General features: G+C 37.1%; 3 protein-coding genes across 8 annotated transcripts; 1 reads left to right on the plus strand and 2 right to left on the minus strand.

The window, feature by feature from the left end:
• Nucleotides 1-17,227: 17,227 nt before the first annotated feature.
• Nucleotides 17,228-61,006, minus strand: LOC129257814 (ATP-binding cassette sub-family C member 9-like). Its single transcript, XM_064096387.1, has 34 exons — nt 60,591-61,006; nt 52,312-52,661; nt 51,091-51,251; nt 49,807-50,060; nt 45,433-45,669; nt 43,810-43,992; nt 41,620-41,778; nt 40,919-41,074; nt 38,933-39,067; nt 38,342-38,504; nt 37,244-37,284; nt 36,363-36,647; nt 35,640-35,855; nt 34,899-34,977; nt 34,141-34,246; nt 33,575-33,673; nt 32,993-33,158; nt 32,319-32,456; nt 31,647-31,878; nt 29,288-29,490; nt 28,778-28,941; nt 27,532-27,601; nt 26,384-26,541; nt 25,461-25,553; nt 24,565-24,667; nt 24,085-24,198; nt 23,449-23,560; nt 22,774-22,901; nt 22,105-22,183; nt 21,327-21,435; nt 19,962-20,065; nt 19,571-19,704; nt 18,982-19,044; nt 17,228-18,543 (listed from the first exon to the last, which is right to left on the minus strand). Exons 2-34 carry the CDS (start codon nt 52,506-52,508, stop codon nt 18,406-18,408), a joined length of 4,779 nt encoding a protein of 1,592 aa, XP_063952457.1. The 5' UTR covers nt 52,509-52,661; nt 60,591-61,006; the 3' UTR covers nt 17,228-18,405.
• A 1,102-nt stretch (nt 61,007-62,108) lies between these two features.
• On the minus strand, nt 62,109-89,132 carry LOC129255898 (uncharacterized). Its single transcript, XM_064096388.1, has 33 exons — nt 88,908-89,132; nt 86,782-86,823; nt 86,041-86,207; nt 85,027-85,143; nt 84,351-84,492; nt 82,860-83,001; nt 81,578-81,792; nt 80,715-81,006; nt 79,912-80,223; nt 79,081-79,313; nt 78,466-78,489; nt 77,171-78,133; nt 76,776-76,939; nt 76,355-76,468; nt 75,662-75,803; nt 74,896-75,159; nt 74,022-74,313; nt 73,207-73,564; nt 72,478-72,664; nt 71,772-72,078; nt 71,310-71,374; nt 70,963-71,123; nt 70,363-70,473; nt 69,894-70,035; nt 69,202-69,462; nt 68,577-68,865; nt 67,671-67,921; nt 66,950-67,240; nt 66,263-66,432; nt 65,676-65,857; nt 64,893-64,991; nt 64,049-64,426; nt 62,109-63,483 (listed from the first exon to the last, which is right to left on the minus strand). Exons 1-33 carry the CDS (start codon nt 89,091-89,093, stop codon nt 63,236-63,238), a joined length of 7,311 nt encoding a protein of 2,436 aa, XP_063952458.1. The 5' UTR covers nt 89,094-89,132; the 3' UTR covers nt 62,109-63,235.
• Nucleotides 89,133-91,106: 1,974 nt separating this feature from the next.
• On the plus strand, nt 91,107-105,626 carry LOC129255897 (paternally-expressed gene 3 protein-like). Of its 6 annotated transcripts, none has more exons than XM_064096389.1 (20): nt 91,128-91,413; nt 93,169-93,287; nt 93,881-94,261; nt 95,312-95,383; nt 95,908-96,006; nt 96,147-96,245; nt 96,403-96,501; nt 96,659-96,757; nt 97,120-97,200; nt 97,556-97,636; nt 97,992-98,072; nt 98,429-98,509; nt 98,864-98,944; nt 99,299-99,379; nt 99,734-99,814; nt 100,171-100,251; nt 101,995-102,036; nt 102,766-102,879; nt 103,354-103,694; nt 104,248-105,626. In XM_064096389.1, the coding sequence occupies exons 2-20, from the start codon at nt 93,179-93,181 to the stop codon at nt 104,503-104,505; spliced, it is 2,361 nt and encodes a 786-aa protein (XP_063952459.1). In that variant the 5' UTR covers nt 91,128-91,413; nt 93,169-93,178; the 3' UTR covers nt 104,506-105,626. The 6 variants fall into 6 exon arrangements, with proteins under 6 accessions (XP_063952463.1, XP_063952459.1, XP_063952460.1 ...); XM_064096390.1 differs by having other exon boundaries at nt 91,167-91,413; nt 102,766-102,858; nt 104,248-105,625; XM_064096391.1 differs by lacking the exon at nt 97,556-97,636 and having other exon boundaries at nt 91,329-91,413.
• The last annotated feature ends 7,855 nt before the right edge of the window (nt 105,627-113,481 follow it).

Here is a 113,481-nt window from a genome sequence, read left to right on the forward strand (position 1 = left end):
TTCTACCTTTCCCGTTTGTACCTTACAGTTCTAACCCCTATCTTTATACAGCTGGTCTATGTGTGGTTTGGTTCAACTCTGCGATGAACCCACTCATCTACACAGTCAAACATCCAGATTTTCGAAAGGTATTTCGGTGCATTTTATCTGGGTCTTTCAAGGAGATACCATTTCCTTCTCGCCAATTGCGAGCATTGTTACGAGACTAATGATATATCACGAAATTGTTTATTTTAAAGGTCAATTCCACCCAAGAAAAATGTTTATTCATTTCTTTATGTTACCATATTATATTGTTATGAAGAAGAAAAATAAATGAAAATTTGAATAAAAAATAAATGTATTGGTTTTAGGTTTGGGTGTATAAAGAGAAGACTTAATGTATATATATATGTACATACAAAAATATTAGTTGTTTTAAGGATAACTCCACCCCAAGAAAACAATCGATTGGAATAAACGGAGGAAAAGGGAAATCCAACAAGCATAACACTGAAAGTGTCATTATAATTGGATGACAAACAAGAAAGTTATGACATTTTCAAATTTTACTTAATTTCACAAAACAGTTATATGCACAAGCTGTTCGGTATGACGTTACTGATGACATCACCCACTCACTAATTCTTTTGTTTTTATTGATGACATCACCCACTCACTAATTCTTTTGTTTTTATTGATGACATCACCCACTCACAAATTCTTTTGTTTTTATTGTGTTGCAAGGCCCCTTGTAAATCAGTTTGCTAACTGAAAGGGCTACCCTGTGGAAATAAAACATAAATACAAAATCTAGATAGATAAATATGTCGAGGATTTTCCTATATAGTCTACAACCTTTGAAACCTTATTTACAGAGGACGAATACGGAGAAATGCCTCTTCTTAAAATGTTTATAGTAGTTTTACCATTTACACTTAAAAAAATCAAATCCAATAACCCATAAATGGTGTAGAATTGTTCATTACTGGCCCGTTTAACTTAAAAAAGTGGACCTTCTATTGCTTCGGGTCCAGCATTTGCCAATATAGTCGAGTCGGAAATGATGTTCCCGTGCACATATTTCTAACCAACTTTTTGTATTGCCTGAAGTGTCTTGTTAATGAATCTTGATGTTCCCTTTGCCAAATCGTGTCCCATACCCGGTTCAAAATTGACAATTTTGGCGGTCATCTTGGATTTTTCATGAAGATTTTTCTATAATTGAGATAGTAGAGATCGATTGCAATCATTTTCTGGACAGCCCGGTTAAGAATTTTGTGTGGAAAATACGAGGATTCATTAAAATGTTTTTGGTCAAAAATATGCATGTGCATTGGTATTTATCAGTTTTATGAATAACATTAACAACTAATGCACAATATCAGCATTCGATACGAAATAGATATATTATCAGCACGAGAATATTTGATTTGATTTGATTTGATTTATTTATTTCCACATTCCAATAACAAAAGTATACATGTGTAATCATTTTTGCTTAGCATAACATAACAATAAGCAAATTACATAATGAATAACATATGCATACATACATTCTGTCAATCTAACTGAAATATATTTATACCTGATAAATTTCTTTTTTTTCTTCAAATATTATAACAAATAGCAGAAAAAATATATATACATATATCGACATATATTTTGAAATGTGGGAGACCTCCATCATATGCGTCATGTCAGTATTAATGTCTCAATTTGCTTAGAAAAGGGGCAAATACCTCGAAATGAATTACTCGATATTGCGATAAAATAAAAACAAAAAGCAACCTCCGTTTCTTAGGATCTAATGATAACGCCTATATACATGCGATCACTGGTCTGCCTTTCAAGAAAGTACAATAGCTTAAAATTGCCTTTGTTGGTGTGACTCACACGCAGAAATGCATGTAATGTGCGAAGCGATAGAAAGGTATATGTGACTTACATGGGTATGATTTTATTTTATTATTTTCTTCTGCATTCATATCATTCGTATAATACATTTTTCCATAACATAAATTAAAAAACTGTTTTGGGGCATGAATCATAGAGAAAAAAAATGAAAACAGAATATAATTCTAAGCAACCATGATATACTACCAAATAATAACAAACACAATTTGCAGGATTGTCATCAGAAAAATGACAATCCCAGATTTAAAACTCATTAAAATCAATAAGTGAGGGCAATAGGCGTTTTCTACTATCAATAATGAAACATCTAGAAAAGGTTAGAGGAGGCATATTGCTCTAGCGCTCTGCATGTTGCATGCAATTACTTTCGGGCACCTTAAACATAGTCCTGCAAGAGCCAGTCGAAGTTACCCCACCCTTAATCGTAGCTTGACTATGAAAATATCGTGCTTTTTGGAGCCCCCAACGTGCCAAAATGGTGTTTCGGCTATGTAGAAAAACAACTGTTATTTTCTTGAAATCACTTGGAGACAAGAGAGTAGGCGTTTCTCTATCACATATAAGGAAGTTAGGGAACAACAAAGTCTACCCCCTGAGGGGGCTGTCGAAGTCACCCCACCCCTTTTTCGCATTTTGCCAATTTCTTGAAAAATTCGCCATTTGGAGCCCCATTGAGACAAAAGGTATTTTTGCTTTGCAGAAAAGCGACGTTTTTTGTTTTGTAACCACTTGGAACCAAAAAAGTAGGATTTTCTTTATCAGCTTCTATAAAGAACTGCTGGCACACCAAAGCCTACCCTCTTCAGGGGCTGCCGAGGTCTCCTCACCTCTTTGCCTATTTTCCCTCTTTATTGAAAAATTAACAGTTTGAGCCCCCGTTCAGGCAAAAATGCACTTCTGCTATTTGGTAAAGCCACATTTATGTTTTGAAGCCCCTGGGAATAAAAGGGAATTGCTATGGCGACGGAACGTGAGCGTATAAAACTTCATGATGACGTCGATTAGAGAGAAAACAAACTACTTGAAATCTTGATGAAATTAAAGATAGTATTCACCTTATAATGATCTCCAGATCTCAATCGATAGCTAATTACAGAAACTACAGTCTTGAAAAATAGTCAATGATAATACCAATGATGTCAGCAATCTTGATACAAGACTTAACAACTTCGAACAATACTCAACTTAAGGATTTCTTCGTGTTATTATATGCATTTTATCTCAAATCAAATATACAATAACAAATAAAATCTCATAAGCAAATTATGCAATAACTGAAACAAGTATTATCAGGGGGCTTCAGCCCCCCTTCCATCTGATTGTGATTTTTGCATGGTATCGCAATAATCTTGATCACGTCATTGGCACCGTCAATAAAAAAAAAACAGAGTGAAAATATACCAACAGCCCTGAATTCAATTCTGCTACGATAAGAGTAAAATGGGTCGTTGGCCAGTGGGTAGGGGGGGGGGGGGCGAGTGTTATCTATGCGGAGTAGGATGATGAACACAAACCGCGAGTCTCACCTGATTTTTGCAATCAATGAAATATGTGATATGATCTTTTGAACCCTAAATGACCTTTGACATTATTATCCTCAAGAACACACGTGTGGTATTACCCAAAGATCATTTGTACAGAGTATAGACACAATTGATGCAGTTATTCAGAAATGAGAGCAAGTTGAACAACAAAAAAGCCCAGAACAGATGATAATGATAATAATAATGATAATAGTAATAATAATAATAATAATAATTAGATACAGTTTGGGTATTGTTAACTGGAGACTAGCTGATATATGTGGCCTAGATATTATGACCAGAAAGCAATTAACGATGCATATATTACATCACACAATGGCCGCAATCGAAAGGTTGTACCTACCCCGTGATCTTGGAGGAAGAGGTCTACAACAAATTGAGATGGTCTGGAACATGGAAGCAACGAACCTCGCCAACTACCTATCCAATCCACCTGATATACTGACGAGTATATCCCTCGATTATGATAAAAGTCAAGCAATATACTTCATTAACAAGCAAGCATCTATCTTATTGGCACATCGACTGACACTACCCTACGGTGAAAAAGAGAAGGCAAGACTTAAATGCTCCTTTCACAAGAAACTTCAAGAACAACTTAAATCTAAGCGACTTCATGGCCACCATGAAAAACAGACACATCGGGAGTTCGTAGACCAGAAAGACACCCATCAATGGCTTAATAAGTCGGTGGGACGAAGAGGTGAAACTGAAGAGTTCATCTATGCTATTCAGGACCAGGTGGTGAGGACCCGTGCCTACGAAAAATCTATCCTCAGTACAGACACAGACGACACTTGCAGGATGTGTAGAAAAGAGACCGAAACATTCATGCATTTGGTATCAGCATGTTCGACTCTTGCTGGAACTGAGTACATCACAAGACATGACAATATTGCCAAACTTATCCATTGGCAACTACTGAAGGATCGCGGTAAAATGACTTGTGATCATGCTTGGGAACATCAGCCACAAACGATCACCACGATCAATAACAGCACCATATATTGGAACTGTGGCATACTTACGGATAGAACCATCGACTGCAACAAGCCGGACATCATCGTCAGAGACAACAACGTAGTAAATATCATTGAGGTCTGTGTTCCCCATGATATCAACATTGCTGTAAAGGAAAGAGACAAACGGCTCAAGTATCAAGACCTAAGGATTGAGATCGAGAGGGTGTGGAACGCGAAGGCAGAGGTCACACCAGTCATCATTGGTCACTCAGGAATGGTGAAGAAGGGAATGGAAGCCTGCATAACCAAGATCTCTCCTCACCTTCGGATGTACGACATTCAGAAGGCAGCTATCTTGGGTACAACCAGATTGATAAGACTCTCGGACATTAGTAGTGTAAAGTTCTTAGTTGCACTTGAAATTACTTGGTGCTTTTTGTTAGAGCAAAGTTATTCAAGAAAAAATACGGACTTGATCCTGTTAAGAGGAATAATGATAATAATAATAATAATAATAATAATAGTAGTAATAATAATAATTATAGTAGTAGTAGTATTAATAATAATAATAATAATAATAATAATAGTAATAAAAATAGAAGTCACATCGGTCATCATGTGTCACTCAGGAATGGTGAAGAACGAAATGGAAGCCTGCATAACCAAGATCTTTCCTCATCTTCGGATGTACGACTTTCAGAAGGCTGCTATCTTGGGTACAACCGGATTGATAAGAAAGACTCTCGGACATTAGAAGTGTAAAGTTCTTAGCTGCACTTGAAATTACTTGGTGCTTTTTGTTAGAGCAAATTTATTCAAGAAAAAATACGGACTTGATCCTGTTTAGAGGAATAATAATAAATAATGATAATACTAGCAAAATAGTGATAATGATAATGATAACAACAACAACAATAATGATAATAATAACAATAATAGTAATAATGATGATGATGATCATGATGATAATAATGATAATAATAAGGCCATTACTGATATTGATTGATTTGATGTGAATTTGAAGTTAAAGATATACGTCTCGTTTTTAAGAACTTACATAATTTTTGTGTTTTTTTCGTCAGAAATGGAAGATATTTTTATTTGTTCCATCAAAATAAATTGTAAATAGATTAATGAATGACACAATTTTTTTCGAGTCTATTTGAGTACACAGTGTGAAAATATTGTACAAAGGTGTATTGAGATGTATGGTATACTTAAGTATAAGTATGTTATACCTATACCTTGTGTATCTTTTATCCAATTCTTTGAGGGATCTACATTTAACAAGCCCTGCTTGCAAGAGGATCCACCCATTTACTCAAATTATATTTAGTAAAAAGTGACAATAAAAATAAAAAATAACCTTGCATATGTCTAATCTACATTGTTCTACATATAGTTTTACCCTCATTGGCCCGTATTCTGAAGTCGGGTTTAACTTAAACTCAGGTTTAAAGTTGTGGTTTAAGTATGGACAGCCAATTGTTACATAATCACTAACAGTAGAGATATCATACTTCAGCTCATTCGGCTCTCAAATCATTCATAATTGTGTAGGAAGTATAAATAGATAATTGTCTTCACCATTGATGAATCAGAAAAGAGCACAGTAAACATAAGGAACATACAACTTAATGAAAATTTTGATACTTTTAGCTTCCCATACTTAAACCACAACTTTAAACCTTAGTTTAGTTAAACCCGACTTCAGAATACGGGCCATTGTATATATCATAATTGTATGATTATCATTGTTTATTGCCTACCAAAAACGTTTATCCATTTCCTTTGTATGGTCATATTAATTACAGAGTATATTCCATTATAATGATTTGTATGGTTATTATTCCATATTTGTGTAATATGTTGAGTAGAAATGAAATAAAGGGAACTTGAAACTTGAGATGCGTGAAGATATGATTTTGTGCGTGTGTTGCGAGGCAAGTTGAGATTATCCAAGGGATATAGACTGACGTTATTGAATTATGTGATGTTTTGCTCGGTCGCTACGTTCACTCACATAACCATTGAAACCATATCATCGCCCAGCAGCGGCGAGCTGTTGTAGTCTCGCCTGCATTTTGCGATTCAATAGAGCAGCAGTGCTGACTATGAAAACGAATACAAAATAATTATTCACAAAAAACACCATTCACGTATTGATAAAATACTATGTTCATTGACCCTAAATGACATTTAACCTTGATCGTGTGACCGAAGATTTGTGCAAGCCAGTCAGTGATACTTGGTGACCCTTATATGTCCACATTTCATGAACCAGATCCATAAACTTTGAAAATCATGATGGAAATTAAATACCCCCAACATGGCAAAAGTTAATTGACCCTAAATGACCTTTGACCTTCGTCATGAGACCTGAAACTCAGGCAGGATGTTCAGTAATACTTGATTACACTTAATTCCAAGTTTCATGAACTAGATCCATACATATTCAGAGTTATGACATTTGAAAAACTTAACCTTGGTTAAGATTTCGTTTTGATTCCCCCAAAATAATCTGACCTTTGACCTTGCTCATGTGACCAGTACCTCACAAAGGATGTTCAGTGATACTTGATTTACATATGTCCACTTTCATGAACCAGATCCATAAACTTTCAAAATTATGATGGAAATTAAATAACCCCAACATGGCAAAAGTTCATTGACCCTAAATGACCTTTGACCTTCGTCATGAGACCTGAAACTCAGGCAGGATGTTTAGTAATACTTGATTACACTTGTGTCTAAGTTTCGTGAACTAGGCCCATATACTTTTTAAGTTATGATGAAAGTGAAAGATGTGAGACTAAAATAAAATGATAAAGACAAATAAAAAAAAATACACGTGGAAGGTTATTTTTGTCACATTGTTACACATAAATTGTCGTAAATTAAAAAAGTATGGGTCGCTTATCTTCAGCAATTTGCTATAAAAAATGGTGGGTGTGGGTGTAAACGAAAAGCTGAATTATGAATAATACGAAGGGATTTCTTTTGCAGTAATAACAGTCTATCTAAAGTGGTTTGATGGGTGCTGCCCCAGGAAAAGAAGAATATAGCATTAAAAGTGATGACGACGAAAAACGTTATTCAATTAATTGATAATGCCAATATTTCGCGATTTTATTTACAGGCACTGTGGCGTGTGAGACGTCGAAAAAAAGACCCAAGCATCTGTATCTAGTGTTCAGACAGTGCGATCGTATGGCAAGGCGTTAACATTTATTCACATTTTCTGATATCAAGAATTAGATTTCTTGATATCAACAATTCATTTCTTGATATCAACAATTCATTTCTTGATATCAAGAATTCATTTCTTGATATCAAGAATTCAATTCTTGATATCAAGAATTTCCATTTATGAACCGCATAAAATCATTTTTTATATCAAGAATCCAATTCTTGATATCAAAAATTCATTTCTTCATATCAATGGTATAGCATGTCATGCATTGATTATTTGTCATTAATTCTACTTTTTTTTCACACAACTTTCATAATAAATTAAGTACGACCAAGGAGGTTTCATATGAGATGGAGTAAAAGCAGATAAAATCCCTTTGAACAAGGTTAAAAACCGGCAGCAGAAAGTATGTCAGGCATGCACTTTGCTCAATATCTCTTGCAATTGTGTAGGCAGATGATTCCCGCATGACTCTGCAGCTATAGGTCATATATAAAGGGAAATATGCTATTGTGATGATTATTACTTTTTCGCCGCATCTGGACTGGTTATATGTGTAGTACATAATTCTGAGGCATGCGAAAATAAACTATGCAATTTGTCCTGAAATATGACTCAAATTTACTCGACTGGGCATGTGCGGGCACTCATCTGGCATATACAATATTGAATAGCAATATTCCGACCACATTTGAAATTTTCATTTGCCGCAAACGATCGGAAAAGTGTTAAAATCTCGTTTCAGTAAAAGGTCGAATTTCTACTTTTTCATTAATTAAAGGTAAATTGATATAATCTTGGCAAATATCTCAGTGTAATAGTGCTTTGTTATTGCTGTCTTGTCATGCGTTCAAATGTCAGTTTGTTTATAAATACAAAAGATGGAAAATTGATACAAATGGATATTCGTAAAATTTCACTCCTCGGATTTCTTCACTGAAACCGGCGGCTTCAAAGGCGGACATCAAAAAGGTCCTTACTGCTGTTCTTTCTTTTTTGCTTCTTTAGAAATGAACAGCTGCTTGAATAAATGTGTTGCCTGTTGGAACTCCAGTCATAGAATCTTCTTGGTACGACTTTAAATGCGTTGCTGTTTACTTCTTTCTCATGTTAACAAGGTAAATGACAATGCATTCGTCCCGTGCCCGAAGGCGCCAAATTCAGGTTGCTTGCTTTCGAATTCAATACACGACTCACTACATCGCGTACGACTGTACGCTTTCTATTACGTAATGCATGCATATACACGTATGCAACATTTCCATGGGAACTAATTCATTCGGCCTACATAACTTTGACCCATCAATTTCATTACTTAAAAACCATATTTCACCATGCCACTCGGCTTTAATGATAATGTAACAAATAAACTTTAAGATAACAAATAAAACTCACGTCATTGGGCTCGTATCACGGAAATTTAGAGAAAATTAATCAGCAACTATGGGCAAACGACACACTTCCATGACGAGACATAATAGTAATATGCCCTCAATCGGCAAACTCACATCTTTATCATCGATTTACAAGATGATACAAAAGAGGGTGATCATAACAAATTAAGCAATTAAAAAAACTTTACCCTGTACACGCCAGGTACTATCTATATGGTATTTCCAGGAAAGCTTGTTATCAACGGCAACACCGAGAAATTCAATTAATGTGACATCTTGTAAATCTATGGGAAGTGTACCAATGGAATTGCTTAATAGCATAATTATATTTAGTTTTAAGTATATTAAGAGGCAATTCGTTGGATCGTATCCATTGTGTGACTTTCATAAGTTCTCTATTAACCGTAGTTACTAAGGGAATTCTTATATATTCTAATTCCATAAAAACCCATATCCGATATGGATTTTTATGGAAATAGAATATATAAGAATCGTCTGCAAAGAGTATGAACGAAAGGACATCAGTTGATTTACAAATGTCATTAATATAGATGATAAATAACAAAGGGCCTTACAAACTACCTTGCATGACTCCACAATTAATATAGTTCATGTTGGATGCATGGCGATTCAAAGGTACAGATTGACGTCTATCGGACAAGTAGCTTTTAAACCACTACAAGGCCTTCCCGCGCACCCCATGATAAAGTTTATATAATAAGATATCATTGTGGAGCGTTGTGACCCAGTGGATTAGTCTTCGGACTTTGAAACAGAGGGTCGTGGGTTCGAATCCCAGCCATGGCGTAATTTCCTTCGGCAAGAAACTGATCCACAATGTGCTGCACTCAACCCAGGTGAGGTAAATGGGTACCGGTAAGAAGTAATTCCTTAAAAAGCTGTGTGCGCTATGAACGCCTAGCTTAGCCGGGTAATATAGGAGCGCCTTGAGCACCTAACAAGGTGGATATGTGCGCAATATAAATACCCTATATTATTATTATTGTTGATGGTGTCGAAGGCCTTGGAGAAGTATAGAAACATGCCGACTAGATGTGAGCAATTATCGAAAGCGTGGGCCACTCTATCGAAAAAAATAATGCATGTTCTGTGTTATGTTTTTCTCAAAATCCAAACTGAAAGTTAGATAAATATTGTGAGAATTTAAAAGATCAATTGTTTTGATATAAACCATTAAAAGAAAGATTTTAGACAATGATGGTAATAAAGACATTGGGCGATAGTTACTGATACATAACTTGTCACCTTTTTGTACAATGGAATAACCTTGGCAATTTTCATGTTATCAGGGACTTGACCAGAGGTTAAGATATGTGTCAAGGGATTGACAATTTCAGATAATTATACCTTTTAAAATAAAGTTATTATATTATATTGCAGACAAATGCAAAACAAATGATAAAAAAAATTATATGATGCACACTTAAACCCAGCAGGACATGATTTGGTGAAGTAAAGACTCATACACATTAACAGAAAGTATTCTGTATTTTCATGTCAGGGGACCTTTAAATTTTTGAAAACACAATGGCAAATCATGAATGAGCATTTTGAAAGCTTGCATGAAAACAGCAAAAACTATGGAGTCAATGTATGTTAAGAGAATGCATTATTGTGACATAACCGGGTAAAGGCATGCAACAAAATACGGTTAGAAACATGCATCAAAGCATCAAGCAATGAATAATGATTAAAAAAAAACCCGGCATAAAATAGAATCTAGCCATGTTCATTCTAACCAGGGTAAGGTATTTACATTTGTACTAGGTACTTTAATGCTTATTAGAAAGGGCAAAATTGTAGCTAGTGTGAATATGGATGAGGTAAAAGCTTGCAAATAAGATAGCATATTCATACTACGAACCAAAGCACTATGCTATGAATAAAAGAACATCGCTCAACCAAAACTAAGCATGTAATTAGTGCCCATACCAACCAGTGTCAGGTGTTCACTTATTCAAAAAAAAGAAGGTACCTAAACATTGCTAAATGCATGCTTAGAGAAGGTGGTCATTGCTGCCATTTTGAGTATGAAGTTAAAAATGTGTTGTTATTTGATCCAGAAACTTCCGCACACATATTGACACTGACAGATACACGATCTCCACACACTCTATGTAGTATGTATTGAGGACACCAGAAAATGTGCATGGGATTATTAAAAAAAAAATTACCCCGGAAATTATTTTGGGTTATTCAAGAACAAAAGGTTTAACGTTCTAAAATGATAATTCGATGACTGATCAATTTTTTGTGAACATCGTGAAGACCTTCAAACCACTTCAATGATAGTGAACACTATAATAATGCAACATGGGTTTGCGAGGTCAGAAAAAAATCCACTTTTTAAAACATTGCAGTTAATTGAAAACGTAGCTCCCATTTGCACAAATTCACATATCAATTAGAGCATTGTTACTTGCAAATTACTCCTCTTCACGCTGCTTGCCCTAAGGAAATTTTTGCCTTTTATTATAATTTCCACAGATAATTTCTGTTACTTAGCTTCAATGATGTCCAGAAGGGTCATTATGTGATAATTATAATAATAATAATAATAACATATAACTGGGTATATTTACCCAGGGAAGCCACTTCGGTTTTGAAAACTGTTCTCCCAGCGGGCCCTGCTATTATTATCTTTGTTTGTTGAAAAGAAAATTACCTCTTCGTAAAGGCCTGGTCACACCGCCCGAGCGTTGTTGGAGCGGTCGTGGAGCGGTAGGGAGAGAGGGTCGAATTTCGACAACGCTCGTCACCGCTCACAAAATTGGGGGAAAAAAAAATCGAAAACATGGGCGTTGCCTTAGCGGTGCACCGCTAAAGCCAGCGTAGCTTTAGCGTTGGTTTAGCGGTGACTCGAGCGTTGATCGAGCGGAGTTCTGCGCATGCGGGCGTCGCACAGTGGGCCAGAATGAGTTTAAAGTGCGCCAAAATTATTTTCCGTGTTATATTTTTACTTTAACATGTAGATTAAGGGTAATTTTGGGCGTAGAATCGACTGAACGTCACTTTGATACCAAATTTTGATTGGCTGCTTAAAACCTATCTGTGAAAAGAAAAATTACGCTAAACAATGTGAAGTATATAAACTTTGTGTTATGTGTTACTTTAAGATTGATCAGAGTGAATGTTGGTTTATGCTTCTCACATGCCTAAAAATTGTGTATGAGATCCTGAAAATAATTTTATGGCATCAAAATGATCATTAGATTAAAAAATACTTTAAAATCTGAAAAATATTAACCGTGCTTTATCATGCTGTGTAGACTTGGTTAAAACGCAGAGTATATAACACAACGAATGTTTTACTATGATGAGGGTTTTTGGCTGAAATTATTCTACAAGTATCTCTGGAAGAGGGCTGGGTAGCCCTTATGCGTTATCAACCTTCATTTTGTTTACATTATGCCCGGAATTTCATGGAATGGAAGGGGAATCGTCCCCGCCGTGCAAAATTGCAAAAATGAACGGCAATGTACACCCCACACGGTGCGCTGCGATGACTGCACGGTATAAAAATGACCGTTTTTGAACAGGTTTTTGGGGGTGATGTCTCAAGTAAAATCGGCTCTAACATAAAAACGGGCAAAAACGGGCAGCTAAATTTGATATCGACTTAAAGCTTAGACACCGGGCGAAATGATCTTAAAATTTAAACGGAAATCCACGGAAATCAAAACGTTTTCATGTAAATGCAAAAAACATGGATTATCAGCCCATTTCGATTCCAAATGAGCTCCTTATTAATTTCTCCCCGTATTTATAGCCAAATTCTGGTACCGCTCCGACACCTCCATACCAACGCTAAAACCAAGGTTCATCACCGCAATGGATCGCTACTTTCAAGCCCAGCACCATTCCAGCAATCCCGTGTCCGCTCGGAAAACGCTTACAACCGCTCCACCAAAGTTTGTGAACCGTTTAATCACCGGCCTGGCAACGCTGGCGAAGCAGCGGTTGTCCAGCGTTCAAGATTTCTGCGTTGGCCTAGCGGACCCAAGCGTTCACGAACTTTCGTCTAGCTGTGCCAAACTTTGACTGGGCGTTGTTAGAGCGGTAGTCAACTTTGCTGGAGCGGAAAATTGCCCGCTCCTCACCGCTCGCAATATTTTGAGCAGCTCAAAACTTTCGGAGCGGTAGGAGGGACCATCAGCGGAGGCCGAGCGTATTCGGCGTTGCCTTAACGGAGGCCAACTTAAAACCGTTAAAGGACAAGTCCATCCCAACAAAACGTTTATTTGAATAAAAAGAGAAAAATCCAACAAGCATAACACTGAAAATTTGATTAAAATCGGATGTAAAATAGGAAAGTTATGACATTTTAAAGTTTCACTTAATTTCACAAAACAGTTATATGCACATCCTGGTCGGTATGCAAATGAGGAGACTGATGACGTCATCCACTCACTATTTCTATTGTATATTATTAAATGAATAATGAAGTATTCTAATTTCTTCCTCGTTGTCAAGTGAAACAAGTATTAATTCCTCCCTGAGCATATGGAATTAGCACTGTTTAATATTATATGGAACAGTCAAGTTGGTCCTTATTGTCAAATCTGTAAAAAATGAAATATTGTATAATTCAAACAATACAAAACAAAAGAAATAGTGAGTGGGGGACATCATCATCTGTCTGATTTCCATGTCAGTGATTTGACTGTGCATATCACTATTTTGTGAAAAATAAGCGAAAGTTTATAATGTCATAACTTTCTTATTTTACATCCGATTTTGATGAAATTTTCAACGTTATGCTAGTTTGATTTTTCTCTTTTTATTCAAATCAACATTTTCCTGGGGTGGACTTGACCTTTAAACGGTGGTGAACGGTGGCGAGCGGTGATGATTTTTTTCTCTCCGCTCCACGACCGCTCCAACAACGCTCGGGCGGTGTGACCAGGCCTTAATCGTATTAACGTCCTTACAGGAGGTTCAACCACACAAGTCATGTGCACCACCCTATCCTCAGGGCCCTGGGAACGATATTTTTTAGTGGGGTTTTTGACATGGGGGGGGGGGGGCACAATTGAGTTTTCCATTGTTCCTGTATATACACACACATGCAAGGGCACCCACCCATGACAATCACTTCTTAGCTTTACTCTTATAAAAGAATACAGATGAATAAAATAGTGCGAGCGCGAGCAATTTTTTTATTTCATGTATTTTGTCCCGAAAATTTAACATTTTGAGCAATGTTTGTGATCCTGGACAAGATGATTACTGCGAGCGCGATCAGCACGAGCAGAATTTTTAATATACGTTCTGGCCTGTTCGAAAAGGAGTCTGTTATATGACTGTTTGCAGTTACCCATAAAGACGATACATATTTCAACAATCAAATAATGCGAGCGCGAAGTGCGCACTGAAATTTTTGATATTCCGAACTAAAAACTGGACAATTCTTAAAATGTTGCCGTTTTACGTGTTTTAACCACTTCTTTTCATATATTTTACAAGTAATCTTGATGGGACAAAAATCACGTTGAAATCGTTTTAGGAATAGTAGTCAAGGGTTTATGTTTAAACAGTATAAAATTGAAATATTATAACAGAAAACTCACAAAGTCTGATTGAAACCCCCCTCCCCTAAAAAAAAATGCGTACCTACACTGCAGTTTGGTACGGGATGAATTCGTGCCGCAAGTTTTGAGATAGATGTAGTATAGATATAAGCTTTAGGCTTATGTACATGATGTTAGGGTACCGGGACCGGTAATTTGATGGTGCTGATTCATTCGTGGCAACGTTAACGTTGCGCATGCGTCCTCCGACATTGTACATTATAGTCAATAGAATCAAACGTAGAAAACTGCTCTACAATCATTGCTAAGCTTTGTGTTACAGGGGGTTACAGGCCCTACAGATCGGCTTTTCGTGTGCAAAAATTCTTTCACGCGACACCCGCACCATACATGCATGTACATTACGACTGATAGTCAAAATCGTATAGATTATGACATATGGATAAGAAAGTGGTTTTTCAAACAAATCGAGTACATATTGAGGAAAGAGTTACTGAATTAAGGCTTAGATATAGATCATTAGAGTCCATCGAATCGATATTGCATTTAATGTGGATTATTGGTGGATCACTGGCAATTGATTCCATGGTTCAGATCACCTCTCCAGCCGAAACCATTTCGCATGCGTTGATATGTACACGGTATAGGCAATAGGCCTTAACATATTATATACGTCTGAATACAAGCCAAATTTGCGGGGTTTTTTTCTTTTGCTTACTCCTCCTACACAAACGATATGCCTCTAGCACACAATGTAATGGGCATTACGTTTTACTTTCCCCAGAAATGGGGGATTAGATTCAAATTCCCGGGGGACCACTTTCATTGATAAGTGGATACCAGGCGCGACCATGGGGTTTCGAAAATCACCCTAAACAAGGGAGGCAAGTCTTTTCCAGATTATGAAAATGCATCTCTTAACAAGTATTTAGCTTGTAAAAGTATTGGAAATATATCCCCCTTTTCAGTATTTTAAACATTCTTTTTGACACCCTTATAGCGTTACATAGGCCTATACGTAACGTACAACGTACTTGCCCACTCTTTCCCTTTTTACGCGTGGTCGCGCCTGGTATCCACGCTTCAATGGAAGTGGGCCTCCCGGGCGGCCTCTCGAGCTCTGGGCGGAATCAAATGTGGCTCTGAAAAGTCGTCCTAAATCGGATATATCGCTGTTACCATGTAGCAACCAGAATTTTGCACACGGAACGCAGATTGAATGTTTCCGTTTCAGATGCGAAACGAAAAAAAAATCTCATGTCACACAATTTGCATTGCAGGACAGAGTTTTACGACCATGATGACGGTCCCAAAAGTCTCTTCCAAAATCAACTACCGTTGTAAATAAGCGTTCGCGAACGAAAGATCGGGAATATTCCGAAGACGCAAGTCATGAATATTCCTATTTGCGTCCGGAAATGCGGTGGGAAAAATCATTTTGCGTCCCGGTCCACCAACTTTCGAAAATGACTTCCAATCTGCCTATTGTGATCAAGAATTCATTTCTTGATATCAATAATTCATTTCTTGATTTAAGAATTCATTTCTTGATATCAAGAAATCGAATTTTTGGTATCGAGACATCAAATTCTTGACATAAAAAAATGAATTCTTGATGTCAAGTAATACGATAAAATGTTAAAACGGCTTGCCATACGGCCGGCACTGCATGGAGTCTGGACAAACGATATATTTGCAAGTTTCGTCCCGTCCGAATCTTAAGACGATGTGCTGTTCCGGTCCACCAACTTTCGAAAATGACTTCCAATCTGTGTATTGTGATGCTGTTTCTTGGCACTCATACAGACTGCGGGGTACCAAGGGCAGGGGGTGGGTGGGTATTTCCGCCCCCGCCTCCAGTTTGATGCTGCACACTCCCAGATATTGGAAAGAAATACGGGAGTATCCTCCCTTGCCCCCAAATTTTCTTTTGCTCTCCAATTGCCCTTCCCCATTCCCTGTGCCGCCCCTGAACATAAAAAAAAAACAGGCGAGGCAAAACTTATCTACAGATAAAGGTAAATATATGCTGAAAAAATTGCTATTACATCCAAATAATATTTGATTATGTTTTCTTCCATGGATCCGTCGCATGCAGGCTTTTAACGTTTACATTCGACTTTAAACTCAAACCCTGTAAATGTATATTGTTCCAGCTAGATAAATCGACCTCAGGACAATATCGTTGTATCATCCTATGTCTGTTCATGTACATGCACTTTTGCATTAATTGTAGCGTTACTGCACATTTTGGAGACAAAATATTTTGTTACGAAATATTGTAGGCACACCATATAAAACCTCGCACACAAAACACCCACACCCGCCTGTGCCCAACACGGCCACACCAAACCGTAAAGCCGAATTGCTCACTATATACACACACACACACCATTTCCCACTATTATATTGACCAACATACTGGGTGGAAGAGAGGTTTATTAAACATCTACTGGAAAACTACACATACCTTGCTCTCATACGTCACCAACGGCTTGTTATAATCAATCATTTCATACTTGCTTCAGTGAAAATCCCCCCGTCATGAATTCGCCTTCTTTGAGGGATCGTGAAACCTCCATCAATGTTTTTTATACCTTATTTTACTGATTTTATTAAAACCAATTTACCGTCATGGTGAACCCTCAAACTGATTGACATCCACTTAAAACACATTAACATACTCTAAATATATCATCACTAGTATTTATTATGAAAAAAAAGTTGGATAGCATAACCTATTGACCTAATTTTTTTGTCCCCATCTCCATATTGTTCCATCAAATATGTCAAATAGCTTACTGAATAAATGATAATTGCTTTCTAAAAACATTTCAGATAAAATCTGTTGGTACATATGTGTTGTACGCAAATTATAAAATAATATTTCAAGTTAAAACGAACAAAAATGCGAAAGAAAATATACGAATAAAAATACTGCTATAATGACAAAAACTGCCAGATCATGTAGATATGCCCCATGATAATCATAAAAAAGAATTATATTTATAATTAGGAAAAAAGAGCATTCCCCGCTTTATTAATTTAAGGAACTTTACACATACTGATACTAGAAATATGTTTCATTCAGTAATAATCGATTATTCAGTCTCCGATATACACATATCAACAAAATGGATAAATCCCTGTAATTGCACTTTTCATTGAAACTGTACACAAATTCTATCAACAATTTCTTCCACAAAATTATTTTTGACAATTTTCATATTCAAGCAAAATCTACCTACACCATAGGTATGGATTCATAGAATGTAATACAAAGTTTTAACTTTCTAATTCACAGTAAATTCAGAAGTAACAATAATAACATTAATAATTGGGATTTGTGTAGCGCCATCTATCTAGAAACAATCTATTCCGAGGCGCATTGTTATTGTTATTACCCCAGTTTTAGCTCGAGCTGCCTTTCAGCTCTCGTGCATTCAAGGAATTAATCCTGCCGGGTACCCATTCACCGGCTCACTTGGGATGAGTGCAGCACAGTGTGGATGAATTTCTTGCTGAAGGAAAACACCCCATGGCTATGATACTCATTTAGAATATATATTAAAGCAAGCTCTCCTTCATTTAAAACAAAAAATTCACTTTCACTTATTTATGGAGTTATACTGTTGTTATCACAAGGTTGTTGGACAAGTGGCCGGTGCAAAGATAGTCTTATTACTAAATCCTATTATAGCTTTGATGAATAGAACATACCAGAATTGTAAGAACTTGAATTACAAACCATGGCAATTGATGGCAGGCATTAGTAATAATACATCAAATTTGAATAATCAGCAACACGTGATCAGTGCACAAATACAAAAGCAAACCAGTCGAAATGATTTGTAGGAAAAGTCATCATTTGCCAGCTTTGACCAGCGACGCGAATACGCTGTCTTCTTTTTCAAGGAGTGCGTTCGGTGAGTCGAACTCGACGACGCGACCGTCACTAAGAGTAAGAATGTTATCAGAGTCCAAGATCGTGCCTACCCGATGCTAAAAGATGAAAGAAATGATAAAGATGGAGCTTATTTATTACTGGTGTTAAATAGTAGACTATATTCGGGATTCATCGATAATAACAATTATAACAATTATGATAAAGGAGAACAATAGTTACCCGTTTTATAAAGAGTTAGAACTGAATACACTTGCAGTATGTAATATGCCTATCGCCAATATACATAGATTCCAAACGAAAGGGCAGAAAGGCATCTATCAAAAGTGGTAAATACATGGCTACTTTTTAACACTAGAAAATAAAACAAAACGTCGTCCAGAAGACGTTATAGGCACTCTGACCATGGACCTAATAGTAGGTCCATAGTCTGACATACGTCTGATCTTGACAGCGAATTGACCGTGGAAAACAAACTTGGTTATGAAATTTACTTGTATACGCATTAACTAAAATAAAATCAAACTATTTTTTACCGCGATTGTGATGACAGTCCTATCTTGGAATACATCAGCTACAACGTCTTGTAAGATGCGATCCTGATGTCAAAGAAAACGTAAAAATCATTTAAAAAGTAGAGATAAATACCTTCCTCATCAGTGACGTAACGGGCCAAAACTTTGAGGGAGTCAGATATGGCGTATCGGGCAAAATTTCAAATAAGTTGTGAGCAAATGAAGCGAGCAAGCCAGCAAATATTTCTAATTTTTTTATTACAAAAATCAAATTTTGTGATAGATTTTGACAAAATATTCAGAAGATAATATTACATTTCACCCTTCTCTCTTTCCTTTTCTTTATTTTTCTCTTTTTTTTTTTTTGGGGGGGGGAAGCGCCCCAAGCACCCAATCTTCTACGCCCCTGTTACTAATTCAAAGAACAGCTTCAACCATTACTCATACTTTATACGATTCCCCCCATTGATGTATATATTTTCTTGTGTATGCACCACTAATAGGAAGATAATCCATTTTATAAGAAATGTCCATGTTTTCCACCCAATAATTTATAAGATATAAATGGTAAAAACGGTCTTGTTCGAGGGTTACACCGGGAATAACTTACAGTTTCTTGATCAATTGAAGCAGTAGCTTCATCCATGACCAAAATGGTCGAGTTACGGAGGAAGGCCCGGGCTAAGCAGAAGAGCTGTCGCTGACCTACGCTAAAATTCTCTCCACCCTCCGTCACGATGTAATCTGGTCAAAAGTAATTAAAAAAACACTTTTAGCAATAGTTATCCAAAAAGTAAGTTTTCCAATGCTCCTTTTTTGTCTCATTCGTGGACACAGCAAGTGTGCCGTAGCAGTGGCCGTAGGTTTTAAAATGTTTTATTTCCAATATTGTTTTTTTTTTAAATCACATTCACTCTGAGCATCCAATATCAGAATATCCTGGGAAGGAAAGCACGCACTAACTGATGGACAAAACAATTATTTTTATAATTTTTTTTTACCCAATCCTCCTTCCAATGGTGAAACGACTTCTTTGAGTTGAGCTATCTCTAAAGCCTTCCAAAGTTCATCATCGGTCTTCACACCAGCTGGGTCTATGTTATGCCTGGAAAAGGGAGAGGATCAAACTCTTGTAATCGTGTTAACTAATTGCCTACCGGTACGGGATGGTACCTTTTAAAAGTTTAAATCACTGTAAAAAAAAAAAATATTGGGTAAAATTTTTTCCACCACAGGGGTAATTATGTGTCCAACCAATTTGGGGGAAGTATTTTACCCAATGCGGGAAGCATATTGTCCAGTAAGGTTAAAAAATAAGCAGCAATCACTTTAGAATGGGCAACATTTTCATCACACTGGATAAATGAAATGCCCAAAAGAAATGCTGAATGTTGTAGGTCTATGGTTGGACACATAATTACACTCATGGAGCATTTTTACTCAATTTGATAATGATATGCGATGTGGTGAGTGTTACCATTGGTTAAGCGAGAGCTAAAGAGGCCGAAATTTGCAAATCTCTTTAATAAGTGTACAGAAGGACTCACAAGAAAGCTGTAAATAAAGATTAAATAACAACAGCACACAGAAAAGATGAAATCAGCGTTAAATCTGAAATCCCACACTACTTATGATTTATTTGAACTGCCAATAATAAAAAGCGACATAGAAAAAGAACAAACAGTTTCATTCATTGTTTTTATAGGTGTGTAAATATGAAAGAACACACGTTTTGGAACGATTAATGTTCTATAGAGACGTACAAGTGCTGTAACCTGATAGTAACAAAAAAGAGGACTACATCTTGGATGATGGAGAGTATTTGACGAAGAGTGACGACAGGAATCGATGAAATATCTACCCCACCAATCAGAATGGGATTCGAACTTTGAACCTACGACCCTCTGAGGTCACCAACCACTATACCATATTTACGTGATAGTGCCAGAAGAGAGAGTGATAAGAGGAACCGAACTCCATTAATCAGAATATGTTCGAACTTTGAACCAACAACCCGCTGAGTTCACCGACCACTATACTAAATTGTACTTAGTGATAGTACCAGCAAAGATAACTGCATCGTGTGGGACGATGGACTGTCTTTGACGAAGAGTGACGAGAGGAGTCGATGAATTATCTACCCCATCAATCAGAATGGGGTTCGAACTTTGAACCTACGACCCCCTGAGGTCACCAACCACTATACCATTGCATGTACCTGATAGTACTAGTAATCTTGGAGTATGACGGACAGTCTTTGACGAAGAGTGATGAGAGGAACAGATGAACCCTATCAATCAGAATGGGGTTCGAACTTTGAACCTACGACCCCCTGAGTTCACCAACCACTACACCATTGTATTTACCTGATAGTACCAGTAAAGAGGACTGCATCTTGTGGGATGATGGACAGTCTTTGACGGAGAGTGATGAGAGGAACAGATGCAATATCGACCCCATCAACCATGATTCGTCCTGTCATATTAAACAAAACATCGAGGTAACTAGTCTCTAAATCCAAACGTGATTTGGAACATTAAAAAAAAATCAATTTAAAAAACCGTGGTAATACAAATTTTCCCTGAAGAAATGGGTTCTAACTTGCATTGGCGCTTTCATTATTCATCTGGTAGGGGCATTTCTCAAGAAAAAAAAAACAAGAGGGTAGGGCTATCACTACTCATGGCGATCATTTTCTAGTGCAAATCTTTTGACCAGCAAAACCAAACCAAATAAACCAAACCAAAAAATGAAAATAACGAAGGAATGCACTTTGGAACCGTGATTTGTTTGTTGGTCTTCGTCAGGCATTAGGGAAGAAACTTTGCTGAGTCTAGCATGATTAACCTTCCCTATTCCCCCAAAGCGTCAAATTCCAAATGCCAATTCGTCAAATCACCGTTTCGTCTAATAACCAGTTGGTCCAAGGGCCATTTGGTCCATGAATAAAAATAAAAAGGATATTAGACCAACTGGTCATGAAGCGAAATTAGACGAACTGGTTATTATACGAGTGATGATTCAATTAAAGTTCAAACAATATAATTATCAACAAATTATACATGATTATAATTTTATGAAACTAAGAGCGAATGTCATCTAATCAACATAACATTCAGTACGGTACTATTATTGCGATGTTACCTTTGAAAGTATCGATGATCCGGAAGAGAGATAAGGTCAACGATGACTTTCCGCTTCCGGTTCGTCCACAGATCCCCAACTACAATGATGAATATGGATCATAATCATAGTCAATTATCACAAACAAAATCCACATGGAATTCAAAATACATTTCATAAATTGTTCTTCGTGATGTCATATTCATATTTGATAGAAATGATGTATATTATCATTGCCAAGTAATTTATCATTTGGTGTTTATATTTTGTGCTTGTTGACTTTTATAGAGCATATAAAAACCATCCCCTATTTTTCTATCGTTGATTGAACACCATATACCACTATCATGTCTCATTCCATTTTAAATCACTACATATTCTGTTTCTCTCTATTCCTTTTTATTTTCTTTCTCATATCTAACAGTTTGAAGAAAAAAAAAATCAGATTTCATTCGCACAATGCAAAAACTGAATAGGTCAATTAACTTTGAGACGTGAATCCAAACATGTCTACCTTGTGCTTTTGTTTTCATTAATCTTTATTTTCATTTATTGGTTAATAAAATGAAAACGATTGAAATTTGCACAGGAAGTAGCGGGATTTGTTAATATTTGGAATAATTCTTCCCTAATTTTTTTTTTTTTAGAAAATGGATATTTGATTTGATTGGATTGGAGGGGGATTCGAACCTTCTGCCCCGGGGGTATGGTGACCGAGACGTCATGTAAAACAGGATCGAGCTCCCCGGCATAGCGTACACTGATATTATCAAGAACTATTTCACCCTTCTGGGGCCACTCCGGTGGGGGCTCCATTCCTGAAATTAAAATGGATTTGGAAAAAAGTCGCATTACGAGAGATTGGAAATTCTTGTGCTGCATGGCTCAGGGTACATCATTATTGATTGATTTATTTACAATATGTTCATTGTTCTATTCATTCATTCACTCACTAACCCACCCACTCAGTCACTTATTAATTAATTCAAATATTCATTCATTCACTCAACCACCCATCCACCCAATCACTCACTCACTTATACATTCATTCATTCGTTCATTCATTCATGCACTCTCTCACTCACTCACTCACTCACTCACTCACTCACTCACTCACTCACTCACTCATTCATTCATTCATTCATTCATTCATTCATTCATTCATTCATTCATTCGTTCAATGAAACATCATATGCCTCCCTTTTCTTTTTCTAGTAGTATTATTGTATTCAATCAATGTAAAAAAATACAACGCACGACATAATGCTTCCAGTATCTTATCACATATTGAAGAATCAAGTTACACAAATTTATTCGTACTATTAGGGATGACCGTAAAAAGATCGTACACTGACATCGTCTTACCGTCGTACTCTTCGTTGGGTACTTCAGTGTAGTATCGGATCCTTTCCATCGCGTTCATCTGAAGTTCCAAATCAGCACATCCTCTGACAACCATGTTCATGTAGATGGAAATCTAAGTGAGATAAGAGAAAGCAAATTTCGGGATAGATAACTTAAAGTTAATTTACTCCTATTTTGCTAAACGACAGACTTGCTATCATTGTAGCCGCGATAAACTTAATAATAATAATAGACCTTTATATAATAATATAACTTTTTTTAATAGACCTTTAATAATAATAGAACTTTTTTTACTTGCACGGTGCACATTCACTTTTAATGTATATAAGTGAAATTTCAAATTACTTCACCATGGCACCTCGCACTGATACACAGAATGTTTTCATCCCGGGATAGCTTTGAAGCTGCTGAAAGGGATTATTCTTCAAGGTTCAAGGTTCTTCAAGGTTCAAGACCTTATGCTTTAACATCATCACGTCGCCATCTCAGCGGCAAAAGCCTTTGCCTTGCAAGCGTTGGTAATCTGCAGTTTGTACATCTCTCCCCTGGCAACTCCGTTTAACGCGTATGCCTATATCCTCTGAGGGAGGGCGCTCTGAGAGTATGACATCACAAGAATAATCCCGAATGTCTCACCTCTAATGAGTATGTGATTGCAAGGCCAACCAAACTCGCTGCCACATCGAGATAGAGAGCCCCCAAGAGTGCACTGAGACTGGCAATAAGAACAACGACAGCTCCTAGATAGTCCTGCAAAGCAAAACAAAGTCAGACATTTACTCGGCATACAACAGAGTGTCTTGCCTATCTCTTCTATACTTAACTTGGTGATGGACAAACTTAGGAATCAAATTTCGATTATTATCCTTGATAGATGAGACCTTTTTATGAGATGATAAAATCATGATCATACCTAGAACACTTACCTAGGGGTACTTAGGGAAGATTCTGAAACCAGACACATTATACCAATTGGAACACACGTTTGTACAGAATATATATTTATCATTTATTGTAAGTAAAAAAAAACCACCCAAAACACAAAACATTACATTGTAACGAATGCTACAATTTTCGGGGGGGGGGGGGGGGGGTGGGGGCCGGAATTATACTCACTAGTCGAATTGCTAACCATCTGTTTGCTGTGTACAAATACACCAATGCTGTGTTGTTTTTGTCTATTTTCACCAGAATGTCTTTAAAGAACCTCTTTTCATCCCTGCATATAAAAGATGAAATGACAGAAGGAAGAGAGAATAAAATTCTTTATAATTAGTTTCAAATACCTGGAAAATCCTTCTCCTTCTTCTAGTAGCAGTGATGGTAGAAGTATTAGCAGCAGCAGCAGTAGTAGTAGTAGTAGTAGTAGTAGTAAAAGTAGTAGCAGTAGCAGTAGTAGCAGTAGTAGTAGTAGTAGTAGCAGTAGAAGTAGTAGTAGTAGTAGTAGTAGTAGTAGTAGTAGTAGTAGCAGAAGAAGTAGTAGTAGTATTAGCAGCAGCAGCAGCAGCAGTAGTAGTAGTAGTAGTAGTAGTAGTAGTAGTAGTAGTAGTAGTAGTAGTAGTAGTAGTAGTAGTAGTATTAGCACTGTACTAGTAGTAGTAGTAGCAGCAGCAGCAGCAGCAGCAGCAGCAGCAGCAGTAGTAGTAGTAGAAGTAGTAGTAGTAGTAGTAGTAGTAGTAGTAGTAGTAGTAGTGGTGGTGGTGGTGGTGGTAGTAGTAGTAGTAGTAGTAGTAGTAGTAGTAGTAGTAGTAGTAGTAGTAGTAGTAGTAGTAGTGACAATAGTAATAGTAGCAGTGACAGTAGTAGAAGTGAAAGTAGTTGTATTAGCAGTAGTAGTGGTAATAACAATGACAGTAGCAGTGGTAGCATTGTTGTTATTTATATACCATAATCATCAGTTTCATAACTAGTTATTATTGTCAAAATTATTACTACTAGTATCCTTTCTATCAATATTATCATTCAAATCAATAATCATTTTCATTTATTTGATATTACACCATCGTTGTTACCGATAAGCCCTGATAATTGGCAAACCGCCAAGGGTTTCCGAAAAATGCGCAAATACTGGAGATCTGGTGACGCTTTCCAACCGTTGCAACATTCTGAAAGGGAAAACAAAGATATCAAAATTAACAATCGCCGAAGACAGCATAAAACTTTCCACTAGTATAAATAGGAAAAAATGTAAAATAGGATCAAGAAATCGGTTGACTTTTGATGGATTTGAAGGGATGCTAATTTGACTTGCGAATTATGTTGACCGACTAATATCACAGTTCGTCAGTTATTCTCTTATTATCCCCTTCATATAATTTCATTGAAATAAGAGTTATAACGTCTAGAAATACAAATTTTTGGTGCAATTATTTGAAGAGGATAATAAGAGAATAACCGACGAACGTCACGGAGTTGGTCTACAAAATTCGCCAGTCAAAGTAGCATGGTTCCCTTCCAATCCGTCAACAGTCAATCGATTTAATCATTGATCCTATTTTACAATTTTTTCTAGATTCCCCAAAATTTGTTTGTTTTTTTTTGCTCTTATTTCATATCATACTGGTATTAGGTTAGAAATTCTTTGCAAGCGTATTTTAGAGACAGTAGGACTCTGTCAATGAGAAAAAAAAATCCCATCTCTCTACAATCATTCTTTTCACTAGTCTGCATGCAAAGACTAAAAATTGATACTTTCACCAATCATACTATGTCTAGAGTGAAGACTAGACGGCAAATTGGTAGAGCAAGCCACAGTAAGGGCTCATAGTAAATGTAGTCTCACTACCTCAGACTCTTCATTATCTACCATGCGAATGGCGAAAACCAAAGGTCTGTGTCTGCAGACTATTCCCCCTCCCACTTTTCGTTGCTGGTTCCCTCCGAATCTTTTGTCAAAATTGTTGTTGATTTATATTTATTAAACCGGAAGTCATACCTGGATGTTGCGACGAAATAGACCAGAATGCACATGAAGATAAAGCCGATGGGGACGAGGAATATGACGAAGTAGTAATTGACAATGGCATTAACGATAAAGGAAGCGATCACAGCGACAAGTGTGTTGAGAAGCATGTTGCAGGAGTGTATCAATCGCTGTAAACAATAAGATTTCATGATAACAATGGACATCGAGGTTTCCTACATGTACAATTAATAAAACACTACCCAAATGTACTGCTGCACCCTAACTATAGGGTATTGTAGTTCAGAACTCGCGTTCTTTAGCAAGGTTTTTATGTATATTTGCCTCTCTCTACCCATGTAGGAAGGAATTCTTTTATTGCTCGTGCACTCAATCAGTGTATAGCCGCGTACTGAAGATTGGGTAGGGTAATACTGTGCATTGGTTTGAAAATATTGTACTTTAACAAGTGGTATTTTTACTACTTCGAAAAGTCTGGATGGCGGGTCTTACTCTCGCCTTTAAAAAAGTGGGTTGTGGTAGATTATCAAATCTCAGCCGTGGCGTAGAAATACACCTGGTCTAAAACACTCCCGGACCTTATCATTAATCGTTTTTACAATTTCTTCATGCTTATGACAAATAAGTAAAATGTCGGCAAGTCAATTACAGAATTCTCATATGTTATAAGAGTAGCGTTTTAACTTTTCATTGATGACATGATGAGCCCCATCTTATGATGTTACTCTTAAGGGACCAAGTCTAGTAATAGCGAGTTTTCGCAATTATTGTAATGGGGACGGATTCTTAAACACAGTAAATATATTGAAATTGCCTTTCAAATCACAATGTAAAGCTGAGAAGGTCTTTGTCGAAAATTGGTGAACCGGGACTGCGGATCGTCTTAAAATTCTGAGCTGACAAAAAAAAAATGCAACTATGCCTTTTGTCGAGGGTCACGGACATCACTGCTGTTATGATTCACCGATTTTTGACAAAGACTGCTTTATCATGAACTGATTTTTGCCAATAGATTCTCTACGTTCAAGAAAGCGTCTGTGTAGTGTTGCGAAAACTCCCTATTACTCGGCCGGGGTTCGAACGTCCCACAACCCCCGTTCATCATGTGGCGGGTTCTTTTTCACCGAGTAACCCAATTACACCTTATTTTATATACTCACCTGATCAATCCATTGTGTGTCACTCGAGAGTCGATTGAGAATGCGTCCAACGGGAGTGGTATCAAAGAATCTTTTAAAAGTATGAAGAAAATAATTGTTCCATACGCGTTTTGCAAATTTAGATTTGTATTTCAAAGAAAGACTTAATTCAATACTTCACAAATCATAACATCAAATGCAAAATGCATGTAACACATAACATACCATGTATAGATTTTTTTTAGTATGTTCTATGTGCCTCGATTCACAGCAAGATCGACAATAAACTTAATTTGTTGCATATTCATAGTGCGTTCAAACTCGTGCTGATATGTTTATTCATGTAAAAAGTGATGAAAACGATAAATGACCTTTTAAGCATCTAGTTGAATATTTAAATACTGAGCATTTAACAAGTTACTGTATTTCAAAGTAGTGATGCTACTAGTAATAAACAAGCAACCAACCAAATAATACACTGTTAACAAACAGTGTATGAAGTCGAAAATACACCATCACTTTGTGATATCAAATCAATAGTAAAAATAGTAAAAGTGCTACATAATGAGGTGGAAAAAGTAGATATGAATAAGATAATGCATATTATATAATTCATATTTATTTCATTTCCAACAGGAAATAAGAGAAATACTATGACTTTGTATATAGTATATAATCATACAAACAATTTAGCTCGATATACATGTATGTACATGATATATTCTTATGCAGGGAACCTACATTTTAAGGGAAAATGCAAAGTTTTTTTCTTTCATTTTTTCCCCTTCCACAGGGTTCTTTATTTTCAAAAAGCATAGTTACATTGTATAAACATTTACAATTTTTCAGACAAACAGTAAATAAACATGGTATATACATAATTCATAATACATAGACATGTAGTCAAACTGACTTATTATACAATCAAGTTGTCACAGCCAAAGCAAATTTGGCAAGAAAAATGGGATCTGATACATATATCTAAGAAATAAACACTGGTAATAATTATGTTTAATGTGACAGATTGCCAGCTTGTAACGAAAAAGTTTCTGAAATGAAATAATTTCTTTCTGAACTTATTTGCTCTGACATTTGTTTCATAAATATATTTTTCCATTTCATAATAAAGTTTTAAAGCCGACATAATTGAAAATGCAAAGTTAATCCAAATTTATGCTGATTTCACTCATTCCCACCAAAGTACAAAACACTTTTTTTGTTGACATTGATCGGATATCAATAATTTCATATTCATGTGTTTACTAACCTCATTGGAATTCCTATGATATTTTGCAGGAGAGCAAAGTGTATCGCTCTTGCTGCCAACAATGCACCGACACAGCTGAATATATTTGACAGGACTGAGCCGAAGACAGTAGATACCGAGAAACCAGCATAACCTGTCAAATAGTAACTCGTGGATTTGGCGTCCTGTAAAAAAAAATAATAATAAAACGTCACTTTCATGAATGTTTGCTCTGAATTAACTTGTTTGAAATAAAGATAATCTTACAGCTAAAAGAACAATGCAAGGCCAACAACCTTGAGGAAAAACGTGGTCCACTATTTAGCTGATTAAGGACAGATTGAAAGATCTTTGCAGTCAAATAAAATATCAATATAGTCATACCTATATATATTTGTTCTTGGTTATACTTTTAAATTTGAGTCTTATTTTAGTTTTGAGGTGATTTTGAAAATACGTTATAAATAGTAGTGTCAGATGTGGCTGCATTTTTTTTGTTTAATTAGAAGATAAATAATAAATAATACGTACCCCAGTGATATTGAGACCCGCCTCGGACCAGTCAGAGAGCCAGAAGTTTGTCGAGACTTGAAGACCAGCTCGAAGGGCGACGCAACCGAGCATCAGACATGCGATCCAGTAACCCATAGCTCGGAAGTAGTACAGGTACATCTTGTAAGACACCGAGCCTTTCTCCTTCTCCTCCTCCTCGATTAAACGTCCCGTTTTCTCATCTAGGAGAATGATTGCGCAGGTAGTTGGTTAACCGAAAACACCAAGTTCCCAAAATGTCAGGATTCGTGGAGTAATCGTAATAATCGTGGAGTGATCGTAATGATCGTATCAGAATGTATAAGATCGTGTCAGATCAATGGAGGCAATTGTATTGATCGTAGGAATAGTTTGAATGATTGAAATGTTATTGCGATCAGTTTTGCCTAGTTCCCACTGTCACTATTTGCTCCACGTTCAAACGGCCTACCTAATCGTGGAGTAATCGTAGTGATCAGATCGTATCATATCATATCGTATCAGATTAGTCGTGGTAATCGTGTTGATCGTAGAAAATTTTTGAATGGTTCAAAAAAAATTCGCGATCAGTTACGAAAAGCCAATCGTGGCTTTCGCAAGGGATGGCACGACATTGGGGACGACGTGTTTCAGTTTCAGTTTTATTTTTTCTCATTTCCAACAAAACAGTAGACAAAATCCATCATAAATACAGTTATAACAATTGAAATGTAATAAAGAAACATATAACAGAATATATATATATTCATCTAAATTATACATTTGAAACTTAATATGGATCATGAAATATTTGTGGCTTAAAATAACATGCTGGAAATGGAGAGGTCCACTGTGAAGCTGTGCTTGTAAATCGTGGACCCCTCAAATCAAATTATTCATTGATATTAAATTACATAATTAAAATAATGATAGTGGCCAAAAGAGGGGAAGAAAAATGTGAAATAAACAATAACATAATGCACGAAATGAGTAATTTACGAAGAATAACGAGAAGATACGATGAGGAGAACATATCTGCATGTGGACTAAAATAAGAAAATGTTTCACAGGTGATGTATAACGAGTATGAAGTAAACGCGCAAAGGAAACGGATCAAAGGTTATGCCTGGTTGAGAAGTGGTGACGAGTTCTTCGGATACCAACAATAATAACAATGACAGTAATAATAGAGACAATAATAATGTTAATGATATTGATAATCACAATAATAATAGTAATCATGATACTAATAACAAAAATAATCATGATAATAGTGATAATATTGACAATAAAAGAAGGGACACTCTAAGGGACGTGTATTACCTAGTTCCCACTGTCACGATTTGCTCCACGATTCAAACGGCGTATTTAATCGTGGAGTAATCGTAGTGATTATATCAGATCCTATCAAATCAGTCGTGGCAATCGTATTGATCGTAGAAATATTTTGAATGGTTAAAAAATGTTCGCGATCAGTTATACGAGAGTCCAATCGTGGCTTTCGCAACGGATCGCACGACATTGGGAACGAGGTATAATGACTGATGCTAAAGTCACATTAGAATAACGACCCCAGACCCACCAAGGTTATTATGTTATTTCGAATGATATAGGTCTACTTTCGGTTGGTTTAGAGATTCGTTGATGTGACTGTACTCTGCAGCATTTTAGAATCCTCTTGATAGACAATTCATATCATCATTCATAACAAGGGCGGATCTAGGATTTTCTAAAGGGTGGGGGCATTTTTATACAGGATAAATTTGACAAGCTAACATAAGGGGGGGGGGGTCCTCACCTGCGTATGCATGACATATTTCGATACAAATATTTTGTGTGTGTGTCTCTCAAGGGGAAGGGGGAGGGGGGCACGTGCCGGATATGCTCCTACCTGGATCCGCCAGTGATTCAAAGCTTTCAGTCTGACGTCACAAAGGTACGCGATACCAGGGAGCGTTTCATGAAAGGACTTGTCGGACGTTTTATCCGACAAGTCCCATTTTATCCGACAGTTACCATAGGAACAGTGCCTCTCTGCCAATCAAAATCATGGAAAGATGTCAGATCTGACAACTTGTCGGATGAAAATATTGATGAAACGCTCCCCAGCTGACCTGCTTACCCTATCTACATGTATACCCCTCCCTATACACCTGTATCTATAACAATTTCTGCCACACCAGACTTTTGGCCGAAAAAAATATCATTCGGTAAAAAAATAAATCATCAATAAAACACAATGGGGAAGGTGGTGTTTTGTTTGATGCCATGTTGTGCTCAGTGCTGCCCTACGACCATCAAGTGTCATCATACGCCCTAGAATTATTGACATGTTTAATTTAACATCGTTTTAGTTAATGAGGTGTGTAGACATACGTACCTCCTCTTTCAACAGACCCATCCTTTCCAATCGACATCTGTCTTGAGATCTGTTTCTTGAGTGCTCGTCTTTCGTTTAGCACAGTCTCGGACTCGGCCCCCGACCCTTCGGCCTCCGATTCGGTCACTTCTTTGATGGCTCTCTCGGACTCTGTCATGATGGATGGGTCAGCCTCGGCGATTTCCTCTGGGGTACCCTGACAACTGATGCGGCCATCCTTCATGACGATGATCTAGAACAAACAGAACCGTAAAGAATATCCACATCAGATACATCGGAAGTGATAGGCGTTGTGTTGTGTGCCTATAATCTCGCTTTAGGACCACCGTTTGAGGTTACGAACTGATCCTGATTCAAGCCCTGGATGAGCAAAGTCTTTCTTTTTGGATAATGACCTTTGTTAGAGGTATATTCCAGACAAACACCTGTCAAAATTAATCATATTTGATTGATGTGCATATTTGTAACCCTCATATACATAATGGAAACATTTTCAGGTTAAAGAAGACAAACTTGGAAACCAAAGTTTGAAAGTGAGAAGGAGAAGTTTGAGCCGAATCATCGCGTTTCTCGATGTGCAACCTGGTCAATTGTAGGCGAAGAACGTATTTGAATGATTTAGGATAACTGGAAGTCAACCAAAATGATTTTGCTACCAGGTTCATTTCTTACTTTATCTGCTTCCGGTAGATACTGGAGCTGATGGGTAACCAGTATGACCGTCTTCTTCTGCTTCATCAGGAGGCCTTGGATTCCTTTCTCAAACAGATGGGAACCAACGTGCATATCAAGGGCAGAGAGAGGATCATCCTGGCGGAAAAGAAATGACATTCGTTGCTGTAATTGATGGTAGGGTGCTAATTCAAACTGATTGTCTAGAAAACACAGGTTAAATTGAAGTTGATGAAAGGGCCATTAGAATCAATCAAAACAAGAAACTTTCATTATTCCGTTGCTTTAAGTCAATTCGATCCTCCCCTTTTCCGGAAGTATTAATCATTATTCCAATTAACGCATTCTTGGTTAATATGGAATTGAGTAAGATTAAACAAATTATGTTTCATTCTGAGGTGCTTTCATTGCTTCAACTTGAAGGATTGTCAGCATTGATCGAACAATCCATCATCTTCACTGATTAACATGTTGCTTTGGAATTACACCAGCTGGTTTTATTATGTGACCACACCCAATGTGTTAAGATTACACTTACAAGTTAGATCATAACACAGAATAGTATTGGTGTGTTAACCAAAATTTGTTAAGATAACACTGATGGTGTTTCTGAGGCCCGCTCTGAACAATCGTGGCGTAGTTTCAACTCTTGACACTGTGGGTTGGGTACCTACCAATATGATGACATCTCTGTCCGAATAAAGACATCGGCTCACACTGACCCGTTGCTTCTGTCCTCCGCTTAGGTTGATCCCTTTCTCACCAATCTCTGTCATGTCTTTACCCGGTAACATGTCTATGTCAGGCTGCAGAGCGCATGCTTGGATTACTTTGCGGTATCTGAAAGCAGATTTAATCATCAGTAGATCTTGAAACATTATGGTACTTGAAGAACGGATAATGAAGTTTTATAGGATGGAAACCTACCATTGAAAATTACTTCAGCTTGTCCGTAATATTCATGACGTAAGTGGAATCACTTCAGGGTTCACTCTGAAGAAAGCAATACAACTGAAAACTACAACATGGGTAGAACATGCAAGGCTCTCACTCTCTCATCAATCTCACAAGTCAAACTCCATAAGCGTCTGCTACAAAGTGGAACAAAAATTTAAAGATTTTTTAAACTGTTCCTTCGATTTTCTTGCTGGGAATATTTTTTAGTATAAGTTGTTAAAAAAAGTTCGTATTCCAACAACCGATTGAAATGATGCACCAGAACGGCGGTCAAATATGACTCTGTTGCTTCTACTCACTTGCTAGAAGACATTTCTTCTCCAAATAAGACGTTGTCTTTAAGTGTAGCGTTGACCAGCCATGCCTTTTGAGGGGCATATGCAATGGAACTCGTCTTCCTAAAAAAAAAATCAGGAAAACATTTACTTCTCTTCGATGAATAACTGTACTTTAGACAATATCACAATGCTATTTGACAGTAGTATATTCTAGTCGAATAGTATAGAGGATTTGGTAATTGATATATGGTTAGAAACAATAAGGGTCCTGATGTGAGGCCAACCGTTTAGAAGATCATAAAGATGCAACCTGTAAGAAGTACTTGTATCACTTTGCTTAAGAAGTCGTAAGTCTAATGGTTGATATCATGGTATTGCGACTTGTTAAGTAGCCATTTATGTTCAACATTATCAATTCCTTGCAAAGTCTTGTGAAATGATCTCGGTAAATTCCCTATCTTCTCTTGTGGAATCTTCCATTTATATTACAAAACTACGTTTTAGACAATTGTCGAGATGGCCATTCCTTGACTGCAGATAATATTGCAAACAAAACGTATGATTAGCATGGATGTAAATTAACCTACCCGTTGTGCTTCAGGGTTCCAGAGAGCGTTGTCATTTCATTCAACATGGCACTGAGAAGGGATGACTTTCCGCATCCAACTGCTCCGATAACCATTGTCAATTTGCCTTTGTGAGGATAATAAAGATATATCAGGCATGGTGAAGATCACCCAATACACGCACGAAATGAACAAGAGCAACGTCAAGCTTTGAAATGTTACATGTAGCGAGGTACAAGTCAGAATAGTAAATGAATATCAAATAATGCGATGAGGTTTCTGCAAATGCATGGGCTAATATTTTCTTTTTTGTAACGTCATATCACGAATAAAAATATATTCATATTCAGATACTTATGAATATTTGACTTCTTTCATATTTTTTTTTCACCCAATCGCTAATAATTACCCCCTCCTCAAAGTGGATCGTGCACCTTTAACACATTAATATGTAAAGTATGAACATGAGATCAATAGACCTGGGGCCGTTTCATAAAGCTGTTCGTAAGTTAAGAGCGACTTTAAGAACGACTGGTGATCTTGTGGTAAATAATGTTCACTAATTTATGTTCATTGGTGATTATCTACGTGCGTAAGAAAGGATTACCAGTCGTTCTTAAAGTCGCTCTTAACTTACGAACAGCTTTATGAAACATCCACCTGGATTAATGTGACTGAATTTGCGCTGATGTATGTGTTGTCAATGATCCCTTGATTCTGGTAGGTATTAAATATTGTATGAATATTATCAATTAACCAGTTAATGTGTTTTCAATTACCTTTTGGTATTTCGACGTTGATATCGGACAATATAGCTTCAGTAGAGTCCGGATCCCAAGTGAAGCTCCCATCCGAGATCTGCAACCATAAAATCAGAACATCAACTATACACATAATACAGAACAATTGTTTCTCATACAGACACAGTGCCGTTTAACAATCAAGAAGTTTATACAAGGGAAAGAATGCATTAATTTGTACAGCTCGTAATACCTTTATCCCAAGGGGGAAAGATATTTTGGTTTATTGAATATCTTTTTATCTGTATAGGTTGCTATGTTTATATTGGCGGTCGGGGCCTATATAATTATTGTAAACGTATTTGACCATGATCATCAATACGTCAATTGGATGTCGTAGCCTATGGTGGAAACGGATTTTTACATCGACTAAGAGAATGTTTGAAATTTAAAATTTTTAACATATTTTAAATTAAGTGCAGGAAATGAGAATTTTTAAAGTGTATCATGGAATGTCGAAGATTTAAACCCGAACACTGTTGCCTCAATGTAGGATGGCAGCAATTTTTGTTTTTAACTTCGAAATTAGTATTCACCTGAGAATAAAAGTTAGTATAATTTTGAATTCATTGCTCTGATGTGAAATATTGAAATCACTGGCGATACTTCATTCAGGATGTGATGTAAAAGTAATTGTTTTGCTAGGGAATCATTATTGATTCAATTCCCGAACTTAGTCTGTAATAGATATTTGTGTTAAAAACGGGATACTTCTCAAACCTTTATTGCGATGTCATCATGGACACCTCCGCTACTAGTAAATGACGTATCTCCGTTTTTGATTGGATTGGTGGATCCGTAGGAAAGAGATCCTCTTGGCGATCCATTAGCTCCTAATAATGGAGTCTTATCGGGGAGTTCATGGGCTTCATCTGTCTTTTTACGGTGCCGACTGTTCTTCCTGTGTCGGGAATGCTTGATCGTCACCGCAAGATCCTTGAATAGACAATTTAAACGTTTTGAATCGTGTAAAGGATACTACTTCTTGTTAAAAATAATTTTTATCATGTTTACTGCAATGTCATAGTTGCATTGGCGACATCAACTCCAGACGGACAAAATCTATTAAGTTATTTTGGAGAAAAAAATACTATCGGTCTGTTTGGAGAGGGGAATCGGTTTGTTGGTGTGATTGTAGATTAAGTCAAAAGTGACTCACTGGGACACTTTTTTTACCATTCATGATGTCATTTTCCGCAATGGTTACTACCATCGAAACGTTGATTTTAATAGGTTGATAAGTGATTAATGAAGAATTCCCGTTAATACGTTTTCTACTAAAGATTTCAAGATCTGATACGCTGACAAAACTGGGACATCTTCCCAATTTGATTTATGCAAATTGAAAACAGTAATATTCAAACATGATAATTATATATATATAAAAACTTAATTGGAAATTGGGTTAGGATTCGATTTTCTTCCGGATCCATGTTTGCTTACGTCGTCGTGTGTGCTCGACGCGCTCTCCGCACTATCTGTCACGTCATCATATTCATCTTCCAATTCCTTGAGCAGGTCGCTGATCTCCCCATCGGCGCCTTCGACCTCGGGTGCGAGGAGGTACTTCTTGAGGCGTCCCGTACTCACGATCCAGTTGACGAGGAGATTGATGACGAAGGGGAACATGAAGAGAGGACCGGCCATCTGATTGAAGAGCGAGAGGGTGGTGAAGGCGACGTCGGGCGTCAGGACCTTGCCCGTGATCGGCTCGTACGTTCCGAAAGACTGTAAGGATCAGCAAGAATCGGTAAAGTAAAATATGCTCTTTCCAGTTTTCATTTGGAATACATGACCCAATAACTACTCGTAACGTTAGAAATGGCTTTAAGAATTTTGATATAAGAATAGTAATTCTCAGTTTTTCATTTCAAGGTCGGCATTTTAACTTAACTGGCAACGCTGATGATCATTATTTAAACTAGGAGAACCATGATGAATTAGTAAAACAGAGAGACGATGGATGTGTGTCTTTTATATTTGACGGAATTATTACCGATATGTTTCTGTTTCTGTTTATGGTAACTCCCGCAGGAACTCGGCAGGACAGCGTTTTGCTGGTAAATGCCAAGCTGGTATATAACCAATTACCTAGGAAACATTTACGTCTAGGTTAATCAGTCATAGTGGCTGACCTTATAGACGACAGGTATTACTCTCGGGCCTACTTTAGTGGAGACAATGGCAGTGTGTGGATTCGAACTCACAACCCTGCGATTACGAGTCCAATGCTCTATAACCACTGGACCACACCACACGAGCCGTGATCAGAAGGGAGTATTATAATAAGATCAGAAAGAATAATATATCAATCAAATACTCACCACAAGGGTTACAATGATTGGAGTCGCATTGTTGATGATAACTGTATAGAAGAAAACATTTGTTGAAAATAAACAAAAGGTGGAAAACAAGGCAGAATATAGAGTAAGGATGAGTAATCATAATCAAGAGTAAATTCATACATGTTTTTGTTCAAACCAATCATAAAAACGTATTCTTAAGTTAGAAAGATTGGAAAAAGACTTGGATTTTGCTGCCCAACAGTATTCGAAGGCAATGTTATACATGAACGTAGTATACACGCTATTCCACTTGCTCCCTTCAAGGTAAGAAATACATTAAAAAAAACATAATCAATTAAAGAAACCCACAGGTAATACTAAAAAGAATAAAGTCTCAAATCAACTAATTCAGCAATTTATATAGTAACATGCTTCTTCATTTAATTGATATTCATATTCATCTGTTTATGTCACCGTGATTTTGAATTATAACCCCTATTGTACCCCTTTCATAAACCCAATTATGCGGCTAATAGCAGCATAATTTGGTCGTAAAATCGGAGGAGGACCAGAGTTATCCGCATTATTTTGATGCTGCAATTATCCGCATAATAGCGGCATCGGGACCAGATTTTGACTTTATGAACGCATTTCCAAATAATGCGGATAATTGCCATGGTGCGGTCACAAGGTCACCTTTACCAACACAACCGCATCGGAGGGGGCGTGTGCAGTTGTCATGACGATTATCCGCCTTTTTCAGGACGGGCGCTCGTAAAAATAGTGCGGATTATTTTCGGAGTTTGTGAACGCAATTTTTATTGAATTATCCGCATTACTCTTAGGCGGCTAATTGGAGGATGGGTTTATGAAAGGGGTTTAATTATGCATATAATTGCAGCATCAAAATAATGCGGATAACTCTGGTCCTCCTGCGATTTTACGACCAAATTATGCTGCTATTAGCCGCATAATTTGATTTATGAAAGTGAACTATATAATATATCGATATCTCAATTTTACCGCAAATAAAATTCGTATTCTATAGTTAGTTAGTAATATGCAAAAACCACAGGTGAAAAGAGTCAACCAAAACGGAGTTTGCAACCTTAGCAGAATAGTTACTCAATGACTTACAGGTCACAGCGAAGAAAGCATACACCTTCAGAAGAGCATGGAGTTCCTTGATCCTGGCCTTCTTGATCGCTTCGTAGTATATCCTCTCCCATCCATACAGCTTCAAGAGCTTGATTCCTTGGAGCATTTCGTTTGACATCTTCAGGCGGTAGTCCGCAGCACCCTATAACGTTTGAATAAAAGTAATCAGTCAGTCGCGTACGCATATTTTTTTTCAAAAGGAAAGGAATACTGAAAACCCGCGGAAAGGGAGCGTAGCGACCGATGGGAGGGGGGCAGTGGCGGATTCAGCTTGAGCTTAATAGGCTGGGGACGGAAAAAAAATTTCGACTGTTTAAAATGGAAAAAAAAACCTGACGTATGTACGCCATGAAATAAATAATGCGAGCGCGAAGCGTAAGTTTTTCGAGATTTTAAACGCCTAAAGGGGATACTATAGTATAATATATATGTACGGCGCTTAAAAATAAATTCTTTAGGGGTATTTATTATGCATCAAAACTTATCGAAATTTTGGTAAAGCTTCTTGACAGTGTATGCTAAGATCTTTGGCGTTCCAATGCAAGATGGAAATCGGATAATTTGTCTTACCAAGACAGCTTTGATGAATTTTCCCATTGCTACAGCAGCTGCTAATTGGAATGGTATCACGACAAGAAAGACACTGGCACCGATCAACGCTGGGGTTCCAAGCTCCAGATATAATAGTACTACAGACACGACGAGCTGAAGGAGGGGGAAAAAAGTTTTTGTGAATGAAATGAAATCGCTGACAGAATGTTTATAAGACGATCAATTGCATCAGGGGCGGATCCAGGATTTTCTAAATAGGGGGGGGGGCACATTTTCCCGAGGAAAAATTTGACAAGCAAAAGAAAATAAGTTTTCATCCCGAAAATAAGGACATTTCGTCCACGAAAAGAATTGACAAGCAAAGGGGGGGGGGGTCACTTCTCTTTTAACTGCATTTTTACATTACAAATTTTAATTGTGGCTCTCAAGGGGGGGGGGGGTACGGGCCGGCTTTGCTCCCCCACCCGTGGATCCGCCAGTGAATTGCATGTCTTTACTAAATATTACTAATGTAATTTCATTTATTAAAGTCAATCATGTCATTCATGATAGTCATCGTGGTCACCATCACAACCATCAACATCATCGAAATCACCACTACCAACATCATTATTTACATCATCATTGTCATCATCATCATCATCGTCGTCGTCATCATCGTCGTTCTAGTCATCATTATCTTCATCATCAGCAGTAGCAGCATCATCATCACGATCATCACCATTATCATCATTATAATTATGATCAGGAGCGGCATCACGATCATCATCATTATCATTATTTCCATCAACATTGTCATTGCCATCATCACCATCATCATCATCATCGTTCCAGTCATTATCATCTTCATCATCATCAGCAGTAGCAGGATCATCATCATCACGATCATCACCATTATCATTATTACCATAATCATCATATAATCATCACCATCATCGCCACCATTGTCATTTTCATCCTCCTCCTCATCATGATCGTCATCATTCAAAACCATCAGTATCATTGAACACCAAAACCCCGACACCACCACTACCACTACCAGTATCACCACCACAGCCAACAATCCTCATAAAAAAACAGGTCACAAGACCAATCCAAACAGCAGGACAATCGATATTTATTTTAGCTATTTTTTTTTGTTATTTGGTTTTCGTAATACTGTTTCAATACTTGTATCATCAACACCTTTGCCCCTGAAATTACCATTTTGATATCGTACACTCCTTGACAGAAAAGTTGTTTTATGTACTCGAAGTACTGTCTATATATTTTTTCTATAGTAGGGGCTACACTCTTCAAGCACGGCTTTTTTTTAGCATCTTCCAATATCTTATTGTTGCATCATTATCTTGTCTTTGCTGAAAGTATATTTTGCGATATGTATATCATGTTTTTGATGTTTATAGTTTACCCATATATCAAAATGTGTGAAACGAAACGAAACACTGTGATTATTGGAAGTGCATAGAAATAAACGAAACAATAAACAAATATATCAGGCTTTGAGAAAGTATAGTGGAATTATTTATCCGAGGTTGGTCAGGCAATTACTATTTTTCCCCGAGGGGCGAAGCCCTTGCCAGTCCAACCGAGGATTAATAATTTCCACTATGCTTTCGAATGAAATGCCTGATATATTTGTTTTATATCCTACTTTTAATAATTTATAACCAAAATCTATGCGCTGACCTTGCAAAGTCCGGTTACTTGCGTTGAATTACCTACTTTTCTCCGAGCCACCGCGCTCAGCGGAACGCAGATTAGTGCCTGCGCCTACGCATCAGGGGACTTGCCGGGGAGAGAGAGCTCGCTGGCCGGTGCGCCCGAGAGTTTAGCTAAATATTCAGTTTTCTGAAATAATGACGTCAGAACATTGGTATAGCGAAAAATATATCGAGGTCTGACGTCACGCAACACCATAGTTGAAATATATTTGGTCACATGATGCCATTTGAACCAATCACTATACAGGATTCAATCTATGTAGGATATAAAATGAAATACCTTGAAAGGGGTTGCCCAGACTTCGTTAGCAAACATGAAGAAGAACATGACATTGTTGGCATCTACAGACATGTGATTGGTGATCTGTCCCATAGTCATCAACCCTCCCGACATGGCGTACGTTGACAGTCTCAAAGACTTCTCGTAGATCGTACTCTGTTTCAAAGAAGAAAGCATGAATTTACGTCATAACTTGCATGGCGAGTGGCGGGAAGTGTGACGTCATAATACGGCAATGGGCATGGCGATTTTGAAATAAAAGGAGATGGCCTTGTAGAGATTGTACGCCGTTCTTCAGATTTTATTCTTTAAGTTAAGCCTATTGGGGGAAAATGTCGTGATTATTAATTATGTATATGTTTTAATGTTATCATTAAGTTTGATGATGCCTATGAAATCTTAATATTCTTATAATTATCCATGAATTTATAAATTGTCCGGTAAAGTTCAAATGGCAATTTATATAGATACAAATAAATATATTTTCCAACTGCTTCACCAAGGGCTAGTATCAAGACTAACGCTTTGATGCAATAGCCTATAAAAAGTAACCGAATTTCTGACTTTGATCACCCGAGAGTGGGCGGACACCTCTCCTTTTGGACAGGGGTTATCGATTCGATCCCCATATCTAGTGGTCGAAATTCGAGGACATATCCACTTGACCATAATCATATCTTGGACATTACATACGGACATACCTGGAGAGCCGACCTAGCATGTATGCCTTCCATGGATGTAATAAACTGATAGGTTTGGTCACACATATGCCTTATGAGAGCAGTGACGAATATACAGCCAATGAGTACGTAACCATCTGCGAAGAATTCACTGACGCTAACCGGGTGAGGAGGGACATCCTGGGAAAAAAAACAGAAAATATTGAAGCAATTGCATATTATATTATTAGAGAAACTTTTCTTCTCAACGTAATGTTTAAAATTAGACATTAACATTGAAACACGATTTAACAGATGACAACATATCACGACCAAGAAAAATTGATAAAAACACAGAAAAGGAAAGGGAAAGAGTGAATTATTATATAATCAAAATATTAGATTTTTGTATCAAAATGGTAAATTTTTGCTCGCTTGCTTCGCTCACATACGTTTTTTTTTAATAATTTTTTTTTTGCTGCTTTCATCATATCTGGACGTCTCAATTTTTTCACCCATTACGCCACAGTAACGAGCCCGTCAAAACAATATGAAAAGTGCAATTTGATTGTAAAATAGAACTTGCATGCACGCGGAAAATTGTTTCAAAAGCAACTACCTGCATTACGACGTAGATTAAGAAATAGATGTTCTATTTCGCTCTCATAAAATTCAAGTTTAGACAGTTGTCACTATTTCAGTAGAAAAAAAAGACTCAGCGAAACAGAGTGGCAATTATGACTTTAAAAATAGAGTCAAAGAATGAATTAAAGAGAACAATATTTATTATCCAGTATAATTTGTCTTGTTGTCACATTTTCAAATAAACTTGACATAATTTCTGAGGCCGTTTAAGAATCATTACAATTACTTTCCTTCATTACATTAATTAGCATGTTTTATTTACGGAAAGTTAATCAAATCCACTCTGCAAAGACGTCCCCCAGATGCAGACTAAATATTGTCTTCTCGAAATATACATTTGGTATTGTAAATATGTTACAACAGTGGCGATAATTATAAGCAATTTACAGTTTGTTTATACATTTCTACGTAGTATGTGTAGGGTTGATAAAGAAATGTTTGCACAAAATGGTGTAACTAGTGTGTCTTCAGTGGCGGATATACGGGGGGGGGGGGTAGGGGGTTTAACCCCCCTCCCCGTAGACCCGCCACTGATTGGCACACTAGTTATACCATATTTTTGGGGCTGCTAAATTTCTCAGTACCTAAATGGCCTTCATTTTGTAGTGAAACCTTATTTTTTCATTTATTTTTAATTTTTGCTTGTTAAATTTCTCAGTTCAAACTACCCTCTTGGAAAAGAAGCAAGATCCGCGCCTGCCAATATCACATTTAGGGTTACAAAATGTCAAATACGACACACATAAACTTCAAAATGGTCATAAATCATTAAGTCAAAGAATTGTACTTTTTATACACCTATTCAAGTTATCTGATGCTAGTGAATATCCGTTCACATCGTTAATGATTGCTGAGAGAGAATGGTCTAAAGTCCTCTTGAAAGGGCCCCATAAAACCATAAAATAACGTTTGATTTCACTACGAATGAGGGCCTGAAAGGGAAACTTTGTAGATTAGTAAAATAATGCAATTATATCAGTCGACATAAAGTTTTGTTAAAATGATTGACAGTAGTCAACACTAAGTATTGCAATGTTGATCAATTGGAATTGATGAGATCGTTATTGAGTGCTATCGTATTTGCATGCCCTCTTCTCAACCGACAATGGGCTTTGATGATAGTAAGTGAGCAAGAAACCTACTCTGGAAAAGAAGAACATTTAAAAAGGGAGAGAGAGAGAGAGAGAGAGAAAGATGCCAAAAGGACATGATGAAGGAGAAAAACAAGAAGAAGAAAAAAAAGAAGGAAAAAGGAGGAGGAGGAGGAGGAGGGAGAAAAAGAAGAAGAAGAAGGAAAGGAAGAAGAAGAAGAATAAGAAGAAAAGGAGGAAGAAGAAGTAGAAGGAAAGGAAGAAGAAGAAGAAGAAGAAAAGGAAGAAGAAGAAAAGGAGGAAGAAGAACAAGAAGTAGAAGAAGACGAAGAAGAAGAAGAAGGAGGAGGAGAAGAAGAAGAAGAAGAAGAAGGAAAGGAAGAAGAAGAAAAAGAAGAAGAAGGAGGAGGAGGAGAAGAAGAAGAAGTAGAAGAAGAAGAAGAAGAAGGAGGAGGAGAAGAAGAAGAAGACAAGAAAATTCACATCGTTATCTTACATCATGTTCACCATAGAGGGTGTTGGTGACATAAAGGGTAATACCACCAATGGCCAGGGGACCGACGTAGGCCCCCATGTCAGTGACGAACTTGAGAACAGCACCAGTGAACATTCGAACCCAGTAGGTAGCAAAGTACACCTTGAATAGACTCGGTTCCCGCCCTTCTTCTTTGGCTCTTTCCTGCAAGAAATAGATCGAATAAATAGGGCCTTGATTTATATTTACTAACCAACACGTGTTTAACATTTTCATGAAAAATAGAATGCACAAAGAAATCAAAGTTCACAGACGAGCACCGTCTTATTTCTATCCTTTGGATTGTTGAATAGAGTTTCGCACCAGCCATATACATTCATTGTTATCGTGGTGTTTTTGGGAAAGAAATACCACCATTCATGTCAATTGTATTCATGGCTGTGGCGATATCGTCTTTATTTCGTATCTTCAAACAAAGCAAAACGTCAGTAGCTAATGAGATGCACCTTGTCTATGTCTATACATTTAAATCCAAAGCAATCTAAAACACGTTTTCTTGTCAGACACAGCGGCTGGGACTGGGAGAATGATGTTCAAGAACACAAAACGTGTGCGAATTCAAATTCTTAAAGGGATGGTCCGGGCTGAAAATATTTATAGCTTAATAAATAGAGTAGAATTCACTGAGCAAAATACCGAAAATTTCATCAAAATCGGATAACAAATAACAAAGTTATTGAATTTTAAAGTTAAGCAATATTTTGTGAAAACAGTCGTCATGAATATTCATTAGGTGGGCTGATGATGTCACATCCCCACTTGTTCTTTTGTATTTTATTATATGAAATTAGGTTTATTCAAATTTTTACCTCCAAGAACTAGAAAAATTGGATTAACAACTAATTTAGTGCATTAAATATTTATTGCTGCAACCTATTTCATTTAAGGAGACATATTATTCATACAAGTATGAAATAATAAAAAAATTATGATTTTATGTAATAACATAAGAAAACGGAAAGGGGAGATGTGACATCATCAGCCCACCTAATGAATATTCATGACGACTGTTTCCACAAAATATTGCTAAACTTTAAACTTCAATAACTTTATTATTTGTTATCCAATTTTGATGAAATTTTCAGCATTTTGCTCAGTGAATTCTACTCTATGTATAAAGATATAAATATTTTCAGCCCGGACCATCCCTTTAATGACCCAGAATTTAGACGCGTACCTGGGAGCCCTGGTCAGGAGGGAGGGGGGGGGGGAGGGGGGTGAGGGGGGGGGGGGGGGGCTGGCAAGCGACCGCCAACGGAACCACTTTCTCTCTAAATGGAAAGTAGCCAATCCAGTTCCTAATCACACTCTTCTTGGAGTAACACTATAGACCAATACCTTTGGAGTGAAAAAGTATATCTTTACATAGTACATTTTAACAGCTTCTAGAGAGAACTGTGCATTAATCTGCGATTAATCGCTACCGTTTGTATTATGGGGCCCATATGAGCACTTTTGCATGTTAGAGAGTTCTTTCCCAAAACTTTTCAGACAAGCTATGAAGTAATGAAAATAATGTAAGGGGGCCTCTCTGCCCCCGCCCCTCCCCCTCACACACGCCAGCTGCATCCACGATAGACTCACTATCTCTCTTTTGAGGTTGTTCTTGAAGCGTCTGTGGTTGTACTCGGCGGTATGGACCTCGGGTATGGTTCCGAGGTCATCGATCTCCAAGGGCTTCTTGAACCCGAGGATGAACAGCCAGTTGAGCCACCAATGTAGAAGTTGAGAGAAGAAGTTGACGTAGTACTCCATGTAGTACATCCGGTCATCCTTCAAGTCATGCGGGACTTTGTCCACGTTTGGACTCCAACCAAACCACTAAAATAATTAATGAAGATATGAAGAAAAGATATGAGATCAACAGTGATGAAGATTAATTAGCTTTGGTTACCTCGATTGGCCCAAATTAATCTGAAATATACAGCCAAAGAACATGGACTAAACAGTTTGGGAAGGATAGGGGTTCAAGGAACAAGAAATTAGTAACAAGAAACTGAAATGTAATAATAGCAAAGTGTGATTTATTTTCAAAAGTAAAATTTTAAGAGCGAAGAATAGCACAAGCTACGAATAATAGTCAAAAGCCCTTAGCTAATATTATGTGGGTTGGGCAAAGATATGGATATACAGGTATCTAGAGAAGATGATGGGGGCTAGAGTGAGAGAGAGAGGGAGGAGGATGAAACAGAGAAGAGTGGACATCCCCACACTCATTTTCCCCCCAAATATTTCAAGTAGGCGTACCATTATAACAAAAAAAAACCGTTTCATGCACATGAACGAGCTTTAAAAACACTGTCCACCCCCCAAACAACTGTTAAATCAGTCTTACCCCTTTGTGTATTTTTTGATGAAAAATTATTTTCAATCATTTTTGGTAGAACTGAGCTCAGTTGGTTTTTGGCACACTCGATCGTGACATTGGTTCTTGACATCAGTTTTCCTAAGTTATATAGTCACTCTAACTATGTTCAATTCATTGTGAATACACCCCTTTCTCTTTATGCAGTGTCATGGTCCGTAGTTCACCCGTTTATTACGAATAACGACATTAAATGGTTACAAAAGACCAATCGTGGACTTTGTACTGCATGCATATATAACTCAATTAGACTTTCATTGTCATAACTCTAAATTGTTCGGGGTCACAGAAAATGTAAAATGAGCTGAAAATAATTTCTTTTGAAACTTCACAATTATTTTGGAGTGCTTTTTGTGATTCATATATGTGATGGGGCGGGGTAGTTGGAGGGGTTTCCTTTTTATATCAATGATTGTATAATTATAAATGCACATTGATTATAATACAATAATTGACAGGGTATTAATTTCTGAAAGAATGGTAGCTTGGAAGTGGTCCTTTCGACTTGAAGACAGCTTTTTTCAATAAAATAGGTACAATTTTTTTCGATTACATGCAAAATGAAATAGGTTCAGTACATTTAGGAAAATCTACAAAACACAAGCTGTCAATCTAAACAGGCCCGCCTACATGAGAAATTATGTGTTAACGAATTATCATGATTACTAGAGTGTATTCGACCTTCATAGTGATAGTTATGCCAAGGACCGTTGTGTCGAAAAATAGTTTCAGTAGAAAAAAAGGCTCAGCGAAACAGAATTAATAAATGGCAATTATGACTTTAAAAATAGAGTCAAAGAATGAATTAACGTGAATAATATTTGTAATCCAGTATAATTTGTCTAGTTATTTTTACACTGTATACCTTGGTCTGGTGTATTCTAAAAAAATATGCACTCTGGAAAAGGATTTGTCAAAATGACCATTCGCTTGGTATTGTGTGTCTGACCGAGGAGAATGGTCGAAATCAACCAAATCAACCAATTGGTTAAAATCTACCAGGAACTTAATTGGATTCGACCAATTTTATCGGTCGGAAACATATAAACCAAGAGAATGGTCTTTTTTGACCGATCCGTTTTGGAAGTGTATGAGCTAAATGACACCCAAATTGATCATTTTGTATCAATAATTGATCTCGTCTGATTTAAATTCGGCGTGATTACCGGCAAGACGTATGGATTAAAATAAAGATTTTGAAAAGTAGATGTGACCCGCCATCCCAACATAGTAATTGAGTAGCAAAACAATTGGAATGCCTCTGGCGGTCTCACCTGCATCACGCGATTCAATATAGCAGCAGTGCTGACTTTGAAAACTACTATCAAATAATTATTCACAAAAAACACCATTCATATAATGAAACAATACTACGTTCATTGACATTTGACCTTGATCATATGACCTAAAACTTGTCAGTGAAACTTGATTACCCCTATATCCACATTTTATACACTATATCTATAAAATTTGAAAGTAATGACATCAATCTAATAATTACCTCTAAAATGGCAAAGGTTCAATGACCTTACATGACCTTTGACCTTGATCATGTGACGCGATACTTGCACAGAATGTTCAGTGATACTTGATTACTCTTATGTCCAAGTTTCATGAATCAGATCCATAAACTTTCAAAGTTATGATGGTAATTCAACAGATACCCCCAACTTGGCCAAAGTCCATTGACCTTAAATGACCTTTGACCTTAATCATGTGACCTGAAACTTGCACAGGATGTTCAGCGATACTTGATTACTCTTATGTCCAAGTTTTATGCACTAGACCAATAAACTTTCAAAGTTATGATGGTAATTCAACAAATACCCCCAACTTGGCCAAAGTTCATTGACCTTAAATGACTTTTGACCTTAATCATGTGACCTGAAACTTGCACAGGATGTTCAGCGATACTTGATTACTCTTATGTTTAAGTTTCATGAATCAGATCTATAAACTTTCAAAGTTATGATGGTAATTCAACAGATACCCCCAATTTGGCCGTGGTTCATTGACCCTAAATGACCTTTGACCTTGGTCATGTGACGTGAAACTCAAGCAGGATGTTTAGTAATACTTGATTAACCTTATGGCCAAGTTTCATGAACTAGGTCCATATATTTTCTAAGTTATGATGAATGTTGATTCCCCAACATGGTCTAAGTTCATTGACCCTAAATGACCTTTGACCTTGGTCATGTGACCTGAAAATCAGGCAGGATGTTTAGTAATACTAGATTAACCTTATGGCCAAGTTTCATGAACTAGGTCTATATACTTTGTAAGTTATGCTGTCATTTCAAAAACTTAACCTCAGGTTAAGATTTGGTGTTGACGCCGCCGCCGCCGCCGCCGCCGCCGCCGTCGGAAAAGCGGCGCATGTAGTCTCACTTTGCTATGCAGGTGAGACAAAAAACTAATTTGGTAGAGGAATTAATCTTCACACTGTCAAAATTTGAAGTTGTAAGGATAAATAAAAGACAAGATAAAAGAGTTTCTCTGTCACCATTTTTCCCGACCCTTCAAAATTTTCACTGAGATTGTACAGTGTACACCTCTCACTCTCAACTTGAATGAACCCTGGGGCGGTATTCTGAACATTGTCTTTTCTCCATATTTTATCTTATCTCAGAGATATGACAAAATCGGTATTCTGGTGGATGTCATATCTTTTGTCACAAAAATTGTCATAAATTTCGTCTCTTCTTTTTAGCGCGCACCAAAAACACGCGGCTTTAAATGCGCGTAATCCTTTTATTCAAGCAAAAGATATGACAAAAGTTATGACAGGGGGGTAGCAGTCATAAATTTTGTCATATCTTTTAGCACCAAATATCCCGATACCCTGCCGACTGAATGTCAAGCATATAATGATATTATTTAGATTAGATTGTAGTATTAGTTCACTCATCAACCATGACAATTTTCAAAATTATATTTTCATGCTACAATTAGTTAGGCCCTACATATTAAATTCCTCCTTTTTCCTTTGTTTTTCTTCTTTTTCTACTTCTCCTCTTAAATCCTTCACAGCTCCCTGTCTCTCTTTTTAATCAAGCGCATTAATATACGCGTAGTTGCGCGATGCCAGCAACTGCATTGGGGATACGCCCTACCTGCCACGGGGCCTTCCTATTGGCTAGAAGGGCTCCCACTGGGAACTAACGATGATTTTGATTGGTTTGCTTCCGAAAAGTTGGGCGGGAACTTTGAGGGATATGACAAGGGAAAGACAATGTTCAGAATACTGATTTGTGACAATCATAGCGGTGTCCAAAGACCTTATAATATATTACATCTCGGAGAGAAATGACAAAATTTATGACAAAAGTTATGATAGTGTTCCAAAATACCGCCCCTGAACTTCAAACCCTCTCTTCTCCTTATTCTTTGAAGCTTTCTCTGAATTTATAAAACACTTTAAAGCTCGGGGTGTGTTTTTTTCAAGCAAAATGAAAGTCTCTAAATCCTTTTTGGGCGACTTATTGCTGGTTTTGGGGTGGCAAGTCACATAAAAGATTTGTGAAAAAATAGGGGCGCACGAAGAGAAGTGAGAGCAATGAATGTCCGAGGAGGCTGTATGGAAGGCTCACCCTGTCCGCGATGAAGTATAACTCCACAACTAAGAAGAAGCTGTACAGAACAACCAGGATGATACTGATATCAAAGGCTGTCACGTGGAGATCGTTGTAGCCATGGTAAAGAAGGAACTCAAGATGGATGCCTATCGTTGCCAAGGAAACCACCCAGTAGAGCAGGAGAAGAAACGACATCTTCCAAACGCGCCATTTCTCCAAGCGACTGAAGTAGAGTAGGGATACGACTCCGCTCAACGCAGACGATAAACCTTGGGAGAAAAAAGATGTACTCATTTAGTACATGAAGGTTCCACCGTTCCATGACATTTGCTCCGGCGACAATTGCTCCGATGGAAAATTTGCACGTTAACCTAAACATAAAATCTAACCTCCAAAGCTAAATGAACCCTAATCCTTATCTTTACATCATTGTGAACCAAAAAACTCTAATAATACAATCTTAACTCAACCCTATGCTCTCTGAGATATTAAGATCGGAGCAAATGTCGTTTCACCGATTTGAAATTTATTGCATCTTTGATGCATAATCAGATTTCGGGATTAAATTTGTACCACTGACGGTAAGAGAGCTTACGATTTATGATAACAGCCCTTTCAAAACAAAATAAAAAACCTATTCGAGCATGCTGGGAATAGATTGATTTCATTTGATTTTATACATTTTTGTTACGTTCAACGTAATACTGTTTTTTAAACAATAATTATAACCTACAATATATACATGTATATAATATTCACTTAAATAATTAATTTACACGGAAAGTTTGGTTGGTAGAAGTTTGGTATTCAGGGGTTGCATCACGTTGGAGGGGGGGGGGGTGGATGCCGCCAATAAGCCAGTTCACGGTTAGCTCATGATCAACTTTTCTCCAATGACCTTTGTGATTTTTCATTGGGATAAGCACTATCAATTTCAAATGTAGATGTTGCGTAAGCTTTACCGGTAGAGTATTCAAATTCTAAGAACAAAATGCATTGTATAGACCAGGTGACTAGAATAGTACATCAGGGATAAAGTTTGGAAATCTGTTTTATTGTCTGCCTTTGGCACATTTGACAATTGTTTAGGCTACTGTCAAATACCAGTGATTATGAAGGCTCTATTTATTACTCTCCAGCTTGGATGTGATAAATATTTTGAAAGGAATACATGAATAATCATCAAATCACAAATGCCTATGTCAGTGAATTTGAAAGCCACCTTCATGGTTGTCTCCAATGACCTTTTTCTGCTCGTGCGCAGTTTACAACCGTGAACAGGCTTATTAACTATCTCACCTGTGAGGTATAGATGGGGCTGTGTAGGTTGGCTGACGTAGGTGCTATCCGTGAGGATACCTTCAGCAACAGATGCTACGGATATCACCACCAAGACAAAGGTAGCAAGATACCGAGGACCATGCGTCACGTAACGGAGCAAAAACCGATTTGGGACATTACTAGAGAGGGGATTAAGATCATCAATACAAATATTGGAATGAGATCAACAACAACATAATAATTGTTTATAATGACAGTAAATAGGACTCATTGCAATTACAGCAATTCAATGTATCTTTACTCTTCCCTAGACCTCTGTTTTGAAAGTCAGCTAGGAAAAAATAAACTTTACTACACGTATTTCTCTCCCCTGGAAGGACCCCATGGAAGAACAGTGGTATATTGTTGTTACCGCCGAAATTGGCATCCTCCATATTTTGTATGATTTATACGATTTGTTAAATTTGATTATGTATATATATTCTATTCTTTTTATATGGAAATAAATACAAACAATCAAGATCCAATTTTTTAATCGAAGCCTTTCCATTTCGAAAGACGGTCACCCAAGCGTATGTATTTCCCCATTTTTTTTAAATGAATGGATAATTTGATTAAAAATTAATGAAGATGTAAATATTTTTCCCATTCCAGTTATATTCATAAATGTGACTATAATAAGATCAATGAAGCCCGGTCAATTACAAAAAAGACAACACGATGAATATTCACGTTACATAGATATAGAATTTCATGCCTACAGTATTTTGAAATACTACGCCAGTCACACCAAACAAAAATCCAGATCGATTAAATCTATTACGTTATTTCGAATGGCATGTCATCGGTCGATCTGGAATCGGTTCAACTGGTGTGACTTATCACCAATGAATGATTCAGTTGGTAATACTTAAAAAAATATTTTGTCCATATCAGGGAAATTTATTTCGATCAGGAATCAATTTCTCATACACATTGCGTGTAACAAACCTCATAGATACAGTTCCAAAATTACAGGCAAATTGTACACCTCTTTCTTTAGTTTTTTCCCTTGGTGCCTTATTGAATATCTAATCTTAATGTCAGATCACCGACAAAGTTAAAGCATGCATTTTATGTCTTCTCCTTCCTTATAAGGTACGTTTTTTGGAAATTAACATTTCATAAATACCCCAGGGTGCGATGGTAAAAATATCCCCGATCTCCTTTCTTTAGTGATACTATAAAAGAGATACATACCTGTGTGACGTGCAGCATCCAATGAGAAGTAGAACGAGGAGAGCAAGAACAAAGAATCCGGCCTGGGTGCCAGCGATAAAAGCATCCACCAAACACTGATTACCAAACACACCATCATAGGACCAGGACTGGTTATCAAAATATGGCAGGTCGCTGCTATTTGTACCGCAGAACCACTCCCAGCTATCGGAACCCATTCTGATGCCGACGATTGTTACTCGGATTCAGCAGAGAGAAATCCAGATGAAAAGTTTGTAGATCGTTCCTCTTTGCGCTTAGAAGGTGGCCGACTCTTTACCCTTAGAAGGTGCGTTAACTCGGTCCAATGAGAAAGAGTTTCTTGCTTTGAGCTGAACGATGTAGTTAAAAAAAAGAAAAGAAAATACAACGTTCATTCAGAATGTTAAATTGCGTTGGTACGCAAGGGAAGAACTGAATTGAGTAATTTCTAACGGCTTTGTACAGGGAATCTGTAGTTTCAGTAAGCAATAGGTTAACATAAAAATAAAGTTAATGATTACATCTATAATATAGAGAACAGCTTTCAGTTTCTCTTTGAAAACATTTGTAATGATCAAGTGCCATGACAAATTAATGGATACATTAGGTACATGTTAAAAATAATTAATGTTGCAACATAATAGGGCATTATTACACTGGCGTACCTAGGATTTTCCAGAAGGGGGGCAAATTTTTTGGAGGATATTTCGTTTGACAAGCAAAAAGAAAAAAAAAGGTCTTCAACCACAAATAAAGGATTTCTTACCACAAAAAAGTTTAACAAGCCAAAAAGGGATACGTCCCCTGCATGAGTTGTGACTCGTCAGGGGGGGGGGGCAGTCTGCCCCCTGCCCCCCCCCCCTTAGGTAAGCTAGTGCAGTATTATATATCTGAGGAAACTTCATTGGTTATACAATACATGTATTTCGAAACAATTTATGTTGCATTTATAATTTACCCATCCGTTTGAGTTGCTTTTAAAGACCAATTAATCACACCTTATCTTATATGCAATGCAAAATCGTCATGATATAAATTGGTCAAGGAATTATATTCTTTATATAAAGCACTGTGGCATATTTAGGGAGTGTGACGACCAGAGAAAATATTGACTGCACTAACATGATTATCTCCGTTATGGTATAAGCAAGGGGCGAGGCGAAGCGACCAAGCGGGAAAATACAACTCAAATTTTAATCCGTAAGACACAATGTCTAGTGCATTGTTGCCCGTAAAACTAAAAGAAAATATTACACACAGTTTGAACGGTAGAGATGATCAAAACCTTGTTATCAACAAACAGCTTTTGTTTTTATTTCTTTAGTTTGAAATAATGAGAGGAACTTTTACGATTAGATGATACTGCATTAATGTACAGTGCTAAATGCACTGAAGAAATTGAAACAGAAATCAATGCTGATCTTCAGAGAATAAGTCAATGGCTAATATTAAATCGACTTACACTAAACCCTGAAAAGTCGATATTCATGTTATTTGGTACCTCAAACAAACTGAAAAATGCTAATCTTCTAAATGTGCAAGTCGATAATCATGCCCTTGAAAGAGTTCCAAATTTCAAATACCTGGGCACGTGGTTGGACGAGTCACTCACCTGGCAAAAACAAGTTGATGAGATGAGCAAAAAGATTGGCTCACGTATTGCCTTACTAAGTAGACTAAGAAAGTACTTAACTATCGATAGTGCCAAACTCCTAGCTAATGCATTGATAACACCTCATTTTGACTACTGCAGTCCTTCCTGGACAAACTGTTCACAACACGTGAAGAATGTTCTCATTGCCCAGCATAAGAAAATGGCAAGACTTGTCCTTAGATGCAATTTTATGACACCTACTGTTGAGGTATTGTCACAACTGAAATGGGTAAACATTGAACAAAGATGGAAATTCAACAAATGTAAATTAATGTATAATGCCCTGATTGGAGAGGGTCCTAAATATATTTCTGATATGTTTACTAAGAGTAATAGTGTCCACACTCACAGTACGAGGGGTGCCACCTCACAAGGCTTGCTGGTACCTATGGTCAAAACGCAGATGGGGAAAAAAAGCTTTTCTCATGAAGGGTCACTCTTGTGGAACGGACTTCCTTCAGCACTTAAAAATGCAGCAACCAAAGAAGCATTCACCACCTTATACTGGAGATTAGTAAAAACTCATGGGGGATTGTAATTACTTGTTTATGCAGTTGTTAGCTTGCCAGGGAGTGTAAATCATTTGAATAGCAATCTTATGTAATATTATATTATCATGTAACATGCAGTCACTATTGAATCTTCATTACTCATATTATACGCAATTTTTCATACGCTGTGTAAAATAAATGTATATAATTGTTAATTAACTAAAATAATATGATGTAGTCGAATGTATATTGATAAGTAATAACCACTCTGTAGTATAAGTGTAATGTATCTTTTTTTAAAGTATAAGTAACTTGTATCCGATACGTATACACTCATAGTTCTTTCAGTGTTTTTTTTTTTTTTTTTTTTTTTTGTATGTTAGATTGATTTCTAGATTTACCCTTGCATTGTCACTAAATTGATAAATTTATAAGTATGAAAACGTAGAAACCTATAATAATGAAAATACATATTTATTAATTTTTCCTTGTTTTCCTGTCAATTTCCAATACTGGTTCCTTTCTCAAGAACTCAAATCATTTTTCTCTCTTCGTATTACAGTGTAACAATGTTGACTTTTAATGTGTTGTATAAGACTTCCAGTTGTTAAGTTTGATACATCATCAATTATGCCCACGTCAACAGCCAGAAACCTAGGTGTGATATTTGATGAAAATATGGTCATGAACAAGTTTGTTTCTGCAAAATGTAAATCAGCATCTTTTGCTCTATGTAAACTTGGTAGAGTTCGGCAATTCTTAGATGCAAAAACTACCAAGCAGCTTGTCCAGGCTCTTGTAATATGTCATTTAGATTACTGCAATAGTTTACTCTATAGGATGCCCGATTCCCAAATTAACAAATTACAAGTAATTCAAAACTCTGCAGCACGACTAGTCACCCGTACTAAAAATATTCCCACATCACACCTGTCTTAAAATTACTACATTGGCTCCCAGTCCAGTCACGTGTAATGTTTAAATTACTGCTTGTAACTTATCAGTGCCTCCACGCAATGGCTCCAAAATATCTTATGGATTGTTTAGTTAAGTATGTGCCATCTCGTAATCTTCGATCAGCTCAAAAGGATCTTTTAAATTGTCCTTGTGTTCAGACCAAGTTTTATGGAGAACGATCCTTTGCCCATGCTGCCCCTTCACTTTGGAATACCACCCCATCATATGTAAAGAACTCTTCTCCACCCAAGTTTAAATCCACTTTGAAAACATATTTATTAAAAAAGACTTTTAAATGAGTTAGTGCCACAATTTTCCAGCAAATTTCTTTTTTTTTCTTTGCCTTTTCTGTCTCCTTTAAAAGCGCATAGGGACGCATTTGGCAGTGATATGCGCTATATAAGCATGTTGGTATTATTATTATTATTATTAATATGTGTTCCTTTGATTGTTTTATGTATATATGTATTGTGCAGGGCCCTGGTTGACAACAGTGTCTAAACCACTGATCAGGCTACCCTGGGTAAAGAAGACCAAAAAAAAAAAAAAAAAAATAAATAAATAAATAAACAATACATAATTTTACTGGACTATACGCGGTAACAAATATTCAACTAATTCGTATGAGATTAAGATAGAAAAAACTAAATAATGCGAGTGAGCGAGGCTACCGAGCTACATGAAACACTACATTTCTGGTGCATTCAACTTGTGTATGATAAACAGTATGTTTTTCCTTCATTTACCTCTCCCCCCCTTTTTTTACCCATTTAACATGAAACCGTCAGAGGTTACATTTTTTTTATAGAGAGAATAGTGTTTAACAAATGCTGCAGACTATTTTCTAGTGGTTCGTAATTACTATTGCAATTATTCGTAAATGTGAATGGATGGGAGATAACCATCTATAGATAATTTTATTTTAAACTTCACGTTTCAAAAAAACAAACATGGTTTACAGGAGATCAAAGAGCATGTTTGCAAACCTCGTGATGTTTTGCTCGTCGTATAAGGTAGATTAATATTTCATCACCTTCAACTCGATGAAGACCTTGAGATAGTCTCAAAGTCCAATACTAATCGTCATGCTTGTGCAGACAATTTATTTATTCCATAGTATGGTTCTCTTTTTTCTTCTTCGATTTTTATCGGCCTGTCATCGGTTTGTACTACCATATTCACAAAGCAGCCTACACCATATTTTCGATATGTGCCATCTATCAAGCAATGTATCTCGCATGGATTTTGACATATATGGAACTGTATATTAGTATATTTAATATTAAAGGTCAAGTCCACCCCAGAAAAATGTTGATTTGAATAAATAGAGAAAAATCAAACAAGCATTATGCTGAAAATTTCATCAAAATCGGATGTAAACTAAGAAAGTTATGACATTTTAAAGTTTCGCTTATTTTTCACAAAACAGTGATATGCACAAATCAGTAACATGCAAATGAGACAGTCGATGATGTCCCTCACTCACTATTTCTTTTGTTTTTTATTGTTTGAATTATACAATATTTCATTTTTTACAGATTTGACAATAAGGACCAACTTGATTGAACCATATAATATTAAACAATGCTAATTGCACATGTTCAGGGAGGAATTAATCGTTGTTTCACACGACAACAGGGAGAAAATTTGAATATTTCATATTTCACATAATAAAATACAAAAGAAATAGTGAGTGAGTGATGTCATCAGTCTCCTCATTTGCATACCGACAATGATGTGAATATCAAGCGAAACTTTAAAATGTCATAACTTTCTTATTTTACATCCGATTTTGATGAAATTTTCAGTGTTATGCTTGTTGGATTTTTCTCTTTTTATTCGAATTAACTTTTTGTTGGGGTGGACTTGTCCTTTAAGATATAAAGCGATTCTTTGTCCCAAAAAATAAACACGTGCCTCCAACTTGAATACATAACAATTGTTAATAATAAATGAGAGTATTTGTAAAAAAAAAAAAGACGTAGCAACGTCCGTGATCATTGTGTGATTCTTTTTTTTTTCGTTGATTGGAAGATGCCAAGCTAAAATGGCCCTCATATATTTTTTGGTGTTTTTGTTAATACCATTTTGAAATGAAATAGATCCTCGCGAGATTCTTAATAAGAGCGTCATTGTATGACGCCAACAGAATATCCCATGAATTTCCACACCCACGCACGCGCACGCACACATCTAAAAAAAAAGTGTATGAATAGTTTAATGAATAAATAATATAACGAAACTTGCCCTTGATGAACTTTAAAGGGATACTTCTGGCTGAAAAAAATTCACCGGGCAAGATGCTGAAAATTTCATCATAATTTGAAAAACGAAAAACGAAATTATTGAATTTTAAAGATAAGCAATATTTGTGAAAACAGTTGTGCACACCGTTGCACACCGTTTTTTTTTATAAATATTCCTGAGGATGTCCAGTCCCCACTTTCCCATTTTAATATCATTAAATGAAATCATAATTATTTGATATTACATGTGTGTAGGTTTAACAGAATAAGTTGCAACAATGAATATTTTATGCATGTAATCAGTTGTCAGTCCTTTTTTTTTCATTCTTGGTGGACAAACTTTGAACACATATGATTTCATTTAATAAAATACAAAAGAATGAGTGGGGATATGACATCAGCTGGCTCACTGTATATTCATTTCAGTGTTTTTTTTTGTCTGATTTTCCTTTCTTCAAATCATTTTATTTTCAGCCTGTAGTACCCTTTACGTTCAATTAGGCCTTATTTGAAAGAAACGAATAATCTGTTGTATCAATGTTCATTGGCATATTCAGGCGCGTCCGGTACATTTCCTTCCGAAATATTGTTTATCTGAAATACTCAACCGTGCAATTTTGGTGGGAAAATTTGTTTTAAACTTGCTCGATCCACAGTACTACTAAGAAGTCCGAAGTTTGATCCATTAATCGGTCAGAACGTCTTTCGGATGTTGATGTCAAAATTCAAAAATTTTGACGTTTTTATAACGAAAATCCAATTTTGTGATAGATTTTGACAACTAATATACAGAAAATGATATTATATTTCAGCATTCTCTTTCCTTTTTTTTTTCTTGGTCGTGAAAAATTTGGGGAGGGGGTAAGAGCCCCCCAAGCCCTCCATCTGTTTGCCTCTGCTTATTTACCCAACTCACATGACTCATGAAGTTTAAGGCACGTATGATTATCCTTACAAGATTTTTAGTAACATATAAAAATGAGAATGATTTCTTGTTTCAAAGGGGCATTCGTTGACACGTAAAATGGGTCCTACTCAGGTGAAAGGGGCACAAAACACGTTTATGTGGGGCACTTTTCTTGGGTAAAAATGGGGACTGATACGAGATAGGGCACTTACAAGAAGGCAAGGGGGCACTCGCTCACATACAAAGCTGGTCCTTCTCAGGTGATGGGGTACAGAACAAGTTCGTGAGGGAGCATTTTTCGGTAAAAATTGGCAATGATAAAAGGAATGGCACTTGCTTAAACATAAATCGGGTTCTTCTCAAGTAAAAGGGGCACAGAACACGTTCGAGAGGGGGGATATTTGTTTTTAAAAATTGCACTTACACGAGAAAGGGCACTTGGTAGCACCTAAAACGGGTCCTCCTCAGGTGAAAGGGGCACAGTACACGTTCGTGAGCTGTGCCCCCCCCCCCAGGATCGCCGCCCCTGTCCTAACTACAGACTTACTAGCCAGATACAATAGGAAATATGCTTTTGTAATGATAATTATTTTTCGCTGCCTCTGATCGGATGTATGAGCAGACATATTATTGCTAACTTTTACGGGAGAAAGCAAAAATTGATGTTGCAATATTTATCGAAATAGAATTTGAAATTCCTCGACTGGCCGCATGTGGCTGCAACTGTGGCACATTGACAAATCACAAATAGATTATATTCCATCAAACTGATATTAATCTTTTTGTAATATGGAAGTGTGTGTAAATTTGTAAAATGTTGATTTAGAAATTGTCAATTCTGAGGGGGTTTTACAATGTCTTTGAAACTGTTATATAATACTTCGCCCGACATATATATTCACATTTTTGATCAAATAAAATTGGGAATATTCAAAATTATCAATTTTCAACACGAATCACTTTTCAGTATTTCCATTAAACTGGCGTCATCGGTACTTCTTTAATTTGAAACTACATGAATTGATTTGCATTTCGTTGTCACTCCTCCCTTTGCACCCACACTATGTCACACATTCCCTGTTTTATATGTCTATGTGGTATTATATTTCAGGTTTTGTGGATTCAATCATTAACAAAGCCCTTGACCAAATCGTAATATGTTACAACAAAGAACATTCCAAAAGTTCAAGTTTAAGAGCAACAAGACATTTTACAATATAAAAGGGAACGTACCCACCCCCTCGAATTTCAGAGTTTGTACAGCAGCCTGGGAAAGGGTCTTATGCCACCACCCCCCCGACCAAAAGCTCACGAAGTCGACGCCCATGCCAGGGAGTAACGCTACATCTTTATGAATCATAAACATTTTTATTGGCAAATTGAAGGATCGCATAAGTCTTCCTGAACATAGCAACAAGTAATGTACATGCAAACAAACTGGATTCCAAGAATGAAGGCTAATTTAAAAAAAAAAGAGGTGATTGGAATTGTTCCTGACTCGGAGAACATGGCGAAGATATATATGCCTTAGATTTGAATGCATTCACATCAACACCAAACATGACCTAAATTAATTCAGTCTTCTACTACTGGTGTGACTTATTATGATATAAATAGGACCGGGAAATAGGGTGCCATGTGCTAGTTAATGAGAGAACTTGCAATGAAGGGTCCCCAACTCTGTTGGAAGAGTATATTGATGATCCAAACAATTCAAACAAAGCTTAAAATCTGCAATAACGCAGACATATCAAAGGCTTCAGCCTGGAAAGTAATCCCCAATACTGTAAATATCAGGCACGAGACGACATTGATATGACAATTGTCCTCCCTATTCATTATTTGCAGGCAGTGACATGGGTGAATAAAGCTTTGTCATCGTCAACACAACCACAGTCTGTTTTATCAACCGGAAAATCCAAACTCGAATCGGAAATGGTCCATATTATTCCAATGCTAAAAATAAATGTTCAACCCTTCCGAGTTGAGTTGATCTAGAACAGAATAGAAATGGACTAACTTACGTTAAAAAAGCTACCCCTGACGAGTAATATCACTATCCACAGCCCATGTCAAATGCTCTCTTATACAATCGCCCCAGGCTTCCAATTCAATGGAGCCGTAGACTGAATGTTACCGAAAGAGCATGAAATACTTGCTCGGGATTGCGTTAAGGTCCGACCGCTCACTCAAAGTCAAGTTCAAAGAGCGATCAAATAGATAATCTGTCTCACTGCACGTAAAAGTTTGTCGACTCGGTCTATCTACAGATCCTCCCCCTGACCTGTACAACCAACTGGAACCAGTTCCGTGGAACCAGAGGTACATGGTTCCACTCCACTAGGGAAGAATTCCCGGATTCCTTAATACGGTGCTCCTGAGAAATTGCTCTTAATAATAGTCTATGGAAAATGTTATCTCATGCCGCACTTTTCACTATGCATCATAAAGGTGGATTTATCCACCGCTTTGGTTTGCATACATGCCTGGATGGACACGTATAAAGGTTGGGGGTGGGTGGAGAGAATATAAAGCGTTTATGAAGAGATGAAGAGGGCTCAGTATTTTTTTCGGGGGGGGGGGATAATGGTAAAATATTCCTGCAAAATTCACGAGTTTGTCAACTGAACTTTATCTTTTGTCTAGGATACTGCGATCTGCTTTTAATACGATGTCAATATTCTTTTTCTGCTTTTAAAGGACTCTGGTTGAAAGATTTTATAGAACTGTCATTGAATTAAGTAACCGCACAGGAACAATATGCAACTTATTAATCGCCACTTGTCAAGGCGTCATTCTCAGAATTTGAATTAACATGGTATTCATATTCAGAATCTGTTTAGTTATAAGTCAAGAAGCGATTGTAACACACTTAAGTCCTACAAACACAAGTGAATTGCATGATTGCCATTTGTCTTTTCTCTTTTATTGTTTACTGTATCGTATTTATGTATATAGGCGCATCCCGTCACAAGCCTTTGCTTTTAGGGTTACACGCCTTCTTCTTTAAACCTATATGTACATATTTATATTCTTCATAACAAACTTATTTTTGTATGAATTAATGTTTACCAGAATTGTGGAAATTCGTGAAATGGAAGAAAATAAATGTTTTTTAATTGAATTGAAATTCGAGTTTATTTTTACATTCATTTTTTTTTAGTTTCCAGGACAATGCATATGGGTGTTGTGAAGTGAGACATTGTCGAGTTTTCGAGACCACAGTGACTGCGCAGATGCTTTCTGGGACATTGATAATATATTGAAAATGCCCGTTGCATGACAATGAACAGCTTAGAAGTCATTTCGAAAAGTGGTGCGCCGGGACAGCAGATCGTCTTAAGATTTGGAGCCGACTAAAAACTGCAAATATGTCGTTTGTCCAGAGACAAGGACGACATTGCTGCTTTGATTCACCGATTTTTGACAAAGGCTGCTTTGTCATGAAGGGTTTTTTACAATAGATTATCAACGTTCCAGAAAGTGTCTACGTAGTGGTTGTGAAAACTCCATATTAATGACAAAAGAGGCAAACACAAATATTGACATATCCCTATTTGAAACACTGATTTTTTATTTTTTTAAAGAGAGAGGGGGGCATTTTTTAAAATAAATAATACATCAACACCTTCCCACTTTTGTGTAATGTTGAATACAACAGTAGCTACATGCACATGAGCTATTTTGTATCAAGCATTTTCAGGGGAAATTGGGCTTATGAATACGAGAACACAACACAAACTCATTTAACATTTATACGAGAACACAACACAAACACATGTAACATATCAACTTTTTTATCACTACTTTTATAGTAATCAAATGTGATTGAAAGTCATCATGATCATGGTCATGGAAGAGTTACTAATGCAATTCCTGGCCGTAGAGGGCTACTTTCATCCTATGCCAGGGGCTGTGCCATAAAACGATATCGATATTTGTGACGGATTGCAATATATGTACATGAATTTCTCTAGCAGTCTAGATTTGAAATCACCATGAAATATAAACTTATTTTAAAACTTTGAACCGAAAAGTTTGACAAATAAAATATGCCGAATCAATCCGTGCATCTGATTCAGACATATGTTTATTTATTACTTGGTAGTTTATTCTTCTGTCATCAACAATATTTTTACAACACTCAAGTTATTATTATTATTATTTTATTCGGCATAATCAAACGCATAAACAACATATACAAACAATTAGGATAAGGAGAGTCACATGGATGCCGGGAAAGGAAAAAGATTAACTAAATAACTATAACCCGAAGGTCTTCCTTTCAAATCCATGTGACTTTACACAGATAACATACATGTAATACAAAGTTCACTATCAAACTGATATACATGTAAATTGTATTATATTTGTATACCAATGAAAATCATCACCTCTATCGTTTTACTGACTTTATATCCAATCTTAACTATTTATGTACACGTACATACACATTTTCTATATAGACTCAAAGCCAACTGCTGCAATATTCCAAACATGATTTATATACATCGATGTAAATATAAATAGATATGTAAATTTATTCTATACTCAATTTTATACTCATCCGAATGAATACAACTGTGTTTTCCGACAACATATGATACGTAATTATAGTCAACATGTTTTATATTTGCAGTACTAATACAGAACAAACTGCTTTCCTAGTCTAGACGGTCGAATAGAGACTAGCGCGTCTAAAATCAGTATACTGGAGTCCGTTTATGTTGTTCGACAACGTATCGCTACCAAGTGCCTCACAGACATCGCGTGCCCCAGCAAGGCCATTCTTCCGCCAAGTTAAGTTGACGCTGACGGCTCGGCTACGGGACAGAGACAGGCCACACCCTGCTGAAGATCTTGAAGAGAGCTGTTGGTTGGGTTGGTCAAGCATCACACTGGCGTGTTGGAAGCGACCTGACGAGAGAAGGCAAAGAAGAAGAGTGACATGAATTATTTCACAAACACCAAAATCCCACTTTTTCATTGGTGGTCATGATTTGTATTTCTTATCTTACTACACACCTTCCTACAAGAAAAGACTAATCCATTGCATATCATGAACAGAGTCAGGTTTCTTTGTTTCGGCGTCTGTCTGATTTCTGTTATCTTTTTATCCGACACCTTCCCTACTTCCTAAAAGAAAAGACAAAACCATTGCACATCATGAACAGAGTCAGGTTTCTTTGTTTCGGCGTCTTTCTGATTTCTGTTATCTTTTCATCCGTCTTTGACTTCTTGGTAGGCCTTTTTTCGGGTCTGTCCAGTTGTTGGCAAAAAAGACGTAATTGGCCTGACACTTTCCTAAATCTTTGATACCATGTATCGAGTCTCGGTTGGTTTATACTTACCTAGCTCTATTGCGAAATATGAAGGGTAATACCCTATGTACAATCAGTGGTGTGAATAAAATGTTTTAGAATAAGGCCCTATTTTCATACATAATATAAATAAAATCTATTCCTCTTTCTTTCGAACCAACCTATGATACCATCGACAGAAGATGTTAGGCCGGTATTATCAAGAACGTTGAATGTAAAGGCATCGGGCCGATGTCTGTCCGTGTTGGAATCCAGTCGTTTGCTCATTATCTCAAACCTAGCACCGTTCGCCAGCGACACTACCACGTGAAGTCCATTGACCTCCAGCGAGTGAGCTCCAAAGGTATACGCAGAGGTGATTCCCCAACGCAAAGGACGACTGGAGTCGACGGCTATACCACCAGAGTTGAACTTGAGGCGATGTCTGGATGGCTGGGGCGAGTTGAGGACAATGGCGATTTCGCCGATGTAAGTGCGATCTCTGTCTCCGAATCGACCAGAGACAGTGTCCCCGACGATTCGCCCATTCACAAAGATACCTGAAACAACAGATGAATGTATATCACAAAAATAGCAAAGTTCATTCAGATTTAGAATAGAATAATGGACAATTGTACTCCATATGTCACTGCTAGATTCAAATTCAAAACCTTGATACACCTGATAATGTTTTCCCTTTTCCCCTCACAGTTTCTTTTTAAATCTAAATCACTATCTTACCCGAGGACAGGGGGTCGGGTGGGACGGTCGAGGCAGAGTGCCCGGCCCCTCTGACATAATTTTACTAAACTTTTGTCGATGCTTGTCAGAAATTTGTTGCCCATCCAGACGAGTTTTTCCAGGTACGGCACTGATCCAGTAAAAGGAAAGAAGAAAAAACCTATCCAGACCTTTGTGACCTTGATGAACATGTACATGCGAGCAGCATGACATATAAACACTATTTCTTAAACAATATTTGATGCATTTATTATATTTATTTTAATGATATTTTCACGTCTTTACCTTGCAATGGATCTTCTAATAGAGCAATGACGTCATTGTCTTGAGGATCCTCGTCTAAGCACACGGTGATCTCAACCTTTGGTACAGCTATGGTGAATCCTAAATCAACAAAAAAAAAACGAAAATAAAATCATAAAGACCAATGCAATAGCCGTCACAATTGGTTTCTCTACATTGTCAATTATATTGTAGAATATTTATAATTACCTTTTCCTTGATATAGAGTTTCCAAACCGTTCAATCTTTTGGGATCCTATTGTGAGCATGGTTTGTTTAAAACAATCATATATTTGTTTTAAAAAATGTAAAAAAGGAAAAAAAAACTACTATATTCTATAAAATGATTGGAAGAGTATGACTGGATGCAAATTACAGTTTGGAGGCCGAATGGTAAGGGCAAATCAACTCACGTCTACATTAATATCTCATAACTCTTGCAACGTGAGAACGAACATGTAAACTAACGTCATTTAGAAGAGATGAATAAAATAAATAAAGGTAATTCTAGATCAGCAAAGACTGATGTTTATCCAATACTGTAGCTCATTCATGCATCCTGGCATTGATCGTAATGGAGAGACATAGGGTAAGAGTAGGAAGTGAGGGTTGGGCGATAACTTCTCCTCCACTAAGAACCCCTTTGTCCTCCCCAGTTTCCTCAGTTTGAATTACGATTGACAATTTTCTTGTCCCCCCTTGCACCCCAACATTTTCCACTTGCCCCCTAAATTACTCCTTTCTTCTAAAATCCTTGAGCCGCCCAAAAAGGAGACGTTGTATTACCTGCAGAAAGAGGTTCTGGTGCAGGGATAGGAGCAGGTGGGATGACGGTGTAGTTCCTGGAGAGTGTCTTTCGAGCGGTACGGGGCAATGGTGAGGTGATGACTCTCATGCCAAATGGATTCACCCGACGTGATCCCTGGTCATCTCGACTGATCAACAACGCAGTAGAAGGGTTGAAGAATCTGATTGAGTTGATAGATTACTTTTAAATAAATAATACACGACTTGGGATCATGCATCCACAAGTGGAAAGCAAAAATGGTGATTTGATATACATGAAATGACCTCGTTACTCGCATGACTTCTTCAATTAAACGTAAGAATCAACTCTGTTGACAGTCAAGAACTGCAACCCACTGTGTGATGGATTTGCATAACAGTAGCTCAGTCTCAATTTATAATTAACTTGATAAAAATCACAATAGCAGAATAAGCAACAAAGTAAAACACACCGAGGTATTTGTCAAAGAATACTATCCTTGTGTAAATGGATTCTTGGAAATATCCCAAGATAAAAAAAAAGTTTTATGGTTAACCTTTAATCAAAGACTATTTTCCAGCAAAACAGCTAGATTCGGAATTCACACCTGTACTGGACGGACTTGTCTTTGATTTCACTATCCCCGATCATGCTGTAATCTGGTGATTCTTCTGCAAGAGCTTGTTCATTCTTCAAGGATTGGATGATGTGATAAGCCCAGATCCTCTCTATGATATCCTCCGGCACATCTTCACCAATCAGAGCACGAGAGGGAACCTGGAAAGAGAAGAGCAATAGATTAGTAACAAGAGAAAAGGCCAAGTTACTAGATCCATAGAACTGATGGGGAGCGTTTCATCAACATTTCCGTCCGACAAGTTGTCAGATCTGATATCTTTCCTTGAATCTGATTGGCTGAGAAGCACCAGTACTATGGTAACTGTCGGATGAAACAGTACTTGTCGGATAAAACGTCTGACGATTCCTTTCATGAAACGCTGTCCTGAATACCGATATTTAAATGACCCACGTTTGGAATTCAGTAGATCCACCAGTGAGTGCTAATAACCGGGCGGTCGTTTCATGAATTCGCCAGTGCTTGTCATAAATAAAGTGGCACGGAGTCATCAGGTTTTTCAGTTTGGGTTACATTGTTGGTGTACGTATCACTGATGAGCATTTACATTTTCATTTGCCCCCCCAAAAAAAAAAAAAAAAAAAAAAAACAGTACTATATGACAAAATTTATAACAATAATAATCATGATATATGAAGAAAACTTAATTTCCTTTACCTGGATATTACCATGTCCTCTAAGAGTAACCGGATCGTTAGTGGTCCTTCCGTAAACATACGAGTTGAGTGTATCATACGGCGAATTGGGCAGGAGTTTACCCACCACCGTCAACTCGGATCCGTTGAAGTAGTTTGAGAAGGTACGATCGCTGAGTGAGTTTGGTTCGATTCCTCGAGAGTAGCGGAATTCTATGTCACGGAGCAGAGGGGTAGCCACCTCGTAGTAGAAGTTCTCGAGGTGTTCTCCGGCGTCGGCGCGTTCGGGAATCCGGCGTGCGATACCATGGTTCTAGGTAAAATGGTATGGATTATGAGTCGAAATCATCTAACATTTTGTTTTAAGGCATCAATGAATACTGAAGTTGTAACTTGGAGAATTTCATTTTTAAAAACTGATCTGTAAAACACGAACAGCTGATATGACCATGCATGTGTAGCACGTGCGGCGTTTTATGATTTTGTTTTATCCCTCTAAGGGGGGAGGGGCTTGGTAGACAAGACAACGCTCACCAATATCCATAGGCTGCTATACGAAATTCAAAGCCTTAGACACACGTCTCTCTGCCCCCCCCCCCCACCACCCCACCCTGGATCGCCGCCCATGATGTGTAGTGAAAGGAAGCAACATTGTTCAGTATTCAGCTCTTGAATACCTTTGCATGCAAGAGAAAGCTCTGACATTTTAGGTTCTGCAGAGGTAGTTCCGTTCTTCATCTCACCTGCAAAGACAGTCTTCTCAAGAAAGGGTAGTCAGCATCAGCACCGAAGCCGATACAAAAGAGCGAGAAATCACCATTGATCGCCTCGTGGACGTTACGTTCGATGATTGTTTTGTCAATCTCGCCATGGTTCGGGTTGCCATCGGTGAGGACGATGAGCATGGAGACGATTTCCTCGTCTTGTGGATCTTGCTCGCTCTCGGTACGTAGCATCTCAACTCCGGATATGATGGCCTTGTGGAGGTTGGTGTCTAAGAGGTCGGAACAAAAGCGGTGACGAAATTACACACTGCCTCAGATCTCAGTTATACCTCATGCTGACTGATGAAAACGAATACACAAGTTACATAATCTGTACCACGAAATGGTAAAAATCGAATATACCATTGATTGAACTATTGATTAAAGGTGAGATCTTTGTCTTTGGTCTACGATTGACATTATTTTTACTGCGAATTTTCTGCTACAAGACATTGATTCTCCTTATCAATCTTCTTCGACACCTCTACCAATGCTGATATCATGGATATGGAATCAAATCATCATCATTCAATGACCATCTTGTTATGATCATCAGGAATCAATTTTTCTCAGTGTGACCCGTTCTTGTAACTTTCGACAGATGATCAAAGGCTCAACTCTGATCTTAATGCAATATAGCTAAAAACTCTACTGTGCAAGATAAACGTTTTGATAGCAATTCATCAAACATTAGTACAATGTCTGAGAAGAAAATACATCGGTTCACAACCATAAATGTCAATTACAAATTGCAAAAACAAATTGATCCCATCGTCCTTTAAGGAATAACCATAAAACAAACGCAGAGCTCTTCTCCTTATAGATGGTAATTCGCTTGTTTTAAAGAGATTAAAAAAAAAGACTTACTAGCCATTTCCTACTTACTGTCCATTTCCTGAAGACCCATGACGAATCTCTTCGCCCTGCGTACATTCTCCTTGGTGGAATAGAGCATCCCAGAACGCTCCAGGAAATGAACATCATCGGAGAAGGGCAGGATATTGAACTTGTCCGTCTCCGACATATCATCCAAGATGGTGGACAAGGCATCCTTGACCTGAGACAGTTTGGTGCCCGACATCGAGCCGCTGATGTCGATGACGAAGATGATGTTCTTGCGGAGAACCGAAAGACCTGATGGCGAGAAGTACTGGACGAAGTAGTCGTTGAGGACCTGTGGTGTTTGGAAACAGTGGCAGATAGGAAACGCATCGCATGGGACCGTGGAGCAATGACAAAGAGACATACTGATGTTCTCGAAAATATTACTAGTGACAACTAGATAATTACAACCTTCGTTGACGGATGATCACATACATCAAGTTCATAAAACGAAATGGAATGAAAGATTAAAGCGTATAAATGCCGTCGAATTTCATCGAATACGACAACAATTTCAGATTCTTTATCAATGAAGCCAAGAAAATAAGGTAAAATATGAATAACGCTTCCATTTGTCATTAAGTATCACTGTAGTTACTACTACTCCGGCGACCTTGCTAGTATTCACCTGTATATCACCGGCATCATTGCCGTGGGTGACGTCGTACTGCACGGTATAGTCAGCCATGATCCCCATAGGGGACACACCCATCTGTTCTCGCGCCCTGGGTGAGTAATGAACCTCCCATCGATTGCTGTTACGTTTCTGGACACTACGGGCCAGTGAGATTGGATTGGATGCATCGGACTGGTCGAGGAGGTAACTGTCCAGGCGAGATAGGCCTTGAGGTTCGATGATGATGGTGTCCAGGTTCATCACTTCAACTACCTTTGATTAAGAGCATTAAAGACGTGGTAGTTACAGGATGGAATCTCATTTGTTTTCATTATTTTTTTCAATTACTTGATGATTTTGCTTTTCATATTAAATGGCCAACGGTAAATAAAGAGATGTGTGAAAGCACAAAATACAAATCTTTTACGGAACACATAATACGTAGTACGTCTCCTTTCATACTGTGGTGAAAGCATGAGGAGACCTTGTCATCCCCCATCATATTTGATAATAATGCTTTGAAAGTTGCTTTGATGATTTTCATCATAAAGAAAACGGTTTAACTGAGGAATACCGCTGGCTAGCAAATCGTAATATTGTTTATCTCAATTAGATTTTTGTCACATTGTTCATGATATTAAAAAAAAAACATGTTCTTCATCTTTAAGCAAGGTAAATGCAATGACTGACATTCTTATCTGTACCTGTTCTGGGAAGATCCCGATCTTCTGCTCGTACAATCCAAGGCGTCTTGGTAACTTTCGTTCGTAGGTCAGCCGGAAGTACGCCCTCTCACCTGGTTCAACTGGAACAGCTATCACCAGAAGATTGTTCTCAAGATCACCCCTGAAGAGAGACGGACAGAAAGAAAGATAAAGGTTGAGGGGAAATATGAAGAACATGCAAGAAGTTATGAGGTAAGGAATGTGATAGAGAAAGAAGGAGAGTACTGTTATCGATGTGCGTGTGGGTGTGTGCGTATAAGAATGCTATGTGTAGGTGTAGGTATGTGTGTTCCAAATTTAAAACATTGTCGCCAAACCATATCCTGAAAATATTGTTTAATGATAAACTTTCGTCTTTGCTTCGTTGCCTTCGGCTTTTATTTTGAATAAACAGAAATGCCAACAGAACACCAGTATAATACTGGAAGAGGTGATTAAAGATACTTACAATGGTGAGAGAATTCCTCCACTTCTTCCTATCTCTAGTTTTCCCAGCCCCAGTCCGGCAGTATCTTGTGGGTCGGTCACTTCACTGGTATACACCTCTCCGTTAACCGTTCTAGTTAGAAAAAAAAAACATGAATTTAATTTACGTTATAGTTTAAACGAATTTTAAACGTCATTTGCATAGTTTATAAATAAGAAATGTTAATAAATATGTATTTCTTTTATCTGTGTTTATGACTTTTTGTAACATTGAAAGGTCATGCATTATCCTATTAAAACAGTGATATCTTTTAAGAATGTCTTAACAGACATTAAATTTAGATTGAAGGCTAATTATCCTCTCCTAACACACGATGTTTTACTCTACAAAAATACATATTAAAAAAAATATCGAATCACCAACTATATGATCACGAAATCCTGAATGGGTGATCATAATGTAAAGCATTATGGTGCTATTGCTAACGATAAAAGACATAATCAGTGTTATTGTTTTGGCTTGTCTAAGCAATCATTTCAAATCATTGCAATTACCACACGATGACATTATCAATGAATTCCAAATCAGTGTTTGAACTATTAGCAAGCGTCATGAGTTTACATTGTGAGATTAGAGATGAAGGCATCTTCTGGAAGTTTTTGTTTGAAGACCGCATGCCCTGGAACCCTTCCTTCATTCTGCATTTCGACCTCGACAGTCGTTATTGCATAACGTAGGATGATCAAAGACATTACGTTGAAAAGAACAATATTGATATTTTCCTGGAAAGGGGAAGAAAATAATAGAAATAACTTATTTGAATTGTTCGTCTATGTGTCAGACTTCCGATGTATGTTTTATTTTATCAACAATTTGTTTGGAAAAGGGGATGAATAGAAAAAGAAAGAGTAAAATAGATTAGTCGAGTACCAATTACGAGCTATTTGTAAGATTAGGTTTTTACTTACATCGTTTTCCATTGCTAGCGGGGCATCTTGCAATTTTACAGGAGCTGTGGTCGGTCCATTCTTGCCTTGAAAAAAAAATTTAAAGGTGTATCAATTAAAAGATTATAAAGTTGTCACTCGTCAGTAATAACTTCTAAGACTAGAAAGTTGCTCATAAAACGACATGATTTGCGATAGTAGTACTTGAGAATTTCGAGATTTAAAAATGTCTTAAGTCGTTGACTTGCATTTTTCTTTCAGCGGATAACTTATATTCCTCTTAGACGATAATATCATGGATGAAGTTTTTGGAGAATACATATTTCCTCCAAAATGATAGAATAATTAGCAGTCGAAAACGACATGATGGTACTAAAAATGCTTTTATCTAGGGTTATTGGAATTTTTCAATTTGAATTCGTCACTTGTATGTCGTGTATGTTACAGGCCTAGATTATTAAAGCGAAACAACCCTGATCTCACCTATTGCTTCTTTCAACAGATCTCTGGCACTGTTGGCCAAACTGTAACCCGGAAGTGGAACATCGTCGCTATTGCTTCCGTCGATCACGTCTCCCGTTCTTGGGTGTCTCAGAGCCAATGGAGTAAGCGGGGTTACCAAGTTATATCGCTTGGCAAGGACGATGATACGCTCTGCAATGTCGTCACGTTCGATGGGATCCCTGCTCCTTGCGTACATGTCGATCAGATCCTCAAGCCGTTTCATCACCCAGATGCGTTCAACCACGTTTGGTACCGTCCGATGGTAAGACAGTTCCGGAGAAGTTCTCTGTATATTCAAGAAAGTTTCGTTTCAAAAGGGTAGTCACATCAATAATCATATGATTGTTTTCCAGTGAAAATGTTTTTACTATTATTAAAGCACATTTTGTAAAATGCGGAGATATTGTATTACCGTGATTACGCTGGGGTACTTGAATTCTTATCAAATAAAATTTAAGATGCAATAATTCACAAGTCTGCACTAGCCATTCATCTTCTTATCTCATTTATGGGGGAAGCTTTAATAAAAAAATGTTGTTTTCTTAAATCATATAAATTCCATTATGACATAAGGTTTACAGCCTTAGCTCGGCACACAAGAGATGAGACTGATTTTGCCCTGACGTAACGTCATCACAAATTGCGCGAACCACCATAAACCACCCACAGATGATAACAAACTTACCCTGATATCTGAATTGACTCTGGTCTGGTCGGGTCCGTCAGTAGATATTGAATCTATCACCCCTCTAAGATAGTTTGATGGTGGATTGTCGTCGAGTCTCCCGGCTATCACAAGCTCCGATCCATCGAAGTAGACAGGAAAGCGCCTCTCTGTCAGGGTGTCAGGGTTGACCACTCCGCCTGGATACCTAGCGTGTGATTCAGAGGGGATCAAGGAATGAGAGGTGTCAACACCATTGGCGTAATCATACAAATGCATATTGTTCATTCGTTATATGGGGGTGGTAGCGACAACTATGCTAAATTACCGTTTGCATTTTGGGGAATGAGCTAAGGTGTTTAACGTTAACGCGGAGGTACGGCGACCGATGTCACAACGGTATTTTTGCTCTCCTAAAAAGTCGATTAAATGACCGAACATTTTAAAGGATATCTTTGAAGACATTCAATAACGAAGTGGATGTTACTATACATGGGGGTAAAAATTACCTCAGAATCTACAAATTTCGGAAGGGTTTGTTTGTTTGTATGGTTATGACTTGCTGCGCTTTACTTCACTTGTGTTCTTGATTAGGGTGACTGTCGAACTTTATGGAGAAAATTCAGCTCGTTAGTTTAAATAGCTTAAAACGATCATCCTTTAAGCACTCTATCAAACGATCATCCTTTTAACACTCTATCAAATAAGACACAAATCGTTGCTAAAATTATATCAATGAATAACTCTTACTCCATGGACACATCGAACAAGAGCGGTCGATACAGCTCTAGATAGAAATCACGAAGCTGTTCTGTGGCACTGGAGTCTTCGTAGATCATCCTGGCAATTCCATTGTTCTCGTAAGCCAGCTTGACAAGAAGATCGAAATCTGCCAGTCGACCGAACCCAAGCGTGTAGAGGGAATGCTCCCCAGCGATAGCCTCCCGGGCGTTGTCGAGGATCTCTTGAGGATCTGTGACGCCCACCGAAGGGATGCCGTCGGTCAGAAGAATGATCATACTGAGATATTCGTCACCCGGTCTGTTGTACACAGTCTCGCTGTCTAGGAGCTCATCCGCTCTCAGAATAGCCTCGTTGAGGTTCGTTTCTAGGAGAATAGAGTGATTATCAATTGATTTTATAGTATGTACACATGTACATGAACAAATTTCTTGCTTCAGTATTAAGACCAAGGCAATGTATGCGCAAAATTAGAACCGTCGGAAATTGAAATGACGTACCAAAGAAGCACATTGATCGTGTTATTGCAAGTTTATAACCAAGATTTGGGGAACGATAAAACGAAACCATCAAGATAATGAAAGAAGATTAACAAGGAAAGTTAGCAACTGGACAATCCAGAGTGGAATTGAAGAACGTAGAGAGAAGGGGTTTTCAGGAGCATCTCTCTAGCATCACCAGATGTCAAATTCTACGAGCCAATATCAATGTTCTTTATTCACCGAGTTCAATCTCTAAGGCTTATCATAAATCAAAATAAAAAAATTTAAAGATGAGTTCCAAGGAGTCAACGTAAGGAAACCATTATGTGAAAGATAACCTACCAGAGTCATCCCTGAGGCTATCGACGTAGGATTTAGCCTCTTCAATATAGCGTGGAATGGCCGGTGCCAACCTACTATTCCCTTTCCAGTACCTAACCCCATCAGAGAATGTGATGATGCTGAAGTAATCTCTGGGGTTGAGACGGTCTAACATGGTCTTGAGAGCTTCTTTGGTCTGGCTCAGTTTGGTTCCGTACATGGAAGCACTGACATCGATGACGAACACTATCTGCTTCTTCAGAGCGTCCAGTTCGGATGGTGAGAAGAAGTGCACGAAGTGGTTGTCTTGTACCTGCGTTCAGAGATTCAACCAAGCATTATATCTGATTAAATTCTCCTCGTTTAATGAAAGATCATGATCGACCATGTTTCCTATCCAGTATCCACCGACTAGAAAAACAACGATTATGAAACACCATGACAATTGAGGGATAACTTAAAAAGTTGGGCGACTGGACGCCACGACATTTGAAACGTAAAAAAGGAGATAACCACAGATAAAAGAGATATAGACCCACGTAGATCTGCATTAATGTGGTGTAGAATTTTTGCTGCAGACCTTATTACATATTTGAGGGGTCAGTATTGGTTTTAAAAAGAGCATATGCCAATGATGTTTGCTATAAAAAAAAAAAAAAAACCCACACATTTTAAGGCCATAGAACAATATGTATGGTAGGCCTACATGTATGCCTGTTTCTTGGGTAACATGCATCGATTTTCGCTTATTTGGATCGACCTTTTATCAAATCACAATAATCAACAATGATGGCATCTGACCTCCCTTATAGTTTAGGTATTGTATTCTTATATTCTGTATTTCACAGAAAGCAAGGGAACTTCAGAGAAGCAGATACGGAAGATTCGTAATCACCTGTAGATGACTTCCGTCCGGAGTACGCTCGACATCGTACTTGATCACGATATCCCCATCCAGGCCATTCTCATTGTAGTACGACTGATCATAGACCGTCGGGTAGAACCTGAACTGGGACCTTGTATCTGAATCCTGCGTAATCCCCGTGGCAAGGTTCAGGGTGTGTCTTCCAGTCCGCGTGTCACCGTCATACTCTGCGGTCATCTCGCGGATCCTCTGGGGCTCGGTCACCTGTACGTCGATGCCCAGATCTTCTACGAGCTGGGGTAGTAAATGAGAGACAATAAAACCCTTTCTAGGTATAGGCAGTATGGATCAATAAGTACAATTAAAGCATGAACTTTGTGGTAATGAAGGTTCCATGACATTTCCCCATTCGACAGTTGCTTCTACCGAAAGTCCACACATTAAGCCAAACATATAAACCCAAACTTCAAACCTTACCTCAACCTTAATCTTAAGGATTCATTAAAGATTCATTCTCGTGTAGATAACGTCATCGTGGACAAAAATGAAGTTGAGAAGGAACCAGAGGACCAGTGGCGATGTCAAAATATTTTTATGGAGAGGGATGGCAGGATGACCTAATGATGACATCATATCTTTATAAATTGGATTACAGGGGTATTATCATGATATAGAGGTATCCTTTTCAATACTTGAAAACTCATAGAGGAACGGTCACTGCTCCTGGAGAGGAAAATATAATACCAAAGGTAAAGGTATGAAGGTGTATCATTGGAGGATCAGAATCAGTACATACCTGATGAGGTGCGATGTTGATTCGTTGCTCATACTGCCCTCTGACTCGTTTCAAGAGTTCATCGTAAGTCAAGACGAAGGTTGCCCGTCCATTGGGTCGAACCTCTGGCAACTGCATCACAAACGCATCTTTCGTCGGGTCCCTGAGGGATAGAAAATGGAATGAGATGGGAATGGTTACTTCATGGCATGAAGGATATATTCTGAAAATGGTGTGCAAGTGACGAAACTAGAGCTTTAAGAGCTTTGCATTCTGTCATATCTGACATTCTAATGAATAACTTATGTATATAGAATACAATTCTTACAGTTTCAGCTACAATAGCGTCTGAAGATGAGGGATAATCTTAAAATAGCTTGAAATGATGTATTGTATAGTTCAATGATCATCGATTGTTAAATGTTTGATAGCACCTTTAACACACCGTGGTTGTAACAATAGTTTGATTGAACGTTTCATGAAAGAACTTGTCGGACGTTTTACCCGACAGTTATCATAGTAATAATGCTTCTCAACCAATCAATATCAAGGAAAATCGTCAGATCTGAAAACTTAGCAGACAAAAATGTTGATGAAACACTCCCCTGGTTTTCAACTTGGAATAGGTTAATACGGTGAGATTTCAGACTTCCTTCTTTCCATCACAGAAATCTACACCCAAATCAAGATTCCCATTGATGGACATTGTTTTACCTTCTTGCAAGCACAGCCAGGACCTGACCGCTGCTACTGGTAGCAAAGACATCACGCCAACGGCCATCACGGATATTCTGAACAACACCGCGGTAACGCTCTCCATCAATGTCACTGAAAATGAAAATACAATATCATTTAATCTACAGAAACCTCATAGCTCTACCTAAGTGATCCTTGGATCCCAGCAGATATCGTGAGCGCAAGACTCCAATGATCACATTGTTATTGCTAATATTATACAATTATTGCTCTGTGCAGTTCATATGATTGAAAAATATAGAAATGCGATCCTTATCTAAACAAATACAGTGTGAAACGACATTTGGTCCAATCTTTATAACTCTGATGACGATGACTTAAAGTATATTTAATGCAATGTAAAAAATGACTTCATAATATTCCTCATCACCTAACTTACACATAAAAGTCAGATACGTAGGCACCACTTGGTATTTGTTGGCTGAACTCGATAGGATGGTCTTCATAGTCAACGTTCTCATACTCGGCCTCGACTTTTGTCCGTGCATACCGTTCAGTTGTGTCTGACTCCACGTTATATCTCCTTAAAACTATTGGATTGTCCTGAAATGAGGGGTGAATTCATGTGTAGGTCATCAGTAATAAATTGAAGAATATATTTAAACAAAATCGACGATTTTTTAAAGACATGTAACTTAACACAACTTCCGTATGTAAGCAAATTATTACTTAAAACTCTTTGATATTATAAAAGAGTTTTAATTGATAATGTGCTTACATACGGAGATTTATATATATTTTTATATATTTCATAGTTTTCATCTTAAAACTTACGACTCGGCGGACTGCAGGGGCATTGGTCGTAGTTCTTGGTTGTGGTCTCGTTCTTGGCGCTTCTGTTGTAGTAGACCTGGGTCTAGGTGGCCAAGTTCTTGGTGGTGGTCTCGTTCTTGGCGCTTCTGTTGTAGTATACCTGGGTCTAGGTGGCCAAGTTATTGGTGGCCATGTTCTTGGTGGGGGTCTTGTTCTTGGCGCTTCTGTTGTAGTTGGCCTAGTTCTGGGTGGCCAAGTCCTTGGTGGCCACGTTCTTGGTGGTGGTCTTGTTCTTGGTGCTTCTGTTGTAGTTGGCCTGGTTCGCGGTGGCCAAGTCCTCGGCGGTGGCCTTGTTCTTGGTGCTTCTGTTGTAGTTGGCCTGGTTCGCGGTGGCAAAGTCCTTGGTGGCCATGTTCTTGGTGCTTCTGTTGTAGTTGGCCTGGTTCGCGGTGGCCAAGTCCTCGGCGGTGGCCTTGTTCTTGGTGCTTCCGTTGTGGTCGGCCTTGGTGGCCAAGTCCTCGGAGGCCATGTTCTCGGTGGCCAAGTCCTTGGTGGGTTAGTTGGGGGCGGTTCTGTTGTAGTTGGAGGTGGCCTTGTACGAGGTCTGGTTGGTGGAGGCTCTACAGGACGAGGGTCGCAATTCGCTCCACCTATACCTGCCGCCATCTCTCCGACCCTCCCGAACGACGGTCCAACCATAGACCATTCGAAGCCGCTAGGTCTAGACTCGACAATCCTTGTCACAGACACCCAATCATCGCCCTCTTCACCAGGATCCGCTACGCGGGAAAGAACCATGCTCATCAAAGGTGTCAGTAAGTTATAACGACGTGATATGACACGGGCACGCTCGGCTATGGAGCGTCGCTCCACTGCGTCATCCGCTAGACGGTACCTATTGAACAACTCTCGCAATGTCATGAATGCGTACGTCCTCTCAACGAAGTTCGAAGGGATGGTATGGTCGTTGACTGTTTGAGGATTCTGGAAAAAAAGTAAGTAAAGGGTACCATATCAAAAGGAAGATTTATCCAGTTATGGCATCCAACCAATTTCTGAATATACCCACCTACAATGGAAGATACTATTATATCGAGTAGCGCTAACAATACTGATATTTTAAATTTCCACTGTAAATGTAACTTTAACATCAAATTTTATATTCAAACATTTATTTACAAAACATTTGGCAAGTGTGAAAGCAAACTATACTTGGAATCACGATTAAAGTCATGTTGGATCTCCATTATAGGAACGTTGTTTACTTAATCATTTATCAGTCAATTAATCATGACGAACTTGGTGTAACTACTTACCTGCATAAGCGAAAGTCTTGCATTCTTTTAGAGAGACAAAAAAAAAAGAAAGAAAATATTGAAAGGGTTGATAAGTACTCTTGTTTATGGTAAAATCAATTTACTAGACAGAATGATTCTTGACTTATTATTTACTGTATGAATATCATAGTATATTAAACATATTATTCATAGGTGCCTTTTACCAGGTTTAAAGTCGTTCCTGATTTCAGAATCATGAGAGTGAAACGATTAACGTAAAAGTACAGTTGATTATGAACTACATACTAAGGAATATATGTTCTACGACACCGATGAAGATAGTAGCTCAAGTAGTAAACAGGGAAGGGGTGTTGGAGTTTGATCCTACACTCCTTTTTAATATTATTTTTATGGATCCCGAGTTGGGGGTTTACCCCCCCCCCCCAAGATCCGCCACTGAGTACAAATTGTGTGTGTTTGACCGAGCTGGGTCCCGTAACACAAATATTAGCTATTGATCGTATGCTTGATTTTTACGATTGATTGTACATCATAGTCAATGCAATCAATCGTAGAAAAATGTTCTACGATCATTGCTGAGCTTTGTTTTTTGGGCCCGTGGTTTGGCTTTTGAGGTGCAATTTCTTGGCTTACCCTCAAATTGACATCCTCTTTAAAGGTGGTGACGCCATCAGCACCAACAGCGGTAATCTTGATCGGCAAATATCGGAGATCATCGGAACTGAGTATTCCCGAGACGGCGAGTTCGGAACCGTTGAAATAGTTCGGAAAGGTTGTGGCTGAAGTGCTTCCGGGTCGCACGGCATTGTTGAGGTATTCCACAACAATGTTGAAGAGCAGGGGCGTGGCAACCTCGCTGTAGACGCCTGCAGAAATATGACGGTAGTATCAATATGCTATGTTAAAAATGATGTCATGAAAGGATCATGTTTTTTTGTTTGTTGATATATATATACTCAAATCGAATTAATGAGTGAACTTTTGAAATGAAGTTAAAAAATTGTGTCATGGAAAGATCATGTTCTTTTGTATGTTAATATAAACTCAAATTGAATTAATAATCAAAGTTTTGAAATGAAGTATTGCGAAAATGCTAATTAGGTTTTGGGTTATGTGGCAGGTGATAATCGGGAGTATGACATGGTTAAACCAGGAGAAAATTTGTTTTTTTGTATGAACTAGACAACTTTTACAAAGGATACTATTCTCTCTCATCTTTTCCTCCGTTCCTACAAAACTTAGACCTACAATTGGATAACGTTTCCATTCTTTCCAAATTATGTCTACCGACCTCAAACGAAACCAAGGAGACTTATCTAGACGTACCATACGGGAACTGTCAATCTTTCTCAAACAATTAGTACCATCAAGCAAAACTTTCAAGATCATCATATAAATGCAACTTTTCATAATTTTAATCATGCGAATTCAGGCATATTCTATCACCTGTTCTCAATCACATACCACGTAATTGTCCGGGAGCAGACGAGTCTTCATAAATCCTCCTAGCCATACCACGGTTCTGAAGGGCTAGTCGCACCAAGAAATTATAGTTCACCAGCTTGCCGAACCCAAGGGTCACTATAGAACACCGCTGGTCATTGGCGTTACGGACGTTACGTTCGATAGCGGAGAGACTCGTCACACCAACGGATGGTTTCCCGTCCGTTAGCACGAATAGGATGCATACCATTGGGTTGGAAATGGTCGAGTTCATGGAGCCAGTGGTTTCAAGGAGACTGAGACCCTCTAACAGGGCATCGTTCAGGTTGGTCCCTATGGAAGGCAACACAATAGAATGTAGCAGCCACAATCTTTACTCAAAGGCTTCACTAGATCGCCTGTCTTTACGATATTTTAATCAAGGTTGAACTACCGATGCAATAATACACATTCTGACATTGGTGACATAATGACCAATAGCAATTCCGTCAAAAGTTTATGTACATTTTTTTGAAATATCAGTAATAATATGTATACTCCTTCACATGATGTTCCGCCAAGTTTCTATTGAAGCAAACAGGAAATCCAAAAGCGTACTGCAGATTGGTCTTACATTGTTTACAAACACCATTTCATCAGTCAGTTACAAAGGCTACTTGTGAATAGGCCTCGTATGTATATATGCGTTTCAAAATGTGCAAGATACCACCGCCCTTCCCCCCTCTAAGTTCCTATCTTTATGTCATAATCAACAAACGTAGAGAGCGTCAGCATTTCAAAAGTAGTGACGCCCTTTACGGTCGTTGTACATATTATTGACTTACCTCTTTGAATGTCTAGTTCGCGAATGAAGTGCTTGGCATGGTTGATGTTGTATGGGTTCACATCAACCATTCGTCCGCGGTTCCAATCATCGTACACGTAATCGGAAAAGGGCAAGATATTGAAATGATCGCGATCGTTCATCTCGTCGAGAATGGTATACATCGCCTCTTTGGTCTGTTTGATCTTATTCCCGTACATGGAAGCACTGAAATCTAGGACGAACACCACTCTTTTGTTCACAGCTCCAAAGTTGGCAGGTGCGAAACGATGGATGAAGTTGGTTCCCGAGGTCTAATATTACACGTTAAGAGAATAATAAAGACTCTTGATCACTACAGGCTTTTACGAATCATCCATTTTTACTATATTTGGATTTAATGTTTCTAAGTAGGATTAGGCCCACATTGTCAAGATAATTGGCCAGAACTATAGGTATTAGTATTAATCAATATCAATAATTATGTCTATCGAATCGAATGAGATAATCGATGCAGATCTCAACCCAATACTGTATACAATCGTTTGGTACAATAAAGAAAGGTATCCTATCATGTGATGCTTGCTCTGCCGAAAATTGTTCCTTCGTAACTAATATATCAGACATGTAAGCTGGAACTTAAATAAAGGAGTGAATAAACAAAGATTACTAAATCAATTATGACCACTCCAATCTCAAACAAATCCTAACTTAGACGCAAGATACCAGATCAAAATTGTTAAATAACAACATAAGGAAGAGAATTGAGAATTGTCAGATGCTGGCTGGTATGCCTTGACTGCTCAGAAAATATGAATATTAAAGAGAAAACGAAAGAACCGACGGCTTTGCGTCCTGTCACTCTGAAAGGACACATCTCCTCACCTGCACCTCCCCCACACCTGGAGGATGAGCGATGTCATACCGGATGATGAAATCTCCGTAGATACCAGGAATATTGTAACGGTTCATGTAGCCATCCTGCTGCTGTTGGGTTGGGCGGTAGTCGATCTGACATTGCGTCGTCCCGGTTCCCGATGTCCGTGTGTTTCTGAGATGACCACCGAGGTCGTAGACCTTACCTCTGTCATTACTGGCAGCTTCAAGAAATAATAAATCGTCATGATATCTATTATCATGATTATGGTGAAATGCGCGAACCATACAAATTATAGAAACATCCTTGTAAAGGATTAGAAATGCAGACATAAGCCGTACCTTTTGAGAAAAAAAAAACGTAGCGAAAGAGCATTTGACTTTATGAATACAAACAAATCTAAGTCTATCTCTAAGTATAATCAGAATAAAAATTTTTGCTTTATACATATGCCCATCTTGTGTGTAATTTATATCCAGGATTTCCACCTGAAAGTTCCTGAAATAAATGAATAACTGGACAAAAAATAGCATATTGTTCTTGATGTCCTCAAAATTAACTGTCACGGACTTGGGTCATTCTCTTTTCTCATTCTATTCAATTTACTGTAAGCGAAAAGGACAAAATAGATTTTGTTATTTAAAGTGACGTAAATGCAATCAAATGGCGTCTTGCCTATCATATCTCTCAGCATCATGAATATACATTTCTAATCTACGTAAGATGTGAATATATCAGCAACTCATAATCAGATGATCTGGGCCCAAGTCTAGAAAGATTCATGATTGATCTCTTTGAATGCATGATTAGGCTTATAACATGCATAATGCAAGCGCGAGACCATCATACAAGGGTTCTCTAAAATAAGATACCAAGATTGGCAAGATAATATGAAATATTTTGGGTACATCTGCCATTGATTTGATCAATGAGCTTTCTCATTTGTTGTTTAAAAACTCAGTGACATGTAGAGTACACTTCTCTTTGATTGAAAAACATAACGTCGATCGCTTTCCATCGATATAGAATGACAAGTAGAATAATTTGATAAAACTATGGCGGGGAGTTGCTTATTCTGCCAAAGTACAGGGCGATATGGACACATCAAAAGACATCATTGATGTTTTATTTGGGTTACCTACAGGGGGGAATTCTTATTGCATGTATTTTGTACACCATAACTGTATGTGTGGAACAACGCCATCAAGAGATATATAACACAGATACAAGCTGAAACTTGAAACTAAAACTAAAACTAAATCTTGAAAATGAAGAGGGAAAGGTCCTTACTCGATCGGTGGAGACCTGCCATACTGTCAGTGAGCAGAGATGAAACAGACTCGGTGTAAGATCTAGTATCGATACCGGCCTCCGATCGTTCGATACCTTGAGGCTCAGTCACTGTGGAGTAGATGCGGAAGTCATACACACTCTAGATGGAAAAGGGAATATAATATGATCACAATAACGATAATAAAGGAATGTTGCCTGAAACGAATATAAACCAAAATCATGTTCAATTCAATTCATTTATTCTAACTTTTCCATTTTTCAAAAACATCAAAATATGTACAGTTGAAATACACATGTATATACAAAAAAAAATAGATTAAATACATAAGCATTGCAAATTAACATTATAAGTAAGAGAAATAAATGGAAAATGGAACACCTGTAGAAAGCTTTTTTTAAAAAGCTTGAAGTGTAGTGGAGTGGCTATATACGAACCCTCGCCTGAGGTAGACAGTAGTTTACATTGACGTAAATCAGGAAAACTAGCACCTCATACAATAACAGATGATTATACACAGTCATTAATAGAAGAAAGGCTAGATATGGCTAGGAAAGCAAGAGGATTTTGAGATATTATCTGTTAGAGAGTTTATAGTTCATGTCATGAAATCAGTGAACATTATTTTATTTTTGAAAAAGTGTACAGAATTTGCCCTCCAACGGGATAGGGCGAAAGGCAAATCCAACTTAAGCAAAGTAGAAGTTGTCATGAAATTGTGTTGTGGTGTCTCAATTTTCATCCAAAAAAGGCGATTTTTCATAACATGGGATTCATGCCTATAATGCGATTCGAACTCACTACTTTGCCACTGCAAGCGCAAAGACTATACCATTGCGCCAAGCTGTGTTGCACGAGTCGTTGCCAATGACTTTGTAGGTTTATGATCCTTGTCTATGAACATCAAGGACACTATGAGTAGTATATTTATTGAAAATTCATGAAGTGTAATCTTTGACGGAATAACGCCTATTCTGACGCCGGCAAGATAATGTCGTGGGAAAAGTAATTCAACACCCGGGGATGGGGAACGTGTACCCCTAGGAATTCTTTATGTCAAACTGCAGCCTATTTGCAGTGATGAGAGTGAGTTGTCTCGTCACCCAGGCAGTTTGAAATGGTCATGATGGCCACGATGCACTGGCGGATGCAGGGGGGGGGGGGGACACAGCCGGCCCGTGCGCCCCCCCCCCTTGAGAGGTACAATAATTTTTTTAAAGTAAATATGCATTTGTAACACAAGTGCCCCCCCCCCCCCCCCGTTTTGAAAACGAAGGCTTTTTTTTGCTTGTCAAATTTTATGATGGACGAAATGACCTTAAATTTTGGGTGAAAACTCTTCTTTTTTTTGGCTTGTCAAATTTTCCTCGGGAAAATGTGCCCCCCTTTTTTAAAATCCTGGATCCGCCCCTGTCACGATGGTATAGGCTTTGAAATTGTCCAAGTTTGGACCGTATCTTATATTTTTTAATTGTATTATCTTATCTTACCTGACTTGGTCTAACGCTGATCCTCTGTGTGTACCAACCATTTTGGCGTTCCAGTAGTTCCTGGTACTGTATCATAAGCTGGACGTTACCTCGAGGGACAGTATCCACAGTCACGGTGAACAGGTTCCTGGTTTGTTGTCCACTATGTTAAAACAAAAGAGGTAAGCTTTTATTGTGTGAACGGAGGTTATTACATCTATAATAAAGTAATTAAAAAGTGTTTTTTACTACATGTAAAATGCCTAAGAACAATTTATTTCTTACAATATTAGTTTCCCTTTGAACGTGTCAAAGAAAAGGACGAAAACCGAAAAAGGAAGAAGAAGAAAAGAAGAAGAAGGAGGAGGAGGAAGACAGAGAGGAGGAGGGGGAGGTGGACGACAGGGAGGAGAAGCGGGAGGTGGAGGAGGGCCAGAAAAATAAAGGGGGAAAGGTAAAACAAAAAGATGAAAACTAAAATTTGGAGGGTCATGTGCAAACTCTCCTAGAAACCATTTATTCAGGTAAACGATATCTGCAATATCTCAAGATTAATTGTTTTCAGATATATTACACATTATTTTAAAGATTTTCACACCTGAACATCGAACCTTAATCAAGATCCTTGAAATAAAAAAACACGTTCCTTTGAAAACCCGTATACATCTCTCGAAAAGTTATCAAATATTCTCCTTACCCAGTAGTATATTCCATCTTCTCTAGACTTGATATCGATACGTCTGCCGGTTGCGATAGATCGCTGACTAGACATCTATCGATAGCATAACCCTGGTATCGTTCCCCATCGACATTCCTGATGAGAAGAGAAGTGAAACGAAATATTAATAAATCATTATCAAAGTCTGGCATAGGCGGCGATTTCGTGAGAGTTTTGGTCCAACTAGTAGGGGGGGGGCAGACGACCCTCTGCCAAAGGCAGCTGCACAAAATTTAGAAATCGAGGGTGGGTGACGTAACCCTGTCCACCTCCCCCCCCCCCCCCGATCGCCACCAATGAAGAGGAGGGAATCACCAAGAGAATCAATCGGCAACGAAATTCAATAATTTAAGAGATTATCCCCCAAAGGTGATCCCTGGCGCCTCTTGCCAACAAAATGCAAGGGAACGTTTCATGCAAGGACGTTTCGGAGGTTTTATCCCATTTCATATAACAGTTACCATGTGCCTCTCAGCCAATCAGAATCAAAGAAAGTTGTCAGATCTGGCAACTCGTCGGACAAAGATGTTGATGAAGCTCTCCCCTGATTAAAGTATGATTATTTGGAAAGGTATGACAATTTAAGATGACAACTGTTAACATTATTTAATGTAATTTTGGTCTCATTAAAATCATATCTGGGGTATGAGGAATATGTCATCCTTTACGCCGCTGTATGTAACTGACAAATCATGTGACTGATATAATCCGGTATAATATTATACCGGATTATATCTGTCACACAATTTGTTAGTTACATGTATATGTAAACGATGAGGTCTAAGTCATTCATAGTTTTGTTCGTTTCCGTTAAAAAAATGTGTAATTGCTACATACACTTAGAGATTTGAGTCTATATATTTTGCAACCAAAACCCTGAATTTAGAGGGAAATAATATTTTAGCAGTGGCGTAGTTTAGACCAGGAACCATTTGGTCTATAAATTTGAAAATTAATAATATGTAAAAAAAAAAAAGATAATAATATAATTACATATTGAAATCGGTGATGTATGAGTTAAGTGGGAGCAGCAGATCGAATGAGACGCTTTGTCTGTCTGATGCCGGATTTCGGATGTAGGCTCGGATCGTTGTACTGGCAAACCGAACGGCTATCCGAGACTCGACATGGAATCGGACTATCTCAGGAGGGACTGGAGTCTGAATGAGGAGAGAGAATGATTAAGAGGTTTGAAAAAAGTTTGAATAATCGCAATTTCAAATGTTCAAATCTGACAGTCTATCAAAAATTGTATGAATCGCGAGGCAGTATGCCTACGGCGACTAGCTTAGCACACTATATAAAAGGCAAGAAAAAACAAAGGCAGAAAAGATGAAAAAAATAAATGAGGACTGGAAGAAGAAAAAAAAAGAAGAAGATAATAATTATGATGTTGACGATGATAAATAAAGATACGACTACTATTACTACTACAACTACTACTACTACTACTACTACTACTACTACTACTACTACTACTACTACTACTACTACTACTACTACTACTACTACTACTAAAGACATGGTGTATTACTTTTACTATCTCTTCTACTACTACTTATACTATCACTACAACTACTACTACTAATAAAGATATAATAAATGAAATAAATTAAAAAATAAAAATAAAAATAAATAAATAAAAAAAAATGAAATAAAATAGAAGGGGAAGGAGAAGACGAAATTAGAAAGAAAGACATCCTTTTATTCATTTAGTTGATAATTCAAACGTACCACATCAGCTGCTTGTCTCTTGACTCGGTCTATCAGATCTTGCTGAAAAAATGAAAATAAAAGAAAGTTCCCATAAAGCAATGCGTAAGGACTGCCATGACTTGCAGAGATATAAATCCCCCCCCCCAAAAAAAAAAAATACACGTGTGTCGATCTATAATTTTTCAACCAATCGGGGGAAAAGATGCAATTCGACTCTTCATGAATTGTAATGCATCGGACGACTTCAAAGAAGTTATTATCCCCTATTCTTGAATCATATCATGTATAGAACCCACCATGCCTACGGTAACATGATTTAAATAAAACTTCTCATAAAACGATTATGCAGATCCTGGTCATACATCCTCAGCTGAACAAATCTACTTATATCTTCATAAGAGCGAATACGTATTGTAAAATTGGATTTACATGGTTGCCATATGAGGCTATTGAAGAAAAAAAAATCTTTGGGTATGAGTTTTGCTTGGAACGCAAGTACAATAATAAAATGCAAAACAGTGCAACGAATTATTAACAAATTTACACGACAGGTCAAGCATGTCAAGCCCATTGATCATGTTGATTTTCGAAACAGGGTCTAAACTTGTAAAAAAAATAATTGATAGCTATTTCATCAAAATCAATAAATCGGGGAGGGGGTAAATCTGACAGGGTTGGCACCTCCGCTTTCTACCCCCGAGAATATCTCAATCTCCATGACAACCCACGATCTCCGCCCGTCGCTCCGGTGACAGAGTGTCTTCGAGTCAATAGACCTTCCCACGCCCCCCTTGTCTGCTGGCTTTTTCTCACCTATATACAACCTACCTTGCTAGACCGAGGTCTCTATAGTTACCAGCTATTGGTTGGATGGTGGTAAGAATAATAATTGTTTTCAATAAAACATCCCACTCTCTGTCCTTTATTCAATGGCGGTATTTTTCCATTTTAGCGTGCACTTACAATTAAAAAAACATATCCAAAATGGCAAACTATTGTCCGTAGTATTACCTGTGAGTATAATGTATTTCATTGAATGAAACGCGTTTCCTATAAATATGACTTTGATTTTTTTAAAGGAATCAAAAGTGACATTCAAGATATCTTATAGATGGAAAGATGATTAAATAATTACGTTTGAATTTTGACTCAATCATTGCTTATCTTTTACTATCAAAACGTTTAAAATTGTAATTGCAATAATGAACCTATTTAGTATTATTGTAATATATTGATTTAAATAACATGATATATTTTGTTAAACTTCAATTTAATAATATATGAAAAATGGTCAACCAACATGTTTTTTCAATAAATAATTAATGTATGCTTTTGATATAATTTAACACATATTTTTCAAGGTACTTTCATTCATGCTTCACGTTTGAAAATAATCAGGGAATTATCAGCATTGACATGATTGACCACGTATTTCATTTGTATTTCCAATATTTACAGAGGCTTCTACGAAATATATATGAAGACTTGCGAATACTGATCACATTTATGGAATATTGACTTTAACATATAACAAATTAAAAACTATGTTGCATGAATTAGATTATTTTTTAATGTTAAAATATATTTTTTCAATATAATTCTGTATTTACGTAAAAGTTAAAATGGATCTGTTATAATTTTGATATGTTGTGTACATGAATTAAAACTTATATTTTTCAAAACTGACTGATATTACAAAATGCTAGAAAACAGAAGGGGTTATGATGGGACATACAAAAAATAAATCTCTTAAGCTTCAAAGAGACATATCTTTTCTTTTTAGAAACCTTGAAACTTATTAAACGATGTCTGTTTTGTGATGGTGAGGATTGAAAAGAAAAAAAATGTTGCATTTATGCTTTTATAAAAATAAATCCCAATTTTGGTCTATTATTTTTTTCTGAACAAAGGTAAGCAATTGTGAAGGGTTTTCGCACTTTGTTTACATTTAATGTATCACAATCATAGGTAATCACTCTCAGAAATACATTTTCAATTTAAATTGAAAATTTCAGGCCATCAAAATCTTGCGACCCACCTTGGAACTGAAAATCATTTTCTCTTCTGCAAATTTGTAATATTAATTTAAAGATTCGTAATATAAGGTTTTATATCTAAAAAAGTTTAACTCAAGTTTTACTCACCGCTGTAATCGGCTTCTTCCTCAGATGTTTCGCGAAGGCGATCCATTTTTCATTAGCTTTGGAGGATGATGCATCGCAGGGGTAAGAGGAAAACTGGAGAACAACAACCAAGAGCAAAATCAGGCGAAAGGCGGTGCCCCTTATCGAGAACCCCATCCTTCTTCGTTTTCCAGATCTCCACACCATGGGTTGTATTTTGTGGAAGTTCGTTCCCTGGACTTCCACTGGCCCTCACACCAACCTAGTTTTGCTTCATACCCTACAAAAATCACGGAGACTTCTGATCATCAAATTAAACTGAAGAACGAGGAGGTCTTCACTTCATTTCGACATATTTCCTTCAGATATCACTTCATGATCACAAAAGTGTTAAAGTCCATTTTTCTCCTTTTGTCATCCTGCGATTGACTTGTGAGTGGGTGATTGTTGTGGTTTGGGAGTTTGGCTGAAGTCAGAGTCGAGGACTCCGTGGATAGCAAGATTGGTGCAATTTTTATCACCGTCCCAAGGTAAAGCACTAGAGGAAAAAAGGTTTTGAAGAAAACAAAGATAAATGGAACTAAAATATAAATGCATATATCGAAAGCAAAACATGACAAAATTAACAATTATATCACGTAACCAAGGTGACGATTCATAGAAATGAATCTGAAAACTATATTCATCTTGATAACATTACTACTTATTTTGGTCTCCGGAAATGGTCGTTGGACATTCATTAAGATTGTCTCTATGTACTGACAAACGTTTACCATAAATAAAATCTAAATGGGATGGCAATGGGGGGGGGGGGGGGCTGATAATTTTTTTAAAACAATTTAGGTGCCTTATTTAGTTAATTAGAGCAAGCTTTTTTATTTCAAGCATAAATTCGCATAATCAATTAGAAATGAGTTCTTACGTAGAATTTGATCTAACAGTTTTGTAGATTATGCCAGCATGGGCAACGCGTGTGCCGATTTTCGTCGCGATCACGCGATCGACGACCGAGATCATAACGGGGGGGGGGGGCTTAATCAGCCCCATGGCCAGTCCTCTTAGGCGTCGAAATTACCCTGTTTTTTTTTAGGGTTAAGGCACGACACCAACATGACCAAGAGCATTTCATTTGTACATTTTGGGAAAAGTGTTAGTACCCCATCTATGGTTGATAATGAACATGTAAGAAAGTATGGGTGAATTATTATGATGTCTCATTTAATTTTTGAAGCGAAATGTATCGTATAAATTATATTGCTACCGCGCCCGCACCATAACCATCATCTTTAGTATCGTTATCATCATCATCATAAGCAGCATCGGCATCATCGTCATCCCAATAATGTTTCATATATTACCTTAGGGGATCCACGCTCAACCAGCAATGCTTTTTAGTGGATCCCCTCATTTCCATATCAGATTTTGTTAAAACTATTTTACAAATGTTTTGGAACTCGTTATTGATTTGTAATCATTGTTATCATATTTCATTTTTATTTGTTTATATTTATAATGTATATTTGATTTGTATTTGCTTATAATGTTGATAATGGAAATGGAAAATAAACTTGAACTTGAACTTAAACTTTTATCATTTATCAATATCACCACCACTATCATCATCATCGTCATCAACATCATCATCATCATCACCATCAGCACCACCATCATCGTCATCATCATCTTCATCATCGATCATCACAATCATCATCATCATCGTCATCATCTTCATCATCATCATTTATTCATTCATTCATCGTCGTTTAATGAAGTCATATTATTGACTTCGTCGTCATTAGCCTCGTCGTATCACTACCAGTGTTTCCAAGCGTTATCATAATTACATTAAAGTGCATCGCTTTTCAACATCATTGAAAAAAAAAATCATTTTAATAATTTCTTCCATTAGTATCGTCTGTAATAGAGGACACTTAGCAAAATAATAAAAACTGGTGTATACATTTTTGAACTATAAATAAAAAATATACATTAGTTTGGCAAATATTATAGACTGTAAAGACAGTAAAACGACTCATCAGATACAACCACAACACAAGTCAGAACACCATATAAATGATTTAAGAAAGAAATGTTTTAGTAATCCTCTTGCAGAAAAAGTTATCGTATTGTGAAAATGCTACTTGGTAACAGAAATAGCTCTGATGATGACTTGCTTACATGAACCGACTTGATTGACGTAGGATCCGTTAGAACGATCTTATCGATGAAACATTTCCTATTATTCCGAATAACAGTAACCGTCACCACCTGACTAACCTTAGTATCAGTATTACCGATCACAGCCCAATAGAACATAAGGATACAAGACAAAGGTCAATGGGACATAAACTATTATTTTTCTAGGGAATTCTTGTTCTTTGAGCAAGTCTGTTCATGGTGACAATTTAACAAAGAAGAAGAGAAACTGGACGATCACTCGATTATTATTTTTGGACGTTTCAAGACGACGCATCGGTTACAATTTCACCTCACAAATTACCCAACTGTCAAAGGAAAAGATCAGAAAGTAAGTTGCATTAAGTCTTTTGAAATTATTCAATGCTACTTTAATGATGAGAACATCATTATTTGTAATTAAATTGAAATGAGGCCGCCAAAATCATGAAGGGGATGATTAGATTTATGGTTTTTTTCAAATGGTTTAAACCATTTCTTTAAATTGGGACCACCTTATCACCAATATTTTTGTCAAGTTTGCAAGAACATTATCGTCTGTCGACTTATTCCAATGTTGTTTTACTCAACCACAAATTCTACTTGATTTTTATTTCATAGTGTGTATTTGCCTGTTTGATTGTTTTTTAAAAAGTTTTGGTACCCCCCCCCCAAAAAAAAAAAGAGCTACATGTCACTATTCCATTCATTAACCTGTATTCCCTAAAGAATTATGCTCAGAAGAATAAAAAAATAGCAATGTGTCTCTTTGGATAAACTTTTGCAATGCATTCATGATATTTGATTTTGATCGTGTGCCTTAAAGTGCGATATCTATCTATATATTTTCTTTTTATATAAAACCGCTTCTCAAGCAATTAATGTGCCAAAGGTTTTCATGACATCACCTGATATCTAATCACTGAATGCGTGCACTTTAAATTGCAGGGATTGAAAATAATTCCAGATGGAGAGTGATTATCATGGTTAGGGACGAATCAAATACTGGATTTAGTTCTAATGCTATAAAAAAAATAATAATCTTGGAGGATTTGAATTTGAATCCCTAGAGATTAAAAAATAATTTTTAGGATTAAAACTAAATTCAGAATTTGATTGGTCCCTACAAAGTCCACCTGGTTTAAGTCCATGCAATTCAGAGTATAAAATCAGGCCACAAAAATCATGAGTACTTCTGAACTACATGATTATACGAGTATATGTTTGAATATCAATCTTAGATATCAGTTGAAATTTGAACTTCTGACGTATCAATGAGGTGAGAAATATGTCACGATTAAACAATGAGAAAAATAGTAATATTGACAATGGCATTTGTATTATTATACAGTATTACGCGCGAAATGATGCAGGGTAAATAGCGGGCAAGGATAGTCCTCCAGTAAGGATTAACAATGACCTTTTAACCGCTTTTCCATATTTCAATCTAATGTTATATTGATGGATATAAGTATGACATGTCTGTAAACTATATTGGTGAGTATCACTTCCATGTTTTCTTCCTGTCTCTTCATCCACGCATTGCACTCATTCATAACAGAATGAGTCAATCGCTATTTTGTTCAGCACGAAGATGTCTAAAATCAAAACTAAAGTGAGGTTGCTTCGAATAAAATGCAATAAAAAGGTATATGACTGATTTCCTTTTTCATTATCTTTGCTTTTTAAACAGGAAAGTGTTGCACCTTACTTTCATTTATACCTTTCGGAGCATAGCAGTTAAGGTTAAACGGGTGTTGCATCTTGATTTTAATCATTATAGATAGCACTTTCAATGCCATTCGTACTTTTACCGAATAAACCAGTGGGCTCATGTCATTACTCGAGTTCACAGTGCAGGGACTAGTTTCGACTATCGACCACTTGGTTATATAAGAGGGTTATAGAGATGTAGATGTACTTTGGAAAATATTTCACGTGTGGTACATTTTGAACAAGGATCTGTAGGGCTTACTGGTGGAATAAACATATCGCATCACCCCCGTGAATATTTTGTTCTCGCAAACAAATCGAAATTTTCTCCAGCTTTTACTCCTAAGGGATATACGTGTCTCAGTTAACTGTAAAATTTTGATATTCTGTGTAGTATCGTCACCATGGCAAAGTTTCGGATTGTCTTCTGGTTGGTCGTCATGGCAACGTATCTTACAATAATTTGTGCAGACGATATGGATGAAGATAAGCTCGAGAACTTTCACGACTACGGTAAGCAAGATACCAATTTCTATTCATGGGAAATTGACTCTGAGATTTTTTGAATGGTTTCAGAACATAAACAGCATGAAAAGTAGAAGAAACAAAGTATTTTGCAAATTTTGATATTTGTGATTGCAAAATATTTTTGAATTTTGAGAGTGAGATTGACACAATGCTGGGTACAAAAGAAATGTAATTCTATTCGAGATGGGAGGGGTGTATATTTCATTTTCCTCTTTTCATTCTTGTCTCATGTAAAAGGGTAAAGCTTTTTCATATTTGTATGTATATGTAGAGAAACATTAATAAAAGATAATACTAATGAATCGTAAGTCTTTATTACACAGGACCACGGCGAGGATAGCATTGATTGAAGCATAATCATTAGGGAGTCATGGAGGAGTTCATTATCTACGAAGGCATTTACCTAATAGAGTTTTTAAAGAAATGTGAAGTTGCGAACCAACAATGGGCGGAGATACTGTGTGAAAGAAAATTGATTATCTTTTATCATAATAGAGGGAAGGAAATATAAAAAAGTTAGTTACAAAGGTTTCCACGAATTTCTTGATAAAATTGTATTCTCACTTCTTTTCTTGTAGGAATGAAAAATCCACAGGTGAAATGCCCCAGCAAGTGCTGGTCAAACCCTCCACCCAAGAAAACCATTTGCGCCACCAACGGCAGAACGTATATCTCGTGGTGTTACTTACGCATGAGCGCATGCGCACTTCGTCCCGTTGCTGATTGGCAGGTGGCTTACTTGGGATCTTGTGTGCACTCGTATGGGTCCGTCAGCTATACATCATCAAGTGCGTTTCAGGTTAAACATTCTTACGAGGAGGCGATTCCCCTTGGGCAACTAAAGCGTAAGCAGCAACAACAAAGACAAAGAGCTCACTTTGGAGAGGAGGAGGAGGAGGAAGAGGAAGAAGAAGAGGAAGAGGAGGAGGAGGAAGAACAAGGAGACTATTCTTCACCCGGTATGACCTTTGCATTGTTTTGCTGAAAAAAATACTTATGATTTTTCCCCCTTTGAGAAATCATTATCAATTCGAATTTCATTCATTGCAATTATCGATCATACTCAATAACCATTTTATCCACTGTTGTAAACTTCCATAGCCTGGAAGTGGATCAGTCCTTTAAAAAAAAGCAAGAAAAGAGAAAAACAAAGCAGTTACAGTCACCCAAGGCAAAGACAGGGGACATTTCCAGTTGACCATGGGCCTTTTCACACGTGAATCTTGAATCATTATTGTAATGATTGCAATTCGTCTTTAGAATCATCGAACCTTTCACACGCTCACTCGAAAACTGATTTGAATTCGAATTCCCGAGCGAAGGCGGTATGTGTCCTTGGTGACTTGTCAATCAAATCACTGCATCGCAAATACAAACTACGATGAGTGCATGACAATTGTATTATCTACGGAAGTGCTTGAAAGGTCATGTAAGCTCCGCCCCCAAAAGATGTTTTGGAGTCAAGCCTTTCACACGCAAAAGTCGTAAGGTAATTTGAGTGAAACAAAACTGGAATTTAACCTCCGGAGTAGAATTTGAATTCGTGATTGTGATTAGTGTTCGTGATTCTAATCATGTACTAGTTTGGTTATGCACGTGCTAAATTTTAGTCATTGGCCTTATTTTTCACTGGAATCATCATTCGAATTACGATTTTTTTTTACCGTGTGAAAGGGCGGTACGTTAACTCTATCCTATCATGACAACTATCGTAATACTGTCGTAACAATTAAGCATGTTATGTAATGAAATTGACACTCGAAACCAAAGCATGCACCCACAAAATTCAAAGAAGAAAACAGCGAGAATGAAAGCAGTTTAGTTCTAACCAGAAGTAGACAGGCTTTACCGAAGTTGCACCAAATTTCAGAAAATTCCAACCGCGGACATTAGATTGATGTGTGATCATTGAGTGTTTACTGAACATATATTAACCATTAGAAAGAAATCGAGATGTACTCTTTCACAAACCGGCCCATATACTGATGAGAATATATATTTCATTTCAGTTGCAACGGGAGGAAGCGAATCAGAGGGGGAAGAAGCAGAATCATCACCATTTGTACCATTTAGTTTTGCAGGTAAGCTAATGTCCACAAAACATAGAGATGTATATAATTATATATATATTGACAATATAATATATTTCTATGCTTCAAAACATAATTAAAACATATATAGGAATACTGTTGGCGAACCAAACGGGTTGTATCTTCATACACTGAAGATCTGCCATTATTGCAACGCAATGCATTGCAAAATTTGATATCTTAAGATGAAAAAGCTCATAATTATAATAACCTATTTCAACTATTTTTTTCCGGCCTGAATCAATAAGTTGTCCGTATCCCGAACTTTACAACGTTTCACAATGCCTGTTGTCTCGTGACAACATTCTGTTGTTCTCCACGTTGTCAAGGTTAATGCGGGTGGTGAAAACGCACTGCTGTAACCTAACAATGGTTTGTAACATACTGAGTTCATACAGCCTCTAGTTGAATACTATACTAGATGCTAGATTTAGTAGTAAATGAGAATTCAAGATTCATGTATTATAATGTAGATTGGTTATCTGAAACGCTAAACATTTTACATTCATTTACAGCCCCTGAATCTGCTGAACCAGAAGAATCAGAAGAACCGGAAGAATCTGAAGAACCTGAAGGTTCGGAACCAGCAGAATCGTCACCGATGGAACAAGCAGGTATTTCTAACAATGGTTGTATATTCCGTTGAAATGAGTCAATGAGACATTTTACAATTGTATTACACACCTTCCATGCGTTTGAAATGATGAAGATAAATGTCTTGAATAACTAATGTACCCATTTGTATTCATTACAGCCTCTGAATCTGCTGAACCAGAAGAATCCGAAGAACCGGAAGAATCCGAGGAACCAGAAGGTTCGGAACCAGCAGAGTCCTCGCCTTTGGAACAAGCAGGTATTATTTCTGAAGGTTGCATATTCCATTGAAATGAATCGAGTTAACATGATAGGCTACACTGTCTGGTGCCATACACATTTTCAAGCATTCGAAATAATGAAGATCAATGTCTTGAATGAATAATTACTTACCAATTATTTATATCCATTTGCAGCCTCTGAATCTGCTGAACCAGAAGAATCCGAAGAACCGGAAGAATCCGAGGAACCGGAAGGCTCGGAACCAGCAGAGTCCTCGCCTTTGGAACAAGCAGGTATTATTTTTGAAGGTTGCATATTCCATTGAAATGAATCGAGTTAACATGATAGGCTACACTGTCTGGTGCCATACACATTTTCAAGCATTCGAAATAATGAAGATCAATGTCTTGAATGAATAATTACTTACCAATTATTTATATCCATTTGCAGCCTCTGAATCTGCTGAACCAGAAGAATCCGAAGAACCGGAAGAATCCGAGGAACCGGAAGGCTCGGAACCAACAGAATCCTCGCCAATGGAACAAGCAGGTAAACCGAATCTCTGAAGACTCTTTTACTGAGTTGATTTGATCTGAGTTGAGAATAAATGAATAACTGAATTTGTGTTTAGTTGGATTTCTTTTTCTCACCGAAATAATTGAAATGGGTCAAATCAGTCTCGAGACAACCAATGACCATGTGGGTTATATCCTCCACCTTTCGCAGTGAGAAGATGTGATGATCATTATGCTACGTTTACGAATTAAATTTCGACTTGGCAGCATGATTACTCTATCGAATGATTACTCCATCAAAATGAACAATAATAGTTCCTCTTCACATTGATATGATTAACACTTGTGAAATTTGTGTGAATTCTAAAGTAGACTTTATTGGTGTTTGAACCACAGCTTCTGAATCTGAGGAGCCAGAAGAATCGGAAGAGCCTGAAGAATCAGAACCAGCAGAGTCATCACCAGTAGAACAAGCAGGTATGTCACAACACCACTTGAAAACATATAGTTTGATATACCCAACACTCTAAAAACAAATCAATCAAAAATGACTAGTTAATACTAATAGGGTCAGCTGGGTGCAACTGTTATTCTAGTCATATTTGACTATTTTCTAGTCGTATTTTACCAGAACATAGTTATTTCTGACTAGAATATATGTCAGAAATGTGACAAGACATATTAGTTGCACCCAGCTGACTACTGGTCGAGTCAATTTGACTGATTTGTTCCATCAAAATGAACAATAATAGTTCCTCTTCACATTGATATGATTAACACTTGTGAAATTTGTGTGAATTCTAAAGTAGACTTGAATGTGTTTGAACCACAGCTTTTGAATCTGAGGAGCCAGAAGAATCGGAAGAGCCTGAAGAATCAGAACCAGCAGAGTCATCACCAGTAGAACAAACAGGTATGTCACAACACCACTTAAAAAAATATAGTTTGATATACCCAACACTCTAAAAACAAATCAATCAAAAATGACTAGTTAATACTAATAGTGTCAGCTGGGTGCAACTTTTATTCTAGTCATATTTGACTATTTTCTAGTCGTATTTTACCAGAACATAGTTATTTCTGACTAGAATAAATGTCAGAAATGTGACAAGACATATTAGTTGCACCCAGCTGACTACTGGTCTAGTCAATTTGACTGATTTGTTCCATCAAAATGAACAATAATAATTCCTCTTCACATTGATATTATTAACACTTGTGAAATTTGTGTGAATTCTAAAGTAGACTTGAATGTGTTTGAACCACAGCTTCTGAATCTGAGGAGCCAGAAGAATCGGAAGAGCCTGAAGAATCAGAACCAGCAGAGTCATCACCAGTAGAACAAGCAGGTATGTCACAACACCACTTGAAAACATATAGTTTGATATACCCAACACTCTAAAAAACAAATAAATCAAAAATGACTAGTTAATACTAATAGGGTCAGCTGGGTGCAACTGTTATTCTAGTCATATTTGACTATTTTGTAATCGTATTTTACTAGAACATACTTATTTCTGACTAGAATATATGTCAGAAATGTGACAAGACATATTAGTTGCACCCAGCTGACTACTGGTCTAGTCAATTTGACTGATTTGTTCCATCAAAATGAACAATAATAGTTCCTCTTCACATTGATATGATTAACACTTATGAAATTTGTGTGAATTCTAAAGTAGACTTGAATGTGTTTGAACCACAGCTTCTGAATCTGAGGAGCCAGAAGAATCGGAAGAGCCTGAAGAATCAGAACCAGCAGAGTCATCACCAGTAGAACAAGCAGGTATGTCACAACACCACTTGAAAACATATAGTTGATATACCCAACACTCTAAAAACAAATCAATCAAAAATGACTAGTTAATACTAATAGGGTCAGCTGGGTGCAACTGTTATTCTAGTCATATTTGACTATTTTGTAATCGTATTTTACTAGAACATACTTATTTCTGACTAGAATATATGTCAGAAATGTGACAAGACATATTAGTTGCACCCAGCTGACTACTGGTCTAGTCAATTTGACTGATTTGTTCCATCAAAATGAACAATAATAGTTCCTCTTCACATTGATATGATTAACACTTGTGAAATTTGTGTGAATTCTAAAGTAGACTTGAATGTGTTTGAACCACAGCTTCTGAATCTGAGGAGCCAGAAGAATCGGAAGAGCCTGAAGAATCAGAACCAGCAGAGTCATCACCAGTAGAACAAGCAGGTATGTCACAACACCACTTGAAAACATATAGTTGATATACCCAACACTCTAAAAACAAATCAATCAAAAATGACTAGTTAATACTAATAGGGTCAGCTGGGTGCAACTGTTATTCTAGTCATATTTGACTATTTTCTAATCGTATTTTACTAGAACATACTTATTTCTGACTAGAATATATGTCAGAAATGTGACAAGACATATTAGTTGCACCCAGCTGACTACTGGTCTAGTCAATTTGTCTGATTTGTTCCATCAAAATGAACAATAATAGTTCCTCTTCACATTGATATGATTAACACTTGTGAAATTTGTGTGAATTCTAAAGTAGACTTGAATGTGTTTGAACCACAGCTTCTGAATCTGAGGAGCCAGAAGAATCGGAAGAGCCTGAAGAATCAGAACCAGCAGAGTCATCACCAGTAGAACAAGCAGGTATGTCACAACACCACTTGAAAACATATAGTTGATATACCCAACACTCTAAAAACAAATCAATCAAAAATGACTAGTTAATACTAATAGGGTCAGCTGGGTGCAACTGTTATTCTAGTCATATTTGACTATTTTCTAATCGTATTTTACTAGAACATACTTATTTCTGACTAGAATATATGTCAGAAATGTGACAAGACATATTAGTTGCACCCAGCTGACTACTGGTCTAGTCAATTTGTCTGATTTGTTCCATCAAAATGAACAATAATAGTTCCTCTTCACATTGATATGATTAACACTTGTGAAATTTGTGTGAATTCTAAAGTAGACTTGAATGTGTTTGAACCACAGCTTCTGAATCTGAGGAGCCAGAAGAATCGGAAGAGCCTGAAGAATCAGAACCAGCAGAGTCATCACCAGTAGAACAAGCAGGTATGTCACAACACCACTTGAAAACATATAGTTTGATATACCCAACACTCTAAAAACAAATCAATAAAAAAATGACTAGTTAATACTAATAGGGTCAGCTGGGTGCAACTGTTATTCTAGTCATATTTGACTATTTTCTAATTGTTTTTTACTAGCACATAGTTATTTCTGACTAGAATATATGACAGAAATGTGACAAGACATATTAGTTGCACCCAGCTGACTACTGGTCAAGTCAATTTGACTGATTTGTTCCATCAAAATGAACAATAATAGTTCCTCTTCACATTGATATGATTAACACTTGTGAAATTTGTGTGAATTCTAAAGTAGACTTGAATGTGTTTGAACCACAGCTTCTGAATCTGAGGAGCCAGAAGAATCGGAAGAGCCTGAAGAATCAGAACCAGCAGAGTCATCACCAGTAGAACAAGCAGGTTTGTCACAACACCACTTGAAAACATATAGTTTGATATACCCAACACTCTAAAAACAAATCAATCAAAAATGACTAGTTAATACTAATAGGGTCAGCTGGGTGCAACTGTTATTCTAGTCATATTTGACTATTTTCTAATCGTATTTTACTAGAACATAGTTATTTCTATACAATCCACAGTCTCATCTATACCAAAGATGAGGGATATTTAAAGTAATGAGAATGGCAAGCTCAAAAACATAGCCAGTAACTGACGTTGACGAGATCGTCTTTATGGAATTGCCCCCCTGTCACAAGGGTGGACTCTAATAAAAGTCAGATGAACTCAATGTGTACCAAATCTCAATTTACAATTTATTTCAGTATAAAAAAATTCTAATATCAAAACATCTGTCTCTGAAGTTCAATTTGTCGAACATATGAAGTCTATAAAGAGAGAACAAATAGTAACATTTCTAACGATAAAGACATGTCAAACTATGACTCTGATTCACCGGTTCACAATAAAAAGAAAACAAATGATCCTGTATTGATCGAATTTATCATATCAAACTCTCGACCTGTCTCTAAATACAATATCCCTGAAAAGATCCTGCACTGATCTAATCAGTAATCACCAAACTTCAATGTTAAGTGTGTCACGCTTACACCAGTAATAATATCTTTCAAACGTATCAATCAATCCTTTAACTTTGTTCTATTTCACTTACAATCATAAATCTACTCAAACATTCCCATGAAAGGATCCTGTATCGACCCACCTTCATAACTTTATCATCACTTATATCTTTCAACTAATATATTTTACTGATTATATTTCAAATATTTTTAAACATCCTCAACATCCGAACTTGAGCGTTTCTCCAAATGTCTTTTAGCTCAAAACTATACTCCAACATCGAACAATCTTACAGATAAGGATCCAAATTCAAAATAACGCTTCTCACTATCATCAGTCAACTGTGTGGTCATCTTAATAATTGTCTGTTATCTCTGATCTCAAATAAATAAGAGTTTCTGATATTTCTCTCATGGTTATTTACAAATTATCTGTCTGGTCGTTTTGTAGCCGAAAAACATCCTTTGAAGTCAGTACTTCGTATCATCGGTCAAAAGTAATTCGTCAATCTCCAAATCGAAAATGTCCCAATTCTGAAAATCATCCAACTGTGGAATTTATCCCGATCTTGAAACCATCTAAAATTAAAGACAAAACCAAGAATCTCTCTACGATATATCCTGACAATAACACCAACTGGAAGTTATTTTTGTCTATCATGTCATATTATTAATAAAAACTTGTTTGAAATTTGTGTAACTTTTTGAGTTTCAAATCACATTCAAGAATATTCATAAAGTTTGAATTATCTCTCGCATGAACTCACAAAATACATATTTCATGATACTTATAATCTTCCTCATAAATGCATATCTACTTCATAAGGCTTATAAATAAATATATAAACATTTCGACATCTCTCAAAGTTTATGTTTGTTTGTTTTTTCTTTATAAAAAATTGAAGAAATCACAAATTAACTCACTGATGGCTTCTTCAATACACTGTCAAGCTGCGATCTTATGTTTTAATAAATCTTGAATCTTAAACATTCTAAACAATCCAACCAAGGTTAACACCCGAACCCTAAAAACAATTCAAAGAGGCTCACCTAAGTGCTGACAATTCTACAGTTTACTTCTGATGAAACCACATTTCATCGTTATAATTTGTCTATTCCTCAGGCGAATCTGAATCTGAATCTCCCCAGCCATCGGAATCTGCTGGTAAGTGATTCATTATTCATTATATTAACAACGAAATCTATAGAAAGTAAAAACTAATTCGTTCGAAGAAAAACATTCCACCACATGGAGCTGCACATCCTTATCTTAAATATAGTTCATTCATATTTGTGGTGTGATAAGAGATAAGATGAAGAGCAACACAAAATGAATTCCTTAGGTTGCTGAAGGGAACTAGTACCGTACCGGGGATCAAACCAATGACACTGGAAAGTAAACACAAGTGCTGAACTCCTTTAAATAGCGCCACGACACCCGTACTATAGACACCGACAAGTGGTGATGACGAAGCCCTGTATCAACATGGCCCAATCACAGAGGGCGGTCTTTATCTTATAAAATATTTATTTTGGGGTATGGTTGTCTTAAATCTAACAAATAGTCAGTTTTTGTTTCATGCCTAAAGTGATTGCTTGTATTAAGTCTCAAAGACCATAAGTCAATTTCGAAATCTCTTTCCCTCCTCCCAAGAAATGACCACGAGTAGTATCATTTGTCTACGTCACCATAACAAAAAAATTCGTAACGTTCACAACGTCTTTTTTTTATATTCCGGATGGAAATGACAATAAATTCACGTCGACAGCTGTATCATGATACTACTGCCAAGATGCGGTGTTGATGAATTTTGGTAGATCTGCCACGAGGTTTTGTAGTTCCTAATATAGAGTTCAACCATATATCAAATACCCTTTTATTTTGTTTCCTTAGAACCTTCTGAAGAAGAAGAAGAGGAAGATGACGATGATGACGAGGATGATGAGGATGACGAGGAAAATGAGTCATCGTTCAGCGAAAGCGTAGGTCCGCATACAAAAAAGCCAGGTAGAGATTATTCATGCTGTGCTTAGGCGAAAGAGAAATGAAATGAAAAAATGACGTGATATTAATGTTTTGATTAATAAGAAATAAAATGGAGTAATAGGGCCTATTGATATTGTCTTGTTTTTATTTATAGTAGAGAGCAACCCGAGAGAGTATTGAGTCATCAATTAAACATGAAAGTTTTAGTTTGGTCGGTCAGTTTGGCCATAAATTGAATATATTAGAATATGCCTGAAGCCAGCATACCTTAATTTGATTTGATTTGATTTAGTAATTTCCGTTTCACAATTGTACATAATATGATAAACATAACATAACAAGGTATAACCTTTATACAAATACAAAAAAAATCCTATTTGAAATGGTCTCCAAACTATATTCAGAAGGGCAAATGTCTCTGAAAGTGTCATAAAAACGAATAAAATTATTTCATTAAACAATCAATTTTTTGTCTTCGTCTTCGTTGTTTTACAGTCCCCCATAATCGCACGCCATCTACCACTCCCGCGAAGACCACTACTATCACCACTGCCACCCCGACCACCGTAGCCGTCCAATCCACCACACCCCGTCTTGTTGCCACCACCCAGGAAGGTTGCCAGGTCTTCTGTCCACTCTCCGGAACGAAGGTGTGTACCACAGCGGGTGTCTTCGATAGCGAGTGCCTCTTCAACTTCTTCAAGTGTCTGGGTAAGATCGGCGAGGATGACGTGATACTTTTCGACGGTGAATGCCCGACGACCCCAGCTCCACCGAAGATCAAGACACCACTGAAGCCGGATTTGATCACGAAGGCCCCTGTCCTACCAACGACGGTAAGATCACGGTCAACGTTGCTGTACACTGAATACGGTCCGGGTCGCGCTGTACAATGATGCATAGAAGATGGTGGAATTTTTTTCTTTTCATTCTCATGCAAAGTCACTATTCACTCCAATCATGCACCATATAGCCAAAAAGTAGGTAAAATGTGCAATATTGGGATCATACTGGCACATTTGTTTTGGTTTTGGACTAGGTGAACCTACTAGATTCGGTTTGGCGAGGCTTTCATTAAAGTTCTTTACATTTCTCGAGATCAGTTATTCAATTTTATATTCCGACAACAACTAATTACCCTTGTGGAATTGGGGACGAATGATTCTAATGATGATGCTAACAAGAGTGATTATTTTTCAGAAACACAGAGTACTTCATACAATTTTAATATTGAAAGGAATTGACATTCATAGCAAGTTTCCAATCTTTCTTTTTAGACAGCAATTGTTTTCAGATACCAAATTGTAAAAGCCCAGAAAGTTCCCAACGTCACCACTGATCATAATTATGTATTTCACATCTTTCAAATCTAACCTTTCCTATCAACAGACAAAAGGACGATGTCCCGGATCATGTCCCATGATAAATGACCCCGTCTGTGCGACCTACACAGCTCTCATCTCTTTCTTCTCGACTCCCCAACCTACCCCCAGCCTCGTCACCTACACCAATGAGTGTGTGTTCCTTCTGCTTCAGTGTCAAGGCAAGATCAGTCCAGATGACATCATCCTGTACCAGGGAATGTGTCTGGCGCCCCCTACGTTACCCGATGTCGATCTCGCTTACCGAGGAACTGCCGGACCTTGAAGACAACTAGACACTATAATGGTCCTCACCGAGATGTACAAATAATTGGTCTTTCAATCGTTGGTATAACTACCGCCAATCACCAGTGACTTTCTACCTTCTTTGTTATGTTCTGTTTTTTTATGTGCACGCAACACCTCTAGTATCATGATCGAACAGACCAAGAAAACTGTCGCTTTATGAATTCATCGACAGTTTTCAAGACTTCGAGTACCAACAATCATGACAATGGAAGTTGTGACACTCTTGGCTACACATAGCTTGACTACACTTTTGAACCATGGATATACAGCGGTATACCTAGTGAATACAAGAATCTGCTTTTAGATGAATTGACAAGAGACACATTGGAAAAGAATAAAAAAATTATTGGTAAAAAACATGACGGAAGATGAATGGGTGTTCCTAGCGTTGATCGTAAAGTTAGGCATAAATTTACGACGAACCACGTTGGTATGAAGTGCTAAATGGTGCGTCAATTTGCTTTATACATTAGGTAAATGTGATTGTCTTTCTCAACGTTCATCCTAAAATGGCATTTACTTTTTTCGACACTCTTTTGAAGTGCAAGCAGATCTCCTAAATATCAGTTGCCATTGTCGCAAAGATCGTTACTTAATATGAATAAGTCACATCAACGAAACCGAATCAAACCGATGTGATGGTCTGCCATTCGATATCATGTAATAGCTTTGATCGGTATGGATTCGTTTTCGTTGGTGTGGCGTTTTGATTGACCATTGGGGCTGGCCCCCGTGATTGTAACTCATATGCAATACAAAAAACCCAACAAATTGACAAGATGAGGCTATTTCCTTATGATGCAAAAAAAAAATCACATTTTGTTTTCCAATATCGTTCGTGTTTTCATGTTCATCACGGTATATACACGAACTGATCCGTGCGTGTAGTGAGTATATAGATAATTCACAGAGGATATACATTTTAGTATAAATATAATGTATATGCTAATTGAAAATGTGATCATTTCAAGTTATTTATTGATTGCAGCATATTTTGAAAATAGTTTGTAAATTACAATATAAATGTTTTTAAATATATGAGAGACTTCCTCGAAACGACATGTAAAAAAATACATGAATAAAAAAAATGTATAGCTAAAATACTTTCTTGATGAAACTTAGTGTCTTTATTTGTATTGACTGGTGAAAATTTTATTTCATTTCTAATATTTAGAAATTTCAAGAACCACTGTTGATTCAATTAGAACATCAAGAAAAAGTCGAACAAGTTAAATTTCTTTACATGACATAAGTGAACAGAAAAGTGCATGGGAAGAAATTGCATGTTTATCACATTGGGGACCAAAAACACACAAATAATTTAGATATAAATACATCAGAAATAGAAATAATGGAAGTACTAGAGGCTCTGTCTAAGCTATGATTGCCAAAAGATAGTCATACAAGGTTAGTCATGTCACACCTCTCCTCACCACGAACCAACCAACTGCCATGTTGACAGCCCCCCCCCCCCACCCGAGCGCTAGTCAATATCTGACTGCACTGACAACATGGAATGCATACTAATCAACTATTCTCTGTGCTTGACAATTGAGGAAAGTCCGGTTTAAAAAAATGCATCTATATATTAAAACACGAGCCACATAACGGTTTTGATATTGACCCGGAGGGGGAGCTGAGCAGAAGGGGGAGGGGGCAGCTGACCATTTTGTACATTACAATAAATAAGAAATGTTTACGTTTTTGTACACGTTTAATGAAACAAGGGGGAGGGCGGATGCCCCCCCCCCCGGCTCCGCGGCCCATGAAGTCGACTATCATGTGAACAAAGCAGAAGTTTCGAAAGGCCCTAAAACACATCCTACTTCTATATCATTCTTAATACAGTAATGCCTCCTGTATCATTCCTAAAGGACAAGTTCACCCCAACAAAAAGTTGATTTGAATAAAAAGAAAACAAAATCCAACAAGCGTAACACTGAAACTTTCATCAAAATCGGATGTAAATAAGAAAGTTATGACATTTTTAAGTTTTGCTTACTTTCACAAAACAGCTATATTCACATCCCCATCAGTATGCAAATGTGGGAACTAATGAAATCACTCACTCACTAATTCTCTTAATTGAAATATTCTAATTTCCTCCTCATTGTCCTGTGAAACGAAGTTTTCTTTCTCCCTGAACATGTGGAATTACCATTACCATAACATTTTATGGTTAATTCAAGTTAGACCTTGTTGTCAGATCTGTAAAAATAGAAATATTGTATAATTCAACAATAAAAAACAAAAACAAAAATAGTGAGTGAGGGACATCATCGATTCTCTTATTTGCCTGTGACTAAATTGTGCATATAACCATTTTGTGAAAAATAAGCGGAACTTTAAAATGCTATAACTTTCTTATTTTACATCCAATTTTGATGAAATCTTTAGCATTATGCTTGTCTGATTTCTCTCTATTGATTCAAATCAACATTTTCCTGAGGTGGACTTGACCTTTAACTATTCGTTCATATCTATTTTTAGTTTTGTTCCTTACTTCATACAAATTCCTACGCGAAATGGCTGAATCGGTCTGATGCCACGCAAGTACACCCCCTCCTCACCAAATCAAGCTACCCCTCTGTTCCTTTATCTTGAATTTAATAAGGATGTCATTTCAAGGTTGTCCTATTATCGAAATTAACACTTGCATTATTCTGTCTAGCTATAGAGGAAGAGGGGGTAGGGGTCGCAGTTACAGTGAGTTAGTGACAGACAAGTCTATTATCCGTGCAGTATCTCCTGAATCACACCCCTGAAAAAAATCATAGTAGCTAGTTCATCACTTTGGAGACACAATTTATGTTACCCTAAGTTTTGTGAATTATATAAAATCATGATATCGTTCTCATGCTCTTTCCTCCGACAAGACTCTATCTATATCCAATACTTTTTCTAATGAATATAACAATTGTTTGAAAACGTAATTCACCCCCTCCCCCGAAAAATAAAACACACAGAAGCATGAAAAATACATAAGAACTCTCCATCTTTTTTTGAAACATTTAAAACGACATTTACAATGATCAGACAAAAAGTTCCCATTCACTGAATTTGAACAGAATGAAATCTTTCATCATTTTATATCACTAAAAGTGGCAGGTTGTGGAGGGAATAAAATTATACAAAATGACACTGGGAACTGTATAATAAACTAGATTATTTATAGACAAAGAATATTGTAGCTATTCCCTCAATATCAAATGATTGTTTTCAGCGGCTTTTTTCAGACTATTTTGGTGGGTATATTTTTTAGGAGGGAGTTTAGGGGCACCTAATTAAATTGACATATTTTTTTCTCAGTTGAATACTGCATTTATGACGATATTATAGTGTTACATGACCGAGACCCCTCCTTCATATATTCTTATAATTTTTTTCCCCTCCCCCTTTTATCTCAATATTTGAAAATCATTATTGCCCCTGTGGTGCCGCCCTTGTTGGAGGGGACTAAAACTGGGGGCCATAATTTCTTCATAAAGAGAAATATGATAAAATAAAATAGTAGTCAAAAGTCAATACTTTTACCTTTTTTCACATCGTTATAGTTACAACATGTACAATGCATTTTGATACATTTATCTAACAAGATAAGAAATTTTTCATTCAGTGAAGTACAAAACAGATAGTGAAGTCATCTTATCAGTTGATTAAAGTTATGCATAAGTTACAGTAAAATATGCCAAACTCTTATTTTTCTTGATATTTATAAAGTATTTTTTACTCTGTTAGGCCTATTTGATTCACTCTTCTGAGTCTTCTCTGTTTCAAATAAGACAAAATATTCATGATTTAAGTTAGGCCTTTAAAAATGTAAAGTTCGCTCATACATGTCATAGAAAGAAAACAATGGAAGTAGTCCCACTAATCCTTTAGCTTTGCGGAGATACCTAAGATTTCCGAATTTGTCAATGTCTACAATCATGACAATATTATTCAATAAGCCTCGAACTTTATTTTCTATGGTTTATTTTGCTGCTGGCCTTCATCAGAAGAAACACACGCACGCAAATTATCAACACACAGCTACACCCCACACTCCTACTAATACACGTACCGATACACGTACCGTACTCCGATACACGTACCTCACATCCACACTCGTACCGCACACACACACGCATTCAACACAAATACAGTACGTACACCCACTTCCACACTGGCGGATCCAGGGTGTGCCCCCCATTCGAAAGTGAAGACCTTTTTTGTGTTTCTGTTTTTGTTTTTTTGCTTGTCAATTTTTTTTCGTGGACGAAATCCCTTTAATTTTTGGTTGAACCCCCCTTTTTTGTTTTGCTTGTCAAATGTTTCCTCGAGATAATATGCCCCCCCCCCTTTCGAAAAATCCTGGATCCGCCCCTGCACTTACACACAGAGACAACCCACATTCTCTGTTTTCTTTTACAGACTTTTTCAAAATTGTTATTCTCGTCCGTGATCGACCTTTAACGTCACCATCCGTAAGACGTAATCAATGCCTGCCAGGAAAAATGCCTTTCTCGGATACATTAATACTAAGCCATACTAAAATGTGATTTCGAAATTTGAGGGAAGTGAAGGTATAATTCCCATTCACAATTGCACAAATCACAATCATGATCTCTACATTCTACTAGAATAAACACTGTTATCAAAACATGAAGAGTGGAAATGTAAATTAATGTTCGGATGTTCAACCTAATTTCCAGTCAGATCCCAGACGATATTCTGTCAATCGTTGATGGCGTTACCTTTGATGTTGATAATTATTATTTTGAAGAATGGGAAGTGGTGGGAATGGTTCACATTTACAAGATAGATGAAACTGGCAAACAACCTACGTCATACTTTCCCTGGATATAATTCCTTAGAGATGATTCTAATTGTGGTTACCACTACTGACATACATACGACTAAGAAAGGGAGAAAATGGAGGGAAAATGGGTGAAATATGTTGTTATCATTTCTGAATTTCGCGTCAAAATCTATCACAAATTTAGATTTTTTTAATTAAAAAGGTCAAAAAGTTTTATCCATATGCCATGTCTGGTCTCATCATTTATTTATTTATTATAATTTTTTTTTGGGGGGTCTCAATGTACTACTAGTTTCCATGAAAACGGTCACAAAACTAGGTATCGTGATTTGAATTGAATTGAACTGAATTGATTTCATTTTCCACATTCTCATTAAAAAACATTCATGTAAATATACAAATCATGATAAAATATGAAACAATTATTATTTCATGTAATAAGCTAAAATGTAAAATGGGGACAAGACGTTATCAGCACACCTAATGATTATTCATGATGCCGTGCATAAAACTGTTTTGTTAAAAAAAAACAATGACAAAAATTCAATAAATTAGTTTTTTGTTTTCATATTTTGATGAAATTGTCATTTTGCTCAATGAATTTTACTCTATTTATTCAACCCCGAGTACCCCTTTAAACCTCAATAACAGAGGAAAAACAGGACGCTTGATTTCTATCTATGTCATGAGAGTGCTGACGTCTAAAGAGTTGAGCGGGGGGGGGGGGGGGCAATTCCTTTGCGAGAATATATTAATGTACATGATATTTTTCCCTCTCTATATATAAACCATTCAACTCAAAATTCACTAAAAATAGAAAGATGATTATCGCACTTATATTGTTTCTGAGGTGAAAGGAATCAAGGAATGAAACAAGTATAGTTCTAAAAGGAACTAACAGTCTTGACGCAGCACATAGGAATGAACTCTATATGAAGTATTTTGAATTTGATACTGGACCCCCCCCCCCATATCCCCTATTTTCTTTTCCCCTTTTGTTCTAAGAGATTCTTGTAAGATTTTTCTTTATTACTTGTGTTTTAATCCTTGGACCCCATGGAAGAACAGTACTGTCTGTGGGCAGAGCTGGACTGGGTGTCCTTCCGATTTCACTTTTCTTTGATATTGTTGTATGTCTCTTTTTCTTTGTATATGTTTGTTCAATATCTTGTTATTTTTATATCTTGCTTTTATATGTTCATTTGTACACTTATGTTTTTATTGTGAATTTCGGAGAATAAATGAATACAAATACAAATACAAAACCCCAAATAAATACCTTCCCATTGTGAATTCATAATCTCCTGCATTTTGGTTGTTACAAAAGAGAACAAAATGTGTCAGGTATTAGAATAAATTCAAACCAGCCTATTAAAATAATGACAATTACATATAAATCATTATGTTCAATATTTCATGGTGAAACCATTATCCATTATCATACTTATCTTTATTGAGAGAAAATGTGGTGGTTCATGAAAGTGGCAGAAATCTATCAGTAATTGAATTGCTGAATAATTACTTTTTCATCGGATGGATCATTTAAAGTTAGACACCCAACCCCCTAACAAAATGTATTACAGGTTAATCAGCTTGATGATAAATTATGCAACATTAAAAAAAAAACCTTAACAACTATTTTGAAAATTTCAAATGAACAATGTACTGATCATTAATGAATAAATCCAGTTTTCAGCTTAAGTAGATGGACTGTCCATCTACTTTTTTCTCTCCAGTTTATTCTTTCTGTCGTTTCAATTGTCATAATTGCAATTCATTACATTTAGATTCAAATCAACATCCATTTCTATTTTTCCACGTTCTGATTTTGGTTGCAATTCTTTGTTTGCGTAAACAATTATTACAGAAAATAAAGAAAAAATATACAGCAAAAGTCATGTACATGTATACGAGAAAATACTTAATCGATATTGTAGTAAATTGGTCTACGTTTGCATTGTTTTTGTTACGTTTGCAAAACCTATATCCGTGTTAATCCAGTTTGTGGTTTTTATGGTGTATGGGAAGGGGGGGGGGCAAGGTGCGTGGAAAATAGGGAGGGGGTAATGAAAAAAAAGGGAAAATATATGGTTGGGTTACTGGGTGAATAAAAAAATGGGGGAGGGGTGGATCAGCTTAGTAACCGCCTTGAACCAGATCCAATGCGAGAGACGTGCCAGATATTTGGGATTTGTTGTATCTTTCTATAATTCATCAAGCAAACGCGATTATGACATAAATTATGATGTGCTTAAATATGCCCGGAAACTATATTCGCAAATAACTTACAAACAGCAAAAGAATTCATGGCGTAGTGTCAAAAATATCAAAGTCGCCTATGGTGTAGACCGTTAGCTATCGAAATTACCATTTATGAAGATTTCTATTTGAACGAACATAGTCGCTATATATACGAAAGGGGATTTTAGAGCCCAATGTCGGAAATAATGTCAATTTCTCTATAAAGTATTGGAATCAAATAATTTTACATGGATTTTATATTGTGAATATATACCGCATCTGATCTGAACGTTTTATCCGAAATGGGTAAGTATATTACTCAATTTATCGCATATTATCGGTGCCACAGTCATGACAGTGTGATACTGTGTTCACAGTGTGGAAACACTGTGTAAATGGGCTAAATCCAGCTAGTCGTCACACTGCAAACACAGTACTATCACCATGTTGTACAATGATTATATCACACTATGAATGGTACGTTTTACACTGTATTTCTTCAGGCAGGGTTTAATCAGTATGGTCCATGGTTTAATTAAAGGACATTTCCCGCAAAGAACCAACACATTTGGGTATAGTTCAGTATTCTTCTAAATTTATCGTCTCACTGACCCCCCCCCCCCACAAAATAATATATATATATATATATATTAAACATGTTTATATATGTATATAAAAATCAGTATCGGGCTAATATGTATTTATATTTTCATGATTGTGGAAGTATTTTATCATTCTTTAATAATAATCTGATAATGATAATATAGGATATTTGTATAGCGCACGTATACACTCTAAAGACTATTTGGTAAAATGTTCAATGACGGTAATTATTTGTCCAACCAACATTGGACGTTTCTTTTGGGCATTTTTATTTATCCAGTGTGATGATAATTGTGCCCATTCTAAAGTAATTGCTGCTTATTTTTTAAAACTTACTGGACATATGCTTCCTGCATTGGGTAAATACTGCCCCAAGTTGGTTGGACCATGGACATGGTTGGACACATAATTACCTTCGTGCTGGTTCAAACTTTACCCAATACTTTTTACAGTTTATCCACCTTGTGAGGTGGATGTACGTGGCTTTGGTGAATCAAAAAAACGCTGAAATGAAAAAAAGAGAAGAAAATTGATTACGTCACACTTCGGTACTCTAAATATTAACCCACAATCGCGATATTGACTTCCGTTGATCCAAGAGGAAATAATTACCTCAACCTTTTCCGATACAAATATAAAACGAAAATTTCTCAATAAAAATCTGACAAATTACCGGAGGCTTCCTTCTATTCATTTCCTTGTTTTTATCAAAATATATCCTCTTCCGGAGGACCAAGTCAGTTCATTAACCTTCTCCAAAATTTATTGAAATAAATTACTTTTTGGGTCACTAGCGTATAGATGGGTGTGGGCTTGGGGTTCGACGCCCTACGAAAAAAAAAGAAAAAAAAGGATGGTTCCAAGAACAAACAGAATGGAAGGATAAAGAGTAAGGAGTGATATTATTTTTCTGACTATTGCGTCAAAAATATATCACAATTTTTATTTTCATTAGGAAAAAAGTCATTATCTTTCCTCGCTCGCTCGGTCCTTTTAAGAAATTTTGTTAGAAAATGCCATGTTGTGCCCCCTCAGTACTTGTTTGGCCTAATTACGCTACTGTTTGAGATTAATTTCCTATCTGATTAGGTCATTTATGTGGTTTGGATATGAGTGGACTGTCCGAGCTTTTTCCTTCATATTTCATTGTTGATATACATCAGGTGGACGTTCGGTGGACATCGTTCTAGGACCGGATTTTCATTCTGTGTCATTTTTCAGTGAAAAGGGATAGTAAGGGATGCTTCTAATTTCTCCACGTTTGAATCATAAATGAAAGAAAGAAAAACCCCATCAAAACAAGTCATA

The sequence above is a fragment of the Lytechinus pictus genome, chromosome 3, assembly GCF_037042905.1.
Source record: "Lytechinus pictus isolate F3 Inbred chromosome 3, Lp3.0, whole genome shotgun sequence".
Lineage (NCBI taxonomy): Eukaryota > Metazoa > Echinodermata > Echinoidea > Temnopleuroida > Toxopneustidae > Lytechinus > Lytechinus pictus.

Bases quoted from the DNA above. Each gene is read 5' to 3' on its own strand.
- LOC129255898 (XM_064096388.1), bottom strand. From the start codon at position 89,093: ATGGTGTGGAGATCTGGAAAACGAAGAAGGATGGGGTTCTCGATAAGG. The intron at 85,144-86,040 runs GTAATTATATTA...TCTTCTCATCAG, and splicing joins TACATCACCGATTTCAATAT to GAATGTCGATGGGGAACGAT. The intron at 78,490-79,080 runs GTAAGCCAAGAA...TCTCTCTAAAAG, and splicing joins AAGAGGATGTCAATTTGAGG to AATGCAAGACTTTCGCTTAT.
- LOC129257814 (XM_064096387.1), bottom strand. From the start codon at position 52,508: ATGGGTTCCGATAGCTGGGAGTGGTTCTGCGGTACAAATAGCAGCGAC. The intron at 33,159-33,574 runs GTGAGTAGAAGC...ATCTGCTTTCAG, and splicing joins GAAGAAATGTCTTCTAGCAA to ATACCGCAAAGTAATCCAAG. The intron at 19,705-19,961 runs GTAAAAAAAAAT...ACTTTTGACCAG, and splicing joins ACCATTGGAAGGAGGATTGG to ATTACATCGTGACGGAGGGT.
- LOC129255897 (XM_064096389.1), top strand. From the start codon at position 93,179: ATGGCAAAGTTTCGGATTGTCTTCTGGTTGGTCGTCATGGCAACGTAT. The intron at 95,384-95,907 runs GTAAGCTAATGT...ATTCATTTACAG, and splicing joins TGTACCATTTAGTTTTGCAG to CCCCTGAATCTGCTGAACCA. The intron at 98,510-98,863 runs GTATGTCACAAC...TTTGAACCACAG, and splicing joins ATCACCAGTAGAACAAGCAG to CTTCTGAATCTGAGGAGCCA.